At 45.4% G+C, this 144,179-nt stretch overlaps 1 protein-coding gene across 2 annotated transcripts; it reads right to left on the bottom strand.

Moving 5' to 3' along the window:
* Positions 1-36,332: 36,332 nt before the first annotated feature.
* PPP2R2A (protein phosphatase 2 regulatory subunit Balpha) lies at positions 36,333-102,319 on the bottom strand. Of its 2 annotated transcripts, none has more exons than XM_077469762.1 (10): positions 102,156-102,319; positions 79,625-79,699; positions 58,663-58,754; positions 51,686-51,848; positions 48,537-48,649; positions 48,201-48,378; positions 45,605-45,769; positions 40,157-40,326; positions 39,690-39,781; positions 36,333-37,701 (listed from the first exon to the last, which is right to left on the bottom strand). In XM_077469762.1, exons 1-10 carry the CDS (start codon positions 102,160-102,162, stop codon positions 37,422-37,424), a joined length of 1,335 nt encoding a protein of 444 aa, XP_077325888.1. In that variant the 5' UTR covers positions 102,163-102,319; the 3' UTR covers positions 36,333-37,421. The 2 variants fall into 2 exon arrangements, with proteins under 2 accessions (XP_077325888.1, XP_077325887.1); XM_077469761.1 differs by lacking the exon at positions 102,156-102,319 and adding an exon at positions 85,064-85,200.
* Positions 102,320-144,179: the final 41,860 nt, after the last annotated feature.

The raw sequence follows: 144,179 nt of genomic DNA, 5'->3' as shown, positions 1-144,179 counted from the left end.
CACAGGAGCAGAAACAAAGGCAGCCTTGAGAGTCTCAAAGGCCTTAATGGACTCCGGAGACCAACTCTGTGGGTTACCGTCCTTTCTGGTCATATCAGTCAGAGGCTTGACCAGAGACGAGAAGTTACGAATAAACTTCCGATAGTAGTTGGCAAAGCCCAGGAAATGCTGCAGAGGACGTAAACCCACGGGTCGAGGCCACTGTAGGACTGCCGAAAGTTTCTCTGGGCCCATTGAAAAAACAGCAGTGGAAATGACATAGCCCAGGAATGTAACCTGTTCACGATGGAACTCGCACTTCTTCAGTTTACAATAGAGATTGTTCTCTCTTAGTTTCTGAAGTACACGACAGACATCTGTATGGTGGCTCTCCAGGGACTTGGAAAATATGAGGATATCATCGAGATAAACCACCACACACAACTGCAACAAATCTCGGAGGACATCGTTAATAAATTCTTGGAAAACTGCCGGGGCGTTACAAAGGCCAAAAGGCATTACCAGGTATTCATAATGGCCTGTTCTGGTATTAAACGCAGTCCTCCACTCGTCACCCTCCTTAATGCGCACAAGATTGTATGCCCCTCTCAGGTCAAGCTTCATGAAAACCATTGCTTCCTTGAGGCGGTCAAATAACTCAGTAATCAATGGAATCGGGTAGGCATTCTTAATCGTGACACGATTGAGACCCCTATAATCTATACAAGGTCTCAGTTCACCGCTCTTCTTTTTCACAAAGAAGAAACCAGCACCAGCAGGAGACGAGGCTTTGCGGATGAAACCTTGAGAAAATGCGTCAGCAACATACTTCTCCATGGCCTTATCCTCCAAGACCGACAAGGGGTAAACCCGGCCACGAGGAGGTATGGCACCAGGTTCAAGGTCAATCATAAGGCCGATGTGGAGGCAAACTACCGGCTTGACCTTTATCAAAGACATCACCAAAATCACGGTACTCCTCCGGCAGGGAGGGGAGTGAAGCGGTGCACAGGACCTTGGATACCTTCAGGAAGCATGTCTCACTGCATTGTGGTGACCAGGAGAGAACCTCAAAAGAATCAAAAGAGGGGTTGTGCCTCTGTAACCAAGGATAAGCAATAACCAGCGGAAATCTGGGTGAGGAAATAAGTTGGAATTGGATTATCTCATGGTGAAGAGCCCCTACGGCCATGGACAATGGAACCGTCTCATGAGTCACATGGGCAGTCTGTAAAGGTCTCCCGTCAAAAGCCTAAATGGCAAGTGGAGTGTCACGCAGCTGCAGCGTAATCGAGTGCTGCGAAAACAAATGCAGCATCAATGAACAATGAGAGCAGACGTGCTGTGAGACAGAGCAGACACACTGTCAGAAGTCCACAAGTTCCGGCCCCTCCAGCCTCAGCTATCCCCGGACCTCCAGCAGCAAGAACCGGGTATCAGCCCGACCCTCACCCCCACCGGGCACGGGGATCTAGGAATGGGATCCCCCCGGCCCCCGATAGCCGCCACTTGACCCACTCACCTCGGGTCGCACGATCCCCGCCACCACTTGCCGCCAGACGCTCCGGACACGCCCGCAGGAAACACCATGGCTCCGGCCTAGCCCAGTGCCTCCACCGGCCATTCCTGGGCACACGGGCCCCTCCATCCGAACCTACTCACCGCAGCAGGCCCTGCAATCCACACCGACCTGACCCTCATCCGCAGGACCCTGCATCAAAACCGGGAGGCCGAGTCTGGGACAGCCCGCCACTCCAGCCTGAGCAGAGCCTAGGCTCCGGTCCAGCCCGGCGGCCATCTTGGTGCACCCAGTACCTCTATGCACTGCCTCAGCTCCATCAGGACCTGGAGGCACCCCCCCAGACCCCCCCTCAGCAGGTTCTATTGGGGACCTGGTCTCCTGCCTACCAGCCATCTGGGGGAGCATCAACCACAGCCACCATTGGTCACCTCCAATGTTCTAGCTTGCTAGACGAGGAAGACCATGGCTGTGGCTGAGCCCCAGCACACTTGAGCCCACCGCCCAGATCACCACCTGAGCCCACCTCCCAGCTTACCCACCTCCTTTCTCTCCGTAGGCTTTTTCCCGAATCAGTACTCCGCTGCCTGTCACTACCAGACCACGACGCGGAGACAGCAAGACAGGACCACCTCAACAGGACCGCTGCACAGCAAGCCAGGACCACCGCCCCCAGGTAAGCTTGCGTGATCCCCCCCCCCCCCGCGGTTGATCCAGGGTCTTGCGGTCCGACCTCCTGTGGGGGTCAGGAAGGAATTTTTCCCCCTATTGGTGCAATTGGCTGGCACAGCTAGGGTTTTTTTCGCCTTCCTCGGGATCAACTGGTGGGCGAACAGGACCCCCCCCCCCCCCCCCCAGCACCACCACCTAAATTATTTTACACCTTCATTAGCTCAACCATTCAGCCTTCACCAGCAGTAATCTTCTGGTCCAGGTTCTTCGCTTCAAGTAGAGGCAGCTGGAACAGCCAGGAATTCACTACCCGAATATAAATACTCTGACCGCTTAGGCGACCCAAAAGATCAAGAAATAGCCTTAACACGGCGGCAAGGCCGATAACTAGACCGCTAACAGGATAAAATCACAGAGCAGGATCACCATCTTTTCTCCTCCCAGGACCATCAACTTCCCTCCGCGGGCCATGTGCCACTTCAGATACTCAGCAGAAGCTCTCCACAGACTAAGGAGTACCACCTCAACATTGCCACCCTCTTTACAAAAAATCCTAAAAAAGAACGACTACTAAATACCGGCCTACAATCAACCGTCAAACACAGGAAGACAGCTACTCATCCACAACAATTAGCATGCGCCTTGATCAACGCCAGGTCGGCAGTCAAACACAGACTGGAAGTACACGACTTCATCATCGATAACAACATAGATTGCCTCTTCATAACTGAAAGCTGGTTGACTCCCGAATGCAACACCATCCTCACCGAATTGGTGCCTAAGAACAATAGGATCCTAACAGAGCAGCGGAAACCGAAAAAAGGAGGAGGCCTAGCAGTGATCTTTAAATCGCACCTGGCGCTCACCAAACCAATGGTACAGAACCCAGTGGCTTTTATGGAGACACTGACGCTACATCTTCAATCAACACCCCATGACACCACTCATATTCTACTATGCTATAGACCACCTGGGCCAAAGACTAATCTTCTTACACCCCTCACAGAACTCATTGCAATGCACACCCTGAAATCGAACAACTTCATGGTACTCAGGGATTTTAACCTTTGTGCAAAAACGACTCGCAAGATCACATCGCGACCGCCTGCATCAACCAACTGGAAGAACTGGAGTTCCAGCAACTGATAAAGACTTCCACACACGGGTCAGGTCACACCCTGGATCTCATCTTCAAACAAAATATGGACATTGACATACTCGACAACAGAACACTACCATGGACGGACCACCAAGCCATCATATTCAAAATCTCTTCCAATACCGTACACCAGCAACGGAAACCTGCAACAACAACGCATTGGACCAGGTCCTGTTATATTCTTAATATCTAAATTTTAATTGGCTTTATTATACTTTATTCAGAATATAAGTTTTCCATATTGTGTGAAAGAGAACTTTGAGACAATAAATTCTATGTTATGACTTGCGATAATTGAAGAAGTAAACATTTAAAACCTGTCAGGATTTTGATAAATGTTGTTTATGTTAAATTCTCCAGTTCATTATATATATGTTTTTAGAAAGTCATTTTCTATGTAAAGTGAGAAGATATTTTTCTTAGAGACCGAAATCCTCCTCCCCATTTCCTGCCATATCATGTATGTAATTAAGAAGTCTGTAGAACTATATAAGTGAGCTGAAATTCTACCTTATACCTTCCCCCATTTCCTGCCATGTCATCAGAAGGTAGAATTGTGTTTTAAGTGGTAACACATGTTACATTGATTATAGCAACCACTCATTAGCCCACACCTTTGTAAAGGAGGAGTTATCTTTCGGGCGGGAGATTAGAGCCTGGTTAATATAATGGTAAGAGCTGGGAGTGAGACTTCCTGTTGAATCCTACTCACACAACGAGGCAGATGTCTCTTGGAAGCTCAGCAGCATAGAAGAAAGACATACATCTCTTATACACAGAACTTAACAGCAGACAAAGGGTTATTCCGCCATTTTAGATAGGCCACATGGCATAACCTTAAATCTTTCTAAGATAATTTTTAAAGATACAAATGATTATTATTGTACTATTTTTGTAAGCATTCTTTTCTATTTAAATGTGTACAAATAAATACACATTTTTGAATTACGCTGACTCAGAACTAATTAAGGAAATTCGTCTAACATGATTAATCGATCTCAACATATATACTTAAGACTTTGAAATATTTTACATTATAAGTATATTTATTTCAGGTCCAAGAAACTACACTCTGAAACCTTCAAAACCATTTTATCCAACAAAATAGCAACGCTGGATTTAAGCCACTCATCTGAGAAAACACTCAGCTCCCTTAACAAGGTATTACTACAATCAGCAGACACAGTAGCTCCAAAACGCAGTACTCGATTCAGGAGAAAAAACTCGGGATGGTTTAATGACCACCTCACTCTACTAAAGCAAGAACGTAGAAGAGCTGAAAGAACATGGAGAAAACCACACAAACTACAAAGGACCCATGGTGAATTATCGCAAAGCAATCTTCAAAGCCAAAAAGGACCATTTCTCGAAGGCAATCTCAACGGCCCTAAACCGCCCTCGGGAACTCTTTAAAATAGTCGCTCAATCAATGAACCCGGTATGCTTAGAGTCCCCAGCAAACGAAACCCAAGATTTCTGCAATGAATTATCAGATTTTTTCATCAGCAAAATCGAAACCATCAGGAAAACAATTCATCAAAAAAAAAAACAGCCAACCACAGTCAACAAAAGCAAAAAGAAGATATCTACACCAACATCCCACAACCGCCGAAGTTTTCACTGACCCCAATTACCACTGACCTCACTAAAAACATCATCAAAAACCTATGTGACAGTACATCACCTATTGACATCATCCCCACAAAACTCCTGAAAGAATGCTCCGACATCGTGGCTCCCACCATAACCCACCTCATAAATCAGTAGTTTAAAGAAGGGATTGTTCCGGGCGCCCTCAAACAAGGGATCATTAAACCCCTGCTAAAGCAACCTAACCTCGACCCTCAGGACCCAAACAATCGCAGGCCGATTACAAGCCTCATCACCATCTCCAAGATCATGGAGAAAGCGGTAGTTCAACAGATCCAACACCACCTGGATACACACAAGCTCCTAGATCCGCTGCAATCAGGCTTTCGCCCGGGCCATGGAACAGAAACAGCACTCCTCAAGATATGGGATGACGCTATCGAAGCAGCGGATGACGGAGAATCATGTCTTCTGGTACTGTTGGACCTCAGTGCAGCATTTGATACAGTGGACCACAATACTCTACTCAGCCGCCTCACAGAAGTAGCAGGAGTCACAGGCTCAGATCTTCAATTGTTCGCATCCTTCCTAGGAAATCGGTCACAGACAGTGAAACTAGGAGAATTTACCTCTGAAACCAAGGCAGTCTCCTGTGGAGTCCCCCAAGGATCGCCCTTGTCGCCAGTGCTCTTCAACATATACATCCGCCCACTCCTCAATATCATCAGACCTCAGCTTCCACTCGTACGCTGACGACACGCAACTTTACTTTCGTATCACTAAACAAAAAGACCTTTATCAGCCATTAGAAAATTGACTCGCTCTGGTAGAAGACTGGATGACCACTAACTCCCTCAAACTCAACAAATCAAAAACAGAGCTTCTCATCCTCCACGCAAACCATAAGTCCCTAACCAAGATCCCATGGACACCCCCCAATATTTTTGGACAGACCATCATCCCAAAGACCAAGGCAAAAAGTGTTGGGGTCATCTTTGACTCCCAAATGTCTATGAATGCCCAAATAGGAGCAGTAGTCAGTGGCTCTCACCATCTGCTCCGCCTGCTACGCAGACTAATCCCATTCATCCCACAGAAGGACAAAGCAGTGGTAGTTGGAACAGTCATTAATTTGTGGCTTGATTATGCAAACTCCCTTTACTTAGGATTACCCCAATATCAACTTGCGTGCTTACAACTTATCCAAAACAAGGCGGCAAGGCTGATAACAGGGGAAAAACCCTGGGAATCAATCTCCCCTACCCTGAGGAGCCTACACTGGCTAACCGTAAAGAATCAAATCACATTCAAGACCCTCTGCCTCACCCACAAATGCATGCATGGAGACGCTCCTCACTACCTATTTGAGAAAATAAAACACTACACACCCAAACGCAGTCTTCCATCCTCTAACCAAAACCTCCTTCTAGTTCCCAAATCTCGGTACAAATCTAAGGGGGAACGGAGATTCGCTGTCCAAGGACCGCGGCTATGGAACGCTTTACCAACCAACATCCTCTTGGAAGAAAACCTCCAGGTCTTCAGGAAAAAACTCAAGACCTTCCTCTTCTAGAAGCTGGACAACAAAGCTCCTTGATGCGATTCAGTTTGCTTTGAGCGCTATACTTATTATTCATTCATTCATTCAACAGGCCTGCAGCCCCAGAGTTGATTAGGGCCTGTATCTCGATGGACAACTCAGCCCAAGAAAGGGTGACCAAAACCAGGGGCTTATCCTTCTGGATAACTGGGGACGAAACAACGCCACCTAAGGTCTGTCCATGACAGGACCTCAAGGTTCGGGCGTTCCCTGGACGGGTAGGACACGACTTCAAAAAGTGACCTGCCTGGCCACAATAAAGGCACAATCTATCCCTCCTCCTAAAGGCTCTCTCATCCGCAGAGAGACGCGTGAAGCCCAGGTGCATGGGTTCATCTTCACTGACCAACTCGGTACCAGGAGGCATGGGAGGTGAGGGAGGCATGGGAGGTGAGGGAGGCATGGGTGGGACTACAAAGCTCAGAGGCAAACGTACAGGAGGCTTCCGCAAGCGCTCCTTAAGAGAAAGTCTTTCTCTGAGTCTGGAGTCAATGGGGATGGCAAACGAGATCAAGCTCTCCAGCTCAGTGGGTATATCTCAGGCTGCTATCTCATCCTTGATGGAATCCGAGAGACCATGAGAAAAAGCAGCCATGAGGACCTCATTGTTCCAGGCAACCTCTGCTGCCAGAGTACGGAATTCAATGGCGTAGTCTGCAACAGTTCTTGTACTCTGTTTGATGGACATGAGGCACTTGGCAGCAGAAGCGGAGACGTCAAAAACCCTTTTAAAAGAGGCCACAAATTGAGGGTAACTCAAGACAACAGGTTTTTGCATCTCCCATAGAGGGTTAGCCCAGGCCAAGGCTCTCTCAGAAAGCAAAGATATCACGAAACCTACTTTGTTTCTGTCGGTGGGAAACGCCTGGGGCAGCATTTCAAAGTATATCTCAACCTGATTGAGAAACCCTCTGCATTGAACTGGATCGCCCCCAAATCACTGGGGAAGCGGAGCAGAACCAGACATACCTCTTATAGAGGTAATACTCAAGGCGGGTGCCTGCACAGAGACTGGAGCAGCAGCAGGAAGGCCTGCGACTTAGGTTGTACCGGAGCAGCCACCATGGGGGATTCCAGGTGAGCCGTGTGATTCAGGAGCGTTTGTAACGTCAAGGCAAACTGATCCATGCGGTGATCTTGCTCATCCAAGCTGGAAAAAATATTACCAACAAGTGGATTGACTGTATCTTCTGAATTCATGGCCTTCGCGTACTGTCAGGAACCATGAAACAGACTGAGACAAAAGTACAATCAAATCACACTTGTTTAGTAATAATAAAAATAAAAAGGTAAATAGAAATAAGCGTAGTCAAGCATAGCCAGAGTCCAGTATCCAGATTGGGTAGTCAGCCAGTCCAAAGTTCATAAACCAGATCGGGTAATCAGCCAGTCCTGAAGTCAGGGATCTAAGGAGTGCAACTGCAAGCCGGATAAGAAGCCAGGAGAGATGTCAGCAAGCCAGTATTGAAACAAACAGCAGAAGATGGTTCCTTGTGATGTGACCAAACGAGAAGGCAATCGAGAAATGAGCTGGAAGACTTTAAATAGGCAGGTCATCGGGAACAGCTGGTGACTGTGGAGAGAGAAGAGAGCTGGCAATTAGCCGACAGCTGAGCGTTTGTAACGTCAATGCAAACTGATCCATGCGGTGATCTTGCTCATCCAAGCTGGAAAAAATATTACCAACAAGTGGATAGACTGTATCTTCTGAATTCATGGCCTTCGCGTACTGTCAGGAACCATGAAACAGACTGAGACAAAAGTACAATCAAATCACACTTGTTTAGTAATAATAAAAATAAAAAGGTAAAGAGAAATAAGCGTAGTCAAGCATAGCCAGAGTCCAGTATCCAGATTGGGTAGTCAGCCAGTCCAAAGTTCATAAACCAGATCGGGTAATCAGCCAGTCCTGAAGTCAGGGATCTAAGGAGTGCAACTGCAAGCCGGATAAGAAGCCAGGAGAGATGTCAGCAAGCCAGTATTGAAACAAACAGCAGAAGATGGTTCCTTGTGATGTGACCAAACGAGAAGGCAATCGAGAAATGAGCTGGAAGACTTTAAATAGGCAGGTCATCGGGAACAGCTGGTGACTGTGGAGAGAGAAGAGAGCTGGCAATTAGCCGACAGCTGAGCTGAGCGGCCAGCCCAGAGGAGGAAGGGCTAATCCAGCCCTGACAGCGTGGTAGTAGTTTTAGAGAAGGAAAGGCATAGATCAGTCGGTACTGACCCCACGGAGCCACCAGCGCGTCTGCCCAAGGATCTCTTGTTCTGGATACGAATCCCGGCACCTTCCAATTGAGAACAGTACACCCCCTTCTACGCCCTGATGATGACAATCGTGACGAAAAGTTGGGTATATGAGGGACTAGTGACATGCGAAGGAGTGTGGGAGTGGTTTCCATTCTTTATGCTGGATGTATTTTTATCTTCATGCTGGTAAAACTTCACGCAAAATGTGAGTGTATTTTTATTGGAGTTTTGTATTAAAGAATGTTCGATTTTTTTATGGTATCTGCACAATGTAATAATTTTTGTCATTTCTGCATGTGGCCATTGAGTTTTTTATTGAGGATATACCTGACGAACTATAGAGGAATATAAATCTCCTCTCTGACGATATATTCCGGATTGAATTGCGGGAGTTGGGATAAGGAAGAGATTGGGGATTCGATCGTTAAGGATCGTACCTTATATGCATGTGTTATATGCACTGACGCAGGGCTTGACAAATTTGCTTGTAATCTAGGAGCCAGCTAAAAAAGTTAGGAGCCAGGTCCTTAACGGCGATCTGGACCTGTCCCTGGCCTGACATGGAGACGAGTGAGGGGAAGATAGCGCAGCCCCCCACCTGTCTCCAAGTCATTGCCCATAGCTCTTAGAGGGACATTTTATTTATTTATTTATTTTCAAATGACATTTTTTTTTTAAATTGCATTTTAGTGTAAATATGAGATGTGAGGTCTCTCTGACCCCAGATCTCATATTTAAGAGGACCTGTCATGCTTTTTTTCTATTACAAGGGATATTTACAATGCTTGTAATAGGAATAAAAGTGACAATTTTTTTTTTAAAAAGAACAGTGAAAAAATCAAAATAAAAGTTAAAATAAGAAAAAAAATATTTTTTAAACGCGCCCTGTCCCGCCTGGATATGAAAGCGGTTTTCAAACCACACATGTGAGGTATCGCCGTGATCAGTAGAGCGAGAGCAATAATTCTAGCCCTAGACCTCCTCTAACTCAAAATGTGCAACCTGTAGAATTTTGTAAACGTCGCCTATGGAGATTTTAAAGGGTAAAAGTTTGTCGCCATTCCATGAGCGGGCATAATTTTGAAGCATGACATGTTGGGTATCAATTTACTTGGCGTAACATTATCTTTCACAATATTAAAAAAAATTGAGCTAACTTTACTGTTGTCTTATTTTTTTATTAAATAAATTATTTTTCCCCAAAAAACTGCGCTTGTAAGTCCGCTGCGCAAATACGGTGTGACAGACAGTATTGCAACGACCACCATTTTATTCTCCAGGGTGTTAGAATAAAAATATATATAATGTTTAGGGGTTCTAAATAAAGGGTAGGAGATAGGCAGGCAATGAAAAGAGGCAGGGGAAGCTCCAATTAGCATTGCTGGTTGTCACAGAAGGAATCATAGGACCGCAGAATCATAGGAATCATAGGACCGCAGAAGGCCTCAATTACCGGCCGCCGGCGGAACGGCCCGACGCGATCATGCTGGGGGGGGGGGGGGGGGGGTCCACGGAGACAGGATACCCCCAGCTGTGCTGCCCCAGGCGCCAGGTCGCTAATTCTAGTCGCAAATGCGACCTGGCGCCCGGGTTTTGTCGAGCCCTGCACTGACGGTAAGAGTCAGTATTGTCGGGTGCTGGCGATGGTCCCTTCTCTCTCTCCTTTGGACTGATGCATAATGACTCTTCCTGAATTGGATATTGGAATTTCCGAACTATATATATATATATATATATATATATATATATATATATATATATGAACTTTGGTTTCATTGGGTGTTTATTAACATTCTAAGCGCTACACTATACTTTTCATTTATTTTATATTATATCCAGCAATATTGTGTTAGCTGCTGTGGTTTTATTTGTTTATTGTTTTATTTTGCTTATAGCGCAACAAATTTATTTTTCCATTAATTGAGAACAGGAGCCTGAATACCTCTGGATGCAACACCCATTCTCCTGGGTCCAGCATCTGGCAAATTAGGTAGTCCGCCTGCCAGTTTTCCACTCCCGGGATGTAAATGGCTGACGAGGCCTTTACATGTCACTCTGCACACTGAAGGATGTGAGCGACCTCCTGCGCTGCAGCTGAGCTTCTCGTTCCTCCTTGATGTTTGACATATGCCACCGTCGTGGCGTTGTCTGACTGGATCCTGATCGGACAGCCCTCAGTCTCATCGAACATGTGGAGAGGCATAGCCTGATCGATTGAAGCTCGAGCATGTTAATCAGCAACTTGATTTCCTCCCTCAACCAGAGGCCCTGGGTCGCCTGTACTCCCAGTATTCCACCCCAGCCGGTCAGGCTGGCATCCGTTGTGATCACTGTCCAATGTATAGATAGGAACAACTTCCCGGACCGAAGTGCTGGGGACCTCAGCCACCAGAGCAGGGAGTCCCTGACTGACTGGCTCACCCGAATCTGCCGATCCAGGGATAATGGAGATTTGTCCCATTTGGTCAAAATCTTCTGCAAGACTCTGGTATGTGCATACAGTACCGCCTCGAAGGAGGCCACTAAGAGTCCCAGGATTCGCATGCAGAAGCGCAGCGACGACCACCTGCGGTTCATCAATAGTTTTACTGCGGATCTGAGAGTCTGCAGTTTGTCTGAAGGGAGAAAAACTCTCGCTTCCATGAAGTCCAGCAATAAGCCTAGATACTTCAATCGCTGAGTCGGTATGAGCACAGACTTTTTTTTAGGTTCAACAGCTACCCAAAATCCTGCAGGGTTTCAATGGCGATCGCCACATCCTCCTTTAATTCTGAGGCTGAAGCTGCTCTCAGGAGGAGATTGTCTAGGTAGCCTACGATCGCAATCCCGCGTTGCAGTAACGCCAAAATCGGAGCCAATACCTTGGTAAAGACTCAGATGCTGATGCCAAGCCAAAGGGGAGAGCCACAAACTGGTAGTGGGCTTCCCCAACTGCAAATCGCAGAACCCTCTGATGCCTGAGGCATACGGGTATGTGCAGGTACGCATCCTGGATGTCCAAAGACGCCAGGGAGTCTCCTTGATGGAGTGCAGAGACCACAGAGCAAACTGCTTCCATTCTGAACCTCTGTAATTTTACAGAGCAATTGAGGCCAAGACTGTAGTCCCTAAAAAAGGAAGGGGTACGTCCAAACAGATTGGAGTAGAACCCCTGGAACCTTTCCGATTCCGGAACAGGCACTATCACCCCGCAGCTTAGAAGGTCCCTTACCGCCCCCATTAGGGCCTTCCGGCGAGCTAAGGGTACGCTGGAGGGGAACAATCTGTTTGGTAGCCAAGAGCGGAACTCTATCTTGTAGCCAGAGGAAATCAGTTTGCAGACCCATTGGTAGGATAGCCAAGAGGCCCATCGGGCTGCAAACTCCTGAAGGTGACCCCCCCCCACCCGTGTGAAGGGGGGGCAAATTTTCATGGAAGCCTGCGAACAAAAGGGCTAGTGCGGTTCCAGGGACACTTTTGTCTCTCAGAGTTCATCCTGTCGGACTTGGAGCATTTAGTCAAAGTCCCAGATGGACGAAAAAGCCTCTTTCGAGAGGAAAATGAGGGCCCTTGCCTGCAGCGTGGCTCCTTAGTCTTCCTGGCCAGCGGTAGCAAGGTACTCTTCCCACCTGTGACATTCTTAACCACCTCGCGCCCGCCCTATAGCCGAATGACGGCCGTAGAGCAGGCGCGTTCGTCCGGGTGGTCGTCCCTGGACGGCCTGATGTTTACTTCCGCAATGCGCGCCGCCGCGGGCGCGCATTGCGGAAGTTCTGTGTTCGCCGTGTCCCCCGGGGACAGGCAAACACAGATCGCTGTAAACGGCCAATCACAGCGGCCGTTTACAGCGTGATCGGCGTGTCCAATGGGAGATGATCTCATATGTAAACATATGAGATCATCTCTCAGCGCCGCTCTCCCTCCTCGCACAGACAGTGTGAGAGGGGAGAGATGAACGGCTGCAGCGGCAGCCGTTCTGCCTGTAGTAAGGAAAAAAAAAAAAAAAAAGTAAAAAAATTAAATAAAAAGTGCCATCCTCCCCCAGCAGTGCCATCCGCCCCAGCAGTGCCATCTGCCCCAGTGCTACCTGCCCCCAGTGCCATCTGCCCCCAGTGCCATCCATCCCAGTGCTACCTGCCCCCAGTGCCATCCACCCCAGTGCTACCTGCCCCCAGTGCTACCTGCCCCCAGGGCTACCTGCCCCCAGTGCTACCTGCCCCCAGTGCCACCTGCCCCCAGTGCCACCTGTCGTCAGTGCCACGTGTCATCAGTGCCATGTGTCATCACTGCCACATAGTGCCATGTGTCATCAGTGCCACGTATCAGTGCCATTTGTCATCAGTGTCACGTGCCATCTGTTGTCAGTGTCACGTGTCATCAATGCCACTTATCAGTGCCATCTGTCATCAGTGTCACGCGTCATTGGTACCATGTATTAGTGGCATCTGTCATCGGTGGCACGTATTAGTGCCACGTATTAGTGCCATCTGTCATCAGTGCCACGTGTCTTCAGTGCCATGTATAAGTGCCACTTGTCATCAGTGCCACGTATAAGTGCCACGTGTCATCAGTGCCACATATTAGTGCCATCTGTCATCAGTGCCACATATTAGTGCCATCTGTCATCAGTGCCACCTGTCATCAGTGCCACGTATAAGTGTCATCATTGCCATGTATCAGTGCCATCTGTCATCAGTGTCACGTGTCATTGTCCTGGTGCTTCAAAAGTGTAATAAATAGTCAACAAGTTAGATGTGTAATTTATGTTCCTAGAACACATGATGGCGCTACCTGCATGTTGGGCCTCTCTATGTGGCCAGGCTGTGAAAAAGTCACACACGTGTGGTATTGTAATACTCAGGAGGAGTAGCAGAATTTTTTGGGGGGTGTCATTTGTGGTATACACATGCCACGTGAGAGAAATAACCTATTACAATGACAATTTTGTGGAGAAAAAAAAATGAAAAATCTTAATTTTGCAAAGAATTGTGGGAAAAAATGACAACATCAAAAAGCTTACTATGCCTCTTACTAAATACCTTGGAATGTCTACTTTCCAAAAAGGGGTCATTTGGGGGGTATTTGTACTTTCCTGACTTGTTCGGGTCACAAGAAGCGAGATAGTCCACCAGTACATCAGATGTGATCAATTTTGTGCGATTCGCACCACACCTTGTAGACTCTCTAACTTTCACAAAGACCAAATAATATCCACTAATTTGGGTTATTTTTACCAAAGATATGTAGCAGTATAAATTGTGGCCAAAATTTATGAAGAAAAATTAATAATTTGCATAATTCTGTCACAGAAACAAAGAAATATGCGTTTTTTTTCAAAATTTTCGGTCTTTTTTCATTTATAGCGCAAAAAATAAAAACCCCAGAGGTGATCAAATACCACCAAAAGAAAGCTCTATTTGTGGGAAAAAAAGGACACAAAATTCATTTGGGTACAGGGTTGCATGACTGAGTAATTGTCATTCAAAGTGTGAGAGCACCGAAAGCTGAAAATTGGTCTGGGCAGAATGGTGTTTAAGTGCCCAGTAAGCAAGTGGTTAATAATGTCATCCAACGAGGATCCAAAGAGCCGCTCACCGAGGAAGGGTAGGTCTGTCAAGGTTTTTTTTTTTTTTTTTTTTTTTTTTAAGATGTCTGGTCCGCAGACCAGCATTTTAGCCAAATCAGGCGCCTCAGCACCACCACTGACACTGAAACTGCGTCACAAACGTACTTAAGGCCATGCACTAACTGGTCTGCTAGTTCCACACAGATGGGAGTAGCCTGCTGCTTCTCCAATTCACGGTGCAAAAGTTTTTCCCATTCAGTAAGTGTCTGCGACACAAGTGCAGTGGCCAGTACTGGTCGTATTGCGGACCCCACAACCTTAAACAAGGAACGGGCCACTGCCTCGGCCTTCCTGTCAGTAGGGTCCTTAAATGCAGGAGTCCCCTCTACCGGGATTGTGGTTACTTTATTTAACCTGGATGCTGGGAGGTCCACAACCGGAGGAGCCGACCATTTTTTAAGAAGGCTCTCCTCAAAGAGGTAATGCGCCGCCATTCTTTTTGGGACGGAAAAGGTCCATTGCGGACTTCCCCATTCCTTGTATATGAATTTATCGAAATAAGTCAGATACAGAAACACCCTTAGGTGTACGGGGTGGCTTACGGGACCCAAAAGGGACCACTACTTCAGCAGAGGGACCTGCTGTGTCCTGAATTTTCAGGGTATCAAGCACAGCAGTGATAAGTGCTCCAACTAGTGCCTTGTCTTGCGCGGACCCGGACGGGGACTCAACCTCACGGTCCTGGTCAGTGTCATCTGAAGCAACAGAGCAGGGGCTGCCAGTCTCAGCGGGGCCAGAGTCTGCGTCAGAGCTCTCCCCAGAGGATGGGGGGGGGGGAGGGGGCTGCTTTTTACCACCTTTGCACCCACACACCGCCTCCACCCTGGAAACGAACGTTTCAAGGACCGCCGACAAAGCGTCCAAAGGCATTGCACTGTTTGCAGATGAGCCAGTTGCAATTGCAGGGAGTTCTGGGGAAGAAACACCAGTTTCTGAAGCCATGCTGACTCACCCTGTCTACCACCCTTGGGCACTTAGGACAGGTGCACAGTCCCATCCTCCTAGCTGCTGTAGACTGAGGGGCCCCTACCGCAGAACTCACCACCCTGACCGAGTTCTGCGCCGTTCAGTTACAAGTGCCTGCGTACTATGTCAGCTCCCAGGTGTCCCGAGTGAAAAAAAAACCGTGCTGTTCTGAGCAGCAGGGACCAGCGCTGAGCATAAAAACTGGGCTGGACTACAGCAAAATGGCCGTCCTGTATAAAGGACATAATCACAGAAAAAATGGCCCCTGACCAGGCTTTCCGCTGAGGCACACCAAAAATGGCCGACAAACAACTGTACACAGTGAAAGGACAGTGAAAATGGCGGCAGAACAGTGCTATGGTGATCAGCACATGCAGACCTCCAGACACCCAGCAGGGAGACCACAGCCACCCAGCGCAGCCCCCCAGCTTCAGTTACACACACCGCTCAGCAGCCCATCTTGCAGCATCCCCCACGGGGGGGGAGAGAATAGGCACAGGGAGAGAAGAGAGGGACCCCCGAATCGACCTCCCAGGGAGATCTGTACTTGCCTGTCGGACGAGCTGGGGACATCCCATCACAGACAGGTAAATATGATTAAACACGCTTACCAGAGTTGGTGGACCTGTATGTCGGCGACACCAGATCTAACAAGCATGGAACGAAAACCACTTGGAAAGCAGGTCATACGGGATCCTCCAGCTCTCTAAAAAGAGAAGCATTTACCAGCAAAAATAGGATTTATGTACTCACCATAAAATCCTTTTCTCATGAGGGGCGTGGCTTGGACGCCGAAGGGAATGGACGCTGCGTGCTGAGCTGAGCTGAGCTCCGCTCCATCGGACCGTGATATCAGCTTCCCCTCCAGCCATATCGAATCGTGCGACGGACGCCATACCGAATTGTGCGATGGACGCCGCTTGCTGAGCTTTCCCTCCAGCTATAACGAATTGTGCGATGGACACCGCTTGCTGAACCCCCCCTCCAGCTATATCGAATTGTGCGATGGACACCGTTTGCTGAGCTCCCCCTTCAGTTATATCGAATTGTGCGATGGACACCGCTTGCTGAGTTGAGCTGAGCTCCGTCGGATTGTGATACCAGCTTCCTCACCAGCTATATCGAATAGTGCGATGGGCAGACGAGATAGACTGCCTGAGAGTCCTGAACCACAGAGCTCCTATCCCACCTCTGGAGTACGCCGTATAGCGGACATTTTCGACCCTCAAGCACAGAGGATACAGAGGAGTAGGGGCCGCCCTGCTAGTAAGATGGCGCTGAGAAGCCACGAGGTAGAACACAGCGAGGACTCCAGGTCGGCTTCAGAGGATAGGGTAAGGGAGCAGGATTGCTCAGATCACCCTCTTAAGCTCTCAGAAATGACAAAAATAGCGGCTGATATTAAAGGCACTTTGTTTTCTGCTATTAATGACCTAAAGGCTGACTTTATAGCTCTGTCGGATCGACTGTCCCAGAATGAAAGAGCAGAGGCAAAAAGGGATAGAGCGGTGGAGAGGCTGTGCTCCACTGTCTCATCCCACACCATTCATCTTATTCAGATGAACAAGCACCTCGAGGAACTTGACAATCGGGGGCGCAGACAGAACATTAGAGTGAGGGGGATCCCCGAGAAGATTGAGCCTGCGCAGATAAAACTAGCTTTGCAGTCAGTGTTTAACGGAGTGTTGGAGAGACCTAAGGATACTGATATTGAGTTTGTAAGAGTGCATAGAACGTTAGCATCAAAGCCAAGTGACACAGCACCCCCAAGGGATATTATATGCTGCCTACAAAGCTACCTACTGAAGGAAGAGATACTGGGGAAAGCAAGGAGGAATGATCAGATCTTTTTTAATGATCATGCTGTGGCACTATACCAGGATCTTTCTTACATCACACTACAGAATAGGCGAGCTTTGCGCCCATTGACTAACGTTCTAAGGGAGAGGGGTATCCCTTATCGATGGCGCTTTCCTTTTGCGTTGAACGCCACGTTTTCGGGAAAACAATATTATCTGCGCATGCCTGAGGATATTTCAAGCTTCTGTGCACAGCTACAAATTCCATTGACTGAAGTACCGGAATGGTATAGGGAGTTTTATTACCCCCCGCTGGAGACCTCCCCACCGCATACCCCACAGCCATCTCCGTCGAAGCTAGCAGCCAAAAAACCTCGCCCGGATAAACCTCAGAGCTTGAATAGGGGCAGACCTTCACAACTTGGGACAGAGCATTGGCTACAGCCACATGGATAAGCTTAGAGTGGGAGCGTGTCTTCCTTCCTTTTTTTTTCCTTTTTTTTTTTTTTTTTTTTTTGTTGGCTTTTTCTCCATATGGACATTTTTTGTAGTTGAACTGAATATGTTTATAGGGGGAATGGTCCGAGTGTTATAAGGATATGATTATTTCTTTTTTTAGATATAGTAAGCTAGGGAAGGAATCACACACCGCTATAGGGGGAATGTGGGGGTGATAAGAGTGGCAGTTGGGGGTATAGTGAGCACTAAGATCAGTCAGAGTATTATGGGTGGTATGGTAGTCGGTGACTATTACAGTTCTCATTATAGTTTTTATTATAGTTGTTGTTTATTAAAGGCACCTATAGCGCAATATTAAAATAAATCTCATGTACTTAATTTTGTTCATGATCTTATCCTTCTGGCTGGAAGGGTATATATGTGGCCTTAATATGTGCTTAATTTTTGAATCACGGAAGGACTGGAGTGGTTTTTTTTTTTTTCTTATATTTAAACAGATAATTAATAGCTTTTGTATTTTGGGTTTTATTTTTATTACCATTTTCTGAAGGAAAGTCCTCCCATTGCTTCCACATGTGAATCGCTGTCTGGTTTATCCAGACGGGGATTCACAACGTTTTTTCTTTCTTCTCCTCTCCTACAGTTGATAGGAGGAGACATTTTTCCTAGTCACTCCATTTGGGTGTCTATCCACCTGAGTGTTTTTTTTTTTTTTTTTTCTCTCCCTTCTTGTATTTATTTAGTTATTGTATTTAATATGGCGTACTCTATGCTAGATGAACATGCTTTTGTGATCTCCCATAACGTTAGGGGTCTAAACACACCGGAGAAGCGATTGGCGGTGCTTAGGGAACTCCACAAGCAGAAACCGATAGTGGTGTTTCTTCAGGAGACCCACTTCCGGTCCGGCAAGATTCCTAGATTGCATGATAGACATTATCCATATGTTTTCCATGCAACAAATCCTGAGGCCAAATCTAAGGGGGTGACAATTCTGCTACATAAAAATGCTGATTTCATTGTACATCAGCAGATGGCGGACATTGCCGGAAGGTATTTATTTTTGAAGGGGACCTGGGCGGGAACTCCGGTCACATTGGCTAACGTTTACTTCCCCAACACTGCACAGGTTACTTTTTGTCAACATGTGGTAGATGAATTGAAGGGCTTTGCATCTGGATGTGTGGTGCTGGGGGGAGATTTCAACTTAGCGCTAAATCCCCTTCAGGATACATCAGATGGCAGGTCCAGCATTCCGTATAAAAAGTTGCGTAAAATCAAGACACTTCTAGCTTCCCTTACTTTAGTAGATACTTGGCGCTTGGTAAACCCCTCAGGCAGGGACTACACATATTTTTCACCCTTGCATAATAAATTTACACGCATAGACTACATTTTTGTTACTCAAAGGGATATACCCCGTATAAAATCTGCTAAAATAGGTGCGCAGACTTTATCTGATCACGCCCCTATATCGTTGCAATTTCACAAAATAAACATACATCGCGGCCCCCACTCGTGGAGATTAAACCCCTCCCTGCTCACGGATAAGGACAACACTGACAAAATAGCAGATATAATTAAATTATATTTTACAGAAAATGTCTCTGAAGAATTGTCGCCGTTTACAATTTGGGGGGCCCATAAATGCGTGGTTCGGGGGGAGCTCATACGGCTGGGGGCCACGAGAAAAAGGGTTGCTGAGAGGGAGATTAATGATTTGATACAGACCATTAGAGACCTAGAGGGGAAGCATAAACAATCCTTAGCAACTGATACAGCAGTAACTTTATTAGAATTGAGGAAAAAATTACAAGCCCATTTGAACCTTAAAGCACAAAAGATCCTTTTCTTGAAGAAGGGGTTCTTTTATGAACACAATGATAAAACAGGCAAACTTTTAGCAAAGGCCCTTAACCACTTTCAGACCGGACCATTTTGCTGGTAAATGACCAGAGGTCTTTTTACACTTTGGCACTGCGCTGCTTTAACTGGTAATTGCGCGGTCATGCAATGTTGTACCCAAACAAAATTTGCGTCCTTTTCTTCCCACAAATAGAGCTTTCTTTTGATGGTATTTGATTGCCTCTGCGATTTTTATTTTTTGCGATATAAACGTAAAAAGACCGCAAATTTTGAAAAAAAATGATATTTTCTACTTTTTGTTATTAGAAAAATCCAATAAACTCAATTTTAGTCATACATTTAGGACAAAATGTATTCAGCCACATGTCTTTGGTAAAAAAAAAGTCAATAATTGTATATTTATTGGTTTGCGCAAAAGTTGTCACATCTACAAACTAAGGTACGTTTTCTGGAATTTACGCAGCTTTTAGTTTACGACTGCCTATCTCATTTCTTGAGGTGCTAAAATGACAGGGCAGTACAAAACCCCCCCAAATGACCCCATTTTGGAAAGTAGACCCCCTAAGGAAATTGATAAGAGGCATGTTGAGCCCATTGAATATTTTATTTTTTTGCCTCAAGCGATTGAATAATGACAAAAAAAAAATTTTTTTTTTTTTTTTTACACAAAGTTGTCACTAAATGATATATTGCTCACACATGCTATGGGCGTATGTGAAATGACACCCCAAAATAAATTCTGCTGCTTCTCCTGAGTACGGGGATACCACATATGTGGGACTTTTTGGGAGCCTAGCCGCGTACAGGGCCCCGAAAACCAAGCACCGCCTTCAGGCTTTCTAAGGGCGTAAATTTTTGATTTCACGCCTCACTACCTATTACAGTTTTGAAGGCCATAAAATGCCAAGATGGCACAAAACCCCCACAAATGACCCCATTTTAGAAAGTAGACACCCCAAGCTATTTGCTGAGAGGCATGTTGAGTCCATGGAATATTTTATATTTTGCCACAAGTTGCGGGAAAATTACAAACTTTTTTTTTTTTTTTTTTTTTTTCACAAAGTTGTCACTAAATGATATATTGCTCATGCATGCCATGGGCATATGTGAAATGACACCCCAAAATAAATTCTGCTGCTTCTCCTGAGTACGGGGATACCACATATGTGGGACTTTTTGGGAGCCTAGCCGCGTACGGGGCCCCGAAAACCAAGCACCGCCTTCAGGCTTTCTAAGGGCGTAATTTTTTGAGTTCACTTCTCACTACCTATTACAGTTTTGAAGGCCATAAAATGCCAAGATGGCACAAAACCCCCACAAATGACCCCATTTTAGAAAGTAGACACCCCAAGCTATTTGCTGAGAGGCATGTTGAGTCCATGGAATATTTTATATTTTGCCACAAGTTGCGGGAAAATTACAAACTTTTTTTTTTTTTCACAAAGTTGTCACTAAATGATATATTGCTCACGCATGCCATGGGCATATGTGAAATGACACCCCAAAATAAATTCTGCTGCTTCTCCTGAGTACGGGGATACCACATATGTGGGACTTTTTGGGAGCCTAGCCGCGTACGGGGCCCCAAAAACCAAGCACCGCCTTCAGGCTTTCTAAGGGCGTTACAGTTTTGAAGGCCATAAAATGCCAAGATGGCACAAACCCCCCCCCCCCAAATGACCCCATTTTAGAAAGTAGACACCCCTAAATTTAGGGGTACACTAGTGAGACTAGGTAATAAATGGCGGGTGCCCTGAAACTATAAAAAAATAACTAACCAACCAGCGTCACCTGTAACAGTTATATGGTGATCACTGGTGAAAGGGTTAACTAGGGGGCAATCAGGGGGCTTTATGCGGTAGTATATGGGGGTCCCTGGCGCTATAAAAAGCTGCGGCGAACCTAAATACCTACCTGCCTAACTAGCGTCACCTGTGACACTAATACAGCGATCAGAAAAACGATCGCTTATTAGGCTGGGTTCACACTGGAGCGATGCGGGAACGCCACGAATGCGCGGCGGGTTCCCGCATCGCATGCCTCCCGGCGGCAGTTCACACTGCCCTATGCGAACTGCTGGGAGTGTCAGTGAAATGTTAATGACACCCCCAGATCAGTTCGCATATCGCAGTGCGATCTGCAAACTTGGATCGCATGGTGTGAACACCCATGCGATCCGATTCTGCTGCGGACCAAAAAAAGGGTCCCGTGCGAGTTTGCGGCGGGTGCGGCGGGTGCGACACGAATTCAGCCATACTATCTGTATAGCTGAACTCGAATCGCACAGAGATCGGATGTGATTTGCACTGCAGTGCGGTGCGAATCACATCCGTTCTCATAAACCGCTGCAATGTGAACCCAGCCTTAGTGACACTGGCGACGGGGGGTGATCACGGGGTTAAACCTTTATTGGGGGGGTTAGGGGGGTACCTTAGAACTAAAGGGGGCTAACCCTAACTGCCCTAACAGTTATTAGTCACAAATGACACCTGCCGGGTGATCAGGGGGTTAAACCTTTATTAGGTAATAAATGGCGGGTGCCCTGAAACTATAAAAAAATAACTAACCAACCAGCGTCACCTGTAACAGTTATATGGTGATCACTGGTGAAAGGGTTAACTAGGGGGCAATCAGGGGGCTTTATGCGGTAGTATATGGGGGTCCCTAGCGCTATAAAAAGCTGCGGCGAACCTAAATACCTACCTGCCTAACTAGCGTCACCTGTGACACTAATACGGCGATCAGAAAAATGATCGCTTATTAGGCTGGGTTCACACTGGAGCGATGCGGAAACGCCGCGAATCCGCGGCGGGTTCCCGCATCGCATGCCTCCCGGCGGCAGTTCACACTGCCCTATGCGAACTGCTGGGAGTGTCAGTGAAATGTTACTGACACCCCCAGATCAGTTCGCATATCGCAGTGCGATCTGCAAACTCGGATCGCATGGTGTGAACACCCATGCGATCCGATTCTGCTGCGGGCCAAAAAAAGGGTCCCGTGCGAATTTGCGGCGGGTGCGGCGGGTGTGGCGGGTGCGGCGGGTGCGGCGAATGGCTGAACTCGAATCGCACAGAGATCGGATGTGATTTGCACTGCAGTGCGGTGCGAATCACATTCGTTCTCATAAACCGCTGCAATGTGAACCCAGCCTTAGTGACACTGGCGACGGGGGGTGATCACGGGGTTAAACCTTTATTGGGGGGGTTAGGGGGGTACATTAGAACTAAAGGGGGCTAACCCTAACTGCCCTAACAGTTATTACAGTCACAAATGACACCAATGCAAAAAAAAAAAAAAAAAAAAAAAAATGACATTGGTGTCACTGTGACTGGGGGGCAGGGGTAATTGGGGGGGTGATCGGGGGGTAAAGGGGGGGTGTGAGTGTGCCTGGCATGTTCTACTGTGTGTGGGATGTGTTGGTGCAACTCACTGATCCGCTCTCCTCCGTGTCGGAACGAAAAATACCGACACGGAGGAGAGAATACATCACTTCCTCTCCTGTGTTTACATTACAGGAGAGGAAGTGATGTCACCGGGGATTTCCATTCGTCGGGAGCGATCGCGAGGGGGTGGCCATGAATGAATGGCCGTCCCCTCGTCCGGGATCGCTCCCGAACGAAAACCGACCGCCGCAGGCACCGGGCGGGGGCCCGATCGGGCCCCCGACCCGCGGGAGGCAAATCACGTACATGTACGTGCTTATGCCTGCCCGTGCCATTCTGCCGACGTACATCGGCGTGAGGCGGTCGGCAAGTGGTTAAAGAAACATTATTATCGACGAATATTGCTGCAATTAAAACCAGTGACGGTCAGACAACACAGGATGCTGCGAAAATTGCGCAAAGATTTCAGGAATATTATTCCAATTTGTATAATCTACCGCAGTTACATAAACCTAGCGACCTAAGGGGGACGACAGCAGAGATTACTAATAAATTCCTGGCTGACAGCGGACTCCCCAAACTTACTGAGGAGGAAGCGCTGTCGCTGGAAGAACCGATAACTGAAGGTGAACTCACTGCAGCTATTAAGGAACTAAAAAAGGGGAAAAGCCCTGGACCGGACGGTTTAACAGCCCACTATTATAAAATCTTTATGGAATTATTGATTCCATACATGATTAATACATTTAACCACTTCTGAGACCCACAAACGTTACCAGAAGATTTCCTGAGAGCGCACGTTACAGTATTGCCTAAACCTAATAAAGACCCTCTAGATTGTGCTAGCTATAGGCCGATTTCTTTATTGAATGTGGACCTAAAAATTTATACGAAAATACTAGCGAACAGACTGCGCCCATTGTTGCACAAACTTATAGGTCCCGAGCAGGTAGGTTTTATGCCTGGTAGGGAGGCGAAAGATAACGTGATTAAAGCCCTTAATCTTATACACAGGGCCCAAACAGAACAATTTGAAGGCATGCTCTTATCTACAGATGCAGAGAAAGCCTTCGACCGTGTGTCGTGGGACTTCCTGTATGCGACTTGCTCTCATATAGGTCTGAGAGCACATATGCTATCCTGGATTAAAACTATTTATTATAATCCTACGGCACAAATTAAGGTGAATGGGACACTGTCAGACAAGGTGCAGATACGGAATGGGACTAGGCAAGGGTGTCCTTTTTCGCCCTTGCTGTTTATACTCACCTTGGAACCATTAATCCGCACAGTTAATTTATCATCCTCTATACATGGCTTTCACGTAGGCGATAAGGAATACAAGTGTGCTGCGTATGCGGATGATCTATTGTTTTTTATAACTCAGCCGCATGTTACTATGCCCAATCTGTGCACTATATTTAAGCATTACAGCTATATGGCGAATTTCAAAATTAATTATAAAAAATCTGAGGCCCTCAATCTTACGCTACAAGAGACCACACGGGAGGCTGTTTTACGTAACTGTAAATTTAAGTGGGAATCCCGCTCCCTTAAATATTTAGGAGTTCATTTGACTCCCAGTTTAACTGAGATATATAGCCAAAATTTTTTGCCATTGTTACAAAACGTGAAAAAAGACCTGGAGAGATGGACACTCAAACATTTCTCCTGGTTTGGTAGGGCAGCGATCGTCAAAATGACAATCCTGCCCAGATTTTTGTATTTTTTCCAGACTTTGCCAATATGGCTACCTGCAAAATTTTTTCAGTCATTGAATGCTATTCTCAGACACTTCTTATGGGCATCTAAAAAGCCACGCATAAGCCCTGCAATACTCACTAGAGATAAAGGCAGTGGGGGAATGGGATTCCCCAATTTCAAAAATTATTATAAGGCCACTCATCTTACCAGAATGATTGATTGGACCTGCCATGCGGATAATAAAGATTGGGTGAAACTTGAAAACGATGTAGGTCCTATTCCAGTGACATATTCCCCTTGGATTCCGTGGGACTTGTGCCCTAAACAGCTTAAGCAACATCCCCTTATAGGGACCACTTTAAGATTATTACAAACAGTGGCTCAAACAACGGGTTTGACTACTTCACCTGGCCCATTAACACCGCTAGTAGATAATCCTGACTTTATACCAGGCATGCATAAACCTATTCGGCACTTTATATGTGGGAATCTGCCCTTATTAGCCACTCATTGTCTTGAGGGTAATAAGATTAAATCAATGTTGGACTTACAACATACTTTGGGTTTAACCGTTTTGGGGCAATGGACGTATAGACAAATACATGATTATATTTTGAGCCCGCGGAGGATCAAACATTTTCGTGCCAAGGCTTCTACGAAAAATATCTCTCTCACGTATGCGTGGTTACAATCCGCAGCACGTCTGGAACCTAATAAACATAAGCTTTTCTGGGAAGCAGCATTAAATGCATCATTTACAAACGACCAATGGCTACAGGCATGTGTATTTGCTCATAAATGTGCAATTAGCACTAGATTACAGGAAACTTCTTTTAAACTTCTGACGAATTGGTATAACACGCCAGTTAAATTGCATAAGTGGTTCCCCGATGCTCCAGACCTATGTTGGCGTTGTAATCAAGCTAAGGGTACTTTACAACATATATGGTGGGAGTGTGACCTAATCAGACCATTTTGGGGCCAAGTGATTAGTATTATACAACAAATAACTGATACACAGATCCCCCTTGACGCTAAATGTTGTCTACTACATATTACTGACCTTTCTATGAGTAAATATAAAAAATCGCTGATTAGATTTCTTCTAACTGCCGCCAAGACAGTGATACCGAGATATTGGAGGAACACTATGACTCCCTCAATTATGGAATGGCTGGGGGAGATAGGATATTTGCATAAAATGGAAGAAATTAGGGCTATAGCCCATGAAAGCATGGGCAAGTATATAGTTATATGGCGACCTTGGGTAGTGTTTAGCAATTCCTCTGTAAACGCCTTTTTGATACAAACATGAGGTGGAGGGGGCGCTGTGTGTTCGGGCTAGCAATGCTCGCTTGATTATTTAGGGACAATTGTATTGTCCTTTTTTTTTTTTTTTTTTTTGTTTTGTTTTGTTTTTGTTTTTATATCTATTAGTCACATTTGGCCTGTGTATGATAGGCAATAGGGTGTATTTAGAGTGGTATAAAGTTATAAGGCAGATACGCCGGGACAGGCTTTTACAATCCATTGATATATATGTTTAGATCCTATTGACGCTTTAGGAATGGTAGGGTACCTACCCTTTTACTAATGGGCCTTTCCTTTTTTTTTTTTTTTTTTTTTTTTGGAGGGGCTTATTAGTCTAATAGGGATCTCCTGTCAATCTGTTTATATGCAAACAAGAGGAATAAAAGTATGAGTTTGAGTCTGTAACGCTATTGTTACCCTATGATACACACAGGCAATTGTATTTGCGCTTGTTATGTATTGCTATATTTGTATTGTAACTGGCTATTTCTTTAATAAAATCTAATTGTTCTCAAAATCCTTTTCTCATCCGAAGATGCGCTCACATCAACCTTGTAAAATTTTGTGAACGGAAGACCAGGTCGCAGCCTTACACGCCTGGGAAATGGACGCTTGATGTTGAAAAGCCCAGGAGGCACCAATTGTCCTGGCCGATTGTGCCGTGATAGGAAAGGGGGGGGGGCACCCACCACCTTATGGCATAAGCCTGAACCACGATCTGTTTGATGCACAGAGAAATGGTGGCCGACGAGACTGCCAGGGCCTTCTGCGGACCAGCCACCGATACAAACGAGTCTGACCTCCAGAAAGGAGCTGTAGCTGACAGATGGTCAAACCGGAGGGGCCACTTTTCGAACCCCCCGAACAAACGTACTCACTAGTGAATGAGCTGAGCTCCTTGATGGTCGACATATGCCACCGTCGTAGCGTTGTCCGGATGCCCCTGCAGCCTCTTTGACCATGTGGAGGGGCACCGCCTGATTGCCCATAGCTCCAGCACATTGATCGGCAGGCAGGATTCTTCCTGTGTCCAGCGACCCTGGGCCAACTATGCCCCAAACTCCCCCCCCCCCCCAAGCCGTTCAGGCTGGTGTCCGTTGTGATCACCGTCAAATGGAGAGGAAGAAACGACTTCCCGGACCGGACCGAAAGACCGGAGACCTGAGCCACCAGAGAAGGGGATCTCTGACTAGCTGGCTCACCCGAATTTGACAATCCAGGCATGTCGGAGATTTGCCCCATCTGGACAGGATCTCTTTCTGCAAGACTCGAGTGTGGTGTGGAGCATACGGTACCGCCTCGAAAGTGGCTACCATGAGACTCAGATCTCGCATGCAAAAACACAGCGAGGTCCTGTTCTACCCCAAACAGGGCCTACCGACGATCCGGAAGATGAAGGTTGGAGGGAAAAAAATCTGCTTGGCCTACAAGAAAGAAACTATCTTGTAACCTAATGAAACCAGTTTGCAGACCCACTGGTCAGAAAGAAGGGAGGTCCACTGAGCTGCAAACTCCCGAAGGCTACCCCCCCACCCTAGAGTCGGGCGAGGGCAAACCTTTATGCAGCAACAGATTTGCTTGCAGGCTTGCGAAACCAGGGACGCTTTTGTCCCTCAGCGGGTATCTTGTCGGACTTGGAACACTTACCTGCCGAATACGCTTCTGAGTGGAAAATGAGAGCCCCTGCCTACGGCGTGGCTCCTTACCCTTTCTGGACTGTGGGAGAAAAGTACTCTTCCCCCCAGTAACATTCTTAATAATGTCATCCAGCGAGGCTCCACATAGCCTCTCCCCCTGGAAGGGCAAATCCGCCAGCACTTTCTTAGAAGTCTGGTCCGCAGACCAGCATTTAAGCTAAATCAGGCGACGTAGCACCATCGCTGATACTGAGGCTCTAGGCTAGTGCTTGCCAGGATTGGAGAGATTCTTCGAATCCTGGATACCCACTTTTCATAGGGTTTTTTCAAGGCTGCCCTTTCACATATCATGCTTTACGTGTTTTAGTGATATATTTATGACTCTTCACTTGGCAATGCTAGATAGCTAATATTTTTGTAATACATTTTTGAAATGGTTATGCATTAGTAGTCATTGTTCCTCAGTGACCCTCACTTTTCTTAGGGGTTACCCGTCTGTGGGAATCCATACTATCCTTTTTGCTGAGGCTCTAGAAAGCAAAGGGGCCGTATCACAGACATATTTTAGGCCCTGCACCAACTGGTCTGCCAGTTCCATGCAGACCGGGAAAATCTGTTGCTTCTCCAACTCACGGTGCAATAACTTAGCCCATTCAGTAAGCGTCTGTGAAATCGGGGCCATGGCCAACACTGGCCTGAATGCTGACCCCACGACTGTAAACATGGACCGGACAACCGCCTTGGCCCTTCTGTCGGTCAGGTCCTTGAAAGCAGGAGTCCATTCCACCGGAATCGTGGTTACCTTGTTTAACCTGGATATAGGGGTGTCAACGACCGGGAGATGTCCATTTTTTTCAGGAAACTCGTCAAAGGATTAACGCACCGCCATCCATCTCAGGACTGAAAAGGCCCACTGCGGGCTTCCGACTCCTTGTAAATAAACTTATCAAAATAAGTTAGGTAGGGAAACAACTTGTTTCCCTACCTACCTTGTTTGGCCGGCTTGTGGGAGCCAAAGGGGACCGACACTTCCGCAGATGCCCCCGCCGTATCCTCTATCTTTAGGGTATCCCGCACCGCTCTGATAAGTGCTCCTACTAGCTCTTTCTCCTGCGCCGACCCAGACACACAGTCATTTTCGCTGTCTGAACGGTCCTGGTCCGCATCCTGACATGTCAGAACAGGGCCACCTGTCACAGCAGGTCCCAAGTCTGAATCAGAGCTTTCCCCAGAAGATAGTGGGGGAGGGGGAGTTTATCCCCCTTGCGCCTGCACACCACTTCCAAAGCGTCCATAGGCACCGCCGGTGAGCTGGTTGCAATAACAGGGATGTCTGGGGAAGAAGCGCCAGCTTCTGACGCCATGCTGAACTATTCTCGCCTGTCACGACTTAGGGGCAAGCCAAAATAAAAGCCCACCCTCTTAGTTGCCAGACTGAAGGGCCCCCTGCTGGTCTCATCACCCTGACCCAGGTACTGTGCTGCCACCTTCTGCTCTCCCCTGTGCCAGTTTCGCGATGTTCCAGACTGAAACAGCCACCCAGCGCTAGAGTGAGACAAAACTGAGGCTACGAGAAAATGGCCGGCGACATCAGAATGGCCTCAGCAAAAAACAGAGCACTGTTAAAACGGCTGCCGGACTTCAAGAAAATAGCCGCGGTTAAGAAAACTGTCTGGGGCTAGAAGAAAATGCCAGACCCCCACATGGCAACACACATGCAAAAAAAAAAAAAAAAAAAAGGCATAAAAACAGGGACAAAACAAGCGGACCAACTGCCCAGCACAGCCCCCTGCCAGGACTCAGAGGACCCCCGGCCAGGTACATGTACTGCACCCCCTATGCCCAGTCACACAGCGGCCGATAGATGGGGAGGAGGAGAAGAAACAGGGAGAGAAGTAAGTGAGAGTGAGAGCCCCTAGTCGACCTCCCAGGGAATGCCCAGCTGCTCCATCCTGCTGAGACAGGTGGAACCATTCTTACCCCTCCTGCAGGGACTGCTGGATACATTCCACAGACAGACCCATCACCTGAACAGTACAGGGTGGCTAATAGCCACGGCACACTGACACGGATAGCAGTAGCCCAGTCATGCATGTGCCCCAGAGCATATAGCTCACCGGCTGCCCCTGGACCAGACAGGGAATGTTGTGGCCGACCCAGCGTGTAGTTAAGGTCTACACACGCTCGATGGCCAGGCTAGGGAGACTACCAGGATCTACATTATCCAGCCTGTCGCCCAGCCCAGCTGTTAATTGTAGATCACAGGAATTAAAAAGCAGAAAAAAAAAAAAAAATCAAGAGGGAGCCAGGTCCTTCTACACTAGGCAGAAAGAAACAGAGCTGCTGGAAGCAGAGTGAGGGGTTATAGCAAGAACTGACCCCTGGGCAGTACTGTGCAGTTTTGCTCTTTTTACATATTCTGCCTAGTCCTCTCCTGAAGGTGGCAATATAACCAAGGTCCAGATTAAAGGTGCTGTGTCTGTCAATGAATGCAAATGATCTTGTTTCTTCAGATACGAGGCCCGGGCACCATCCAATTTGGCCTAAAAGACACTTTGAATGGATCCAGCTGCATAGTTAGTCCCAGCAAGGATTGCTACAGTTGACCTCAGCACTCACTCGTGACCAACACCTTAGACACTGGCAAAAAAACATGTTCCTGGTATAAGAGGGGTTATATAGGGAGGCAACTTCCTGTTTAGGGTGTGCCAGTGTCCAGCACCTGAAGGTGGACTATAACCCACACAGTAATTACTATTGCTCTGTGTCCCGTGACATACGATTAAAGAAAAATGAAAAAGATGGCCTGGGCTATAAGAAGACTGCCAAGACCCTGAAACTGAGCTGCAGCACAGTGGCCAAGACCAGTGGTTTAACAGGACAGGTTCCACTCAGAACAAGCCTCGCCATGGTCAACCCAAAGATTAGTGCACATACTCAGGGTCATATTCAAAGGTTGTCTTTGGGAACCAGACGTATGAGTGCTGCCAGCATTGCTGCAGAGGTTGAAGGGGTGGGGGTCAGCCTATCACTGCTCAGACCATACGCTGCACACTGCATCAAATTGGTCTGCATTGCTGTCGTCCCAGAAGGAAGCCTCTTCTAGAGATAATGCACAAGAAAGCTCGCAAACAATTTTCTGAAGACAAGCAGACCAAGGATATTGATTACTGGAACCATGTCCTGTGGTCTGATGAGACCAAGATAAACCGATTTGGTTCAGATGGTGTTAAGCATTGCACAAAGCAGATCATCCTCTCCCCTGGGACTGGGCCACATTCCAACATGATAATGACCCCAAACACACCTCCAAGATGACCACTGCCTTGCTAAAGCAGCTGAGGGTAAAGGTGATGGACTGGCCTAGACTGTTTCCAGACCTAAACCTCATTAACCACTTGCCACCCGCCCTATAGGCAATTGACGGTGGCAAAGTGGTTGCATAATCCTGATCGGACGTCATATGACGTGATCAGGATTATGAGCCGCTGCGCGCCTCCGGGGGCGCACATCGCGGCGATCGTTGTTGCGGGGTGTCAGTCTGACACCCGACAACTACGATCTCGGTAAAGAGTCTCAGACGGAGACTCTTTACCACGTGATCAGCCGTGTCCAATCACGGCTGATCACAGTGTAAATAGGAAGAGCCGGTGATCGGCCTTTTCTCACTCGCGTCTGCCAGGCGCGAGTAGAGGATAGCCGATCGGCTGCTCCTCTGACAAGGGGGGGTCTGTGCTGATCGATTATCACAGCCCCCCCGAGGATGCCCACACTGGACCACCAGGGATGCCACCAGATCACCAGGGATGCCCAGAAAAAGGTAATCCTCTCTAGACCACCAGGGATGCCAATCAGTGCCCACAATGGGCATCACCGATTGGCATGCATTATTGTTTGGCACTGATTGGCATCCATTAGTACAGTATAACACCAATGCCGCCTATGAGTGCCCACCTGTGCCGCCTATGAGTGCCCATGCGTGCCACCTATCAGTGCCCACCCATGCCATCTGTGCCGCCTATCCATGCCCATCTGTGCCAGCTATCAGTGCCAATTTGTGCCACCTATCAGTGCCCATCCATGTCTCCCATCAGTGCCGCCTATCAGTGCCCATCAGTGCCACATATCAGTGTCCATCAATGCCACCTCATCAGTGCCGCCTTATCAGTGCCCATCAGTGAAGGAGAAAACGTACTTATTTACAAAGTTTTGAAACTGAAACCAAAAAAACATTTTTTTTTCAAAATTTTCTGTATTTTTTTTATTTGTAGCGCAAAAAATAAAAATCGCAGAGGTGATCAAATACCACCAAAAGAAAGCTCTATTTGTGGGGAAAAAAATGATAAAAATTTCATTTTGGGTACAGTGTAGCATGCCCGCGCAATTGTCATTCAAAATGCGACAGCGCTGAAAGCTCAAAATTGGTCTGGGCAGGAAGGTGTTTAACCACTTGCCGACCGCCGCACGACGATATAAGACGACAGAATGGCACGGGCAGGCATATGGGCGTACCTGTACGTCCCTGCCTTCCCGCGGGTGGGGGGCCCGATCGGGCCCCCCCCCCGGTGCCAGCGGCGGTCGGTATCCGTGCAGGAGCGAGACGGGATGAGGGGGCGGCCATTCATTCATGGCCACCTCCTCGCGATCGCTCCTGACGAATGGAAGTGAAGCATTGCATCACTTCCTCTCCTGTAATGTAAACACAGGCAGAGGAAGTGATGTAATCTCTCCTCCGTGTCAGTATTTTTCGTTCCGGCACCGAGGAGAGAGGATCGGTGAGTTGCACCAACACGACACTACACAGTAGAACATGCCAGGCACACTCACACCCCCCCTTCACCCCCCCCAATTACCCCTGCCCCCCCAGTCACAGTGACACCATTTTTTTTGCATTGGTGTCATTTGTGATTGTAATAACTGTTAGGGCAGTTAGGGTTAGCCCCCTTTAGTTCTAATGTACCCCCCCAATAAAGGTTTAACCCCGTGATCACCCCCCGTCGCCAGTGTCACTAAGGCTGGGTTCACATTGCAGCGGTTTATAACGGATGTGATTCGCACCGCACTGCAGTGCAAATCACATCTGATCTCTGTGCGATTCGAGTTCAGCCATACAGATAGTATGGCTGAATTCGCGCCGCACCCGCCACAAATTCGCACGGGACCCTTTTTTTGGTCCGCAGCAGAATCGGATCGCATGGGTGTTCACACCATGCGATCCGAGTTTGCAGATCGCACTGCGATATGCGAACTGATCTGGGGGTGTCATTAACATTTCACTGACACTCCAAGCAGTTCGCATAGGGCAGTGTGAACTGGCGCCGGGAGGCATGCGATGCGGGAACCCGCCGCGGATTCGTGTCGTTCCCGCATCGCTCCAGTGTGAACCCAGCCTAATACGCAAGCGTTTTTCTGATCGCTGTATTAGTGTCACAGGTGACGCTAGTTAGGCAGGTAGGTATTTAGGTTCGCCGCAGCTTTTTATAGCGCCAGGGACCCCCATATACTACCGCATAAAGCCCCCTGATTGCCCCCTAGTTAACCCTTTCACCAGTGATCACCATATAACTGTTACAGGTGACGCTGGTTGGTTAGTTATTTTTTTATAGTTTCAGGGCACCCGCCATTTATTACCTAGTCTCACTAGAGTGTACCCCTAAATTTAGGGGTGTCTACTTTCCAAAATGGGGTCATTTGGGGGGGGTGTTTGTGCCATCTTGGCATTTTATGGCCTTCAAAACTAACGCCCTTAGAAAGCCTGAAGGCGGTGCTTGGATTTCGGGGCCCCGTACGCGGCTAGGCTCCCAAAAAGTCCCACATATGTGGTATCCCCGTACTCAGGAGAAGCAGCAGAATTTATTTTGGGGTGTCATTTCACATATGCCCATGGCATGCGTGAGCAATATATAATTTAGTGACAACTTTGTGAAAAAAATAAAATAAAAAAGTTTGTAATTTTCCCGCAACTTGTGGCAAAATATAAAATATTCCATGGACTCAACATGCCTCTCAGCAAATAGCTTGGGGTGTCTACTTTCTAAAATGGGGTCATTTGTGGGGGTTTTGTGCCATCTTGGCATTTTATGGCCTTCAAAACTGTAATAGGTAGTGAGGAGTGAAGTCAAAAATTTACGCCCTTAGAAAGCCTGAAGGCAGTGCTTGGTTTTTGGGGCCCCGTACGCGGCTAGGCTCCCAAAAAGTCCCACACATGTGGTATCCCCGTACTCAGGAGAAGCAGCAGAACTTATTTTGGGGTGTCATTTCACATATGCCCATAGCATGTGTGAGCAATATATCATTTAGTGACAACTTTGTGAAAAAAAAATAAAAATAAATAAAAGTTTGTAATTTTCCCGCAACTTGTGCCAAATATAAAATATTCCATGGACTCAACATGCCTCTCAGCAAATAGCTTGGGGTGTCTACTTTCTAAAATGGGGTCATTTGTGGGGGTTTTGTGCCATATTGGCATTTTATGGCCTTCAAAATTATGATAGGTAGTGAGGAGTGAAATTACAAATGTATGCCCTTAGAAATCCTGAAGGCGGTGCTTGGCTTTCGGGGCCCCGTACGCGGCTAGGCTTCCAAAAAGTCGACCACATGTGGTATCCCCGTACTCAGGAGAAGCAGCAGAATGTATTTTGGGGTACAATTCCACATATAACCATGGCATGTGTGAGCAATATATCATTTAGTGACAACTTTGTGTAAAAAAAATAAATAAAATTTTTTTTTTGTCATTATTCAATCGCTTGAGGCAAAAAAATAAAATATTTAATGGGCTCAACATGCCTCTTATCAATTTCCTTAGGGTATCTACTTTCCAAAATGGGGTTATTTGGGGGGGGGGGGTTTGTACTGCCCTGCCATTTTAGCACCTCAAAAATGAGATAGGCAGTCATAAACTAAAAGCTGTGTAAATTCCAGAAAACGTACCTTAGTTTGTAGATGTGACAACTTTTGCGCAAACCAATAAATATACAGTTATTGACTTTTTTTTTACCAAAGACATGTGGCTGAATACATTTTGGCCTAAATGTATGACTAAAATTGAGTTTATTGGATTTTTCTAATAACAAAAAGTAGAAAATATCATTTTTTTTCAAAATTTGCGGTCTTTTTACGTTTAGAGTCAGTCAAATACCTTTAAAAGAAAGCTCTATTTGTGGGAAAAAAAGGACGCAAATTTTGTTTGGGTACAACATTGCATGACCGCGCAATTACCAGTTAAAGCAGCGCAGTGCCAAATTGTAAAAAGACCTCTGGTCATTGACCAGCAAAATGGTCCGGTCTGAAAGTGGTTAAGTGCCCTGTATTGAAGTGGTTAAGCATCTGTGGGGCATTCTCAGAAACGGAAGATGGAAGAGCGCAAGGTCTCCAACATCGACCAGCTCTGTGATGTCATCATGGAAGAGGACTCCAATGGCAACCTATGAAGCTCCATACCCAAGCGGGGTTAAGGCAGTGCTGGAAAATAATGGTGGCCACACAAAATATTGATGCTTTGGGTCCAATTTAGACAATTTTCACTTTTGTTGCCAGCGGTTTAGAATTTAATGGCTGTTGAGTTATTTTGAGGAGGCAGAAAATTTACACTGTTATACAAGCTATACACTCACTACTTTACATTGTAGCAAAGTGCAATTTCTTCAGTGTTATCACATGAAAGGATGTAATAAAATATTTACACAAATGTGGAGGGGTGTACTTTTACTTTTGTAAAATACTGTAAATTGATGGCTATAAAATTATTGATGCAATGACTTGTATCTGCCTTTTCTGGTTTAAATAAAATATTTGAAAGAAAATATAATTTTGGATTTAGAACCACTTTAAGACCCCTTTCACACCAGGGCGTTTTGCAGGCGCTATAGCGTTAGAAATAGCGCTTGCAATCCGCCCTAAAAAAGCTTCACCATTGTCCGTATTGTGAAAGCCCTACAGCGGTGCGCTGGCAGGACGTCAGGGAAAAGTTCTGCCAGCAGCTTCTTTGGAGCGGTGCGTTTACTGCTCCTCCACCGCTGCTCCCCATTGAAATCAATGGGGCAGCGCTGTAATACCACCGGCAAAACGCCGCTATTGGGGCGTATTGCCGGTGGTTTTAACCCTTTCTCAGCCACTAGCGGGGGTAAAAGCGCACCGCAAGTGGCCGAAATGCACCGCAAATCCGGTGGTAAAACGCCGCTAAAAATAACAGCGTTTTACCACCCACGCTATGGGCGGTGTGGTGTGAAAGGGGTCTCAAGAGAATGTATAGTGCTTTTTTCCTTAAGCCATTCCTTTACTTTGTTTAGTCAAAACGAACATTTCTTAAATTTGGAATTTATTAACAAGCACATTTGACCTGCCTCAAGTAGCTGTTGCATTCCCAAGAAGCTTGTATGAGGGGGAGAAGTGGCATGAGCAAAACCCCTTTGAAACGGGCTCTCACATTTTCCACATGTAGCAGCCCATTGTTTACAAAACCCAATCAAGCTGGAATTTATATAATCATTACAGTGAGCTATTCCCAATCCAACAACTCAGGCTAAAGTTTCAGTCAGAGCTCTAAAGCTGGCAGTGTCTGCTGGGCTGTCTTTTTAGCCATTCCATAGTGCGTTAGGAATCCTGTAACGTGTAGACTCTGGGTGCTTCATTTGTAAAGGCCATTTCAGCCTTGAAGTCAAAACTCTGTCACCCCTTAAAACATTATTTTGAGGCAATGTATTATGCTTCTCTACCACTGTGGAGGCGACACAACCAAGATTTCATTACTACAAAGTTAGTAATTGCATACCGAGTACCCCGGGTTCTAGAGCTCCCTAGGTATGTGCAAGTATTTCTGGGTTTTAAAGGGTCAAGTACATTTTCTCACTTTATTTAAGCATACAAGTATTACAAAGGTAAATTAAACTGTAAAAAAGGTATTGGATGGATATGAGAAGTGGGCCACAATTATCAATAAGAACTTAAGGAACTGTATTACTGTATCAAAGATGGAAGTGAACGCCTTATACACTGAAGTAGAGAATCAGAAAGTAAGATTTCAAAATCATGAGATACAAAGCAAAAACGATGGAAGTCACTCAACACACTTATAATAATGTCTGTTACACACAAAGCATTTTTTCACTTGTCTTTTATTCAGTAGTTTTTATCCTTTTTTGGCTTTTTTATTTTTTAAGTCCTTTTTCCCCCCCCCTTTTCAGCGCCAGACAAGGCAAGAAGTGAATACAGTCAGGTCGTCATTATAAATGAGAGACCAGGACACAACTCTCAGTAATAGCCTTGTTCCCCCCCCATGCCACCAACCCTGCTGTGGTTAACCCATCTCCCTGTGTGCTTTCTAGCAGTCGGATTTGCACCAGTGCAGGGCAGGATGAGGACAAGCAGGAGTTGGGAGAGGAAGTAGGGAGGGATGGATACCAAGAAAGAGCAAAGTGTAAAGAAAAGAAAGGGGGCTAGAAAAAGAAAAAAAAAAAAGCCATTATGAGAAAAAAATAAAAGTGAATAAAAAAAAAAGTAACAAAGATGACTGACTGTGGAAGGGGAAAAAATGATTACACCATGAACCCAGCCTGATCATTCTCCACCAGAAAGGGCCCCATGGGGTATAGGCTGGCAATGCCATTGACATCACAAAATAAAATAGACAGTTAATCTACATATTAGGCAAGATGGTTAAAAAGAAAAAAAACAAACAAAAAAAAAAGTACAGTAAACCCTGTCGTTAGAAAACGGCAGGAGCAGGGACCACCCCTGCGCAGCTATAAAAAGGACATTTGATGGCACCTTAAACACTGGAAAAGTCAGACGGGGAGGGACTGGCAAAGTTCCCACACTGTCAGAAGTTTTTCTTCGGTTTTGGAACAGGGAATTTACGAATTCTAGGCTTGACTATTGGAACTAGGTGGACTAAGGACTGTCCCACTCAGAAAGGCCAGAACTAATTCACTCGGTCCTGGAATATATACAGGTTATTGGTTGTGGCCACTGCAATGATATTCTCCTTAGGATGCCAGGCTGTGTGCAGGATCTTCTTGTTGAAGTCCAGACTGTCTACCGTAATCTCATCCTTCTTTCGCTTGCCGCTGGCACACACTTTGCGTGGCTTCAGCACCATGCGTGGCTTGCTGTTTTCCCGCGAGGCTTCCAGAGTAATGTCGCGCTTGGTATTGCGGTCAAACATTCGGAAAAAGTTGTTGTAGGACCCGGTCATAACAACACTGCAGATGAAAAGTAATAGTTTAAAAAACACTTATACACCACTCCAGGTCAGTCCACCCAACTTAAAGTGGATGTAAACCCACTCATCATTTCTAAATTACTTCCATGGTGCTGCTCTATAGGGATATACATGCCTCCTGCATGTATCCTTAACTGTCTCCCCTTTAGCTGTTTGGAGCCCTATAATATTCTGTGGGCAGGTCTGTTGTCCAGGGCTACATGGGTGGAGCCATGATGTCAGACTCCTCGCCCACATCTACACTCCCCTTGGCCAGGCATCTACACTGAACTTCTGCTGGTCTCGTGGATTATGCCCCATGATCACTAACATCCAGTCAAAACTCAGGAAAGTCACTTCAGCATGCCCAATTCATGCTCAGGTGTGGAGCAGCCAATCCTGGGAGAGCTGGAGAAGGGGGGGGGGGGGGGGGGATTGTGAAGTACACAGAATGCCTCTCACACCTGTGCATGAGATAAGGAAATTACCTATCCCTTACAGGAAGGGGGAAGAAACAGACACCCATTTCTCTGTTTTTATCTTACTGAATAAAGATAAGAGGTTTGCTCAGAGCTGAATTAACGCTTTGTGGCAAGACAGGGCACAGATGAAATGACATCCTCTGTTGTAAGAGATACGAGTCTGATTAGATGAGTCAGTCCACTGTAAGCCCCAGGAATAGTTAGGTGTGGGTCCAGCTTCCAACCGCAGAACTTTAGAAAGCAAATATGGATGACTGCACGCTGATGCCCATAAAACAGCAACCATTTTTTGTAAATGTTTAAAACATCCACAACATCACAGCAATACACAATAAGAGAAAGGGTTTAAGGGTTTCATTCCAAGGAGGCGAATAATCATTGAGTTTTACAGGCATCAGTGTGCAGTTATCCATATTTGATTTTTTGTAGTAGTTTAACACACCTAGTCCACACCAAAAAAGAAAGTCTTACTATTGGGTCTCTAAACATTTGTAAAAAGTTAGTCCTTTCTTCTCTTTTTTTGAAGGATTTAGATGCAATCAGAAAGGGAAAGAAAGTTCAGCTATGAACTGCCTACATATTTAGACATTTCGTTCTTGGCATGCACAGGAGCTTAATTATAAAGAAAAAAAAAAAAAAAAAAAGATAAGATGTTCCCCAGAGCAAAACAAATACAGTTCGTTCAGGTGACCCAATTGCTTCCTACTAAACCATGTAGCGTTAAAGTGATCACCTAAATTACCAGCCTCCACATGGACAGGACTGGCCATTTACCCAACCTGCTGCTGTTGTCCCAGAGGAAATCTTAAGTAAAGGAGAAGTACGGACAAAGCACTTTTGGGCCTACTTCTCCTGTGGGTCACAGAAGTGCACTTAGTTCTGCTCCTGCGACCCATATTTAGCCAACAGCAGGCTAATGTCCACTATCAGCTGACATCATCCAGCCAGTCCAGATGCTAAAGGGATTCTGACTTTAATGTTGGGATCCACCACGATCACATGCCTGGACTAACAGCGGTGGCTCAGCCTCTCAGCATGCTGCTGAGAGCTTTAACCAGCTGCTCTCACCCCTCCACAGTCTGGTGTTAAAGTGATCGCTGGAGGAGCAGAGTAGAGAGGCAGTGCTCGACAGTCACTGAAGATCGAAAACGGCAATCAGTGGTTGGTCTTTGATCGCTCAGTTCTCACACTTAAAGCTGGTCGGGGAACACCTAGGCGAGCACGATTGTATCTCTTTTTTAAATTCCACACTTCTTTTAAAATATTTTCACCTTCCAAATAACTGCACTGGGCAATGTTCCTCCCATGGCTTCCCAATTGACAGTGCTTGGGCCTGGGGACTGGTTTAGACAATGATCAGTTCATTGTCCTTGGGGACTATGTAGATATGCCTCACGTCAATCTATTGGTTAGAAGTTATTCACTTCCAGGTAGTAGTATAAAAAAGACCCTAGCTTGGGGAACTGCTAGGTCAAGAAAATACAAGGTACACCGTCACAAAACTTACTTGTCAGGTCCATTCCAGCAGCACTCAAACTTGTCGAAGATGCAGTCATTTTCATATAAGGAGCACAATTTACTCCTGAGGTATTCATGTACCTGTGGAAGAGACACAGCCGCATCACTAATCGTAATGTATACATATTTATTCTAGATTACAGATCATTCTCAATATCAAATGTCCAAGTTAGAGCTCATATTTTGATACCCCAATCTCCAAGTTTCATTACTTGACAGATCTTCGTGACTGATCCAAAAAAATTCTGGAAGCCAAAACACACACACAAAAAAAAACCAAAAAAAAAAAAACACAAACGAAACCATTTTTATCCACAGCAACCAAGTTTTACACTCTCACTGTTCCACCACGCACTACATAAATAGCTGCCAACTGCTTGTAATGGACACAAACCACATTTTCTTTAATCTGAGTTAATCTGGGCAGTCCTGTAGCCCAGGTCCCATCCAAACTACCTGATATGTTTCCACGGGACGGCTTTCCATGTTTAGGTCCCAGATTTTGACGGACAAGTAATCCCTGGTCATCATATATCGGCCATTGTGGCTGAACTTCACATCTGATATGGAAGAGATGATCTCTGAGAAGAATGACCTATTGCTGGGATCTTCTGGTTCCTCAAACACTGGGGGGATAAAAAAAAAAGTAAATTAAATAGTTCAAACACAGTACAATGCAAACTAAAGTGGAACTTTAGTCAAAAAATGTAAATCTAGCTAGACCACTTCAAGCTGGCCCCTTTTGCATGTATGTAAATATAAAAATGTCAGTTATAGATCATCTGATAGGATAAAACTAGTAAAGTAATATCTTAAATCAGGGTTGCACCGATACTGGCATTGGTGCCGTTGCCAAGCATTTGCATGAGTATCGGTACGCAAGCAAATGCTCCGATACATGAAATCAATACTTTTAGGCTCAGTTTTTTCAGCAGTCAGCGGGATTCCCCCACGAACAGCTGAAACGAAGCAAAAAAAAAAAAAAAAAATAAAAAAAAAAAAAAAAAAAAGGCATCAGTTAAGGAGCAGGGCTGTCACGTCCATAACAACCGATCACTAATTCAGCTGTCAGTGAGGTTTCCCTGTTGACAACTGAAGTGTAAACGAAGTCCCAGCAATTAGAGTTGTCAAACAAAAAAAAACAAAAAAAAACAGCTGGGCAATGTTTATCAACTTTCTGAAACCGAAAGTTAAAAAGAAACAATTGTTTATTCTAATCTTTTTCGGTTCATTCATCTACAGATGAAAGGGATGAACTTTGATCTGCACATGAAGTCAGTTTAAAGCAACCTGTCAATTAAAAAAAATATATATTTTTTAACCCTTGGCGCAAGCTACCACCGACCCTTTAAGGGGTTTGCTATGTCGAAAGGTGGGGTGGGGCTTATGGCCACTGTGATTGGCTGTCACATAATCTGAAAAATCCCAATTGCAAATGGCGATCAGGGACTTTTCTTAAGCCGCCAGGAGCAAAGCGCACGCTCCCAGCACATCACTGTCGGCACCAATGCCCTCAAATGTGTGGCTGTGTGGCCGCTTGCCGCACAAGGCACAGCTGCCGAAAGATTGCATATTTGCCTCTGCTCGGTGCAAAGAGGTTAAATGTTCCTGTTTAACCCCTTATAAACCCTTACTTTACTCTAATCATTCTTAAAGAGGAAGTAAAGTCTTCCCTTTTTAATTGTACCTACAGGTAAGCCTATAATAAGACTTATCTGTAGGTACTGTAAATATCCCCTAATCCAGGGGTTGACAAATTTGCTTGGAATCTAGGAGCCAGCTAAAAAAGTTAGGAGTCAGGTCCATGACAGCGATCTGGACCTGTCCCTGGCCTGACATGGAGACGAGTGAGGGGAAGATAGCCCCCAGCCCCCCACATATGAGATCACCTCTCATTGGACACACCGCTCGAGTGCTAAATGGCCGCTGTGATTGGCCATTTAGCATGATCTGTGATTGGCTGAATCCAAGGGACACGGCCAACACAGAACTTCCCCGATGCGCGCCCATGGCGGCGTGCAGAGGGGAAGTAAACAGGAGGACGTCCAGGGATGCCCTCCCGGCAATTGGTGTCTGCGCTGTAGACATATTTCATCTACAGCGTGGACACAAAGTGGTTAACAAAAGAATGTGACTTCTTTTATTTCCGCCATATTCCCGCTTATTTACTGCCATATCCCCGCTAAGGGTTCGATCAGGTCCGCCTGAAAAACTGACAGGTGAACCTGATCAGCCCTTGTGAAAGGGGCCAAGCAGATAGGATTACAAATAATATTTTTTTTTCCTTAATTAAAAAATAAATAAAAGCCATTATGAAATATAAATAGATCTATCTATCTACCAGCCACCACACTACACTCATCGTTGGGCAAAAGACGCCAGATAACGCCAGCAATCACTCCCTTCTCTTCGGGAAGGAAATGGGCGGGCAGTGAAAAACGGGCAGGGCTTTGAAGCTCGATTAGCATTATTGGATGGGTTGTAATTTCAACATCCACCACAAGATGGTGCCAGACTACGGAAAGACTTTAGAAGGCCGCAAAGCCGCGGCCTCCATTACTGGCTGGCGCGGCCCGATGCAATCGCACGGCGGAGTTCGGGGTCCACACGGAGACAGGATACCCCAGCTGTGTTGCCCCAGGCGCCAGGACGCGAATTCTAGTCACAAATGCGACCTGGCGCCCGGGGTTTGTCAAGCCCTGCCCTAATCTTTCACCATTCAGGAGATATTTACTCTATACGCCGCCATTGGCGCATGCGCACTGAAGGAACGACTGATCTTGCTCTTTCTTCAGGGCCCTGTGCCGTGCGAGAGCGACGCCCTCACGGCTCTGGCCAATCACAGCACCGGAGCCCGGGAAAATGTAAGCCAGATCAGCGGTGTGCGGGTGCCGCAAGAGCTTCGTTCTATATTAGGTAGGTTATATGCGATGCATACTAGCTCATTATGACTTTGTCTTCGTTTTTTTACCGTTAAGGTGTGCCGATATTCTATACATTGAAAAAGAAAAATTTACACTTTTTTAATCACTGTTATTGCCGTCACAAGGAATTTAAACACTCCATGTGACAGTAATAGGCAGTTACAGGTACTCTTTATGGAGGAATCAGGGGCATTTTTGAATACTTTATAATGGCGCCTTTAACATGCCAGTAATTTGGGAAGCAAGGTCATGACATCGCTTCTGGGTCACTAGAGCCGAGACCTTAACGAAGCATCGGCTTTGTTCGGGTCTTCGGCCAGCCAACAGACGCACTGGCTGGTTGCCCGGGCCTCCCAGTGGGAGGAAAGAGCCCGGGCGAGCGGTGGAAGGGGGTAGAATACTAGTGCTGTGGTGTTAACAGGGCACTTGGAGGACAATTTTTTTGTGCCCTTGTAGGACACATGCAGAAAAAACGGATGTATCTGCACATGGTGTGAAAGAAGCATAAAAGCTTTGAAGACAATACCCAGGAAAGTTTTTTTTTTTTTTACTTAAAAAAAAAAAAAAAAAAAAAAATATGCTAAATTAAAGTGAAGGTCTCATCAACACAAGACTTATTTTCTAAGGCTCTATTCACATTTGGTGTTTTGAGATCTTGGGCAGAATCGCTGTACAATCACACTACAAATCATAAAACGCATGTTTGGGTGCCATTTTCAATGACACCTAAACAGTGCTGTTTTGCTGCGACTGTGGTGCTGCAACCAAAGCAAATTGCATTGTGTGAAGTTCCTGCTTTTTTTTGGAATATGCGCTTCATGGGATTTGCTGCAATTTATCATGCGTCAAGACTGCAGTGTTTAGGAGTCATTGAAAACAAATGCCACCCAAACAAGCATGCTGTATTTTGTCAGCATTGCAGTGCTATTTGGAATTGCAGCAATTCTAAAAGTCACTCAAGCTACCAAATGCTTGGAATTAAAGGGGTTGTAAATCTTTGTGTTTTTTCACCTTAATGTATCCTATGCATTAAGGTGAAAAAACACCTGCCAGTGACTGCCCCCCAGCTTTACTTACCTGAGCCCCGAAACTTCACAAACCAGGAACGCGCGCTGTCACTGCCTGGGATTCTCAGCTGCTTTTGAATGCATAGATTGATAGCAGCACAGCCATTGGCTCCCGCTGCTATCAATCATATCCAATGACGCGGGCGCCAGGGCAGAGTCATACATTAAGCGGCTATGGATGCCGAATGCTGGACTAAGGAGCGCGCCTGTAAAGTAACCCCCCCTCAGGGAAGCGCTTCACCTAGGGAGTTATCCGATGTGGGGAGGAGCCGCGAGAGCAGCCGGGGGACCCCAGAAGCACAGGTCCGGGGACACAAAACAAGCTGCACAGTGGAAGTATATGTTTTTTATTTTAAATTAAAAAAACCCTTACAAATCAATTTAAGTTCTCTGCCAGCAGCCTAGACCATTTAGTCATCTGCTCTATGCTGAAGGGAGGGGTGGGTGGATGGAAGGATCAGCCAATATATACCAGAATTCTTCCCTTCAGCTGAGATTGTGTTTAAATACCTGGCTGCTGAAGAGAACTTTGCAAGACAGAACTTTCATCGGCTGCTCTGGCTCACACAAAAACAAAGAAGGTAGGTGGAAATAGCAGGGAATCAGCATGACAACCACATCTGAAGGACAACTGTACACATTAAGTGTTAAGGCACTCTTAGTTGACCGTCCAATCAATATTTGATTACATGGACTGGGCAGGATTGAGATCTTAATGTTAATGATATGTATTTTAAAGCGGTATTAACCCCCCCCCCCCAAAAAAGTATAATATATTGCAGCTCCTCAATTAGATGTTGTGTCTGCATTCGTTTTTATTCCGCTCCATTTCCACCTGGTGATCTGGCCAGTAACATACCTCCTGTATTAGAGCACCTCCACTCTGCATGAAGTAGCACAGGGGGCACCTTTGCACAGCAGCCCAGTCAGTTGGGGAGGGGGCATATTAGATGTCCTAGCAGATTCAGACATGATAAAAAAAATTGTAGCCACACTCTGGTAAATGGTTTGCCTCATCTCTGCTAGATCTGCAAGAGAGCTTGTTCCCAGACTTGTGACTTAGTGGACAGATCACCAGATAAAAATAGAAGACTAAAAAATAATGTAGCCATCACATCCAAGAATCGGTAAACTGCAATATAAAAAAGGTGGTTTACTTTTGGGTTCAGGGCCCCTTTCACACAAAAGCGGACAGATCGGGTCTGTCTGTTTTTAAAGGAGGATCCATCCATTGCCCGCTATGGAGCTGTGGGTGTCAGACATGTCCGTAGACACCCGCCGATGTCCGATCTAACAAAAAACAGATGGATGGGGGATCCGTTCCCCATCCATCTGGCAGATCGGATAGCAGTCAGGTGTAAACTGAAAGAGGGGTCCGTTCACATCTGAACCCCCTATAGAGGACAGGGAGCTGTGCGTGTCCACTCTACATAAGTGCAGCGGACAAGCCATCCGCCTGCTCAGCGGACAGAATCCCCACTGAGCAGGTGGAGTCTGCCCCATGTCAAGCTGTTCTCCCTGTTCACTTATGACATGAAAAAGGGTGAAGTGAACTCCCATGTTCTTGAAGAACACACTTTGGCCTCAGTCACACCCATAACGTAAATTCAAAATAAATAAATAAATAAATCACATTTTTATGCTGGTCAATGGATCTTTTTCCTGTGTCATTTCATTACTTTCCACTTGTGCTTCTTTTGTGCGCATTTATATGTGTTTATGTACATTGCAGTGCGGAAAAATGCAGACACAAAGCATATTTTTTCACAACAAATGACACTAGCATTTGTGGTGTTAGCAGGGCACAATTGTTTGTGTGTCCTTGCAGATACCTGCAGATTTCTACTGTCAAAAAATGCAGGTCTATGCACATAGTTTTATCATCCCCTAGAACATGACAGTATATGACTTACATTTAGAATGGCGATCACACAGTGCAGACTCTCGCATGTCACACAGACGGATGGTGCCTTTGCTGCTGCTGTATACAAAAGTATTGCAATGATGTGGGTGGAATTCTGCTGCTGTGATCACCTCTGTCAGCTCTTCCATGTTGGCAGGTTTAATATCTACGATGTCTGGTAGTGGGTAGGTGAAGGAAACTCATTATAAAATTTCACTTCCCAGAACAGAGATAAAAACAAAAATGTAACCAACCGCAGGGATTACACAAGTGCAGGAAGGAAATCACCAGTCCTCAGCAATGCAGACATGGAATTAAAATAGAAGTATTGTAGATGCCCCCTTTGTTATTCTCAGTCATAGGTACGTCACTCTTACAAAGCTCAATTCAGATAAGCTGAAGGTATACAAATCAATTCCAATGTGTGAAACAGATGTGTATGAAAAGGTATCCTGAGTGTACAAGTGAAAACCAAAGAATCCAGCATTACTGTATTAGTAAATCAATCATGCATTAACCAACAAGCCTTTCATAGTCCCATTGGTAAAAAAACAAAAACACAATATTAAGATATTAAATATGGTTCTTTGCTAACTTCAGGCAAAGTGAAACAGCCTTTTTCTAGCTCACTGCCCAACATGCCTATACACACCTATATCCAACTTGACCTCCAGAAGGTTTAACCCTATTCCTGACCAGGCCATTTTTTGCTATTCCGCACTGCACTACTTTGATTAGTAAATGGCTCGGTCATGCAACACTGTGCCCAAACTATGTTTATATAATTTTTTCACACAAATCGAGCCTTCTTTTGGTGGTATGCGATCACCAAATTTATATTTTCTACTTTGTTATAAAACGTCCAATAAAATCTAATTTCTTCAAAAAAAAATTAGGCCACAGTGTATTCTGCTAGATGTCTTTGGAAAAAAATCCCAATAAGTGTATATTAATTGGTTTCTGTGAAAATTTTAGTGTCTACAAACTATGGTATATATTTTTGAAAAGCGATCAATCCTAATGTACAAATACCCATCAAATGACCCCTTTTGGAAAGTAGACAGTCTAAGGTATTTAATAACAGGCATGGTGAGTTTAAGTAAATTTGTCAAGTTTTTGGAAAATGAAGAAACATTTTACTCACAATTTTTTTTTATATACAAATTGTCACCAGTGCAGAGTGTTGTCATATCACTAGTGTGGCAGGGATACTAACTGGTGGCAGTATTATAAAAAAATAAAAATATTTATTTTTATATATCCTGTCAGAGTAGTTCAGTGTGACCAAAGTGACTACTACACTGGAGGAGAGATCAGAATTTTTTTTATTTCACACTTTGATTGTTCTTATAGCGATGATCACTAACAGCAATGGCTTGAACTGTCATGAATGGGTTTCACATTCTTAACAGCTGTAATTGACCCACAGCTTTCAAAAATGGTACAGGGTGCTGGCGAACCCAGCACCCTGTACCATGTGATAGCTGTGGGCCAACCACAGCATCAGAACACTAAGCAAAGCTGTAATGAAAGAAAGCCATAACAGTTGCGTTTACATTGTGATCACATAGCAATCTCGCAATAGCTGGGCTGCTCAAAGCGGCCAGGTACCGGGCACTGAAATTTGCAGTGATCAGTAGATACAGCAGTCATGGGAGTGGTGCGCCAGTGCTGGGCAATGACCATGTATGTCACTTGACCTGTAGCAGCCGCTCACTGTAAAAACTTGTGTGGGCGTATGGGAATTGGTTAATGCACACCCCCCAGCTCTGATGCTCCATCCTAATTTACCACAAATGGAAATAGAAGAGCATGTAACCTCAGATATGAGTAAAAAAAAAAAAAAAAAAAAAAACACACTACACGAGGACTGAGATGGTGGCTCTGGGTGCTGTCATATGCCACCAGGAGCAGGTTATAATAGAGAAAATGAACCCAAAAAGGAAATCATAACATGGCTCTACACCACCACAAAGTAATAAACAAAATCAGCATTGTACTTCAAACAAGCAAATATAACACATCAAAATAAGAGCTCTACTTTGTATTAATGCCAATATACAAGAACCTCAGGTTTGTCATTTGTAAAAACTGGATGTCAACTTGAAAAGGCCATACATTTTTACTGCACTAATCCAGCTTCAGTCATAAGTTAACAGGTTTAGAAAGTTGGACCCGTTTTCTACAATGCTGTATTACTCAACAGGCTTCTGTTTACAGTGTCTAGATGGCATGAAACCTGAAACGGGATTAATAGCAATCAGATAATCACTAAATGGACAAAAAATAAATAAATCCCTGGATGGACTTGCATCTTCATTCAACCTTATAAACGAACTATGTAACAATATATTTTTTAGGATAACAATATCAGTTTCTGCTTCTTAACACCTGAATAAATGCAAGGCTGCATCCACTGGACATAGATTTTGGGTGGATGGATTCCAGGAGAGGATCGTTTCATGTTACTAGACAGTGGGGTCTCAAATATAGGCCATCTAGAAAAAAAAATTCTGTTTGAAAATCCAGTCATCTCGCTTTTTTTTTTTTTATATATGAGAAGTTTACACTAAACCCAAGAAAAACAAGTCCGAGTTAAAGGATACTAAAGCTCCTGTCTGTGATTTCCAAGTGCCAAAGGTTGACCCGAAGGTCGTCTGCTGACAAGTACGTCTCATAGTCACTGTTGACGGAGATGGAATTGATGTGATATGTGTGAGCATTAGCAAAAATCCTACGAGGACTTGCTTCAACCATCAGGTCCATGGGGCGGAATACTGGCACCTACAGTGGAATGGAACATACGGTGAGCATTTGCAACAAGAGTCATCCATCTATTTGTGGAACACTGGGCCAAGCCTCATCAGCTCTAGGTGACAGACACACACAGAATTGTTAACTGGTGACAGAAACCTAGAGTACAACAGTGCAGGAACACTTACCCTGAGTGTGGTCACAGTGGTTGGATCCCTATACCTTCCATTCTCTTCCTTCAGGTTGTAACCCTCTGGTCTCTTGTCACGTTCACTGATTTTCCACAGCTTGATAGTTTTATCTGTAGAAAAATATGGCCATATTAAAGAGGAAGTAAACCCTGGTGGGTTTTATTTCCTCTCTATTTCCCTGCAAAGGTAACGCATAATGGGCTATTATGCATCACATAGTAGCCCATTATGTGTCACTTACCTGAAACTGAAGCCTGCGATGTCACTGCTGTCCCCACTAGCAGGGAGCGTCCATCTTCACCCCTGTGGCTCTGTGACTGGCCAAAGGCGCAGGAGCCGCCAGTCACAGCATGACCCCTATTAGAAACGGCACGACTCTCCTAAACCGTGGAGGTTTAGGAGCCATTTCAAGCACCTACAGGTAAGCCTTAATATAGGCTTACCTGTAGGTAAAAGTGGTTGCAAAACCATTTTAAGGAGTTACCCAGAAGGCATTCGTTGCCCAACAGCCTTCTGGGAAATGCCACCAGTGCTAGAAAGCGGAGCTGTTAGTACGCAGGAGCTGAAGACCAAAGCCCAGTTAAAAAAAAAAAAAAAAGTGTAAATACAGCATTGGGACAAGTGAGTAAAAAAAAGTTAGCAGCTACATAGGGCTGAAACAACTAATTAATTAATCGACAACTAATCGATTATGAAATTAATAGATTTTTATAATCGATCAGCCAGTAACACAATGGGGTTAAAAATAAGTTAAAATGAGCCCTTTATAGTACAAAAAGAGCACATAATCACTACTGTAAATATTACTTTCACAGTTCTACAGTAAAAAAAAAATGAACCCCTTACAGTAGTGATCATCTGCTTTTTTTGTACTATAAAGGGCTAATTTTAGTTTTTTTAACCCCCATTATGTCACTAAACGTCTTAGACCTGGTTCACATCTATATGTTTATTGGTGCTTTTTGCAGAAATGCACTACAGTTTATTTACATGGTTTCGTATGGGACACGTTCACATCTGAAAGGGTCAGGGACTTTTAAAGCAAAATGGTGCTTTTTTGGTTCAATATACTTCAATGGAGAAGCTGCAGAAAAGCATGCGATTTGTGTTTTTTAATCTGCCCAAAAAAAAAAAAAGCAAAAATGCAAATTGCAGTAAAATCATGTGCGCAAAAATTTAAACGCACAGCAAAAAGCACTGCATAAACAGATCAAAAGCAAAATGCATAGGTGTGTACCGAGCTTTATGCTGGCCACACCAATCAATTTTCAGATGAGAATATTCAAAACGAAAAATCTTTGTACATTCGCTGAATGAAAGAATTTTGTTTTGCAATTTTCACTTGTTTTTAACATTGTTTTTTAAATGAATGTAATTTCTGAACAAAAACCACATACTCTGTTTGAAAATTCCTTTCACCGAGACGTTTTCTATTATTTCCAAATATTCCTGTCACTGTGGTTGAAAACGAACGTCAATTTGGCCCACTTTTTTTTTTTTTTTTTTTTAAGGTCATTAACCGATTAATCGAAACAATAAAATCGGCCAACTAATCGATTATGAAAATAATCGTTAGTTGCAACCCTACAGCTACAGTACTTTCCCCACTTTTCAAAAGATGTGTGAAGAACTGCATTAAAAGGCGATTTTAAAAGGTTGTGTACATGTGCAATAAAAATAAATAAATAAATAAATAAATAAATAAAAAGAAGAAAGGCGACACTTCAACACACAAACTCAGCATTGTAGTGTGAACATGCCACATAGAAAACTATTGTTTTGTATGTGTCGATGAGGTTACCTGTGTTTATCCAGGCACTTACACATAGGCTTTTATTAGACCAGGGATCTCCAAACTACGGCCCTCCAGCTGTTGAGGAACTATATATCCCATGAGGCATTGTAAAATTGACATTCACAGATATGGCTAGTCATGATGGGAATTGTAGTTCCTGAACAACTGGAGGGCCATAGTTTGGAGACCCCTGTACTAGACAGTAGAGGGGAGGCTTAAAACTGCTAGGTTTATGCAAGAGTAACATTGTTGCAACTGTTTACGCTACTTTCTCTAGTTTTATTCGAAGGAACTTTTCCCACTCATGCAACTTGTCCTGCGACGCGGGACTGCAAAGTCACATGACAAGTCGTACCCCATGACTTCCAATGAGTACCATTCATATCTGTGCGACTTCAAAGTAATCCCTGTACTACTTTGATCCAACTTTGATGAGAGTTGAGGTCATAGACCTCAAGTTTACACAGGCATACCCTGAAATTGTGTTGAAATTGTGCGACTTGAGGTTGCAGCAGTGTAAAAGGGGCCTAAGGCTGGCTTCACACTGAGGCACTTTTCAGGCGTTTTAGTGATAGAAATAGCCTCTAAATAACGTCTGAAAACCACCTCCCATTCATTTCAGTGTGACTTTTCACACTGGAGCGGTGCTTTACGGAAGGTTCTAAAGAGTCCTGCAAGCAGCATATTTGGGGCAGTTTGCCCATTGAAATGAATGGCCAGCGCTTCCAAAGCACTTTACAAGCACTAGGGAAGTGCTGCAATAAGGGCGATTTTAACCCCTTCTTCGGATGCTAGTGGGGCGCTTTTAAATCACCGCTGAAACGAGCGGCGCTAACACGCGGTGGCCCTAGTGTGAAAGTAGTCTAAGGCTGGTTCACACCACACAGCATGCATTATTGTGCATGTATTGCATGTCCTGAACACATGCTGCAATGGGTTGTTACAAGGAATTGCTCATTTATTTTTCCCAGTCTTGTTAATCCTACGTAATTTTAGTTACAGCTGCACACTGCAATGCATTACAGTGGGTCTAAACACGCTGCTCAAAAATAAATCATGCCCAATTTCTTTCTCCAGCACACTCCAATGTGCTGCTGGGCAACACCCTCCTAATCCAGGGTCTGGTGCGATTGAGCCCTAAAGTCAGATCAACTCTTTAGGAGCTGGTAAGGCTGGGGAACTCAGATCCAGAGATCTCCCCCATCAGAGAGATAAGACAGTAGGCGATTCTACCCAACATCCACCGATAGTGAAATGTTACAGCTGGTTGGACTGGCCCCTTACAACATCAAAAAGATCATTTTATGTGTGATATTATGTACCTGCTCTTATCCAGAAAAAGATGACTCACCATTTGTAGACAACAGGAACTGTGCTGCATTTTTCTGTGGTAACCATCGGATCTTGTTGATTTTCTCTTCAATTTCTAAACTCTTCAAGTAGTCAAACTCTGGTTCATGACTTTGGAAAGTGCTATACACACTGTATTCCCCTCTATGATACGGACTCTTACTCTGCAATAAAATTGACTTTACTTTACACAATATTCAGACATAAAATGAAATGCGGAGTTTGAACATGCAGGGGCACACTCTCAGGGTCCATGCACATTGGCCTAAAAAAAAAAAAAAGTTCTGTGGGCATTAAAAAAAAAAAAAAAATACTTGAATATGGCATTTTTGCACAGGCGTTTTTTGTTTTCTGCCAGAAAACTCAAAAACGCAAACCAGAAAGGTTTTTTTTTGCGCCTCTAAACATCATAAAGTGCATGGACACTTAGAATAACATTAGCTGTTTCTACAAGCAAAACGCACAACTACTGTTGAAGCAGTGATTTTTTTTTTTTAAGCTCTGTGTGCTTAGACCCTCAACTATGTTTTCACCATAGATTCTCCAGAGAAAAAGGGGGGGGGGGGGGGTATGGATCTTCACAGTTTTGCAGGAGAAAGTTGTATACAATTATGGTGGAAATCTCATTGTTCAATACTCCAAAAGAGGCGATACTCTGATTTGCTACCTTTATCTTCTAGGAATGTATTTACATTTTCAAACAGGAGCCACCACTAGGTGGCAATAGCTGATTTGGACACAACAGTACATGCTTTTTAGAAGGAATAAAAGAAAAACCACCAGCAGCGAGACTAAAGGCCCGTACACACGGTCGGACTTTTTGACAACAAACATGCAAATTAGCTGTTTTGGAGCAACATCCGACTGTGTGTACGCTCCATCGGACAAACTTTTTCTGTTTTCATCGGACTTTTGTTGGCTGTGCGAACGGACAAACTTTCTGGCAACAAAAGTCCGATGGAGCAAAGTCCTACCGTGTGTACGCAAAAGCATCGGACTTTTGTACAAGGTACAAACACGCATGCTCAGAACCATTGCAAACGATCAGACTACAATACAGAAGTTGACCAAAGGTGGCGCTGGAGTCATTGAACGTCCTCTTTTGAAGCGGCGTCAGTACGTTGTGACGTCATTACGTTCGTGTTTGTTGTCAAAAAGTCCGACCGTGTGTATGCAATACAAACTTGTGGACAACACACTTTGTACAAAAGTCCACGGAAAAGTTTGTACAAGTCCGACCGTGTGTATGGGGCTTTAGAAAGCCTCCTGACTGCCACAGTTCATTGCAAAAGAAATCCCAAAGATACAAGGGCTGATCAAGTAATCAGTGACTGCAGTGCCTGATGGAAAAGGGAACCAGTCATAAATGCCAATCAACTTTAGTACAACCAGCTTGTTTTTTTTTTTTTAAATGCGATCACTTCAGACAGCTAAAGCCACAAGCAGTGATCATTGCAATTGGACGGCTGGGAAACCTCCCGCTGTCAGAATACAATAGCGCCATGCTGTAGTCAATGCACTGCCTGCCTAGTGTAAGGCCATCTTCTCCTGTGCCTGAGCTCAGGGCTGATATCTCACACTGTTCTAAAGTGCTGTTTGGAATCTATGAAAAAACAAAAGCCTTTGTTAATTGACAGAGCTTCAGCCTCCATGTGGATCTTTCAGCCCAAAATTTCTGCTCTGCCAGGGAGAATATCTTAACAGTCGGCTCTTTGGAGCTAAACTTTAAGAATTTTGCCACTTTGTAAAATGTGCAGGCATACTACGAGTTAAGCTCAACAAAATGCATTTCACCTCCTGGACTTCTCTTATTTATATCTGGACAGTTCTATGGAGCTCCTCTCACTCCAGGGCTCCGAGAGGAGAGAAGCCATCTCAGAAGTTCTGCCTGCCCCTCTCCTTTGCCGCCAATTCTCAGAAGACTTTTTGTGAAGGAGTTCAGAGGCAGCTGCAAGCATGTCTGCTGCTGAATGAGCAGAAACCAGAAGGTCCGGCATTGGAGTTCCAGAAATATAGCAATAGCCATCCTTTCAGAGCTCCATAAACTCTCAGATGGAAATTAAAAAGATAAGTCCACTAGGTAATAGGCACCTCATTGGACTTGACTTATAGTATGCCTGCACATTTTACAAAGTGGCTGAATTCCTGGAGTTCAGCTTTTAAGCATAGGTTACCCCTAACATTTTAAATGACTCTCATGCATCTGTGGTACCATGTACTTTTGCTAAAAACTATCCTGTTCTCTTCGCAACTTCAGGCGGCCTCCCCATGTCAAACACAGCACAAACACCCCACCGTGGCCCAGAAACAGGGAAGAGGACGAGCGGACCCCACCCAACACCCAGCGCAGCCCCCTGTCAGGACCCAGAGCCCCCTGGTACATGCACTGCACCCCCATGTGCCCAGCCACACTGCGGCCCATAGCATGGGGACGAGGGAAGGGACAGGGAGAGTGAGAGACCCCTAGTCGACCTCCCAGGGAATGCCCAGCTGCTACATCCTACCTGAAACAGGTGGAACCCTACTTACCCCTCCTGCAGGGACTGTTGGACGCATTCCACAGACAAAAAAAAAAGTTTTACCTATTGGATTTACGCTATGTGGAGGCTCCCTCTTGTTCCTTTTTTTATATTTAGGAAAAACTTGAATGATCCATTGGGAGAAATATCAGAGCTACTAAAGGAGTCCATTTGGGGCTGTGGACACGGAAGTCGTACGTTGGAGTCTATGCATACCATCCTTGGGAAGGTGTCGTGTCGGGTACTGTGCCTTATTAGCAGCATCTCATTGGTGTGGATTTGACCTCCGTTCATCCCTTGTTGGGGTATGCCTGTTTGACTCACAGCCATTGGTCTGGAGTCCATCACCATTGGTAAGAGAACCCCATTTTTTATTATTATAGTATGAAGATATCCATCAGTATGTTGGATGTCTATTAGAACATGCCCACCAGTTATGCAGAGATTTGAATACCCTGGCTGATGCACATGAACTTTTTTATATATTGATATTTACATATATATTTTTACCATTTGCACTTTTTTTGTCTCTATATTATAGATACTGCACAATTTATGATTCTTTAGCGATTTGCGAATCGCATTGCATCATACTCGTCGCGATTTGGGTGTTGAATTTCACTTTATATATTTACTTCATTAGATTATCCACATTTTGAACATATGTATATAGGCTGTAATATCACCATTAGATTATTCAGTTATTATACCTATTTTGATATATATATATATATATATATATGCATATAGGTTGTAATATCACCATTCATATATATTATTTTTGGCTTTATCACTTCTCTAGATGTGGTTAGCATCCTGATTCATGTCAGATGTTTATTGAATATCACTAGCGCTACACTTTGTTTCCATTTGTTGTACAATTTAGTCTGATTGTTTGTTAGCTGCTCACGTTTTATGGTCGGTGCGGTATTATGACCATATTTATGATTCCACAGACAGACCCATCACCTGAGCAGTACGGGGCGACACACCGACATGGACAGCAGTAGCCCGGCCATGTGTGTGCCACGGAGCATATAGCTCACCGGCTGCCCCTGGATCAGATGGGGCATGTTGTGGCCAAACCAGCGTGTAGCTAGGGCCTGCTCAAGCTCGATGGCCAGGCTGGGGAGACTACCAGGATCTATATTATCCAGCCTGCCACCCAGCCCGGCTGTTGACTGTAGATCACAGGAATCAAAAATACAGAAAAAAAAATTCCCAGGACCAATGGTCCCACTGGGAGCCAGGGCCTTCTATACTAGGCAGAAAAAAACTGAGCTGCTGGATGCAGTGTGAGGGGCTATAGCCAGTAGGACCGCCCCCTGGGCAGTACTGTGCAGTTTTGCCATTTTTAACACTTTCTGCCTAGTCCTCTCCTAAACTGGCAATATAACCCTAAGGTCAAAATGAAGATGCTGTGTCCGTCAATGAACGAAAGAGAAATTAAATTTGGGTCTCATCTGACCAGAGCACTTTCTTCCACGTTTTCCGTGTTCTCACACACGGTTTTGTGTAAACTGCAAACAGGACTTCTTAAGGCTTTCTTCTTGCTACTTTTCCAAAAAGGCCAGATTTGTGGAGTGCACAACTAATAGTTTTCCTGTGGACAGATTCTCCCACCTGAGATGTGGATCTCTGCAGCTCTTCCAGAGTTAGCATGGGCCTCTTGGCTGCTTCTCTTATTAATGCTCTCTTTGCCAAGCATGTCAGTTTAGGTAGACGACCATGTCTTGGTAGGTTTGCAGTTGTGCCATACTCTTTCCATTTTCGGGTGATGGATTGAACAGTGCGCCTCGAGATGGTCAAAGCTTGGGATTTTTTATTTTTTTTTAAATAACCCAACCCTGCTTTAAACTTTAACTTTATCCTTGACCAGTCTGGTGTGTTCCTTGGCCTTCACGATGCTGTTTGTTCACCAAGGTTCTCCAACAAATCTCTGAGGGCTTCACAGAACAGCTGCATTTACACAGATATTAAATTGCACACAGGTGGACACTATTTACTAATTAGGTGACTTTTGAAGGCAATTGGTTCCACTTTATTTTAGTTAGGGGTATCAGAGTAAAGGGGGCTGAATACAAATACATGCCACACTTTTCAGATATTTGTAAAAATTGTTGAAAACCATTTATCATTTTCCTTCCACTTCACAATTATGTGCCACTTTGTATTGGTCTGTCACATAAAATCCCACTATAAAACATTTACATTTTTGGTTGTAACATAACAAAATGTGGAAAATTTCAAGGGACATGAATACTTTTTCAAAACACTGTGTGCACATATTTTGCCTCGAATTTCTATTTTAAACTCAATGGGTTTTTACAAATAGGTTAAAGTGGAGCTCCACCCAAAAAAGGGAAGATGCTGCCGCATTTTTCACTTTTTGTGGGGGGTTGACAGGTACCCGCTCTTGCTTCCTGGTAAGATGGTCGCGATCGCCTCACGGAGAGGAAGAACGGAGAGATGCTAAAGTAAACAAGCATCTCCCTGTTCTGCCTAGCAACAGTGACACTGATCTCTGCTCCATGTGGTTGGAGCAGAGATCAGTGATCTGTAAAACATAGCCATGTCCCCCCCCCAGTTAGAAACACGCCCCTAAGGCACACTTTACCCCTACACTGCCACCTAGTGGTTAACCCCTTCACTGCCAGTGCCATTTACACAGGTATAAACTGAGGAAAAAAATTGTTTTTCTTTAATATATTTTTGGGGGTTATTTAATATAGCAAAAAGTAAAAAAGAATGCGTTTTTTTTCTTCAAAATTATTGCACTTTTTTGTTTATAGCGCAAAAAATAAAAACCACAGGGGTAATCAAATACCACCAAAAGAAATCTCTATTTGAGGGGGGGAAAAAAAAAAAAAGGATGTAAATTTTGTTTGGGAGCCACGTCGCACAACTGTGCAGTTGTCAGTTAAAGCGCCGCAGTGCTGAATTGCAAAAGGTGCTCTGGTCAGGAAGGGGGTAAATTCTTCCAGGGCTGAAGTTGTTAGTTAGTGTGTGCTGTGTAATTTGGCCCCCTGTATCACCTAGAAAAACCTGGTTAATCCTGCCTGGCTATAAGCGACCCCCACTCCCCCCCCCCCCCCCCCCCCCCGTAAGCTGACCACGGTGTATCATGGCTGCTGAGCGCTGACACCATGGTCAGTTTAGGTGCCTCAGTCATCCGCAGCCCTCTCTGCTCCTTTCATATTCAATACAGAAGGGATGGGAGCTTTTAATAACAAGTTCCTGTGTCCGTTTTATGTAATACATATGCTTATCTGTAGCGATAACACATCGGCTCCCTGCGATCATGTGACTCCTCAGCTCTTTCCGCTCCTCCCCAGTTGATGTCAGTGGCAGTGCTCGGCCCCACTGGAACTGTCAGCCAGGCAGAGGAGAGAGGAGGCACCTGAGTGCAGGAAGATGCTGTGATATAGGTACAGATAAGCATATTTATTATATAACACAGGCAAAGGGAGACTTCTGGTTACAAAACCGGGGGTGGGGGGTATGGGAGCCTTTTAAAGAAGTGGCTTAACCACTTTAACCCTGCATTCTAAGCATAATACACTTAACCCTGCATTCAGACCACAGCGCACTCTAAGCGCAATACACTACTGGCGAACCCTGCATTCTCTGCATAATGCACTTCTAAACCCTGCACACTCTTGTAATACTTTTGTTACAAGTAAAAATATTTTAGGGGGGGTGGCGTAGATCTGACTTCATTAGTGTTCGAGTAGATTACCATCTCTCCAAGGTTGCCTACCCCTGGTCTACATTGTGTCTGCACTCATACATATTGCAGTGATTGAGATTGAGTAATGGATGCTTTTGGCCAAGGACATGAAAAACAAGAGACAAATGCACCAATTGTCTCAGATTAAGTGGATCCATCTGATAAGCAGATTTACAAAGTCCACTTCCTCCATTAGACAATTTCACAGTGGGCAAACCTCACCTACAAGTGAGAAGTTGACCAAACAATTCATTGAATAATCCAAAGAAAAAGAAGGCAAAATAAGCCAAGAGTGATTTCTCTATAAAGGGAGAAGAGGTCCATCACCTTTGGACTCTAGCACAAAACGGAGGACTGAGTAGGGTAGGATAAAGGGGGGATGCAAAGGGGGCTAGTCCTCCAACACTTTCACAGAATCCAGTCACGATACCTGCCCAGGGTCTATGAACATCAAGCCTATGTCCTGTATTGTATGATAAAAATATGTCAATTGTCTGACTGTTGTTCCATTTGCGTTATCAACCTAGCACAAGCCTACAGATTAGGTGACCTGACAATTCCGCATTTTTCAGGTTAGTAACCAAAAATGTTGAAATTCAGGGATTGCATGACTTGCAGCCAACTAGCATGCTCCTATAGCGATCAGCAAGATTACCCCCTGTAATTTTTTCAGCTGTTCCCCCCTAAATCCCAAATTAGGAATATTTGCAGCACAGTAATAGTACTAACCTCCTGCTGGAAAATGACCACACGTCCTCCCTTATCTCCTGTGGCTAATAACTCTCCAGAATGGTTAAATTCTACTGTAGATATAATATCAGCTGTAATGAAAAGAAAGCACAGGTTACAATCATATACATTGCCCAGCACCACAACAGCAGTGTTTATAGTAATAGACAAGCCATCTCCATTCACTGTACTGTATTAACAATGGCCAATATATTCCAAGGTCTTCAGACTTAGACAAAAAGAATGCAAACTGCAATGTGCATCACAAACGGTAAAAAAAACAAAAAACACAAAAAACGATGCTTTGATTGTCGAGTATTCCTGCAGCCTGTGGAGGTCACATTCTTTTCTTTCAAAGCTTTTAATCAGTCAGAATAGCAGTAATGAATTTTTATCCCATTGTAGGAAAATCAACGCTCTGGTACACAGTGGCTGGATTGAAAAACTGCTATGGTTTCTCACAGTGTGAACGAGAGCTGAAGGTTGAATAGCCCCTTCAGAGCAGCTGATGGTAACGTCCTCTACTCAGGGTATGGAGGGGGATTAAAACTGATCATATACAAGTTCAGCGGGTTGTAAAGAGAAAAAAAAAACCCCTAAGATTCCTCCACCCACAAAAACAAGGTGGATGGCCCCCCACTAGGACAACGTATTCTGACAGCGGCACCCACTGCTGTCAACATACACCGATTGTTGCCTACAGCTGCTGATCAACAGAAGTTTTCCAGCATGACACTTGACAGCAGGGACGGTCACACTGATCAAAATTTGTCCAGTCCCTGCAGAACTGGCTGAATCCTAGGATTGTAAGATTTAATGAGCAGGGCCCTCCGATTCCCCCTGTATGAAATTGTATTGTAAGGCCTCTTTGATACTGAGGCAGTGTTCAGGCACTTTAGCGCTAAAAATAGCACCTGTAAAGCACCTGAAAACTACCGCTCAAGCCACCCCAGTGTGAAAGTCTGAGTGCTTTCACATGGGGCCGATGCGCTTAGAGTGAATTGTGAATGATAGCCCTAGAATTACTTCTTGCACACCAATGTTCACTGTCACACCTCATGTAATAGCCATTTACAACAAAGGTGCATGCCCTACACACAAGTTTGCATTCACACTTGTGCGCAGAAAGATGAAGGCCCCCCCCCCCTTTTTTTTAGAATAATTTACATTTACGAACAGTTAATTTAACTTTATAGCTATCACAAGGGGGGCAATAAGTGCCTTTTGGGATATCATAGGCAGGTCACAGGTTCTATGAAGGCACCAGGGATCTGTTAGACCCCTAATGTTTCCACTGCCCTCCACTGTAGCTAATGAAGCACAGATTGAGTTTGATTAGCTGCTCCCCTGGCCTCTGCAGCTGGAGGTTGACCACTTTGAACTCAAGTGCCTATTGTTTTCATACTTTGTTACAAAGGAGATCAGGGAATGGATGCTTACAGTAGTTGCAGTCTCAATGAAGTAATGGGAGAGACCACAAGACATGACAGGTAGAAGGTGGTACTTCAAAGAGGTAAAAAAAAGTAATAGGGCAGCTCTACAGCTACCCAGATCACTTTTACTGAAACATTGGTCAGCAGCTGGTTATAAACGGCTTATGGACAGCAAATGGTTAAAAAAAAAAAAAAAAAAACATACATGTGTGCATCACAGCTGAATACTTTACAGCACACAGCCCAACCTGCCTTTAATGAAAGTGACTCGTGAGCATTTAAACTTGTGGCGGCAGGTCTCAGAAAACTGGTCTGGGAGTTCCCAAAATGTGTGGAAACTAGTGGCTTATGCAAAGTTTCAAAGTAACAGCCAGCTGAGATGATGAAACTGCACACATCAAATGTGATCATTTACACAGCCAAACAAATGCTAAATCCACTAGATTTAATGTCCTGGGTGATGCCAATGGCTGCTGGATAAAGAGGTAGCATCCAGTGCCCTTGTACAATCTCTGTATTGTCAGGAATGGACCGTGGGCACAGTTCAAAATAATGGCTGTGTCAAAACAGACGGATAATACAATCTACACAAACACAGGGGAACCAGAGACTTTGCTGGGTGGGTACTGCCCTGTACAATATACTACTATTCTGCAACGGTTATCGGGAGCACTTCAAGGATGTCAGTGGTAGGACTAGATTCAAGTTTAATCAGTACCGTAGTCTTTGTCTACTTGGTTAAATAAAATGACCACCTCTATTATGGATTACTACTTTGTAGGGCTGAAACAACTAATCGATTAAGCGACAACTAATCCATTATGAAAATTGATTACTATTTTCATAATCAATTGGCCAGTAACATAATGGGGTTAAAAAAAATAAAAACGAGCCCTTTATAGTACAAAAAGAGCAAATTGATACTGTAAATATTACTTTCACAGTTCTACAGTAAAAAAAAAAAAAAATGAACCCCTTGCAGTAGTGATTATCTGCTTTTTTCTACTATAAAGGGCTCATTTTAGTTGGTTAACCCCATTATGTTACTAAACGTCTTAGACTTGGTTCACATCTATGCGGTTTATTGGTGCCTTTTGCAGAAATGCACTACAGTTCATTTACATGGTTTCCTATGGGACACGTTCACATCTGAAAGGGTCAGGGACTTTTAAACGCAAAATGGTGCTTTATTAGTTCAATATACTTCAATGGAGAAGCCGCAGAAAAGCATGCAATGCATTTTTGCAGCAATTTGTGTTTTTTAATCTGCCCAAAAAAATGCAAATTGCAGTAAAATCAGGTGCGCAAAATCAAAAACGTACAGCAAAAAGCACTGCAGAAACAGATCAAAAGCCAACTGTATTGGTGTGTACCGAGCCTTATTGCTGGCCACACCGATCAATTTTCAGATGAGAATATTCAGACAAAAAATCTTTGTACATTCGCTGAAAGAATTTTGTTCAAAATTTTCACTTTAAAATGAATAATTTCAGAATGAAAACCACATACATTGTCAGAAAACTTCTTAGTCAAAGGAATTTTCAATTATTTCCAAATTTTCCCCATCACTGTGGTTGAAAATGAAAGTCAATTTGACCCACTTTTTTTAATCGGCCAACTAATCGATTATGAAAATAATCGTTAGTTGCAGCTCTACTACTTTGTGTAATCAGTCTCCTTTTGCTTTACATTAAACTTAGACAATGCTAAAATTGGAAACTCCACTAAATTTACTGAACCCAGGCCCTCCATAGACGTCTAATAAAAAGGCTGCACATGGGCAGTATGACAAGTCTGGAGGGCAGAAGTGGTTCTTGGCCCAGCAGTAGCTCTGAATCTTCTTAGCATGTCATCTAAGGTCACCAATAGTATGTTGGCTGGTATTCAAGAGAGCAACGTGGCATTTCCCAGATTACTTGAAAATGCAGTAATCTAAATTTAGTGTAATCTGCAGACAATTCAAGTACCACTGGGTACAGTGCTCAGCCCCGTCCAGCTGCAGCATATTTCAGCCTGCCATAAACTGACAGGCTGCAGGGCTGCACACTCCACCTCTGCCTCCCAAGCACACCGAAACACTGAGATTGGACACACTCGGGCTAAATGCCTAATGTGCATGTGGCCTAAAGGATGCATGAAATATAGCTTCTCTCATTAGGACAATAAGAATTGCCCAGGTGGTTAGAATAGCTGACTGAAAGGCTGCAGCTGGACAGGGCTGGACACTATATAGAGTGGTCCTCCTGTTTAGGAGCCATATGCATTTAGGGACATATGCCCAAAATGTAGGGCCCTAAACACAAGTTCCACAAGGTACAGCGGTCAGCCCCGTCCAGTCGCAGCATATTTCAGCAGGTCACAGACTGACAGGGTGCGAGGCTAGCTGCTGTACCTGTGGCCCCTGGGAGCAGCCCAACGAAGGGACTGGGCGCAGATGCTCTAAACATTTCGTGTGCATGTTGCCTTTGGGTCCTTTCACATGAGTGAAAAAAAAAAAAAAAAAAAAAAAAAAAAAAAAAAAAAAAAGCTTGAACGCCGAATCCCTTTAGATCATTTTACACCAGTGTATACATCTGTCTTTTGTTCAGTTAAAGTGTTACTGGCCCAACAATAAAAACCAGTGCGTATATGCAGTAAAGCATGTTTGTTATACTCACTGTGGAACCTAAGGGGTTAATCCCATGCATTGTGCAAAAAGGCAGTTTGATCCTGTCTTCTCTGACTCTCCCCTTCTACTGTCCCCAATCCATCTCCTGATAATACAGAGGCTTTGGGGCACTATGCAATGTTTGGTGTGTATTGCTAGAGTTATTCATTTTTTCTTTGGGTGGGGGGTGCATGTGGGCCAATCAGCACTGTCCAGACAGATGGTCAGGGATTCTGCAGCCTCATAGGACAGTCAGAGGCGAATGAAAACTACTCCTACAAACTTTACCCAGACACTGATGGAACTCACAAGACTGCTATATACTGCTGAAGAGAAAATTTATTTAGCAGTTTATATTTCCCAAAATAACATTTCCATGTACTGTGGAAGACAAGCTATAGTGAATACAGGGTCCTGGGTTTAGCAACACTAAGTTTAGTTTACAACAGTGTATCTGTTTTTCAATTGTTGAAGAAAAGGTCAGTGGACAAAGTATAGACGATGTAGACATCTGAGAAAAGCAGTGAGCCACCCACATAAGCAATGTCCACTGACATTTTGGACACCAATGGTACACAACCCTCCATGGTTTCTTTTTTTATACAATTAAACTTAAAATTGGCTTGTGTAGCAATTATATAGGTTTTTTCATTTTACCAAAGTACAGTTTTCCTTTGAACTTCCATGGCAGGTTTTAATCTGATTGATGGCTAGGCAATGACACATAAGCATTTATGCTTTCCAGCATAATAATTAGTCCCACGTTAAGCTGGTTATGGACAAAAGAGAACTGAACTACTGAAGTGAACTTGTACACGAAGGGGGTTATTTACGAAAGGCAAATGCACTTTGCACAAGTGCAAACAATTGCATTTGAAATTGCACTGAAAAGTGCACTTGGAATCCGAGGGGGACATGCAAGGGAAAAAAAATAATGCAATTTAGCTTGCACATGACTGGATGATAAAATCAGCAGAGCTTCCCCTCACTTCAGATCTTCCCCCTCAGATCTACAGTGACTGCACTTCCAAGTACACTTGTAGTGCAAAGTGGATTTTTCTTTCATAAATAACCCCCCTATATCAATTCTTGGATGGAAACCTGAAATATTGGAAATGTAGTCTATGCTATCGCTATGCATTTCAAAGGTTGATGTTCAAATGCTTCAGTGATTGTAAGCGTGCCATGTGCGATCAAGGTGTTTCAATACATAAAAAATACAGAACCTATGCCGATTGAAATCTTAAATAGATGAGCGAAAAACAAACAAACACACATACTAGGTTTTGCTAACAGAAATCATGTACAGAGGCATGAACAGGTTTTGTTTTTTTTATAAATTTGCGGAAAAAATGAAAATGGGTGGATTTTGGAACAAAATTTGCAATCACATGCAAAGGGCTTTGCTATGATTAATCTCTGTGCCACTCTGTACTTGGCACAAACAGTGAAAATGACATCACTTGCAGCCTTGCTTGTTCCAGAAGAAATTACCAGAAGAGACTCAGGTCACCTCCATCACTTCCTCTCTGTGCCTACAACTTTTCAAGCAGCTATCCCAGTGGATATCCTAGTTTAATGCTCTATAGGGTAATAAATATGTACAGCAAGCCACAAGAGATCAATGCTTCATTCACAGTCTTAGGCCTCATGTACACAGGACTTTTTTAAACCTCTTGGAAGCCAGCAGATTTTTTGCAGAAAAAAAAGAAAAAAAGTGTCAAAGTGTTTATAGGGGTCAAGAGCTTGGGCGTTAATTTCATTGGCCAGAATGGATGGATTAACATATAAACACACCTCTTAAATTTTAGGAGGGAAGTTTCAGGGAAAAAACAAACAAAAATAAAACAAAAACACAACTTACATTTTAAACAAAGCACTTCCAAGCAAAATAAAAGTCAGTGCCCATCAATACAGCTTCACCATGGCAAGGAAAATAGAAAATAGAAATGTCAGATTACACAGAGCGGGGATCTCCCGTTTACTCAGCAGACTGCAATATGAAGTCCCGCCTTCTCTAGGACATGTGGCATTTATCATAGAAGCCGGGACTTCGTATTACAACGGCCGCCAAGTGAACGGGAGATCCCTGCTCTGCTATCTAGCTGTTCCCCCCCCCCCCCCCCCTCCCGAGGCAGCCCTGCTTCTAAAAGCTCCTGCTGCTAAAAGCCTATGTGTGCATGGACACATAGGGGAACATGGAGGGGTATTTAGAGTCAGGAAAAATAAAAAGCCAGACCCCCTAGAAGCATCTGTAAAAACATCCAGTGTGCCTGAGGCCTTATGGTTGTGCCTCACAGCTCAACTGCAGCACACGGCTTGAGGAGTGTCACCTCAGCTAGTAAATTCTATTACATTATGCAGAGAGTACAATATCAGTTTTAATATGTCTATAGGTCAAACATATAAAAATGAACTGGATAAAAGTATACACTTTGCTTTAAACGCTTTGAGACTTTGTAGTTAAAAAGAAAAACTGTTGTGAGGGGGTGGAAATTGCTGCAGGTATAAAGTGCACTGAGAGGTATCAACAGATACCCACAGCAGCCTACCAACCCCTATCATGGCTAAATCTCAGGCCTATCTGACACAAACTCCAAACACTTCCTGGCAGGGTCTGGGCTTGCTGCTAAGCCTGCTCCCCCCCCCCTCCTTCAGAGACCAAATGGAATGCATAGGAATCCTTTCCTGTCGCCACTGCATGAGATTCAGCCCTAATGCTTCCTCCTCTACTGGGACAGCGATTAGTTTGCTATTGGTACCTTGCCAGCAACATGACTGCTGAAACACTGCTCACCTGCAAATATGGCATCACCTCCTTTCTAGCTAAAATGCCGCAGAATTTCACTTGTCAGCTAGAAAGCAGTGACAACTCACTGGCTGAATCAGGTGATTTCTTAAACATTCAAAAACCTGAAAAAAAAAGCGAAATTTCTATATCCAATTAGAAGACCGGTCCTAGCAAGCTAGCTGCCAGAGTCCATGACCGTGGACACACTTCTCACCGTGCCACATTCCTTGTGCGTTTGCTGCCACAGCCTGCAAAGCTGTCAACCCAAAGTGACGAGATAAATCTCTGCACAAGCCAAGCAAAAACAGCCCTAAGGAGGTTACTGTAAATATACAGAAGCCAGAAGCGAAGGCAAAGGGAATGGTGGGGACCAGAGTGACTGAACCTGTCATCGCAGGAAGAGGGCATTACATGAGGCAAGTGTGCAAGAATGTGGTACACTAGTTTGACGATTTCTTGCAGCATCATCTGGTAATTTTTCACTGAGATGTACTGCATTTATTGTTTTGCCTTTTTTATGCCTAGACTTTACCTACGGAAAAATTTTTGTACTCACTGTAAAATACTTTTCTCTGTAATTCACCGTCCGACACAGCTCCTCTCTAACTAAATGGGTTAGTTAGCCTGCCATTAGGAGAACTAGGCAAAAATTGTAACACAATACACAGAACTTTAGTGATCGCAATTGCAACTACACGGCCGCCTGAAAAACTTTGCGGCCAAAAACAGGCATCAGCCTATGCACTGACGTCTACCTTGTAGAACTTGGTAAACGTATGGACAACCAGGTCGCCGCCTTACACACTTGAGCGTCAGACGCCTGGTGACGTTCTGATAGCTCTTGTAGAGTGGGCCGTGACTGGAAAGGGGGGCACCTGCCCCTTCAAGGCGTAGGCTTGGACTACAATCTGTCTCATCCACCTGGAAAGGGTGGCCGACAAGACCGCCATACCCTTCTTTGGACCAGCCACCGAAACAAACATTGAGTCCGACCTCTGAAAGGGAGCCGTGGCAGACCTTCAGAGCGTGAACGGCCACCTCCTTGGGGTGCATCGGCTTAGGACACAACAATGGTAATACAATGTCCTCATTGATATGAAAAGCTGAAACCACCTTCGGTAGAAAGGACGGTTGCGGACACAACACCACCTTTTCCCTGTGGATGACCAGATAAGGCGACTTGCATGACAAGGCCAATTCTGATACCCTCCTGGCTGATGTGATGGCCACTAGAAAGGCCACCTTCTGTGAAAGGGTCAACAGGGGAATCTCCCTGATGTTTTCAAACGGCGGCTTTTGAAGCGCTGACAACACCAGGTTCAAATCCCATGTGGTAATGGCGGACGCACCGGAGGGACTACATGTCGCACCCCCTGAACGAAGGTACTCACTAATGAGTGAGACGCCAGGGGTCGCTGGAAAAAAAAAAAAAAAAAAAAAAAAAAAAAGACAGCCAAGGCTGAAATTTATCCTGGATATAGAAAAGGAGCACGGATGCCATCCTTTATCCTCACACATGGAAATGTAGGCCTTCCAGGTACTATGGTATATCTTCCGTGAAGATTTCCGCGCCCTCAACATAGCAGGAATCACCGAGTTAGACAGACCCCGGTTCCTCAGCACCTAGCTCTCAATTGCCATGCCATTAAAGCCAGCGATGGTAAAGCAGGGTGAAAGATTGGACCTTGAGATAGGAGGTCCTCTCGCAGCGGCAGTCGCCAGGGAGCGTCTGCCACCAGACGCCAGGGAGCGTCTGCCACCAGACGCACCAGGTCTGTGTACCAGGGCCACTGAGGCCAATCTGGGGAAACCAGGATTACTGGAATCCCCTCGGCTTCCACTCTGCGAAGCAGATGTGGCAACAGTTTCAGTAGAGGAAAGGCGTAAATCAGCTGGTACTAATCCCACGGAGCCAACAGCGCGTCTGCCCATGGATCTCTTGCCCTAGACACAAATCTTGGCACCTTCCGATTGAGACGGGAGGCCAAGAGATCCACATCTGGTGTGCCCCATTTCAGGCACAGCAGCCTGAATATCTCTGGATGCAACGCCCATTCTCCTGGGTCCAGCATCTGACGACTCAGATCGTCCGCCTGACAATTTTCCACCCCAGGATGTAAATGGCTGACAGGGCCAGTACGGGTCGCTCTGCCCACCGAAGTATGTGAGCGACCTCCCGAGCAGCGGCTGAGCTTCTTGTTCCCCCTTGGTGATTTACGTACGCCACAGCTGCGGCGTTGTCTGACTGCATCCTGGTCGGATGTCCTTGAAGGATACGTCAACCACGTGTGGAGGCACAGCCTGATCGCTCTGAATTCGAGTAGATTGATCGGCAACTTTGATTCTTCCGTCGACCAGAGGCCCTGAGCCGACTGAATCCCCATCACTCCACCCCAGCCTGAGAAAGACTGGCGTCCGTAGTGATCACCGTCCATTGCAGAGGAAGGAACGATTTTCCGGACTGAATCACCGGGGACCTCAACCACCAGATCAGAGAGGCCCCGACTGGCTGGCTCACCTGGACCTGTCGATCCAGGGACAATAGAGATTTGTCCCATTTTGTCAAAATCTCCCTCTGCAGGACTCTGGTGTGGAACTGGGCATAAGGTACTGCCTCAAACGGAGGCTACCATGAGCCCCAGTACTCGCATGCAAAAACAGAACGAAGACCACTTGCGGTTCATCAGTAGTTTGACCGCAGATCTGAGAGTCTGCATTTTGTCTGAGGGGAGAAAGACCCTCGCTTCCCTGGAGTCCAATAGTAAACCCAGGTACTCCAGACGCTGGGTCGACACAACCACCAACTTCTTTAGGCTCAACAGTCAACCAAATTCTCGCAGAGTCTGCATGGTGATCGCCACATCCTCTAATTCTGAGGCGGAAGATGCTCTCAGGAGGAGATCGCCTAGGTAACCCAAGATCGCGATCCCACGTTGTCGCAGCAATGCCAATACTGGAGCCAGTACTTTGGTAAAGACTCTGGGGGGACTGATGCCAGGCCAAAGGGAAGAGCCACAAACTGGTAATGGGCTTCCCCGACTGCCAAACGCAGACATTTTTGATACCGAAGGCATATAGGTATGTGCAGGTACGCATCTTGGATGTCCAAAGACGCCAGGGAGTTCCCTTGATGGAGTGCAGCGACTACTGAGCGAACCGATTCCATTCTGAACCTCTGCACTTTTACAAAGTGATTGAGGGCTTTTAAGTCCAAGATTGAACGTACCCCTTCCTTCTTGGGAACCACAAACAGATTTGAGTAGAAACCCTGGAAGCGTTCCGATTCCGGAACTGGTACAATGACCACCTGAGTCAGCAAGTCCCTTACTGCCCCTAGCAAGGCCTTTTACGCGCACCTTTCCTTCCACACACCGCCTCCATTTCAGCAACAAAAAAAAGAGTTAAGGACCGCCGTCAGGGTGATCATGGGCACAGCGCCATCCGCAGGTGACCCGGTTGCAATAGCCTGGATTTCGGGGGAAGAAACACCCGTTTCTGAAGCCATGTTGACCCTACCCTGTCTGCCACCTGCAAGGGGACTTAGAACAGTGAAGGTCCCACCCTCCTGCTGCCGCATGGGAGGGGTATCTAGCGCCAGACTCACCACCCTGGGGCGTTCTGTGAATGTCACTAGCCGTGCCTGTAGTCCCTAGGAGGTTACCCAGTTGCAGAGTGAAGAAACTGTCGGCAGCAGCTGTAGAGAATAGCTGTGAAACGATCTGCAGACTTGCACCAGCATTCAGGGAAGAGCCATCCAGCGTCCTGTATACACAGCGGACACAGGAAACAGCATGTGAGAGCACATGTAAAGCTGTCACAAGAGAACTGGGGTGAAAAGAGCGCTCGGGCTTCAAAAAAAAAATAAAAAAAAAATGCCCGCCAATGCAATAGGAAAATCCTATTAAAAATGGCTGAGGCACACAAGGGGAACCTGCTTTTCCCACAGTCAAGATGGCCGCCGGACAGCACCATGCGGTGACAGAAAAAAAAAAAAAAAAAAACAAACACACAGAACAGCGCTGCCTGCATTCAGCAAGAACACCTCCACAGACACCTTTTGGGACCCCACAGGCCAAGACCAGGACCAACGCTAGCCGCACAGAGCCCCCTACAGGTGAGAGACCCAGCAAACACACACACGCGCGCGCCCCCCCCCCCCGGGGGGAGGAAGGAGGGAAGACAGGGATGTGGGAGAAAAGAGGGGGGCGAGGGGGGCCAGTCCTGAAGAGCTTGGAGACATTCCATTCACAGACCTACTCCTGCACAGTTACAAGATAGCTGCTGGCCCGGTATACTGTGATCCAGACATCAGTAGCCCGGTCATATGTATACCCCGGAGCATTGAAGCTCACCGACCACCTCTGGAGCTGAGGTATGTCGTGGCCTGCCGAGCCATAACTGCGGCCTGCACATGCTCGATGGCCGGACTGGGGAGACTACAAGGATAACTTAACCAGCCTGTCACCCAGCCGGCAGTTGATGAAAGATCCTGGGATCTTCTATCTTGCGCAAAAAACATCAAACCTGCATCAAAAAAAATGGACCAAAGGGCCCGCAGGGTTCCTAGGTCATTCTCCTTCACTAGGCAAAATAAAACAGAGTTCTGCCTGGGAGCAGGGAGGGTTGTTAGCACAGGGTCAGCCCCCCGGGGAGGGACTAAAGTTCTGTGTATTGTGTTACAATTTGTGCCTAGTTCTCCTAATGGCAGGCTAACAAACCCATTTAGTTACAGAGGAACTGTGTCGGTCGGTGAATATAAGAGAAAGATGCACCTGCTCCTCAATACCAGGTCTTTGGTAGCCATGCCGTTACAGTCAGGGACTAAAACAAGATGGCAAACTCACTGGGGAAAGCAGATCTGGAAGGTCTGGTAGGGTCCAGAGTGCATCTGCTAGAAATTGTACTAGGTCAGCTTACCACATCCGTCTAGGCTAATGAGGATTACTGTAACGCACTTCAGATCAGTCTTCTGGAACATGCAAGGAAGAAGTTTCAGGGGAGGAAAGGCATAAAGAGTGTACTGAACCAGCTGAGCAACAGGAACACCCACCACTTCTGCCAGCAGATGCCTGCACCTGGATACAATCCTGTCCAGTTTGATTATGATCATGGAGATCAGGATGTCCACATTCAGCATACCCCATCTGTAACACATGCCCTGGAATCCCTCAGGGTAAAAAGCCCACTTTCCTGGGTCCAAATGTTGCCGGCAGAACATTTGCCTGCCAATTGTTTAAACCTGAAACATACATGATTTACAAGGCAGCAACATTTAGTTCTCCCCAGGACAGGATCCAGTCTACCTCTTACTGCAGTCAGACTTCTGGTTCCTCGCATATGGTTGATGTACATCACTACCATGGTATTGTCCAACTCTATTCAGACCCGATGGCCTCCAAGGAGGTTGGCCCAATGCGGGAAACACAGCTCTCGCTTAAAGCACCAAGATGTTTAATGAGAGGAGACTGCTTAAAAAACACAAGAAAGGGGATCCTAGCCACCAAAACAGGGGAAGTAATGCTCAAGCCTTAGACATGTACAGCACCAGACCCAGATACTGCAAGCGATGAGATCTAGCATCCATTTCTCATCCACAATTTTGCCCCCAGCTACATCACTAGCCTAGTCTCCAAATACCAACCTACTCATTCTCTTCGTTCCTCTCAAGACTTCCAGCTCCCTTGTCACCTCCTCCCATGCTCGCCTCCAGGACTTTTCCAAAGCCTCCCCAATCCTATGGATTGCCCTACCCCAATCTGCTCATCTCCTACTTTATTAGCTTTTAGATGATCCCTGAAAATTCTCTTCAGAGAAGGCTACCCTACCCACACCTATCAACTGTTATTTAAATTTTCTCCATCAGCTCATCCCTCACAGTTATTACCTTTTGTTTCCACTTGACCATCCCTTCTATATCGTAACGAGCAGGGGCCTCTGATGCCTCCTGTATTGATTTATACTGTAAGTGTACGTTCTGCCCTCATGTTGTGAAGCGCTATAAATCCTGTATAATAATAATAATATCTAAAAGTTCAGGATCTGTTTTTCAACATAGCTTTTGCCTACTGTTACCGCAAAAGAGGTCGGTCAAAGTATGTCACAATGGGGAATGTTATAAAAGCGCAACATGGCCAACACTAGAGCCAGCACCTTGGTGAAAATTTTAGATGCTGAAGACAGGCTGAATGGCAGGGCCAAAAATCTGTAGCGCAGAGGCCCTACAGTAAACTTCAGAAAGAAAAAAAAACTGATATTCTGAAAAGATGGGTACATGCAAGCAATAATCTTATATCCACATCAGGTAGTAAGCCACCATGATGAGTGAAGGTAATAACAGATCCAGTTGATCCCATCCCAAATTCGTGGACCCGACAGCACACTGGAGCTCAAAATTAGAGACGTTATGAACACTTGATTTTTTTCAAAAATGTAGTAATCTTCATTGCTCAACATTCGATGGAATTTTGGTTGTGTCTATAAAATTCTAATAGAACACATTCTCTACATTATCCCGTCCTCTCTTGCATTTGTCTTTTGTACACAGCCTTCTTGGGGGACTTGAGTTTGTGACATTGTAAAGGGGCTATATTCTAGAACTCACAGATTTGGAGGGACAAACTTCACTTGCTATGGGTGAAAGGGTCATCCCTTTGACCTTCATCTGGAAGAACTGCTGCCGGAGGGGTTCACTTTCGAACGGCTCACTATCTTGCAAAGTCAGTGAAAACTGGAAAGTTAGGCTGCCAGTTAAAGTGTAAATTCACCTTTACAGAAAATCTGCAAGGTGAACTTACACTGGACCCTGTCCCCGTGGTACCCGGTCCTGCTAACCTGGAGTCCAGCAAGCGTCCATTCTGACATCAGATCACCGCTTTTGTAGGTAGGGAACAGGACCGGCTACGTGGGTTGGTGCCTCCCAAATAGAATGCTCCTAAAACATACCTCCTGACGAGGTACGTTTAGGAGAACGGAGGGAATTTCTAAGCCCCAGGCCGGTGAGGCAGCTATACAAGGTCTCTTAGTGGCTGATCGAAGGGGTTCCAGGTCAGCAGTACCGGGGGGGGGGGGGGGGGGTTGTTGCGGCAACTGTTTTGCGGCAGAGACCATAGCCACATAATCTTGTGAACCTGATGATAGTTTGCCAGTTTGTGGGGAGACTAGTACAAAAAAAAGTTTAATGGGAAATGCTTTGCTGCTTCAGAGACACTATATGACCCAGGCTGGAAACTGCAGAAGCAACAGGCCAATCCACTAGCTTCAGGGTGGTACATGTAGCATTAGTTAGGGCTAACACAATCTCTTAACTTGGGAGCAATAGAAGTACTCCTTATTGTAAGCTCATCAGACAAGGACTTGAGTGGCTCAATCACAAAGTCTCTGTGGTGGATACCTCAGTAGCTAAAGCTGAAATTAAATCAGGTACAGAAGTGCACAGGGGCATGCATATTACCTTGTGATCGGAGTCATCAAATAATTAGGAGGACATGACACCAAGCTGCATACATAGGCACCATCTACAGGCGTGCTGTGAGCAACAATCAATGTTATTAGACAAAAAGCTGGGGGCCCGATACAGCGAGCTACCAGAAAGATTTTTGAAACTTTTGCTGCCATTTAAAAAAAAAAAAAAAAAAAAAAAAAAACACAAACATAATACAGTTAATAAACAAAACTACTGAAAACTTTGAAACGCTTCAAAAGCATAACTTTAGGGTAATTTTGTGTACAAACCTAAAGAAGTCTCTAATGCAAAAACAAGTTCTAATAGGATTATACTATAAATCTTGTTTTGCAATTCTCAAACAGAACTAAAAGCAAATATTTTTTCTGTAGAAAAAAAAATCAGCGTGACTAACGCAGAACCCCCGCCCATTCATTGCCCTGGGAAGCGGGCATGGAGAAACATTCCCAATATAAATGGGCTTACACAATGTATGAGAGGAAATGTCACCTAACAAGTTTAAATAAACACCATAGTTCACTTTATAGTTACACCCATGGGCAATCTGTCAGGACAGAAATATAGGAACAGCAACTGCTGACTTTATTTTGAAGGTGCAAACTCCAGGCCTGCACCTTGCAACTTTTTCCATAACAGTTGCTGACCCTAAACAAAATTTGTGCTTACCAAGTGTCCTAACATTTGACAATCACATTCTTATTACAGGCCAATAACCCACCAAGGACGAGGATGGCAGTCTTGGAGCTTCCACCAGCAATAATAAATCTGAGTAAAGTCTAGCGCTAAAATTTGAAGTGATCACCAAAAAAAAAAAAAAATGAAGTTGTTTGTCTGGATTCAAACATAGGAGCAGCCTTGGTTTTAACAAAACACAAGAACCATGGTGAAACCCTTTTATCCTTGATTACCAGAGGCCACTGATATTATATTAAGCATACAGCCAGCAAATTGTTGGGAATACACACATGCCCTCCCTAGATTAGGGACATGCGTGGTATTGATGAAGGAATAAGGATGACAAAGCGGTAGAAAAATCGCAGGATTTTTTTGTAAACCTGCAAGGCAATGTCATAATGCGCTAGTATGCATCACATACTAGCACATTTGAAACTTGCCATAGAACAAAGCCCTCCAGCGGCACGCTATCACCACTGAAGGTGCTTCCATCTTCAGGGACTCAGACTGTGTGAGTGGCCTGAGCCACGATGAGGTCACTCCTGCGCATGCGCGAGTCACCGTTAATGGCAAAGGAAATGCCGTTCCTTCAGAGCACATGTGCCGTGACAACACCGGCTGCACCTAAAGTAAATCTCTGCATGTTTAGCAGATATTTACAGTACCTTATAGGCAAGCCTTAGTACTGTACAGTGGGGATCGAAAGTTTGGGCACCCCAGGTAAAAATGTGTATTAAAGTGGTTGTAAACCCTTACAAACCACTTTGACCTACAGGTAAGCCTAGATTAAGGCTTACCTGTAGGTCCAAGAAATATCTCCCAAACCTATACGGTTTAGGAGATATTTGCCTGAAGACAGCGGCGCACAGGCGCACTGAGCGTGGCATCCTCGATAACGAAGATGCCACGTAATGCCGCGCGTCTCGACTCCCGTGCGCGGGAGTAACGTCATCGCGGCTTCGCCGAATGACAGCGGCGGAGCTGCGAGACCCACGAGAAGATGGATGCGGCGGACTACAGGGGACAGCGGTGACTTCACTGGCTCCTGTGTCAGGTAAGTGACACATAATGGGCTACTATGCGATGCATAGTAGTCCATTATGCTTTGCCTTTGCAGGGAATGAAAGAGGAAGTAAACTCATCAGGGGTTACTTCCTCTTTAATGTGCATAACGAAGCCAAGGAAAGATGGAAAAATCTCCAAATGGCATCAAATTACAGATTAGACATTCTTATAATATGTCAAAAAAAGTTAGATTTTATTTCCATCATTTACACTTTCAAAATGACAGAAAACAAAAAGTGGCGTTTGCAAAAGTTTGGGCACCCTGCAGAGTTAATATCTTGTACTGCCCCCTTTGGCAAGTATCACAGCTTGTAAACGCTTTTTGTAGCCAGCCAAGTCTTTCAATTATTGTTTGAGGTATCTTTGCCCATTCTTCCTTACAAAAGTGTTCCAGTTCTTTGAGAATTCTGGGCTGTCTGTCACGCACTGCTCTTAAGGTCTATCCATAGATTTTCAATAATGTTGAGGTCAGGAGATTGTGAAGGCCATGGCAAAACCTTCAGTTTACGCCTCTTGATGTTATCCCCCGTGGATTTTGAGCCGTGTTTAGGATCATTATCCATTTGTAGAAGCCATCCTCTCTTTAAGTTCAGCTTTTTCACAGATGGCATCAAGTTACCATCCAAAATTTGCTGAAATTTTATTGAATCCATTTTTCCTTCTACTCGTGAAATGTTTCCTGTGCCACTGGCTGCAATACAACCCCAAAGCATGATTAATCCACCCCCATGCTTAACAGTTGGACAGAGGTTCTTTTCATTAAATTCTGTGCCCTTTCTTCTCCAAACGTACCTTTGCTCATTCCGGCCAAAAAGGTGAGGACATAGAAGAGGTTTTCTTCTGATGACTCTTTCATGAAGACCATATTTGTACAAGTATCTCTTTATAGTGGAATAGTGTACCACAACTTCAGTGTCTGCCAGATCTTTCTGGAGGGATCGTGCAGTCAAACGTGGGTTTTGAAATGCTTTTCTCACAATCCTGCGAGCTGTTCTGTCTGATATTTTTCTTGGTCTTCCAGATCTTGCTTTAACTTCCACTGTTCCTGATGACTGCCATTTCTTAATTACATTCCGAACAGAGGATATTGACATCTGAAAACGCTTTACCATCTTCTTATAGCCTTCTCCAGCTTTGAGAGCGTCAACTATTTTCAGTTTTCTAGACAACTGCTTAGAAGAACCCATGGTGCTGATTGTTGGGGCAAGGTCAGATGAGTCTGGCCATTTAAAACCTTTGGAGATTGGGAAGACCAGGTGATGTCAGACGATGATTGATTACAATCCATGACACTGGCAGGTCTCAGCTTTGCAAAGGGGACAGTGCATGCTATAAATTCTGCAGGGTGCCCAAACTTTTGCAGACGCCATTTTTTGTTTTCTGTAATTTTGAAAGTGTAAATGATGGAAATAAAATCTAACTTTTTTGATATATAAGAATGTCTAATCTGTAATTAGATGCCATTTGGAGATTTTTCCATCTTTCCTTGGCTTCGTTATGCACATTAATACACATTTTTACCTGGGGTGCCCAAACTTTCGATCCCCACTGTATAGACTTACCTATAGGTAAAAATCATAAATGGGATATTTGAACAAATATGGTCGAGTTGACAGAAAGAAGCCTTTACTGCGCCAATGCCACTAAAAACGTCCAGGTTATATGCCTGCCAACACCTTACAGCTTCTAGCACACTGTAATCTGGAGTAAAGGCTTATTTCTGGCAACTAGACCATGCAGCTCATTTTTGTTCCAAGTATTGTCGTATAGTGCTCCTTGAAACAAACATGCAGTCTTTTTCCAGAGCATTTCTCCTGAGATTACCTATGGATTTTTCTTTGTATCCAATTCAGTTGTGGCTACAATCTTTCCTGGTCTGCCTGACCTGGGCTTGGCATCAATCCCCAAACCTTTCACTTCTTAATAAGCAATTGAACTGGCATATGCAAGGTTTTGGATATCTTTTTATATCCTTTTCTATCTTTATAAAGTTCCATTACCTTGTTTCACAGGTCTTTTGACAGTTCTTTTTTCTACTCCCCATGGCTCAGTATCTAGCCTGCTCAGTGCATCCACGTGAGAGCCAACAAACTTATTGACTATTTATACACAGAAAGTAATTCCAATGTAAAAAGCCACAAATGTGGGAAGTTGACCTTTAACCACTTACGGAGCGGACCGCCCACCGTGGATATAAGTTGCTACTCTGATGGTAAATACCATAACAATGGTATTTTTCTCCACAGAAAGTGGTCCTCTTTCACATAAAAGTGGTCTCAGTGGCGAATTCGCGACACGATCACTTTCATGGGCAATGGGAGAGGTGCCCCTCCACGTCTCAAAGATCTCTGCCACTTACCAGAGCCGTTTGAAGCGACGGAGATGATCCGATCTTGTGGCCTGATCAGCAGGAGTTCGAGTGAGGGCATGATAGCCCCCACTCGATTCTATGCCCTTGGAGGACCAGAGCGATGTCAAACGTCACTTTGGCCCAAAAGCCTTAAAAGGGACAATTTCATTTTTTTATTGCTTTTAAAGTGAATGTAAACCCACTCATCATTACTAAATTACTTCCATAGTGTTCATCTATGAGGATATACATGCCTCCTGCAGTTGTGAAGTGTTGTGATGTCAGTAGACTGCCCACTGCCCTTGGCCAGGCATTGATATTTCTTGCACTGAACTTCTGCTGGTCTTGTGGATTACACCCCATGATCATTAAAATCCAGTCAAAACCCTGGAAAGTCACCACATGACTTCAGCATGCCCAATCATGCTGAGGTGTGGAGCAGCCAATCCTGGGAGAGCTGGAGAAGAAAGGAGGGGTGATGCGAAGTAAATAGAATGGCTCTCTCAAACTTGTGCATGGGATAATGATAAAGGAGAAGAAAAAAAAAGGATTTTAAAGCGGAGCTCCACCCTAAAGTGGAGCTTCCACTCATTGGAACCCTCCCCCCCTCCGGAGCCACAATTGGTACCTTTCAGGGGGGAGGGGGGTGCAGGTACCTGTACAGTACAGGTATTTGCACCCACTTCCAGCATAGATATCTGCAGAAGCTACGCCCCTTTCTGCAGAAACTACGCCCCTTTCCGAAGGTCCCCCGCTGTCTGCTGGGAAACACACGGATCCCAGAGACAGCGGGGGGCCATCCTTATTGCACAGCGTGACTCGTGCATGCGCAGTAGGGAACCGGGAAATTAAGCCCCAAGACTCCACTTCCTGATTCCCATACCCAAGATGGCGGCGGCAGCACCTGAGAGACGATCGAGAGATCGGCTTCGGGTGCCGACATCGCGGGCGCGCTGGGTGGGTAAGTGTCATTATTTTAAAAGTCAGCAGCTGCATTATTTGTAGCTGCTGGCTTTAAAAAAAAAAAAAAAAAAAAAAAAAAAAACGGCTTACTCCCGCTTTAACTTGTAAACACCAAGTGTAAAATATTGGCTTGGTCCTTAATTGGTTAATTGTCATTTAACCTGTGCGTGTCACCGTGTGTGGCTGTACCAAGACCAAACAATCCAGGGGATATAAACTTTTGATCCAGGCCATTTTGGGCGATTTCTGTTAATGATTAAAAAAAAAAAAGGAGCCAAACAACTATGCGATAATAAATGGCGTCATATGATCACTATGCTTAAATAAAATACATCTTTTTTTGGCATGATCAGTCATTTTCAAAATCAATATTTCACCATTTTATATGTCAGTATATGCAAACTTGAGCACAACTGTAGTACTCCTGTCCATAGCTGCCCTAATGTAGAATACTAGGCTAAAAACTAACCTTAACTACTTCCCACCCAGCCACTGCACATATACGGCCAGGTGGGCGCTTCCTCCTGAGTGGACGTTCGGGAATGTCCCTCAGAAGGAGGGGGATCGCACACATGCACAGTGGCGCGTCCCTGATGCACTCGTGTCACCCGGACACGGCACATCTCCAATTGGCAGGAGGGCTCTGTGATTGGCCACCCCGATCACATGCCAGTTGTGTCCAATCACAGCCATCATGTGATGTAAATACAGAGCCGGTTGCTAGGCGATCGGCTCTCCTCTACTCTGAAATTGCCAGAGAGGAGAGCAGATCGCTGCAGCCGGTGATCAGCGAGTAGAAGCTGTTTATTTTATTTTTTTTGCAGCGTTTTACACACCGATCACAGTCCCCATACAATGTAAACACACAAGTCCCCAAAATGTCCCCACACAGTAAAAACACCCGTCCCACATATGTAACAGTAAAATCACATGTCCCAATGATCATTTGCACACATCTGTACAAGATCCTCTGCGCACACCTGTCCATGATCACACAAACCAATTATTGTACAATGTACACTTAAAAGGGATTTTTGTTTTACCAAAGACATGTAGCAGAATACATGTTGGCTTAAATGTATGACAAAATTTGATTTTATTGGATCTCTTAAAATAGAAAAAAAAAGAAAATTGTTTTTTTTCCCAAATTTCCGCTCTTTTTTTACTTGTATCACAAAAAACCCCACAGAAAATACAAAAAACAAACATGGAGTCATGAATAAATACTACTTGTGAGAACAAACTAAAAATGTAATTTGGTGTAGCATGACCGCGCAATTCTCATTGAAAGTGTGAGCGCTGAAAGCTGAAAATTGGTCTGGGAAGGAAGGGGGCGAAAGTGCTCAGTATTGAAGTAGTTAAAACAGCTTGCATCCCCCTTGCAACACCTATACTAGCTACCCTACAGATAAAAGGGAAAAAAAAAAAAAAAAAACACAAACACAATTTTTGAGGATTCTGTTGACAAGGACACAAAATTAATTTAGAGATGGGAAAGTCATTTTTCAATTAACCTTTTCACAGAAATCTAAGTAATTGCACTTCATAATGTAATTGGAAAAGGAGGAGAACCTACCTTCTGAAACATCATCCTCTACAGCTCCTTTCACCTGAGAAAAACACCACTGAATATCATTGCCTCCACCAGCTCCTGAAAAGAAAATATTAAAACAGTTATTACAATATCAAAAAACATAACATTTAGGCTAGGTTCACAATGTGAAACTGCGTGTCAATAGCACAAGAATCTTACTGAATTCCATTTAAATTCACATAAGATTTGGTGCATTTTAAATGGGCTCAAATTGCATCAAACCAAAAGATGCAGAAATTTGGAACCGTACTGCAACCAAATCGCTTTTTTTTATTATTATACGATCCAGTGCCAGCAAATGCACTGCATTTGCAGTATTGTTGAGATTGCACTGGCACCCGCTGCAGATAGTAAGGACAGTGCAATTTCAATATGGTGCGGGAAATGAGCACAGGTCACAGCGTTTCCCATACCGCATTAGTGTGAATCTAGCCTTAGAGTGTTTGAATGCTTTTTTTTCCTTATTGAAAGGGCCCTAAAGCTGCACAAAGCGCATCAAAAGCTCATCAGTGTGAAAGGGTCCCAATTGCTTTGTTGGAGTTAGACAACGGTAATTACAGCCAGCCTTAAATAAAGCGCTTCCCATTAAGGTCAGACCTGAACTGAGACAAAGTGGCAGTGATACAAAACCAATGTGCAGTACTACTAAATAGGAAGCCAACACTTTATGTGTAATGGCCAAATATAGTTGCCATCATGCACAAATGCGTTTGCAAGAACACATTTCATCAAGACTAATTACATGGACTGGTCACACCCTCACATCCATACACATTGTAAAAGGGCTATTATATACCTTCAAAATAAATTTTTGACTATAAGCAATAAGAACGTCAGCAGATAGTTCATTGATAGAAGATTATAGAGAACTACAGCAATAAAACTCCTATAAATCCTGGAGTTCTACAAGGACCTACAGCTGAATTTCAGCAGACTTCTGGGAAAATTAGTGAGCCAATCACACAAGCAGGAAATAAATCTGGGGGGGGGGGGGGGGGGGAATATTCTGTGTACAGAACACCTCCGGGTAGCCATATTGCATTTTCAGGAAATTACAGCAGGTGCATGAACCGGGCAATTACAGAACAATTTTCTTATTCATTTTCCTTTAAATTTACCTTAAACTATGTAGTACAAGGGCCTGCCCAATTGCATACAAATTGAAAGTGTTCAGGGCTGATTTCATTTTACTTGGTTTTGGCAAATCTAAAAGGAAAATTGAATAATGTATGGCCAAGCCTTACTAGTAGGGTCTTTAAAGAGGAAGTAAACCCTTCCAAACAACTTGGACCTATAGGTAAGCCTAGATTAAGGCTTACCTGTAGGTCCAAGCAATATCTCCTAAACCTATATGGTTTAGGAGATATTTGCCCGAAAATGGGCACCGCTGTCTACGGCGCATGCGCCGTAGACAGCGGCCCGCATGCGCACTAAATGCGGCAAATCCAAGAATGGATTTGCCAAATTTGTCGACTCCCGTGCGCATGCGCGGGAGTGACGTCATCGCGGCCTCGCCGTATGACAGCGGCGGAGCTGCGAGGCGCGACTCCCGTGCGCATGCGCGGGAGTGACGTCATCGCGGCTTCGCCGCTGTCATTGGTCGGAGCTGCGAGACGCCACCAGCAAGATGGACGCGGCGGACTACAGGGATCAGCGGCGACTTCGCTGGCTCCTGTGTCAGGTAAGTGACACATAATGAGCTACTATGCGATGCATAGTAGTCCATTATGCTTTACCTTTGCAGGGAAAAAAAGAGGAAGTAAACCCATCAGGGTTTACTTCCTCTTTAAGATGCACCGTTGAGATATTGCCCTCTCCTCCTGTCCATTATGTCACTCAAACAGACTGTAAATCCACCGAGTGTGCCATCTATTGGCACATTACCTGCTGCATTTATGTCATTGTATTTCTTTGGCACAGTGTAAGCCAACTAAGTGCAGAGAATGATTTGTTCCTGAAACCGCACATGAACCCGATGGCTTGGTATATTTTTATCACGCATGCATGAGATTCCCGCCGTGTCGCATGCATAAGAGTGGAAGTACTGTTGGGGGAAGGCATTGGGAAGCTTCTGCAAAGATGGCAGCTGCTTAGGCCAGAACAGACCAACAACAACAAGCTGAACAAAAAAAATAGTAAGATCATTGACATGACACTCTAGCCTATCCCTTTGTGTTTATAACTGCATTATTTTGTGGTATTAAGTTTACTGTAGATTTGTTGTATTGAGTTTACTACTGCTTTAAAGGTGCCATTAAAAATAAATGGCAATGTCCTACATGTTACCCCAATGCAATGTGAATAGGCCCCTGAAGTGGTTAAAAAGGTTAAATTATGTTTTTTTATAAAATAATAAACATGTTATACCTACCTGCTCTGTGCAATGTTATTGCACAGAGCGACCCTGAACCTCCTTTTCTGGGATCCCCCACCCTTGCTCTCAGCTCCTCCTCTTCTCATTGATGCCCCCATAGCAACTGCTTAATATGGGGGCACATGTAAGGGCTTACTCCTAAGCCAGGCTGTGTGCATCTATATACAGACAGAGCAGCTTGGCCCTGCCCCCACTCCCCATTTGATTTGACTGACAGCAGCAGGCGCCAAGTAAGGAGAGGAACGGAGAGCAATACTGCTTCAGACGGGCACAGTGCTGGATCGAGACAGGAAATGCACTGAAGGTATAAAATGTTCTGCCTTTAGAACCACTTTAACTGTCCACCATCCAAATATCAATATTAACCAGATATCAATGTTGGGCCGGTTAAGCCACTAAGAAAGTCAGCCCTGTAAGTGGACACATTTTAAATGAATGCAATCCTTACAGCAGCAATACAGCAAAACGGCCCATGACAATGGAAACAAATTGTATTCCCAATTTTTGCGAGAAAAAAATAAAAATAAGACACACACAAGTACAAGTACAGCAGGTTAACATTTGATAAACTCCCAAAAGCTTCCAAAAATGTATGAACTTTGGGTGAACTTTTTTGCACCCATGGAACTAAGTGCAGATACACTAATAATGAAGGGCTGCCGCAAGTTTTTATGGGACAGCGAGTTTTACTTTAAAATTACAATCAACACTACCATCCGCTGTTCTCATTCATGCTCCCCCTCCCCCCCATTGTCCTGAATATCGCCAGCGCGTCCAAAATGTACCAGATATGGTTGGTATTAGAATACCCTTTACCCCAATGTAGTATTGCACATGACAGAGCTGTACGACAGGCTACATCGGGCAAGGAAAGTTTCAATTGTGCCCTATACCCATAGGGATCGTGATGTTAACCCTTTTCCTGCCATCGGTGTAAAGCTTACATAAGAAGCAGAACCAACCTATAATTAGACTCCTGACTGCTTTAGCAATCAGCCTTTGTTTCCATTTTCTCAGTGGACTGTCTGCTTTCTTGAGAAAGTGAACCATGCTGTGGTTTCTCCTTGGTATCTGGAACCATCCTGCCAGAGCGTCAGCAGACCAGCTGTGAGAGATGATACCAGAAGCAATCAGCCCTGATCACACGTCCAGGTTCAGTCACCATGGAAGGGAAGGCCAGGGAAGAAGCTAATTAAGCACAATCTGTGCTTAATTACCTTCAAAAGAGCACAGAGGCGACAGTAGGAGTCTAATGCCAAGTACACAAGATCAGAAAATTGGAAGAATACCGCTTTCAGAGCAATCGTACAATAATCTGATTAGTACATAGCCTTTGAGAGCCGATCACGGCAGTGCGTACAAAAGTATCAAAAAATAAAAATGTTCTTCATACGATACCAGAACAATTTTTTTTTTTTTTTTTTTTTAAATCAGTACAGTATTCGTCTAGGGAAAAAAAAAAAAAAAAAAAAAACCCAAGGCAATACATTGCATCACTTCAGAGGTTGTATTCTGTTGTACAAAATTTTTTGTAACCTTTACATTTTCTATAGGAGACTAGCATGAAAAAAAAAGTTCATGTTTAGTTAAAGAGATTAAAAAATAAAAAAACACCCCAAAAAAATGTTTAAGCTCCCATATACAGACACACACAAACGCATGTACTTTTGTATGAAGCAGCAACTGTGCCACGCATTGCTGTGCATGCTTGAGTAAGAGCGATACTTTTAGGCCCAGTCACTATTAACTAAATTTACTCAACACAACTTTTTTTTTGTAATGTATATTAAAAAAAAAAAAAAAAAAAAAAAAAAAAAAAGGATTAAATTGCGTTTGCAAGCACTAAAAATATTTCAGTGTAATTTTTTTTACCAATACTATGGGTTTGATAAACAATTCCACCAATCTAACAAGACATAAAAAATATTACGACTGCCAATATTTTAATTCTACAGGGTCCCTGCTTTCAGAAAATTCATAATATTTTGGAAAGTAATTAGGCCTAAAATGGATATTTTACTGTGTGCAAAAATTATTAAATCAAAAGGCAGCACAAGGGTAAACAGTCAGATTTGGGCTAGTAAGCAGCTGTACCAAGGGTCATTTAAGGTACTGGAGGGCGTGAATGGAGTTTTTTTTCTGTTCCTCGCATGACAGGTTTGCTTTAACTTGTGTTTTAGGTTCGTTTTTTTTTAACCCCCAGCTACACACAAAAAGCAGAAGTTCTCTGCCTCTGGGAAGTAGTAAAAATAAAAACACAAGCAAAAAAGGCTCCCACAACTCCTTTAAAAGGCTCTACAGGGGAGGAAAAAAAAATATGTAAAAACCAACTCATAGATCAACAGACTCACATGAGAATGGCACTTGGTACATGCAAAAAAAATATCCTTTGTCTCCACTAAACATGATAGAACACTTTCACCTGGCCTCATTAGCCATGAAAAATCAGAAGACCATCAGACCCTTCATTGTCCGTTCCCTACAAACCAGACATTTGTGCTGATGGGAGATTTCCAGGCATATTCCATGGAGAATAAAGAAAAAAAAATAGCAAAGTTTCATAAATCGCAGCAACCAGATTGGAGTTTTACCAGCGCCTGACCAGTGAAAGATGAATTCTGATCGGTTGCTCTTTGCCTCACTTGAATGCCTGATGGACACAGTCCTAACCAGGAGGAAAGATCCAAGACACCAGAAAATGCATCAGGACACCCAGATCACATGATCTTCATGGAGTCAAAATTATCCCAAAATGTCACAAACTAAACTGCAGAAAAAAAATGACATGTACAGAAAAAGAATTTATAACCATTTTCTTCAAATATCCCTTTCCTCCAACACAACAGATCTGACAGGTTCTAAAGACAAGCCTGGATGACAAAAGGCCAAGAACAATGCATCAACCCCAGTCACCACGATACAACAACTGAAGATCTCCAACACATGTAGACGTCTTCCTATCAATAACAGATGCTTGTGAAAAGATACGCAGATGTAAAGATTTACTGAATGCAAACATTAGTAGTGAAATGCATCATAACAAGCACCTGACTTCATGTGAGAAAAGCTACCCAGAAAAACAGCTCTCGGAGAAAACTTCAGGAACATCGACTGCGTGCGTCAACACAGCTGCCATTCACCGAAATCCTGCACCGCCCTCCCAGAGTTCCTAGTTCCGCTGAAACAGGAAGGAGCCGTGTCTCAATCTTCTCACCCCTGGGCACGATCTGAAATCAACCATGTAACAACATGCCCGGGACAACTTCTTCATCTCTCAGATGATCACACAACAATTTGAAGGATCGAGAACAGCGTTACATTTACTGCACCGCACATCACGCAGGCACCGTCTGCTCCATGAAAGGGTTAAGCCTCCGTGACCGATGTGCTTTGTCAGATCCTTCACAAGGAGAGGATGTGCTGAAAGGATGCAGTGATGCTACTGGAGGGGGGTGGGGTAGAGGGGTAAAGATTCAAGCACAATGTACATGCTAATAAAAGGAGGACCTCCCCACAGGAAGAAATTGCTGGGGGTGGTGGAAGCACGCATCCGCTCCACAGACGGCTCTCTGCTTTTTCTCATACTTGGATGGGATAGAAATCCCTAGATTTGTCTGGTTGGGAGAGGTCACAGAGGATGTGAGAATCCCTGACTAGTCACACAGATGGGGAGAGGACTATGTGTATTAATAGGAGGAAAGTCACATTACTTGAGAAGTGCTTGCTTTCACTACAACACAAAGGGGTAGAGGGGTATGGCAAGTACCAGGCCTCACGTACAGACCTTTATTACCTGAATACTCCTCAAATGTTAAATCCCTGATGCTTCTCCGTGCCCGTGCAGTGGCCAATACAAGTGACCGGCCGTGGTCATGTATGCGCAGAACATTTCTGCATCAGTTTACCCGCATATGCGTGTACGGAAAATTTCCCCAAACATACCATTTGTACTAATGGCCGTAGGCAGCATCCTGGGCATGGGAAAGTGCCAGGGGATTTTATGACTGAGTGAGGAGTTTTTAGCAAACATCTATGTGCATGAGGTCTTAGCCTAGCTTTACACTTGTGTCTAAACCGCTGCTCTCTAAAAAATGATTTGCACTCAGATCTCTTTTCAGAGCCATTTGACAGGGGGTGAGGGGGAGAAACCTGTCTGTTTTAACCCCATATTTTCACTTTCCCCATTTGAAAATAATTTGGCCATGCAGGGCTCTGCCCACACAGCTGTGTCATTCATCCTCAAACTACAACTACCTTCATCCATTGCGGCTGACAGCTTGTAGTTTTGAATAGACTGCAAGATTGATGACGAGCGGCCTCGTAGTTAATCCAAATGCCCTGCAGCTTGTAAACAGACAGCCCGTAGGAAGGTACAGGCTGAAGTCTGCAGAGCTTGTCTGCAGGAGGCTGGAATTGCGTCCCGATCCACTGATCACAGGTGCAATGCTTTCCAACCTCCTTAGGGGGAAAAAAAAATAAAAAATACTTGTTTTTGCTGCAAGGTACTTATCCTTTAAAAGAGAGATGCAGAAAGGCATTGCTTTCTATCCACCTACAACAGTAAAGCCTCACGCACTTGGGCTCATGAAACTAGTTTCAGAAGTAGGCGGAAAAATGTCTATATTATAATAAGTACACACGTTTATGTACATATGGCGTTATACTGGCCAGAAAAAAAAAAAAAAAAAAAAAAAAAAAAGAATTTCTGCCCATAGGAATACACTTTCACATTTGGCCGTTTATGTACATGCGTTTTTTCTGTTCAAAAGCTGCTCTAAGAACACTTTTTTTTTTTATTTCCCCTGCCTGTAAACGCATCTCTTTGAATACACCTGTAAACGTATGTGCATGGCCACATAGGCTAACAGAAGAGCTTTGAGTGGCAGTTCACACACAGGCGGCTTCAAAGTCGTCCAACTCTGAAGCCTCCCCGCACAGTGCGGCTTGCAAACTACTTCTTTAACCGAAGTCAATGCAAGCTGCACTGAAGTCTTTCCAAAGTAGTGCAGAAACCTCTCTCTAAGTTGGAGCGACTTGAGCTGCTCCTATTAGAACGGTTGCATTGCACTGCATGGAGTACAACTTGTCAGGTGGCTAACGGGTCGCCCCTGTGCTAACCGGAACTTACAGGCATAAAAAATAAAACACTGAACATCTGTATAATTTGTGTTTTGCAAGATCCATGTGCATGAAGCCTAAAACAGAACACAGCTGCACAGACCACCAATTCTCTAAATCCTTATGCACAAAGCTGAGTGACTGAAGGTCAATCTGTGAAAGTGCAACTTCATTCAGAGAGATGTAAACATCAATAGTGTGTAAACAGCAGCGTGCTGACTACATAGTGTTATGTGGACCATGAGGAGCGGCAGTGCATGAAAACAGCACAAAAGGATTACACATGTAGTCTAAAATCCGATCTAAATATAGACTGAGCAAAGTTTTTTTTTTGTTGTTGTTAATTGCTGCTCAATGTTGCTGGGTGAATGGGCTCATAGCCTTCTATACCGCTGCACACAAATCTATACCACATCTGCATGCCTTTGTAAATGAGCCCTTTTGTTATACGGTTTCTAACCACTGTAAAGACTTTGTACATCTCACACCATTTACAAATCTTAAGTGTAAACAGATAGAATTAAAAAAAAAAATCTGTTTAATAAACAGATACATATTTAATATTTACTACAGTTAGGGGTTTATACCTTTAGCCCAACTTTCAAAGAGGTCTTCCCTATACCTGGCTGATTTTGAGCAAGCATTGGGCTAGTTTTAAAATTTAAAAGGCAACCGTTTACACAGGATTCTTCACTATCCCTTATACCAGGGGTGCCCAACCTTTTGAGGAGCGAGGGCCACTTTAGCGACTTGGTAACAGGTCACGGGCCACAATGAGCATAGCGAGCGGATGGCAGGTCTGTGTCCACTCCTCATATGTAGAGCAGACACAGATGCAGCCCACACCACCCTCTGATCTGCCCAGACAGATTCCCTTCTGTTTACATCTGCCACTCTATAGAGGTGAATGGAGCGTCCGATTGGGTCCGCCAGAATTCCTTGGGTCCTCAGGATTCCTGCAGCTGGTTGCTGCTGTCCCCCAGGGCTGGTACTGCTGGCGGGTACTGGTGGCTGTGGCAGTGCTGGCTGCTGGCTCAGATTGCGGGTTCCTGCACATTAGTGTGACAGAAGAATGTGGCTGCAGTAGAGAGCAGAGCCGATGCTTCTTGTCACAGGTGGAGTACATTTGGTATCACTTCGCCTGTGAAGGAGCCGGCGCTATACAGGAAGCATCGGCTCTGCTTCCTCTAGTGGCAGCTTCGTTCTTCACGCTGATGCTCAGAGATGGTGGGTCGGGAACCCGCGATCTGGGCTTGCTGACCCACCATCTTCAGGCAAGACTTGGTGGGCCACATCAGAAGGCGCTGCATGCCACATGTCCAATGGTTAGGCACCCCTGCCTTATACCAAATTTTGAGGAAGAACCCAGTATGAACATGACATGCATCCAACCTCATTGTATTGGTAACAAAAAGTAAAGATAACATCATTACGCTATATTATTCAATCAGTGAAATCCTCATCACACTCCATAAAAGTATATACCAAAACTAGGATCAGCCGCATGGAAAATTCCACTGCAAAAGAAAAAAAAAAAAAAAAAAAAAGGCCAAGGCACATTATTGCTGTGGTACTATGAACTCAACAACTGTCCCTTCTTACACAGGATGCAATGTGGTATTTTTTCCAGGTCTGTTGCTGAGCAGCTTATAAACAAATACATGTTTGGAGAGAAGGGATGAGCGCTGTGAGCCAGGAAAGCATTAATGCTGCATTTGCATTGTATGCTATAAAAATCTTGATAGATGTGTGGACCTGTGTGAACAAGAAACCATGCATCAACCGAAAAGAGAAAAAAATAAAAAAATGAAGTCTTTTTTACCCATTTACTTGGACTGTAATACTGAATGTCCACTACTGTAGAGGGACGGATCCACTACACAGAACACAGGAGGAGGAGGGGGGGGGAGCAAGATCCACGGAGAATACGCCTCCATTCTACAGAAGTGAAAATGCATCAGAGATTGGCAACTCTACATAGTGATGCACACATGACCCATTCCACACAGCTAGTGTTAGGCCGCAAGGACGATTTGCTGTCAGCAAGATTCCCTGTAACGTTGTCTGTAGAACATCTGAACTCGCCCACTTATGTCTGTATGAGCTGAGATGCATACATTCTATGCCAGAATGGCTGAAGGTCAAGGTCGTTTTGCACCTGCACTGCTGCCTCCATACTGATATTTATATGTTGATTCTGAATTATTATACACGATTTATATAGCACCAACAGTTTACACGATTTACAACATAGAGGGGGGACAGCACAATACATAAGGGTCAGGAGGGCCCCGCTCGTAGAGCTTACATTCTAAAAGAAGGGGATAACGATACTAAAGGTAGTAGTTGTGGGGGATGATTTGATGGGGGTGGCTCCGGGACAGTTCTTAGGTGGGTGTGGGATAGGCTTCCCTGAATAAGTGAGCTTCAGGTATATCCTAAAAGGCGGACAGGTTAGAGGCTGAATTCACTAGGGCTAGGCCATAGCACAAAGTCTATGTATGTAAGCATTAGCACAAACGTTTACACGCATAAAACAGAGAACACAATCAAAATCAGACTTTGAATGCAAATTTTTATAGTTCGAGTTTACATAGCTAAACACTAAGCAGAGTGAATAAGACAAAATACAATTCTACTGTTTTCAGGTCTGTATAACGTATCAACTGAATGCAGGTTATTGTGTACCAATGTGCATGAGCCATTTACCTGTCCTAGACTAAATGATCGTAATTTTAATGTAGAATGCCAGCTTACATTTTACTTGAAATGGATTGCTTGGATCAAGTCAGACCAAATGAACCATTCCCATTACATAACTATGGCCACCGTAAAGGCTGCAGAGTACTTTAGTAGCATTAGCAACATGCAGTACAGAAGACTTCCCTTCTGCTGAAGGTATTAAAAGGGAGACAGCCAAGTGCTTCCCCCCCATTCAGAAGAAGCCTTGTATTTCTATCCGTGAATACAAGGCGAAGTGAAGAGACAGACGGGTGATGTCACAGTTTCCATCTCAGTCAACCAAAAAAAGCCTGGTCTTCATTGATAAAAATACAAGTCTTCTCCTGAATGACGGAGAAGCACTCAGGCCAACTCACACCCGGCGTTCCCCTGTCCTGCCCTGTGGCTAGGATGCTTCAGCTAGCTCTGCTGGTAAAGCTCGCCTCCACCATCGCAAGAGAATGAGCTCCCAAGTTCAAAATCCCACGAATGCGCTTATTCTTCTGTCATGGTAGCTCTGAGCCCAGTGTTGCAGCAAAGGCGCTGACAGCGTAATCCACATGCACAGCATTTGAATCAATTTGCTTTCTATGTGCCCTGTATACACCTCATCAATGAGATGAGGTCCATTGCAACAAGCTACAGTGCATAGAGTGGAATGAAGTGCCATATTGTGACACTTCAATTTAAAGATTAAAAAAAAAAAAATAAGCGCCACGCAAAACAGACTTCATTATGTTCTATTTCAGCAAGTCCATGCAGAATTTAGTAAGTATAAACTAGTATAATTCTAGGGGCTAGGAGGTCTCTGCTTCCACTGACAGTAGAGCTGCACAATTCTGGCTAAAATGAGAATCACTTTTTTTTGCTCACGATTTTCTCGGTGTAACATCACCTTTCACATTATACAAAAAAAAAATGGCTAACTTTACTGTTTTATTTTTTATTTTTAATTCATTAAAGTGTATTTTTAATTGCATTTGAAAACCCACTGCACAAATAATGGTGTGACATAAAATATTGCAACAACCACTATTTTATTCTCTAGGGTCTCTGCTAAAAAAAAAAAAATTATAATATATATATATATATATATATATATATATATATATATATATATATATATATATATATATATAAAAATCACGTTTGGGTGTTCCAAGTAATTTTCTAGCAGGTAATAATGATTTTTACTTGTAAGCAACAAATGTCAGAAAAGGGTTGGTCTTTAAAGCGGCGGTCCACCCTAAAGTGGAGCTTCCACTCATTGGAACCCTCCCCCCCTCCGGCGCCACAATTGGCACCTTTCAGGGGGGAGGGGGGTGCATCCTTATTGCGCAGCGCGACTCGTGCATGCGCAGTAGGGAACCGGGAAATGAAGCCGCAAGGCTCCACTTCCTGATTCCCATACCCAAGATGGCGGCGGCAGCACCCAAGAGACGATCGAGAGATCGGCTTCGGGTGCCGACATCGCTGGCGCGCTGGGCGGTTAAGTGTCATTATTTTAAAAGTCAGCAGCTGCAGTATTTGTAGCTGCTGGCTTTACTTCCCTCATTTATATGCTGCAGTTCTTTCCTTTGATAAATGAGCCAAAGTGTTGTGAAAACTTTTTTTTATTATTTTTTTCCCAGCTGTGAGAACTCTCTGCACTTTTTTGAAAGAATCCTGACATGCTGTTTTGAGGATTGGGAAGGGAAAAAGATCACACTTTCGATTAATCGTGCAGCTCTAACTTACAGCTGTCCAAAACAGCTCAAACATTAGATCCAAAACAAATAATTTCAAACCACTAGTTAAAAGCAGAGTTCCACCCTAAAGGGAAACTTCCACTTATATGTCTCCTCCCCCCACTAGTGTCACATTTGGCACCTTTCAGGTGGGCGGGGTTAGGAGGTACCAGTTTTTGACAGTTAGCCTGTTCCCCACTTCTTACAGACATCCCTGCAGCGAAGTACATCAGGTCGACCCCCATCCTTTCCATGCTCCTGGCCAGTAAGAGCGCAGCGCACTTCGCAGTAGGGACCCAGCCATGAAGCCGCAAGGCTTCATTGCCAGGTTCCCATAACCGGCAATGGCAGCACCCAACAGCCAATGCGGTGCCGACATCACTTGATTCCAGGACAAATAAGCGTCCTAATATTAAAAGTCAGCAGCTAGACTATGTGCAGCTGTTGACTTAATTTTTGGAGGTGGAGGACAGAATACTGCTTTAAGGAGATTTGTTCAGACTTGCTTTGTGTAATATTTTGAAATGAGGCAATGACGGTAGAATTACAAGTCTAAGCACACTACCGGCAAAAAAAAAAAAAAAAGAGGCCTGTGAGATAAATACAATTTTACAACTGCATCTTGGTATTACATAGCTGGCCTCAATTCAGCAATGCACGTCATTTCTGACAGAACCAGAAGTACACGTTGTACTATGCACTTAAATATGTCACGTCATTAAAAAGAACTAGGAGACTAGCAGGTATTGCACTATGAAGGTAGCAAAACTTCCTATTCAATTTTAATAAACTACTCTAGTTCATCCAGAAGTCCTCCTAATTGCGCCCCACATCTGACACCATCAACTGCATACACTGCAATGCTCAAAGCAAGAACTACCTATCAGAGAGCCTGGGGGAGGCCATGTGAGGGGTGGGAGTGCTTTGGATATGCAAATACAGACTTGAGAAGGTCATTAAAGAAAAAAAAAAGAAAAAATGAAAATAAAAGATCCCTACGCTGAGCTGAACTGACAGCTTAAGCTAGGTACACAATATCAGCTTTTTTTTCCCACTCAACCCAGTGGGCCGAACAAAAAAAAAAAATTAGACGCTCGCTGTACTAACGATCAGTGATCTCCCCACTGAGCCCTTGTGTTCTGACATGGGGACGGGTCAGCCATTGGCTGAGAGCACTGATCAAATGCCCAACGGCAGAGATTTTTCAGTCATGCCCCTTTGACAGAAGCTGGACAGGCTGCTGTACACAGGGGCTGAATGTCGGCCGGCTTCTGTTGAACTGGCCGATATTTGGCCCATGTGCACAGGGCTTAAAACATGCCAATTTAGTCAAATCTCACAAAATGATACTGCATACAATTGGATTGCTTAACTGAGCTACAAAATCACTGGAATTGCTATGACACAGCCCTTCCACTGAATGCAATTGCTCCAATCTGAACAATTGCTTGTAAGAGAAACTTTGCAACCATTTAATGATGTGGTCTTCGGGGTGGCCATAGACTGCACATTACTAAGAAAAACAAGCAGCCAGGGGCAAAATGCACCAACACCTATCATGATTATCTTATTAATTTGGATATTTATTTAGAATTGGCTGCCAACTCACAGCAATAAAATTATGGACTTTTATTTTATTATTTTTACAAACAGCCCATCACAAAGCACGGTATGCTTGTTGTGGTGCACTTCATTGCTGGTCCACTGACACCTACTATGCTTTGGGGTGCTATTCTACATAAAACAAACCTCTTTTACAATTTGTTGATCACAGACAGCCTCAATGCTCCCAAAGCACTGACGACAGCCCTCCATTGTGGATACAGTGGGTGCCAGTTACCTGAGCCTGTTCCCGCTCTATGCAAACAATCCAAAAGCAAGGTGCAGCACCACGGTGATGCCCCATCCCCCAACAAGCATTCAGCTGAAAAGTACATGCTGCAAAATCCCGATCGAGCCCACTGACGCATTTCACCCTTACATGCTTATCTGTAAAGATACAGCGTTACTGTAACAGGTGCAATACCAGCCTGTCACAACCAATGCAATCAGTTGCATCCTTTGCTTTCACCATACCACATAAAACAAAGCATTAGGGTACTTTTTTTGGAAGCTCAACTATCCTATCATAAAATCTAGCAATTCATCTGTAAGCAGAATATATGGCTCCCTATGGTGTAAGCTACACAATGTAGCAGTAATCACAGAGTATGTGCAACTTAAAGCAGAGCTCCACCCAAAAGGGGAAACTACGCTTGTTCGCATCCTCCCCCTCCACTGCCACATTTGGCACTCTTTATGGGGGGGGGTACCTGGTTTTGACAGTTACCCGCACCCACTTCCTGGTAAGATTGGCGCACGGCGATCTGCGTCATGTCCAGCCCCTCCTCCTGCTCCCTGCTGCATTTTGGGGCCTGTGTGCGTCTCCAAAAACGGGGGGGGGGGGCATTCAGAAAGCACAGCACGACTCACTCATGAGCAGCAGGAAGCCGGCTGTGAAGCCTGAAGCACCCAAACCTGATGGACAAATCAGCTTGGGGTGCCGACATTGTGAAAACGCTGGACAGGTAAGTGTCCCATTAAAAATTAGCAGCTATAGTATTTGTAGCTGCTGACTTTTTTTTTTTACAGGCTGGAACTTCGCTTTAACTATTTTACACAGATAGCAATTTGTTCCATAAACAAAGTAAAATGCACCCCCCAATCCCACCCCCCCCCCCCACGTTTTTCTATGCATGTGATGTGATCACAAAGCTCCAGCTCCTCTGTGGCTGATGGGAGTGAATGCTCTCTCCCTCTGACTATGCCTAGAGCTATGGACACCAATGGGTGATGTCACTGCTCTATGCAATTAAGCCCAGTTGTTGGCCCTTCACATTTACACAGAGGTGATTAAGCGGTGCGGTCACGTAGTTGCATAGAAGAAAAAAAAAAAAGGAAGATATCTTGAAGTTTGTGGTTTAGCCTTTCCTTCTACTTTAAGCCAATACCACACCAGTGATTCTGTCACAGAAAAAATAAATAAATAAAGCACTCATCTGTTTGTACTGTGTCGCTCCCTCAATAGATGAAATGCTGCAGTTTCCCTTGCCAGGGAAGAAGCAACATAGCAGGAACAGGAGAGTGGTTTTGTTGCCCTCTCTGGCAATGGCGTTGCCAGCCTTAGGGCCATGGCACTCTAGTAGTTATTTTCAGTAATCATTTCTCGCTAAGGAAATCAGTTATTCTTTATGGGATCTCTAATTTTCCAGCGGTCTGTAGCTCAGTGATTAAGATTGTGCAGCGTTTCATGTCACCAATAAGCTAGCCAACAGCAATCACTCTGCATTCACCTACATGGCTTACCTACAGTCACTGAAAGAGCGATTTGTAGCAGCAAATGTCAACATAATGATGTAGCAGGAGGATAACCTGTCAATAAACAGCCCATGATTATGTCCCTAGAATTCATTTCTAGCAGTGATTAATCGCTGCTACAAAATCGCCCGTCTGACACAGCCTTTAGCACAGACGCAAAGTGGTTATTTGGAAATTTGACCAAAGCACAGATTTTTTTTTTTAGAATGATCCTGCTATATGTGAGACCTTTCAAACCGGGGGGGCACATTTATGCACTCCGCAGGCATCCTTATGTTGAAGAAAATAATCAAATCTGGGTGCCGGATGGTGTGTCCAAAGAAAAAAAATAATGTTTTCAACTGCCAAGCAGGCATCTTGAGTTTACGGGTAGGCTTAAGCTAGCCATAGATGTTTGCTGAACAAGAGAAGAAGTCAATACATTGCCCCATTCTTATTCAACAGCATGGATGGAGCAATCTCTGTTTCTGGCTATTGTATTAACTGAACTGTGATAGCTGATTGGCTGCAGTCACTTGGCTGATAATTTTTCCCCTGGCTCCTTCGATTTTTCAACTTTTGTGGAGCCAAGTGGTGTCATAAGGGCCAAACAAGGATATGCGTACTTACCTATTTTTAATACACTCTGGTCACATGATCCCACAGCTCCGGGTTCCCCGTCTCAGGGAGCAGCTGCTGCAGGAAAGAGGAGGGAGTGCCGACAGATAGACCATAAGAGCCCATGACCGACGCTGCCAAATACACAGCCATTGCCAATTGCTCCCTGAGCTGGATATGTAGGACCCTGAGTGGATTAAAAATAGGCAAGTATATATATTCTTTTTTTATATCCATGTTAGGCAGGAAAGGTGGGGGTAATATTTTAAGAATAATCTTTATCGTGAAAGAAAAAGTTCCCTTTTTTGTATAAAAAGTACATGATTTTGCAGGAAAAGTGCATTTATATATTTACACTGCAGCCTGTAAAGCATTCCACTCACGATCCGTGGATAATGGGTGCACTGTCAGGCTTCTGCAGACTGAGTTTAGCTGTCTGCCCCTACCGCCCATACAGGCAGACAGTTATTGAATTGCAGGAAGAAACAAACAATGAACTACAAGAGCGCTCACTAGTGTCCTCACAGTTCATTGATAACTGCAAGCCATCTGCTGCAGTAGAAGATGGGACTTGTAGCCCTTTCCATTCAGATAGCGGTGCTGGGACTGGAGCACAGCAACATTGTACACTCTGTATATGGGTGTAACTTGTTACAAAAAGTGAACTTATCCTTTAAATTGTGTGGCTAAAAATCTCTGTACAGTATACCAGTCCTAATAGATACAAAGTCATAAAACACTCCAAATAAATGTGTTTATTTATTGTGAATAGAGATGAGCTTGTGTGTCCCCCAAGCTCCTCTCTAACCCAAACTCCCACCAATTGTACTCCAAAGAGCTATGGGTCATGTTATTCCATGCTCTGCAGCTCAATGGAGTTCAGGCTAGAGATAAGCTTGGGGATGCAAAGCGTATTTATCTCTATGAGCTCATACACAAGGTCATACCCATCTGTACAAGGGGCCGTCTTTGCCAGCACATGATGCACAGGTGTTATGCATTTGTGTGCAGTCCCATTCATGGGATTCAATGGCTACATACATGGACAAAGCTTCTGGTCCCAATTTGACAGCCATGGGGGAAGTGGGCATACACCCTCAAACACACATTGTTTACAATTGGGGACACGCATCCGCACGTCTGCCAAATTGTGACCAGTGGCAGTGTCCTCGCAGGCACTGTGTAACAGAGGTCTCTACACGCTAACATACAAAACACATCCTGTGCGGACAAAGACAGTCCTTAGCAAGGGTGTACAGATAATTACACCCATTTGGATGAGACCTCAGAGATAAAAAAAAAAAAAAAGTGGGAGTTTGGTTTAAGTCCAATGAGCTGTTGCCACTGATGTCCAATTGTGAAGACAGCTTCATAAGTTATTAGATGGAAATTTTGGGGCATCACAGGCTCGCTTACTCAAAGCAAAAACATTGTTCATACATCACCTTGACGAAGGGACCCTGTGGGCTCCAGAACATCAAGGTCTTATGACACGAGATGCTGTCTCTACAAGGGGATCATGCATACAGAAGCATGTGGGCACACACTACAAGATTTCATTGTATTTCTGTGATGGGAAATCACTAGGGTCAGCATACAACCATCAATGACAAGCCTTCAGCTGCCACGGCCGTACACCTACGTTTGCACATCTTTGTTACATACCTACAAGGATGGGTGGGTGCAGACCTTCACATATGGGGCTGCTCATCCATCTCTGTACGAATGCAGCCCACAATGGTGTACAACCATTAATTTGTGTTGGCTATACGCCAACACCCGTGATTCCCAGGCGTGGAAATAAGCAGATTTCTTGAGTAGTATGTGCCAACATATGTATGAGTCCCAAGCCTAGGTTCACACTTGTGTGGGTTGCAAAGTCACATGCATCCCACAGGCAAAATGCGCTGGTATTTTGCAGACGTGAAGCAGAACTTCACCCAAATGAGAAGTTACTCTCGTTTGCTCCCCCCACTGGCACCTTTTTGGGGGGCATATCAGGTTTTGACCAGTACCCAAGTCTACTTCCAGTCAGATGGCTGCAGCGATCTGTGCAGAAGTTCGCCTACCCTGAAGCATTCTGGGACATCACAAATCCCAGAAAACTGGATGAGGACATCACTGGATCCCTGGACAGGCAGGTGTCCTTATATTAAAATGGTAGGAAAACACACCTTTTAAAAAACAGGAAAAACCTGCAAGACAATGGCATAAGGTGCGCACATTATGCAATACTTAGGCTGGCCTTACATTATACAATTTTCTTCTATAGATTTCCTTTCAATTTATCAAAACCATATAATGAGGTCAAACCTAAAAACACTTTCAATTTGTGCAATCAGGCATGCCCTTGTACTACACAGTTGAAGGTAAATCTAAAGGAAATTGAATAAGAAAATTGTATGGTGTATGGCCAGCCTTACCTTAGAACAAAGCGCTGTCACCACTAAAAGGGCTTCCATTTTACCTGGTGTTCCTTACGTGTTCCAAGTGCTCCGGCCGTGTGAATGGCTGAGCCACGATGACATCACTCCTGCGCAGGAGTCACAGTACGTATCTCATGGGTATGCCGTCCCTTCAGATCGCATACGCCGGTGATGTCACCAGCAGAATGCAGTGAGAATATCTTTTAAACGGTGCACGTTTAGGAGTCACGCACACTGTAAGTACAAGTGAAAAAAATTAAAAATGTACTACCACTTTAAAAAAGTCAACAGCTACAGTATTTGTAGCTGTAGCTTTTTTTGGTGCATAATCACACTGGTTCCCGACCCACAGACAAAATACGCAGCTCTTTAGCAGACATCTGGCGGTACCGTTAACTCTTAACAGCACCCTCATCCATCAGAAAATGCTGTGTGTTTTAGGGTGCTGGAAACAGAATGGTGCCTGACCGCCACGAGATTCTGTATTGCTGCATGTTCAAAAAAAAAATAAAAAAAAAGGGGTTGGGGGCCTTTTCCCCCCACAGGTACAGCAGTCCGTTCAAATGGATGGGCCAATATGCCCATGCAAATGCACCCGCACAAAACAGAAGTGTAAACCCAGGCTAATGGCAGCCCCCACACATGGCAAACTGCCTGTGTTTTTTGTATGTGCTAAACCACATGGTGCTGCAATTTTTAACAAAAAGGGTCTGAGCTTATTTACCCACTTTTTACCCACTTTTCTGTATGTAGCACGGCCCATTGAAATGCCCTAGTTACAGAACACACAAGCGTGCACCCAGACTAAGGCTACCTTCACACTACTGTGTATATTGAGTGTGTTCCTGAACCCAAAATGCACCATTTAGAAGATGTGCCAGCAACCTTCCTGGTGGTATTCCCAAGTGTGGCTCGGGGTGAATTTTTACTACCAAAAGCGGCAACCCCAAGCCACAGCTCGGAATTGCATTGCAGGATCCATGTACAGCGTACTTGCCTCGTCCCTAGGATCCTGCGATGTCCCCCTGCTGTGTACTGCTCCAGATCATCCGCCCAATGCATTACTGTTCCGGGCTCCGTTCCCTGTGAGCGTCGCCTGGGGGCGGAGCCGGAGGCGAATTCAAAGAACGAAAACACATAAAGTACACTGTAATATTACATTTTATCCCTAGTGCTTTGTCCAGTGCCCTGCATGCAGTTTTATATTATATATACCGTTCTTTCTGCCTGGAAACTGGAGATTGTCCATGGCAACCAAAAAGTGTCCCTTTATGTCAAAAGCAGTTTTAAACCAGCTAGAAAACAGATAATAAATTAGAATCACTTGCAGAATTGAATTATAGTGATTTGTGGGGAAATTCGTCATCAGACACTGAAAGTGACGACAGCAACAATTCTGTAACTGAGCACATTTCAGTGTTTTTGATTTGATTACATTATTGAATAAAATGTATTATATTATTATTTATAATTTATGATTTTGTGTTTCAAACTTCCTCATACCCGGGAGGTCTACTAGACTCTTGTTTGCACAGATTTAAGTGAGTTATTCCTAAGAATTACACGCCTACAATATAAAAACGCCAAATTTCCATGTGAAACAATGTACCGCTTTCAGCATCAAAAACCTGACATAATCATACCGCCAGGGAGGTTAAAGGGAAACGAAACCCTCTGATCCTTTTCAGTCGAGCAAACTGCCATCTTGGCCTCGGATCTGTAACACATGTGATCAGTTATCACACCAGCCATCTGATGGTTTGACAGTTTGGCTGAGAGCACAACCAATGTGACAGTTAGCAGTAAGAGCGCTTTCACACTGGAGCGTTTTTCAGGCGCTAAAGGGCTAAAAGCAGCATCTTTGAAGCGGTGTATACATCGCTCCGCCACCGCCCCTGCCTACTGAAATGGATGGGCACTGCTGCTGAAGCACCTGCAAAGCAATTTGGCAGTGGTGCTTCTTGGGTGTAGGTAACCCCTTTTTCAGCCGCTAAAGGGGGTTAAAAGCGCCCGCTAGGAGCCGAAAAGCATTGCTAAAACTAGCGGTGCTTTACCGCTGACACGGCCCGCTGGCAGCGTGAAAGGGCGCCAACTTTAAAAAAAAAAAAAAAAAAGTTAAATTGATGGGTTTAGTTCCGCTTTACCTTTTAATGGCAATCCCCAACGCATTAAAGACTGCAGCACATTTTCTTGGGGCGTGCTGCAGCTGCAGTATAGTAGGGTTGGGGGACCTTTCCTGTGCGTTTCCGCACGTGCAGCACACTGTGCCCCGAGAAATTCTCCCAGAAGCACAGAGCTGAACCGAGTACATAAAACTTGTTTATTTGGGGCGTGGTGACTACAGCTTCATCCAGACACATGCCACTCTTCCTGGGTTTGGTATGGTGAGGAGGGTGACTTCTACGGGGAGCTTTGTGGTCCTCACTGGCCTCTCCAATGCTGCAGAATGTCAGCTGCTGGCGAGGGAGTCTCACAGCGCTGGCCTGGTGATGGGAGTGACCGCTAAGCACCCTTCAGCTGATGGGGAGTGAGTGTCCTCCAGGTGACGGGGCAGTGACGTGGCGCCAGCCTGGTGACGGGGGAGCGACCGCCCTTCAGGTGACGGGGAGCGACGCGGTGCCGGCCCGGAGAAGGGGAGCGACGCGGTGCCGGCCCGGAGAAGGGGAGCGAGCACCCTCCAGGTGACGGGGAGTGACGTGGTGCCAGCCTGGTGATGGGGAGTGACCCGGTGATGGGGGGTGAGCTCCATCCAAGTGATGGGGAGTGACCCGGTGAAGGGGTGTGTGCCCTCCAGGTGACAGGGAGTGACATGGTGCCAGCCTGGTGACGGGGAGTGACCCAGTGATGGGGTGTGAGTGCCCTCCAAGTGACGAGGAGTGACATGGTGCCGGCCTGGTGACGGGGAGTGACCCGGTGATGGGGTGCGAGCGCCCGCCTGGTGACGGGGAGTGACCCGGTGATGGGGTGCGAGCGCCCACCAGGGGACGGGGAGTGACCCGGTGATGGGGTGCGAGCGCCCACCAGGGGACGGGGAATGACGTGGTGCCAGCCTGGTGATGGGGAGTGACCCGGTGATGAGGTGTGAGCTCCATCCAAGTGATGGGGAGTGACCCGGTGAAGGGGTGTGTGCCCTCCAGGTGACAGGGAGTGACCCAGTGATGGGGTGTGAGTGCCCTTCAGGTGAGGGGAGTGACACTGTGCCGGCCTGGTGACAGGGAGTGACCCGGTGGTGGGGTGTGAGTGCCCTTCAGGTGAGGGGAGTGACATGGTGCCGGCCTGGTGACAGGGGGTGACCCGGTGGTGGGGTGTGAGTGCCCTCCAGGTGACGGGGAGTGACCCGGTAATGGGGTGCGAGTGCCCACCAGGTGACGGGGAGTGACCCGGTGATGGGGTGCGAGCGCCCACCAGGTGACGGGGAGTGACCCGGTGATGGGGTGCGAGCGCCCACCAGGTGACGGGGAGTGACATGGTGCCGGCCTGGTGACAGGGAGTGACCTGGTGGTGGGGTGTGAGCGCCCTTCGGGTGAGGGGAGTGACCCGGTGATGGGGTGTGAGCGCCCTCCGGGTGACGGGGAGTGACCCGGTGATGGGGTGTGAGCGCCCTCCGGGTGACGGGGAGTGACCCGGTGATGGGGTGTGAGCGCCCTCCGGGTGACGGGGAGTGACCCGGTGATGGGGTGTGAGCGCCCTCCGGGTGACGGGGAGTGACATGGTGCCGGCCTGGTGACGGGGAGTGACCCGGTGATGGGGTGTGCGCGCCCTCCCGGTGACGGGGAGTGACCCGGTGATGGGGTGTGACATGGTGCCGGCCTGGTGACCCGGTGATGGGGTGTGAGCACCCTCCAGGTGACGGGGGGGGGGGGGTGAGCATCCTCCAGGTGACAAGGAGTGTGTGATGAGCGGGCACTGTGCTGAGTCTATAGGGGATGGATGTGAGCTAGCTCCCTCCCTACACACACACTTTATACAATGCGCACACAGTCCAGGTGGTCAGCCCTCATCACACACATCCAGCACACCCTCCTCCGGTCCCTCCATTCATTCAATCACAGCCCTCCCCTCCCGGTCACCTCTCTCACACACACAGATGGCCGGCGGTGCCCGGTGTAGAGGTGGAGCGCCCTGCCCGCACACACATATTATCTTCCCCACCATTCCCCCGCCACGTTCCCCGCCCTGCCCCTGTCTCTCACCCGCCATGCTGCCCTGGCCAGTGCAGGTCCCGGGCTCCGGATGGAGGCGGATACCGGGGAGGCCGCTGCCCGGGGCGGGAGGACCGGACTCTGACGCCGCGGCTTCAAGATGGAGGCCGTTAGCACGGTTGCGTCACTGGGCAAGGACCGGAGGGAGGAGTTAGGTGGGGAGGGCGGGAGCCGGGCAGTGACGTCAGCGCGGCTGGGACAAGGATGAGAGTTTTCGTTTTCAGTGTGTGAGTGAAGGGGAGAGGAGAGCTGGGTGTGTGATATGGGGGGAGGAGAGTGGGGTGGGTGTGATAAGGAGAGGCGCCTGGATATGTGGAATATAGAAGGGAGAGGAGCTCCGGATATGTGCAATATAGAAGGGAGAGGAGCTCCGGATATGTGCAATATAGAAGGGAGAGGAGCCTGGATGTGTGCAATATAGAAGGGAGAGGAGCTCTGAATGTGTGTAACATAGAAGGGAGAGGAGCTCTGGATGTGTGCAACATAGAAGGGAGAGGAGCTCTGGATGTGTGCAACATAGAAGGGAGAGGAGCTCTGGATGTGTGCAACATAGAAGGGAGAGGAGCTCTGGATGTGTGCAACATAGAAGGGAGAGGAGCTCTGGATGTGTGCAACATAGAAGGGAGAGGAGCTCTGGATGTGTGCAATATAGAAGGGAGAGGAGCTCTGGATGTGTGTGGAAGTATGAAGGAAGGAGAGCTGGGTGTGTGTGATAACACATTACACATCTAGGCTTTAATATAAAGGGGAGAGACACTCTGAATTGTGTGGGAGCATGGAGAGGAGCTCTAGATGTGGGAGAGGAGCAGTGGATATTCAGAAGTATAGTAGGGAGCGGGGCTCTGGATGTGTGGGAGTATGGTAAGGAGCGGGGCTCTGGATGTGTGGGAGTATGGTAAGGAGCGGGGCTCTGGCTGTGTGGGAGTATGGTAGGGAGCAGGGCTCTGGATGTGTGGGAGTATGGTAAGGAGCGGGGCTCTGGATGTGTGGGAGTATGGTAAGGAGCGGGGCTCTGGCTGTGTGGGAGTATGGTAGGGAGCGGGGCTCTGGATGTGTGGGAGTATGGTAGGGAGCGGGGCTCTGGCTGTGTGGGAGTATGGTAGGGAGCGGGGCTCTGGCTGTGTGGGAGTATGGTAGGGAGCGGGGCTCTGGCTGTGTGGGAGTATGGTAGGGAGCGGGGCTCTGGCTGTGTGGGAGTATGGTAGGGAGCGGGGCTCTGGCTGTGTGGGAGTATGGTAGGGAGCGGGGCTCTGGCTGTGTGGGAGTATGGTAGGGAGCGGGGCTCTGGCTGTGTGGGAGTATGGTAGGGAGCGGGGCTCTGGATGTGTGGGAGTATGGTAGGGAGCGGGGCTCTGGATGTGTGGGAGTATGATAGGGAGTGGTGACAGGTATCCTGTTCCCACTTCCGGGACTCCGCGCGGTGGCCCATGACGTCACTGTGGGGCTCCCTCCTCCTCCCCCTGTTGCCAGCCAGTAGGAGAGAGGAGTGGGTCTCATTACCAACATGTCACATAAGAAACCCCTCATGATGGGTAAAAACAAAAAGCTCTCTCAAGACCTTTGCAACCTTATTGTTGTAAAACATACTGATGGCATTGGTTACAGAAGGATTTCTAAACTTCTGATTGTTCCAGTGAGCACTGTTGGGGCTATAATCTGGAAGTGGAAAGCTCATCATTTCACCATAAACCAGCCACAACCAGGTGCTCCTTGCAAAATTTCTGACAGAGGAGTGAAAAGAACTATCAGAAGTGTTGTCCGATAGCCAAGGACAGCTTGTTTGTGGAGAGTTGAAATTAGCAGATATAATTATTTAAAAGAAAACAATAAGTAATGCACTCAACTGCCATGGCCTGTCTGCATGCTCACCATGCATGTTGAAGCTCGTTTGATGCACAATATTTAGACAAGCCTATGAAATGCTAGGAGAATATGGTCAAATGAGATCAAAATTGAACGCTTTGGGTGCCATTAGGGATGAGCTTGAAGTTCGGACCGAGCATCGGGTGTTCGACGAACAGCGAACATGGGGCGTTCACGGAAAATTTGAGCGACGCGGAACACCCCATAATGAACTGTGAGATCGCAGTGTATTGCTGTATGATGATTGGCCACCTGACCTGCATGCTTTGGCCAATCACAATGCACTCTGCTAAGAGAGGCATAATTGGCCAAAGGCTGGGTGCCTTTGGTCAATCATGGCTCAGGGGGACCAAGTCCACTCCCCACACTATATAAGGCTGCTTATACAGTGCAGCTGTAGTACAGTTTCTAATATAGTGTGTACAGTTTCTACTACACGTCTGGTGGTGTACACAGTATACAGTGCAGCTGTAGTACAGTTTCTACTACTTTTCTGGTGGTGTACACAATACAGTGCAACCATAGTACAATTTCTAATACAGTGCAACAGTGTACACAGTATCTAATACAGTGTGTATAGTTTCTACTACACTTCTGGTGTTTTACACAGTATACAATACAGTGCAGCCATTGTACAATATGTACAGTTTCTAATATACTTCAGCGGTGTACACAGTATCTAATACAGTTTAGTGTGTTGTTGCAAGACCAAAAAATACGTCATGTCCAGAAGGCCACCAAGGAGAGGTAGACGCTCACAGGCCACTAAAAGAGGGCAACCAGCCTCTGTGCCTACAGTCAGTAGTGCCAGTCATGGACATGGTGCATCCTCTGCAGGTGGCCGTGGGGCGAGCTTGTCATTTTTTTCTGCTGCTGGATGTGCTATTGAGCCAGAACATGCAGAACAGTTGGTAGAGTGGATAACAAAGCCAACCTCATCCTCTGTCACCCAGGCTCAAAGTAGTTTGCCTTCCAAAGCAGCTGCCAAAGTGGCCTATTCTACCGTCAAGTGGCCTCTGTCCACAGTCACTCCTTCTGTAACCCCACCATCGTGTACGGAAGAGTCCCCAGAATTATTCAACCACAGTGTCGGGTACATGCTGCTGGAGGATGCGCAACGATTTGAAGGCTCTGATGTTGGTTCCCAGGTTGAGGATGGGAGTAACGTGAGCCTAGACAGAGGGGGTGCCAGAGAAGGACAAGAAACTGAGAGTCATGTTCCCACAGCTGCAGCATACTGGCAAATTTTCTCCAGTGATGAGGAGGGAGGGGATGATGAGGTCACTGACTGTACTTGGGTGCCTGAGAGGAGGAGGAGGCACAACTCAGATGAGGCAGGATGTATTCTAGGGGGCAGTTTAAGGGCAGCCACCAGTTCCTTGGTGTGGGCCTTTTTTCACACGTGTACAGCAGATCGCACCGTTGCTGTTTGCAACCTATGTCTGAACCGGATCAAGCATCGTCAGAACAGCAGCCGTTGGCAACAGCACTTGAAAAACCCACATCAAAGAAAAAGGCAAACTTCTCCTTGCTCCTCATCTGGGATCTTCAACCTTACTATACCTCCAGTCCTCTCGAAAACCTCAACTGAGAGGAATGAAGGTATAGCAAAGGTGTCCTAAGTCCAATCTGCTAGCAGTACACCACCATCTGATTTTAGCAGGCAAATTTCCCTACCCAGTTGCTGAACTGTAAAAAAAAATTCGGTCCCAACCATCCACATGTTCAGCGTCTAAATGCTAGCCTGGCCAAATTGCTAGTACTGCAACTGCTGCCTTTTCAGCTGATAGATTCTGCCCCCTTTCATGAATTTGTGGAATGTGCTGTATCCAGTGGCAGGTTCAAAAACGCCATTTCTTTTCACGGAAGTCTATTCTGTCTCTCTACCGGCATGTGGAAGGCAATGTTTTGGTCTAGTTGGACAGGGCAGTCAGCAGTAAGGTTCATATTAGTGCTGACTCATTGTCCAGCAGGCATGGGCATTGACGTTACCTTTCCTTCACGGCACATTGGGTAACTCTGCTGGCAGATGGGAAGGATGCAGAACAGGGTTCAGTGTTGTTGGAGCTTGTTCCGCCACCACGCCTCCAAAATGATAGTGGTGATTCTGCCACAGCTCTCTCCTCCACCCCCTCCTCTTCTTCTTCCTCTATGGCTTCTTCTGCAGATCTGTCCCCTAAACCAGTGGTGCTTTGAAGGGGCTATGCAAGCAGTCAGGATAAAAGATGCCATGCGTTGCTTGTGTTGGCGCAGATTCTGTCAGCTCTGCAGGGGCAGGCTCAGAGATGGTTGATGCCATGCCAGCTTCAGCCAGAAATGGTTGTATGCGACAATGGTACCAACCTTCTCTCCTCTCCACCCTCAGACAGGAACACTTGACCCATGTTCTATGTTTGACACGTCCTGAATTTGGTGGTGCAGTGGCTCTTGAGCAGGTACCCAGGCTTGCAGGATCTCCTGAGGCAGGTCAGAAAAGTCTGTGGTCATTTCTACCGGTCATACAATGCCAGTGCTCAGCTGGCTGACATTCAAAGGGAATTCAACCTGCCCACCAACCGCCTCATTTGTGACATGCCCACCAGGTGGAACTCATCGTTGGTGATGCTGCAGCAGCTGCACACACAGCAGAGGGCCTTCGATGAGTACCTGTGCGAGTATCGCACTAGGACATGGTCAGGGGAGATTGGCTTCTTTTCGCCATGCCAGTGGCTACTGATCAAGGATGCATGCACTATCCTGTCACCATTTGAGTAGGCCACAAGGATGGTGAGCAGCAACAATGCATGCATCAGTGACACTGTTCCTCTAGTCTTCCTGTTGGAGCACACGCTTTGTGTAATCATGGACAGGGCACTTGAGGCAGAACAGTGGGAGGAAGAGGAGGACTCCCTTACCTCTCAAGGCCCCCTTTATCCAGACAGCATTCCTGCAGGCCCATCAAGCACGGAGGAGGAGGAAGATTGTGTCAGCATGGTTGTAGAGGATAACACTCACCAGCAGAGATGGTTTTCAGTCCCCAGAAACCCAAGGAGTTGTACATGGCTGGGAGGAGGTAGTTAGGGATCATGTGATCCTTAGTGACCCAGAGGACTCAGAATCGAATGCCTCTGCAAACTAACGCTGCATGACCTCCCTGATTCTGGAATGCCTGCGCAAGTATCCTAGGATTCATGGTATCAATGAGAGGGATCATTACTGGCTTGCAACCCTTCTTGATCCAAGTTACAATGGTAAGGTTGCAGAACTCATCCTGCCTTTGCAGAGGATGAAACATTTTCATGAAGCCCTGAACAAAGGTTTGTGCAATACGTTTCCAGACCCTGGGAGGTTACAGTTTCCTGGTGCTGGACAACGTGTTGCTGAAGCTTCGTTCAGTCGGAGGAAGAGCGGTAGAGAAGGTGGCTGGCAGATAGATGCCTTTAAACAATATTTCAGTCCTCAGCGCCAAGGTCTGATCGGTTCAAGCAACCATCTCCAGCATCTGAATTACATGTTGCAGGAATATCTAGGGGCAAGAACAGATTTGGAGACCTTTCCAACAGAGCATCCACTGGGTTACTGGGTGTTGAGGAGGGACAACTGCCCAGAACTTGCTCAATATGTAATTGAGCTACTGGCCTGTCCTGCATCCAGCGTGCTTTCTGAACACACATTCAGTGCTGCTGGAGGGTTTGTAACGGATCAAAGAGTGTGCCTGTCCACATACTCCATTGATAGACTCACATTCACAAAAATGAATCAGTCTTGGATCAGCAGCTATTAAGCACCTGATGCAGATGTATCTCATTGCATTTGCTATGGACGTGGGATCCCTTGAAGACTGCCTATGTTGACTATCCTATTCCTCCTCAATCTTGATGATGTTACTTTCCAACAATATTTTTGGTTTAGCGCACCATCACCCAAGGCCCAATTTTTCTGCCCCTGTTTAATAGGGACATGTACAGTGCCTTGCGAAAGTATTCGGCCCCCTTGAACTTTTGAACCTTTTGCCACATTTCAGGCTTCAAACATAAAGATATAGATTTGAATTTTTTGTGAAGAATCACTAACAAGTGGGACACAATTGTGAAGTGGAATGAAATTATTGGATAATTTAAACTTAAACTTTTTTAGCAAATAAAAAACTGAAAAGTGGTGCGTGCAAAATTATTCGGCCCCTTTACTTTCAGTGCAGCAAACTCACTCCAGAAGTTCAGCGAGGATCTCTGAATGATCCAATGTTGTCCTAAATGACTGATGGTGATAAATAGAATCCACCTGTGTGTAATCAAGTCTCTGTATAAATGCACCTGCTCTGTGATAGTCTCAGGGTTCTGTTGAAAGCGCAGAGAGCATCATGAAGACCAAGGAACACACCAGGCAGGTCCGTAATACTGTTGTGGAAAAGTTTAAAGCTGGATTTGGATACAAAAAGATTTCCCAAGCTTTAAACATTCCAAGGAGCACTGTGCAAGTGATCATTTTGAAATGGAAGGAGTATCAGACCACTGCAAATCTACCAAGACCTGGCCGTCCCTCTAAACTTTCAGCTCAGACAAGGAGAAGACTGATCAGAGATGCAGCCAAGAGGCCCATGATCACTCTGGATGAACTGCAGAGAACTACAGCTGAGGTGGGAGAGTCTGTCCATAGGACAACAATCAGTCGTACACTGCACAAATCTGGCCTTTATGGAAGAGTGGCAAGAAGAAAGCATTTCTCAAAGATATCCATCAAAAGTCTCGTCTAAAGTTTGCCACAAGCCACCTGGGAGACACACCAAACATGTGGAAGAAGATGCTCTGGTCAGATGAAACCAAAATCTTTTTGCCCACAATGCAAAACGATATGTTAGGCGTAAAAGCAACACAGCTCATCACCCTCAACACACCATCCCTACTGTCAAACATGGTGGTGGCAGCATCATGGTTTGGGTCTGCTTTTCTTCAGCAGGGACAGGGAAGATGGTTAAAATTGAGGGGAAGATGGATGCAGCCAAATACAGGACCATTCTGGATGAAAACCTGTTGGAGTCTGCAAAAGACCTGAAACTGGGACGGAGATTTATCTTCCAACAAGACAATGATCCCAAACATACAGCAAAATCTACAAAGGAATGGTTCACAAATAAACATATCCAGGTGTTAGAATGGCCAAGTCAAAGTCCAGACCTGAATCCAATCGAGAATCTGTGGAAAGAGCTGAAAACTGCTGTTCACAAACGCTCTTCATCCAACCTCACTGAGCTCGAGCTGTTTTGCAAGGAAGAATGGGCAAGAATTTCAGTCTCTCAATGTGCAAAACTGATAGAGACATACCCCAAGCGACTTGCAGCTGTAATCGCAGCAAAAGGTGGCTCTAAAAAGTTTTGCACGCCCCACTTTTCATTTTTTTATTAGTTAAAAAAGTTTCAAAAATCCAATAGATTTCATTCCACTTCACAATTGTGTCCCACTTGTTGGTGATTCTTCACAAAAAATAAAATTTTTATATCTTTATGTTTGAAGCCTGAAATGTGGCAAAAGGTTGAAAAGTTCAAGGGGGCCGAATACTTTCGCAAGGCACTGTAATTACAATTTGTATATAATATTTCACAGCAGGGCCCGTTCCTGTGCCCAACAAGAGTATCTGTGAGGGGTTACAGTGTTGTGGCACCACCACCCAAGGCCCAATTTTCTGCCCCTGTTTAACAGGAGCATGTAATTACAATTTTTGATATAATATTTCAACGCAGGGCTCCTTCCTGTGCCCAACAAGAGTAATGCCACGTACACACGATCACACATTCCGACAACAAAATCCATGTTTTTTTTCCGACGGATGCTGGCTCAAGCTTGTCTTGCCTGCAGGGGCGTGGCGCCTGTGGTTCCAAGCACCTGGATGCAGAGACCAGGGGGCCAGGCCATAGACCGGCGCTTCCGCTTCAGGCCATCGCTGATGACGCGGGGACCGGGAGAATTTACAAAACCTATTGGTTTTTTGTGTCATTGCTGCTGCTTTTCTCTGCTAAAATGGATCAGAGACAGACAGCCATGGCGGATGCAGGCGCCCCTAGTACCAGTCAAGCCCAGGCAAGAGAGGTACAGTGGTATAGAGTTTTTATTCTGATTCATATGGGCTTTTGTGGGTTGTTTTGTATGCTTCCTCCCTGAGGGGAGCCTGTAGCTGGAGGGACAGAGGTTACTTCACTTGGACCCTGCAGCGTGGACTAGGTGTCTTACTGCTAACACTGCTTGGGTTTTTCTGTTTTCCCTTTGGTTTGGTGGTGGTTTAGCTGTACACTCGTGACAATTGTTTTTAGGGACCCTAGGTTTAGTTTTAAATTTTTTCTCGTTACAGGAAAAAGCGTTAGGAAAAACCTAAACATGTAAATCCACCAAGCCAAAGGAAATGTCCTTCTTTCGGACCAGACGGAGAAGGCGTTAAGGCGGTCTAAGGCCAAGTTCCTCCTCCACAGCAATTCAGCTTCAGCAATGTTCGCAAGGAAGCTATTCTGATTTACTCTCCCCTCCGGCCTCTCCCCCCAACCCGGCCCTTAGCACCTGGTTAAATAATCTTCCGCTTCCCACTCTCACTCTAGAACAAATTCAGGAACTGAATGCCCCTTGCTTAGACCTTGAAATAATCAATGTTGTCAAGTCCCTGAAACCCTCCAAGACCCCTGGGCCAGACGGTTATTCTGTCCTCTATTTAAAAAAATTCCTAGGCACCCTGATCCCACACTTAAAATCGCTATTTAACTATGTCCTCAATGGTAATAAATTCCCAGACGACATGCTTCTGGCAAACATGTCCCTGATCCCAAAACCCAATAAGGACCACTCCCTCCCCCAAAACTACAGACCAATCTCTGTCATTAATACAGACCTGAAGTTCTTTGGCCGTATCTTAGTAGACAGACTGTCAAACATTATCACCTCCTTAATTTCCCCAGACCAGACAGGATTTATCCCCTCCAGACAAATCACTGAGAACATTAGACTCGCATCAAACATAATCCAAGACGCTGATCTAAATTCCCATAAGGTCCTCCTCCTGAGTCTGGATATACACAAGGCCTTTGATAGTGTCCGATGGCCCTTCCTGGAACAGATTCTGGCAAAATTTGGTTTCTCTGGGGCCTTTGTTCATGGGTTCCGGGCATTATACCACCATCCCCGCACTCGAATCAGGCTTCCACGTTTCAACTCGGAGTACTTCACTTTAGGCAGAGGTACAAGACAGGTATGCCCCCTGTCACCTCTTTTGTTTGCCCTTGCCATCGAACCCCTTGCCCAAGCCATCCGCTTAGACAATAATATTAAGGGATATACTAAGGGGGAACACAAATTTAAGTTGAGCCTATATGCCGACAATGTTCTTATGTTCCTGCCGGACCCCATTATTTCAGTTCCTAACCTCATAGCCACCCTCCATAGTTTCCAAGAAATCTCGGGCCTAGGGGTTAACCTTGCAACATGCTCAGCCCTCTCAATAAACTTCCCCCAAAGCACTACTTCCCTGATCCAATCCAACTTTTATTTCTCTACAGAGGGCCAGACATTACCCTACCTTAGAATTAAACTGGCCCCCTCCCTACATAAACTTTATTGTGCCAATTACCCCCTGCATTTACTCGCATCAGACAGCTACTACACTCCTGGTGCTCTTTTCAAATCGCATTTCTGGGCAGGATACAAGCGGTGAAAATGTCCATACTTACCAAACTTTTATTTACTTTTAGAGCCCTTTCCAATTAGGGATGGCCGAACTGTTCGCCTGGCGGTCATTTTGTGGCAAATTTTGCGTGTTCGCGATTCACCCGATCGGCGGACTATTGCCGCTGTTCGCCCGGCGGACATATGTGTTTACAGTGTGAAAGAACTTTGACCCATGATGACACATCCATCATGGGGTACAGGACAGCCAATTGAGACATTTCAGCACATGGACAATTGGATATTCCTCCTACCTTATAAATAGACCTGATCTGGCGGCCATTTTACATTATGTCTTATTTCAGTGTAGGGACAGGACGCTGTGTGGAGCAGGGAGAGACTGTAATGACACAAATCGCTAGCTATTAGGTCCACAAAAGTCCTTTTAAGGACTGGTATGGTATAGGTGTAGTACAGTATATAGGGTTAAGTGCACTGCTGTGCTGCTGATTGCAGCAGCCTGTCTTTTGTCAGTGCAGGGAGGGACATGACGCTGTGTGCAGCAGGGACAGTCAGTTTAATCACTAGCTAGCTATTACTATTAGGTCCACAATGGTCCTTTTAAGGAATTGGTATAGGTGTACAGTATATACAGTTGTACACGTATAATATACTTTCTTCCAAATATAGAAAGAATATTATACTTGACTGCTACCCTATTCTGCAGCAGTCCTTTATCAGTGTAGGGACTGAGGTACAGTCTGCAAATCACTAGCTACTTGGTCCACAAAGGTCCTTGTAAGGACTGGTATAGGTGTACTATTTGTTGTGCAGTATATAGGTGTGTAATACGCGTATAAAATACTTGCACATATAGAAAGCATAGTATAGTGCATTTCCACTGTGCAGCATTGTGACTGCTGAGCGGTTCTGCAGCGATACTACAGAGAGCAACAAACGCAATAAAAAAAAGTATTATAACTGGTGTGATAGACCAGTGGCCCCCAAAAACAACAGATTGAAGCGGGGTGTTATATACCTTTTTCCACATACACACTGCACTTCTCTAGAGACTTTTGTCACAGGGTCATTTAAAAAATGACAGGCAGAGGAAGAGGCAGGCCCTTCCGCAGGGGTGGTAGGGGTAGGGCAGGAGCAACAGACTTGAGCCAAAGTGGCAAATTGCAGAAGGTGCGTGCGATTACGTCAAAGGACGCACCAGACTTGGTTGAGTAGCTCACTCAGCCTTACTCTTCTGCACCCTCCTCATCCTCTCGATCTGCACCCTCTTCTTCACTCTCTGCTATGTGCACCCCCAAAGACACTACTACCACCACCACCATATACCTTCCGCTTGAGTCACAGGAATTTTTTTCTGATCCATATCAAGACCTTTCCGATGCGCAGCCACTCTTGGCATTGGATCAGGAAGAGGAGTTAGCAACATCCGCCGCTCAGCAGTATGACGACAGTACCCAGATCAGCCCAAGGAGGAAGTTTGTCCCCGCTGTTGCTGCCTACTCCGAGATCTCTAATTATAGCGGTGGGGAAGGTGACGTCGATGATGACGTGTCTAGTGATGCCACTTGGGTGCCCACAAGACAGGAAGAGGAGGGGAGTTCAGAGGTAGATATGGACCAGCAGATAGGGAGGAGAAGCAGGAAGAACTTAGATTGCACAGGAGGGACAAAGCAGAATGCGAATGTATCAGGAGCAAGGCATCAACCGTGCACGGTCACATCTGGCGCTCCCAGGGCGCCGACACATGGCTCCGCAGTGTGGGCTTTTTTTAACGTGTCCGCTAATGACAATAGTGTTGCCATCTGCAATCTTTGCAGTCAACGCATAAGTCGCGGTAAACCCAACACTCACCTAGGGACGAAGGCACATGAGCTGCCATCACCGAGCCCAGTGGGAGCAACGGAACACACAAAGCCACACACCGTCCAGCCTCCTCTTCTACTTCTCCTCCCTCCTCACAATTGTCCTCCACTCCACCTTCCATCACGGCAAGCTGACGTTTTTCTGCAAAAAGGCAGGCTTCCATGGGCCAAATGTTCAAGCGTAAAAAAAATGATGACGCCAGATAACCCTCTTGCCCAACGGTTGATGGCTGGCTTGCCAGAACTCATAACCCGCCAACTACTGCCATATAAACTGGTGGACTCGGAGGCCTTTCGAAAATTTGTGGCCATTGGAACACCACAATGGAAGGTCCCAGGAAGGAAGTATTTTTCACAGAAGGGCATCCTAGAGCTATATGGCCATGTTTAGCGGCAAGTGAATGTATCTCTGGCACACAGTGTCGGTGCCAAGATACATCTGACCACAGACACGTGGTCTAGCAAACACGGGCAGGGAAGGTATATCACTTTTACTGCCCACTGGGTGAACCTTCGGACGGCCGTCAAGCATGTAACCCGTGGCACCCGTGTAGTTTTGGTTTTACCACCACGGATTGCATGCAGGCCTGGCTCTTCTTCTCCTCCTACTCCATCCTCCTCGGCTGACTCCTCCTTTTCTGCTGCTAGTGTCTCTTCCGCTGCACTGCCCAAGCTCCCCAGAACCTATTCAACATGCCAGGTGAGGCATTGCCATGCCGTGCTGCGTCTGTTGTGCATGGAAGCCAAGAGCCACACTGGCCCGGCACTCCTTTCAGCTTTGCGTTCACAGGCAAATCAGTGGCTAACACTGCTCAATTTGACAGTTGGTAAAGTGGTGTGTGATAACGGTGCCAATCTGCTTAGCCCACGTCTTAAACTTGGTCGTGCAGCGATTCGTTGTCAAATACCGTGGGGTCCAGGACATTTTGCGGCAGGCAAGGAAAATCTCGGCCCATTTCAGAAGATCTTACACGGCCATGGCTCGCCTTGCTGACATTCAGCGGCGACACAATCTGCCGGTCAGACGTCTTATTTGCGATTGCCCGATGCAATGGAACTCAACCTTCTATATGCTTGATAGGCTGCTCCAGCAGAAACGTGCAGTTAACGTCTACCTGTATGAACTCTGCGGCAGAACAGGTTCTGGGGAGCTGGGTTGTTTTTCACCGCGTCAGTGGCTGCTCATGCGCGAAAGCATGCAGACTTCTGCGGCCATTTGATGAGATCACCAAACTGGTCAGTCGCAGCCATGGCGCCATCAGTGGCATGGTACCTTATGCCTTCTTTATGGAGCGTGCATTGCGTTGTGTCATTGATCAAGCCGTGGAGGAGCAGGGAGTCGCAATGCTGGATGAATTCCCAGGGGGGACTACTCTATCTGAGACAATTCAACAACAGGAGTCTGAAGAGGAGTCGGAGGAGGATGGTGCCGGGGCGGATGAGGAGGAGCAAGAAGAGCATGCTTTAAACCTTTCTGGGATCCCTGTTGGATGGGGAGAGGAGGATGACATTATCCTGGATGGTGAGCAGGAGCCTGGCCACCACACCGCTTCCAGTTTAGTGCAAATGGGGGCCTTCATGCTCCAGTGTTTTAACAGGGACCCCCGTATAAAAAGCATTAGGTTCAAGGACCAGTACTGGGTGGCAACGTACTTAGACCCCCAGTACAAACACAAAATGGGGAAATTTTACCACCGTCACAAAGGGCTGTTAGAATGGAGCACTTCCAGCCCTTGCTTCGAGAAATGCTTCATTCTGCTTTTGTGTGCGCTGGCAGAGGAGGAATTCCCACTCCCAGAGAAAGAGTTGCGGGTACCAATCCAATAGCGATTGCAAGAAGAGGGCGGTTTGAAGATGTGTTGGTGACTTCTGATATGAGGTCATTCTTTCAGCCGACCCATCGACAGGTGTCATCCGGATCCAGCATCAGGGAACGCCTAGACCGACAGGTGTCCGACTACATCGGGTTAACGGCCGATGTGGACGCTCTGAGGAGTAATGAACCCCTGGACTACTGGGTGGGCAGGCTTGACCTCTGGCCAGAGCTTGCCCAATTTGCAATGGAACTGTTGGCTTGCCCCTAGTCCAGTGTCCTGTCCGAAAGGACGTTCAGCGCAGCAGGGGGGATCGTGACTGATAAGCGCACGCACCTAGCTCACGACAGTGTTGACTACCTCACATTTCTGAAAATGAATGAGGCATGGATCTCGGAGGAATTCAACACATGTGACTAGTAGACCATGTAAATCTCTATAAACGATTTATTTAATCGAGCACACGGACCCTTTTTCTACATTTGGCTCACTTCCTTGTACAAAAAAAGCACACCGTACTATATGCTCGTACCCTCCTGTTTGAAGAGGTTGAGCGGTGTCATATTTTTGGGGCCCAGTAGCGAGTTGCTGGTATCAGTGCTGGTGTCAGTGCTCTCTATCTTGGTGCTGGTGTCAGTGCTCTATATCACGGTGCTGGTGTCAGTGCTCTCTATCTCGGTGCTGGTGTCAGTGCTCTATATCACGGTGCTGGTCTCAGTGCTCTCTATCACGGTGCTGGTGTCAGTGCACTCTATCACGGTGCTGGTGTCAGTGCTCTATATCATGTTGCTGGTGTCAGTGCACTCGATCACGGTGCTGGTGTCAGTGCTCTATATCACGGTGCTGGTGTCAGTGCTCTATATCACAGTGCTGGTCTCAGTGCTCTCTATCATGGTGCTGGTGTCAGTGCTCTCTATCACGGTGCTGGTGTGGTGTCAGTGCACTCTATCATGGTGCTGGTGTCAGTGCTCTATATAACAGTGCTGGTGTCAGTGCTCTATATCACGGTGCTGGTGTCAGTGCACTCTATCATGGTGCTGGTGTCAGTGCTCTATATAACAGTGCTGGTGTCAGTGCTCTATATCACGGTGCTGGTGTCAGTGCTCTATATCACCTGGCTGGTGTCAGTACACTCTATCACGGTGCTGGTGTCAGTGCTCTATATCACGGTGCTGGTGTCAGTGCTCTATATATCATGGTGCTGGTGTCAGTGCACTCTATCACGGTGCTGGTGTCAGTGCACTCTATCACGGTGCTGGTGTTAGTGCTCTATATCATGTTGCTGGTGTCAGTGCTCTCTATCACGGTGCTGGTGTCAGTGCTCTCTATCACAGTGCTGGTGTCAGTGCTCTATAGCACGGTGCTGGTGTCAGTGCACTCTATCACGGTGCTGGTGTCAGTGCTCTATATCACGGTGCTGGTGATCATCTCCTGCACCCTCGTCATAGCCTACCCTGACCTTTCCTCTCCTCCATTGCCTTCATGCGCTCCTGAGTCCTGAATTGTCAAAATTTCACATATAAAAAAAGAATGCTTGTAGTTGTCGATCCCAGATTCACTTCATACATGTGTTATGTCAGTGGCCATGTGGTGGGACTATGTGTGCACAGCTAGTAATTATTTTGTGGCTGGAAATATGACCTGTAGGTTTTTAAAGTTTGCCTGCCATTGAAGTCAATGGGGCCCGCCGCAAACTTTGCGGTTCGCGAACTTTCGGCCGCGTTCGCGAAACGTCCCGTCGGAAGTTCGTCCATCCCTATTCACAATCATGTGTCCAAACAGACAATTGAGTAGGTACAACGTGACGTGAACAACTTTGTCTGGCATAATAAAAAACGTTGCCTGGGCAAACAGATGCTGTATAGATCGCGACCCTCGGGTGGCGTGGGCCTACCAAACATCTGGCTGTAATACATTTCAGCTAGACTCCTGCAACTCGCCCAATGGCATACCTCCCCACATTGTATACCCTGGCTCCGCTTTAAACGGGCCTCAATTGTCCCTTTCTATCTCCCGGGCCTCTTATGGGCTAAATCTGTCCGCCCCAAGGATATCTCTACCCAGAATGCTGTGGTTGGTCAATCCCTGCACTTGTGGTCCCTATATAAACAAAGATTCTTCCTTCTCCCATCCCACCCGAAGTTGATGGGCGACCCCTCCTTCCCAGCAGCGTTCTCAAGCCCAATTACCTTTGCCCTGTGGGTGGTGGGGGGGGGCTAGTCACCCTAGACTCTCTATTGGGGGGCGGGGTGATCCGCTCCTTCTTATCCTTAGAATCCTCCCTCTCCCTTCCTAGGTCAGAGTTTTATAAATACCTGCAAATCAGACATTTCTATGACACACATTACCCCAGGTACAAGGCCAACCCCCTCACTACCTTTGAAGATCTGTGTGGCCCCCCCTCTAGGGATAGGAATACAATCTCCCTATTATACAGCTACCCGGGCGGCCTAGGTCTACCAGACAAATCCTCAATGGGAGGCAGAGACAGGTGAGGAGGCTTCCCCTGAGGAGTGGTCCCTACGAATGTCAAACATGCACAAATGCACAAAATCTGTAGCTGTGAAAAAAACAGTAATGAAACTCCACACCAGGTGGTACTATACCCCAGCGAAACTCCATCGATTTTTTCCCCTCAGTTACGGAGAATTGCTTCAGAGGTTGCCCTGATAAGGGTACCCACTTCCACATCTTTTGGAGCTGCTGCTCTTTAAGGGTCCTGTGGCAACGGGTGACGGAAAAGGTGGCCGGGATCACAGGGATCTTGACTACCCTCACTTACCCCCGAACAAAAGCTCGCCCACACTTTATTTAGTGCGGTACATTGGGCTATTGCCCTGTTTTGGCGCACCCCAGGGGTCCCTTGAGACCAAATCCTTAAACGCATGGCAGCCATCCAGCTAATGGAAAAGGTGTTTCACACAATTATGGACACAATACCCACTTATGAGCTGAAATGGAAGTCCTGGCCCCCTAGCCCATGATCGCCCCTCTCCCCTTCCCCTACTTGGGTTTCTCTATATCTGGATGCTCAATTATCTGCACCTCCCCACTGGTTGCCTCATAGCTTTCTTGACTTTCTGTTTATGAGTTTTAGTTTTTTTTTTGTTGTTGTTGTTTGCTATACCAGCCTATGGACTGCCTGTACTTGTGAACGTTTACGGGTGGGCGTCGAGTGGCGAGATACTTTGCTCCTCCAGCTTAGGGGAGATTTTCCTCTTCAAACACTCTCCTCACTTGACCCGCACCTGGCTGCCATCACCTATTGTACTCTGCACTTGTGATAGTTTTACAAGTATGTGTACTCCTCATTATACTATATCCGATGTTTTTCCTATCTGTATTTGCTGAATTTCTTTAATAAAATCGTTTGTATTAAAAAAAAAGAAATGTCCTTCTTGCAAGAACCCCCTTAGAGATTCATGGCAGAAGGCGATGTGCAGATCCTGTATTAAGGACCTGATGGGGGAAGAAATGTCCCAGCAGTACAAGGACTTATTCTCTTCAGTACAGGAACTTACAAACTCACTGAGTTCTGTTAAGTCCATGTTGTTACAGAACCCAGTAGCTGCACTTGTGATAGATTTACAAGTATTTGTACTCATTATACTATATCCAATGTTTTTCCTATCTGTATTTGCTGAATTTCTTTAATAAAATCGTTTGTATTAAAAAAAAAAAGAAATGTTTCATGCATGGCCCAGATGGCCGATGGTTGACCTTAAATCAATCATAAGTTGAAGCAGACATAACAAGAGGGATCCGATGGGCGATAATAGGGGCGGGAGGGGTGGTCTCTCGGGAGCGGGGGGTTCCCTGGTTGGGTCCCTCACTCGGCACAGCATGATCCCGTGAGGGGTGTCGAGTGACCCAGGGGCCGCTGGGGTTCTTCCTCTGCCCCGCTGGCAGGGATTTACAGCTGGCACCACGATATCTCGCCCCTACCTTAGACAGTGCTCTTATAGTATCACGGAAATCCCCTTGTGGGGTTTGATCTGCTTTTTTTTTTATCTTTTGTCCAATTCTCTTTTCCTTTTTTTGTTACCATGGAGTAGCCTTGACCTGGTATCTCGGCAGAAGCTCCCTTGACTGAGTACTGGCTAGGGTAGTTGTACTGGTTCTCCTGTAGCCATAGGTGGGTAGATTCAGCACAATTTTTCATAAGGTTGTGTTGAGTAATTGCTTTAATATGCTTTGTATAAGTGCTGTATCAAGTCATCTGTTGGCCATGTAGGCCTCTGTCATGTTCATTTTGCTCTGTTTTGAAAATAAAATATTTTGAAAGTAAAAAAAAAAGAAATGTCCTTCTTGCAAGAACCCCCTTAGAGATTCATGGCAGAAGGCGATGTGCAGATCCTGTATTAAGGACCTGGTGGGGGAAGAAATGTCCCAGCAGCACAAGGACTTATTCTCTTCAGTACAGGAACTTACAAACTCACTGAGTTCTGTTAAGTCCATGTTGGTACAGAACCCAGTAGCTCAGGTTGAGCCCCAGCATCCACCACCTAGTCTAACAGCATCCTCATCCAGGCCTTTGGAGACTGAGGATGAAGGGGGAAGTACTCTTCTCTCACTCAGGGATTTAGATGAGGAGGAAGAGGAAGACGATAGCCGAGCCTCTTGGTACAAGTTATCTTTGGAGGAGGTGGATGACCTCTTAAAGAGGAAGTAAACCCTGATGGGTTTACTTCCTCTTTGTTTCCCTGCAAAGGCAAAGCATAGTAGCCCATTATGTGTCACTTACCTGACATAGGAGCCTGCGATGTCCCTGAATTCTTTGCCGGCTGGAAGCGTCCATCTTCCTTCCGGGGTCATGGACTCCGGCTCTGTGACTGGCTGGAGTCGCGTGGCGTCACTCCGGCGCGGGCGCGCGGGAGCCGCCAGTCACGGCCATGTCCTTTAATGAAAACGGCATGCCGTGAACCTTCTAAAGTGCGCATGCGCCAAATACATTTGCGCATGCGCAGAAGGAGTCCTCGTACGGGGATTTGTAAATATCTCCTACACCATGATCTTTACAGCACCTACAAGTAAGCCTTAATCTAGGCTTACCTATAGGTGAAAGTGTGTTGTAAGGGTTTACACTTAACAATGTTTACAATTATTTTTTATAGTCATCTTTTAGAATTTATTTCATCAATATTTCTTTTAGGATTACTTAAAAATTATTTTCTAGTGATCTCCATATAATTTGTTTTTTTTTGTGTGTCAAGTTACCACAATAACATTATTATCTTGTATTTTTTATTAAAGCGGAGGTCCACCCTAAAATGGACCTCCGCTCATCGGAATCCCCCCCCTCCGGCGCCACAATCAGCACCTTTCAGGGGGGAGGGGGGTGCAGTTACCTGGATAATCCAGGTAACTGCACCCACTTCCGGGCTAGCTCTCTGCGGAAAGGGGCGTACGTTACGCCCCTTTCCGCAAGCGCCCGCCCCCTTCAGCAAGTGCCCCGCTGCCTGCTGGGAAACACACAGCTCCCAGAGGCAGCGGGGACCGTCCGGATTGCGCCGCGCGGCTCGCGCATGCGCAGTAGGGAACCGGGAAATGAAGCCGAAAGGCTCCATTTCCTGATTCCCATACCCAAGATGGCGGCGGCAGGACCCGATAGACGAGCGAGCGATCGGCTTCGGGTGCCGACATCGCGGGCGCGCTGGACAGGTAAGTGTCACTATTTAAAAGTCAGCAGCTGCAGTATTTGTAGCTGCTGGCTTTTAAAAAAAAAAAAAAAACGCGGAGTCCCGCTTTAACCTCAGGGAGGTTGGTGTCCCTTGTTGATTTGACATTGTCTTTTTGAAATGTACCTGCCTACTCGCAAACTGTCCTTTTGAAGAAAACACATAGGAAAGTATTTATTGAAAATAAAATATCCATTTATTGTAGGTAACAAAATGAAGAGGAAGTCAATGCTGTAGAAATTTATGGAATTTGCAAAGCCTTTTGGCCCCCAGGGCACACATCAAGTCTGTGGAAAAGAAAATTGTTAGCTTGAGCAGTCCATATAATGGGGAGCACAATCTGTTCCAGTAATCCCAGAGAACAGGACCAGCAGCAGATGACTTATCTGTCCCCATGCTGTGGTACTAGACCAGCCTGCGTCTTCTGTCAGACCAGACTGAACCCAGGCCATCACTTTCTTGTCTTCCCTGCAGACTTCCCTCCACGCTTCCCTGCAACCTTCCCTGCAGCCTTCCTTGGAGGCTGTGGCTCTGGTGGTGGACTTGTGGCAGGAGGAGAAGGAGGATGGGCTTGCTCATATATGTTGCTGTTTTCAGTCAGCTGGCCCCCCAATCCCTTCTGAAGGGCATCAAAAAGAATTCTCTCACAGAGGAGGCGTTGGCATGAGCAGCAGAGTGTGCAAACTAGTGTGTTGGAAAAAGTCTCTCCAAATAAAGTTCATTAAAATGTTCTAGAAAACATAACCCATGTTCTACCATCTGATCTTAACTATATTCCCCTTGGCTACAGCCATGCGACATCCTGGAGCTCCCCACCGGCCGCTGAAATCTTCGAGCAGCTGGTTTCCAGGTATCGAATGCTGGCCTTTCATTGGCTGGGTGGGAATGATGTCACTCCCACAAGTTTTGTTGTCTTCGGCATTGCCAAACTTTCACAGTGAGCTGTGCGTGCTCAGATCACAGGACAGGTAGGTAGGTCATTTTAATGCAGAAGTGAAAAAGCAAAGTCTCTACTGCATTAAACATCCTGCCTGTTCGCCCATTTTTTTTACCTAAAGTTCCTCTTAATTGATTGCAAATCTTCAAGCTTATGTGCATTTCTAGGGGTGGCAGTGTGTGCACATACAGTTGAAGATTTACAACCAATTAAGATCAGATGGTGAAGGATTGGTTACATTTTATAGAATATTTTAAGGAACTTTATTTGGAGAGACATTTCTAAGGCCGCGTACACACGCGGGGACTGTTCGCTCAACTTTGTTCGTCAAACAGTTTCAGCGGACAGTCCGCTCAAAATTAGCATGGACGGACTTGCCCACACACGACGAACGAACAGTCCGCTGAAACCGTGCGCGATGACGTGAACGGCACGTACGACGGGACTAGAAAACGACGTCCTATACACTGCAATGCAACCTTCGGCGTGTAAATTCTTTCTGAGCATGCGCGAGACTTAGTTTGACGAACAAGCCTACACACGGGCGGACTGTCCGCTCAAACCAAGTTTCAGCGGACAGTTTTTCGGAATTTCCGAAAAACTTTGTTCGTCAGCCTGTCCGCTGAAACTGTCCGCTGAAGCCCACACACGAGCGGACTGTCCGCCGAAACACTGTTCAGCGGACAAAGTTGAGCGAACAGTCCCAGCGTGTGTACGCGGCCTAACAGTTGTTTCATTATTTGCAAGTTTGTGCATATGAATCTATTTTGACACTTTAACAATTTTTTGTTAAGAATTTTATGATTTAAAATTGAGGTTTAATTCTATTGGACACTTTGATGCTTTATTTCTTTCTTTATCACGGAAAATGTTCATTTATATTTTTAGTGAGTGACTTCCCTGTTATTACAGTATACAGTAAAACCTTGGATTGAGAATAATTTGGTCTGAGAGTGTTTTGCAAGACCAGCAACATTTTTTAATAAACTTTGACTTGATAAACAAGCGATGTCTTGATATACAAGTAACGTCATGTCACAACTGAGTATAAAAGAGAACAGAGGCGCTTCTAGCAATGTGGTTACATTTAATGAAGGTACAACATTTAGCATGGTTAATGATTAAAACAGGCACATCTAAGTATGCAGGCATCCGGGGGAAAACTGTCCACATAGATCATCCTCCTCATCCACATCATCCCTTCCACGCTGAGCTCCATGAACGCTTCAAGCCTCTCTTTCAGATTGCTTTACTGCAGGGTAGTCTTCCCGGTCACGATTACAGACTAGGGTAATCACGTGTCCCGGATTGCGTGTGACAGTCCTGCGTTTTACAGGTCTGTCCCGGGCACCTTTATTCTAGGACAATACAGTGTCCCGAAATGAAACTGACACCCACCCCCAGGGCTGATCGGATGCCCCCAAAAAAGGCCGCCACAGTGCTGCTTTACTCACTGACAGTACTTGTCCTGGCCAGGAATGTCTAGAGAGGCACAATCCCCACCCCCTGCTTTTGATTGAAGAAATCATAAATCCTGCCTCTTGCGTGTAATCACTGTAGAGCCAGCGTTGGAACAAGGTAAAACGGGCCTCAGTTGGCCAGGACAAGTACTGTCAGTGAGTAAAGTTGCAATGCAGTGGCCTTATTTGAGGGGCGCGATCAGTGCTTCTGGGCAAAGCGCGCACCCACCGCCCCAGCTCTGCTGTGATTCGTTAAAGCACAAGCTGATTTTTAGGAAGGGGGGTGTCCCTTAATGACAGTCTGGAAATGTGGTCACCCTATTGTAGACTGACTGCGGTGAGCGCTGGTGGTGCGGAGGACGGTCTATATCAGGGGTAGGCAAACTTGGCCCTCCAGCTGTTTTGAAACTACAAGTCCCATGAGACATTGCAAGACCCTGACAATCACAGGCATGGCTCCTAGAGGCAGAGGCATGATAGGACTTGTAGTTTCACCACAGCTGGAGGGCTGAGGTTGCCTATTCCTGGTCTATGTGGACAGCTTTACCCCAGATGCCTGCATACTTAGATGTGCCTGTTTTAATCATCAACCATGAATTGCTAAATGTTGTACCTTCATTAATTGTAACCATATTGCTAAGAGATGCCTCTCTTTTGTTTTATACTCTGTAGCTCCTTGTTTTTGCTCCTAATCCCCTTGTGGAGGCTTCCATTTGTGGATGGACATGTTATAGTTATACCACCTATCAGATTGCTATAATCTTTTTATATGGACTATAAACTGAAGGACCTATGAGTAATTGGTTGTGGAACAAATCATTTGAGTTTCCATTATTTCTTATGGGGAAATTCGCTTTGATATACAAGTGCTTTGGATTACAAGCATGTTTCCCGGAACAAATTTTGCTGGCAATCCAAGGTTTTACTGTATGTGGTAGACATAATCTGTCACAACTCTGTACGTTTCTGAATGAAAATAAATGCACTTTGGTTTGTAGTCTGTACTATGTCTGCTATTTCCGCCTGTTACTTCATCCTCCTTTATCACAGCTCCAGCCTTGCAAGCCCAAGAAAATCAATGAGCTTGTAAGACCAGCTGCATTGCACTAAAACAAGCTGAGCAATACCTTTTCATCTGGCTGACTCGGAGTTGCTGTGTTGTGGCCTCCAAACAATTGCTGGGAGAGGAGCATTCCTTGCCTTGCATCTCCCTGATAAAAATGGAGCACATAACGATACTAGGAACACGTCTCCTCTTACTAAAATTGGCCATATTTTTAGATTACAAGGGATGTTTACATTCTTTGTGATAGGAATAAAAGTGACACAATTTTTTTTTTAAAAGAACAGTGTAAAAATAAAAAATAAAAAGGTAAAATAAATAAGAAAAAAAAAAGAAAATGTTTTTAAACGTGCCCCGTCCCGATGAGCTCGCTTTCAGAAGCGAATGCATACGTGAGTTATGCCCGCATATGAAAACGGTGTTCGAACCACACACGTGAGATATCGCAGTGATCGGTAAAGAGAGAGCAATAATTCGAGCCCCAGACCTCCTCTGTAACTCAAGACATGCAACCTGTCAAATTTTTTAAACATCGCCTATGGAGATTTTTAAGGGCAAATGTTTGTCACCATTCCACGAGTTTTGAAGCATGACATGTTGGGTAGCAATTTACTCGGCGTAACATTATCTTTCACAACATAAAAAAAAAAATTGGGCTAAAATTACTGTTGTCTTATTTTTTAATTTAAAAAAAGTGCGCTTGTAAGACCGCTGAACAAATACAGTGTGACAGAAAGTATTGCAAGGACCCTATTTTCTAACACTCTATTCTCCAAGGTGTTAGAAAAAAAATGTATAATGTTTGGGGGTTCTAAGTAATTTTCTAGCAAAAAAAACAGTTTTTAACTTGTGAACAACAAATCTCAGAAAGAGGCTTGGTCCTTAAGTGGTTAACTCAGGGGTCATCAACCACCGGGCTGCAGAATGAGAGCCGGGTAGGCAGCATTAGACAGCCGAGCGGCCGACATATGAGAGCCGGGTGGATGGAAGGAGCGAGCGGGCGGGCAAACAGAGATGACATCATCTCTCTCCACCTCCTGCATCACCACTCTTCCACCCTCACAACTGGTGTTCTGTCAGCCTCAATGTCGGAGGTGCGGCGGGGAGCAGAGAGATGACATCATCTCTCACAGCCCGCCCCGCATCACCGCTCTCCTGCCTTCATTCAGAACCCACCACTGCACAGAGGCCTGCCTCTGTGCTAAATGGACCAGTACTGCCACCAATGCAGTGGCGGCAGGCAGTGTGGCAAGTGACATTCCACATCTGGTGACAGGCAACATGGCAAGTGACATTCCGCATCTGCTAACAGGCAACGTGGCGGGTAACATTCCACATCTGGTGGCAGGAGACATGGCAGGTGACGTGGCAAGTGACATTCCGCAGCTGGCGACAGGCAATGTGGCAAGTGACATTCTGCATCTAATGACAGGCAACGTGGCAGGTGACATTCCACATCTGGTAACAGGCAACGTGGCAGGTGACGTGGCAGGTGACATTCCGCATCTGGTGATAGGCAACGTGACATGTGACGTGGCAAGTGACATTCGGCACCTGCTAACAGGCAACGTAGCAAGTGACAATCCATATCTTGTGGCAGGCAGTGTGGCAAGTGACATTCCGCATCTTGTGACACGCTCAGGGCTCCCACTAATTATGCATTATGGTGAGCTGAACTATTTAATTTATTACTACAATGTAAAAATATAAATACGATTTGTTTTGGGGTATTAAAGTAGGTGTGTACAGGAGAACTAACAATTATATGATCATCATATGAAATATCTTAATGGTTATTATTGCTACTATTAAAGTAAGAAAGGTTCATTCTGTGCACTGCTGCTCTTTTCTCCCTAGTAGTTTACTGACTATGCCGATCGCTCTCCTGCTGCCTCTCCCTGATTTAGGTATCATTTATGCTAGGGCCAGTGACAGTATTGTCACAGGTGACACTGCCAAGTGCCACAAAGAGGTCATTCAGGGTTCCATCACAATTTTTCTATTGAGCCCCATGATCTGTAGTTATGCCTCTGCAGAGAATGTACTGGAATTAGAAAGTAATCTCCTTATTTTACAAATACCATAGTGGACCTGGTGTGCTCTATTACGCAAATTGTGATGACAACTCTGAAGCTTACTGGTTGATAGAGAGCTAAGGGGTGGGTCATTGCCCAAACTTTTGAGCTCTTGTAAGAATTTGCATAATAGATTTTGATTTCTCCAGTGTGCCTTGGAAATAAATAAAGCTGCATACAGATAATTACTGTAGAGCCTATGACCAGTTTAAAGCAGAACTTCACTCAAACAACTTTGGCTAGTGTTAATCCTAAGGCTGCTAGCATTAGTAAATAGATAGGAAAGTATATTATATTTACTTGTTTTAATGTTTTAAACTTTTTTTTGTTACATTTCTTCAGTTACTTTCTGATTTTCAGGCCTAGGCAAATGGCGTCATACAACCCAGGGGATTTCAGGAGGGAGGAGGGGCTTTCTCTACCAAGCACACCCTTCTACATGCATGCCTGAGCTAAGGTCAGATGGGTTCCAGAAAGTAAATACTACATGAGTCATCTGCCCTTGGTCACAGCCAGAAATCTGAGGGACGTGTTTTTTCAAGATTATTTCTCAGGAAAATAAGCATGAAGACATGGATAAATAGCTGAGTTTGCTTTAAATATTAAAAACAAATTAAATAGTGTTTTTGCTTTGTAGTGCTCAGATGCAGCATGGGTCTGGCACAAGTTTGCTTTTGAAAAAGTCATTGCAAGATTTGCATAGATTCCAGTTGTCCTTAAATTGGGGTTGCACCCTAAAAAAAAAACAAAAAAAAACGAATTACATAAAAATGCTCCTAAAAATCTGAAAAAAAAAATTAAAAAAAAAAAATATTTTACTTACCAGAAATGGCTGTTGCTAGGCAGATCGTCCTAATCTGCCACTTCCTATTCTGCAGTGATCTTCATTCTTTTCCTCCTCGCTTTGTCTTCTGGAGAATGGGGAGCCCTGTTTTCTGGGAACTGTGGGTGTCCCAAAACTCAGCCGGCCATTCAGAAAGCACGAATGCGCAGTAGGAAACCGACAGTGAAGCCGCAAGCCTCCACTGCCTGTTTCCCTTTGTTCGAATGGCAGCGCTGGGACCCGATCCGATGGACGGATCGGCCTCGGACGGCCGGCATCACGGGTACCCTGGACAGGTAAGTGTGCTTTTTAAAAGTCAGCAGCTACAGTGTTTGTAGCTGCTGACTTTTAAAAATTGCTCTTTTCAGCTGGACCTCCGCTTTGAATACCAGATATTATTTCATTTTTTTTATCATTTCTTACTAAGAGGTATAGCTAGTTGTAAACACTGATCAGATTAAACTTTAGGCTCAGTTCACACTGGTCGATGTGGAAACCCTGCAAATACAGTGCGGGTTCCCGCATCTCCCCTGACTCGCCGGCAGTTCGCTCTGCCCTATGCGAACCGCTGGGAATGTCAATACAAAGTTAATGACACCCCCAGATCGGTTCGCATATTGCAGTGCGAACTGTCAATTCAGACAGGAATCAGATCACCGATGTGATCTGATTCTGGTGTGGACAAAAAAAAGGATCCTGCACAAGTTTGGTCAGCATGGTAGCCAATCAGCTTCTAACTTCAGCTTGTCCTTAAAGCGGGGTTCCGCTGCCTACAACATTTTTTTGGGGGGGGACAATTACAAAGAATTTGTGAATAAAATTTGTACCTCACTTGTTCTGTTTTTCATTCTTTAAGATTTCCGTGTTCTGGATATTTACCTTCTGAATTCCCAGGGTTTCAGTCATGAAGTGTTGATAATGAAATGTTGTTTATCCATCAATGTTTTGTTTGTTGCTGATGATCAGACATATTTGCAAAGTTGGGAGACTTCTGAGTCACAATATGTGTTTGGGTAAAATGTTCTGTCCTATGTCCCTCGGGTCCACTTGGGCCCCGGGAATAGAAGAAACTAAAGAGGTTTACGTTTTCATGAAGTTCTGCTATAATACTGGATTTGGAAAAATGTTTAGTTAAATATATTGAATCTAAATAATGAAAACCCTTGCTGAGAAACATTTTCATTCCTGCATGTTTTACTTATGTTTGAGTCAATTAAGAATATTATTTTTAATATCTCCAATGGTTAAGGCCTGAATTGGTCAGGTAGATTCTGTGATTACTCATGTCAGATGAGGAGTATCTGCCCCAGCCAGCCTGCATTCACCCACAGCCCTATGCACATGAAGAAATGCCCACCCCAGTCATACCCTACACCCCATTCATACCCTGCCCTATACCCTATCCAGATGAAGTGATGACTACAGCTTTAACATGGAAATCTTCGTTGTTCATCTTTGTTGTTCAAATACCATAGGAGGTGCTCAGATGACTAAAGGCGGACTCCTGCTGGAAAATGTTCCTGCGAATGACACCTCAAGGGGGAGCCAGATGACGCAAACCCGGGGTACAAAATTCCCATGAGCACCACATGAGAGAGATCCAGATGTGCCAGTCCAAACTCCCCGGTCTCGCCCAACGCATCAGTTCCAGTCTGTCTGTGGATATCAAGTTCTATCCTTACAAAGAGGCAGTGTTTTGGGGTAGAGAATTCATGTCTGCACATATGATTGATCACAGAATTGAACCAAAAGGTTTTGGGAAATGTTGAGCAGAATGAGAATTATAATGTGGGCATTTCTTTTTCCTTCCTTTTTTGCAAATTTAATGGACATTCAGAAGCCATCCAAGAGACTTTTCTTTTTGAGCTTTTCTTTGGGACAATTTTTATTTGGCCTACAGGCTGTCATGCCCCTCCCACTTGTTTCTATGGACTGTCACGCCCCTTCCTCACTTTTGCATTCCATGGACAATTGCTTTGCAGCTGAGATTACATGTTTGTTGTTTTCTATTTTTGCATGCTTAGAAGGTGGTCCGGGTGAGGGTCAGGGGGCATATTGGGATTGTTGTTGTAGTGTGCCCAGGACATGCTCGACCATTTCAGTGTGTATACTGTTTGAAGGGATGCTGGCATAGGCACTGGATTATATATGTATTGATTCACATGTCATCTACCAGCCTCTGTGTTCTGGGGGGAGCCTTAAGGTTATATGTGGCCTACCCGATAACACCACCAAAAACACACTCATTGGACATAGAGGGGATGTGCATTCAGAGTCTACAGGAACTTCACAGTGTTTGACACCTTAGATCGTGCCCTACATCACACTTCATGCATACCTCTGACCCCCATACTGAGATGGCCAAGCTATTTTCACAGCTTGCCCTTGCAGGATTCTCTGAGGGTGCCTGACGGGTCCTTAAGCAGACAGCCACTGGCCTTGGGCAACAGCACGTACATTTGTTGTGGAAGAACATGCCATCCATGGATTCTGAATGATTCTAGGGGATGGTGTTACTTGGCCTCATTGGTTCCGATAGTGGTGATTCTCGGGGACAGTGAGGAACGTCACTTGCTCAAGGCTAGTGTTCATCCTGGATGCCCCCTCAAACACCGTTATGCTGGGTCATTGTTTCTGGAAAAGAACATGACCTGGGCATGGTTCCTCTCGGGAGCCTAAGGGGGTATTGACATGATGAAAAGGCAAAATAATTGCTTGGGAGCCCCCTGGGTAACATGGGGGGTTTGGTTTCAATGCTGGATCCTGGATTGGTCCTGGATTAGGGATATTGCTAGGTTTGTTGTACTGATTTTGCTTATGGTATTACTTTTATATGCCTGTTTCAAGTTTATTATGTGCATGATTTCCCGAGGTACTTGAACTTCCAACCCAGCTGCAGCTAATAGAATATATCTTAACTTTTTCTATGGTCACCGGGATGAGTCACAATGTCACAATGAGAAGAAGTAAGTCATGTTCATGATTTGATTTCATGACTTAAAAAGGGGATTGTTGTGATATGGCTGAACCGGAGTGACTCCATCTTTATTAGTTCATATAAGATTAACTTGGGTTAATCTGTTAGTTAGTTTAAACTCTGTATTTACAGACTGTCGCGGTTTCCTATAAAGCATACATATAAGAAAATATACAGTGGTGTGAAAAAGTGTTTGCCCCCTTCCTCATTTCCTGTTCCTTTGCATGTTTGTCACACTTAAGTGTTTCGGAACATCAAACCAATTTAAACAATAGTCAAGGACAACACAAGTAAACACAAAATGCAATTTGTAAATGAAGGTGTTTATTATTAAAGGTGAAAAAAAATCCAAACCATCATGGCCCTGTGTGAAAAAGTGATTGCCCCCCTTGTTAAAACATACTATAACTGTGGTTGTCCACACCTGAGTTCAATTTCTCTAGCCACACCCAGGCCTGATTATTGCCACACCTGTTCACAATCAAGGCATCACTTAAATAGGAGCTGCTTGACACAGTAAGGTCCACCAGAAGATCCTTAAAAGCTACACATCATGCCGAGACCCAAAGAAATTCAGGAACAATTGAGAAAGAAAGTAATTGAGATCCATCAGTCTGGAAAGGGTTATAAAGCCATTTCCAAAGCTTTGGGAATCCAGCGAACCACAGTGAGAGCCATTATCCACAAATGGCGAAGACATGGAACAGTGGTGAACCTTCCCAGGAGTGTCCGGCCGCCCAAAATTACCCCAAGAGCGCAGCGACGACTCATCCAAGAGGTCACAAAAGACCCCACAACAACGTCCAAGGAACTGCAGGCCTCACTTGCCTCAGTTAAGGTCAGCGTTCATGCCTCCACCATCAGGAAAAGACTGGGCAAAAATGGCCTGCATGGCAGAGTTCCAAGGAGAAAACCACTGCTGAGCAAAAAGAACATCAAAGCTCGTCTCGATTTCTCCACAACACATCTTGATGATCCCCAAGACTTTTGGGACAACATTCTGTGGACCGATGAGACAAAAGTGGAACTCTTTGGAAGGTGTGTGTCCAAGTATATCTGGCGTAGAAGGAACACTGCATTTCATAAAAAGAACATTATACCAACAGTAAAATATGGTGGTGGTAGTGTGATGGTCTGGGGCTGTTTTCTTGCTTCAGGACCTGGAAGACTTGGCGTGATAAAAGGAACTATGAATTCTGCTGTCTACCAAGAGATCCTGAAGGAGAATGTCCGACCATCTGTTCGTGTACTCAAGCTGAAACGAACTTGGGTTCTGCAGCAGGACAATGATCCTAAACACACCAGCAAGTCCACCACCGAATGGCTGAAGAAAAACAAAATGAAGACTTTGGAGTGGCCTAGCCAAAGTCCTGACCTGAATCCTATTGAGATGTTGTGGTATGACCTTAAAAAGGCCGTTCATGCTCGAAAACCCTCTAATGTAACTGAATTAGGACAATTCTGCAAAGATGAGTGGGCCAAAATTCCTCCAGGACGCTGTAAAAGCCTCATTGCACGTTATCGCAAACGCTTGGTTGCAGTTGTTGCTGCTAAGGGTCGCCCAACCAGTTATTAGGTTTAGGGGGCAATCACTTTTTCACACAGGGCCATGATGGTTTGGATTTTTTTTCACCTTTAATAATAAACACCTTCATTTACAAATTGCATTTTGTGTTTACTTGTGTTGTCCTTGACTATTGTTTAAATTGGTTTGATGTTCCGAAACACTTAAGTGTGACAACCATACAAAGGAACAGGAAATGAGGAAGGGGGCAAACACTTTTTCACACCACTGTAGCTTGCATAAGCAGTTTTATTCTGTACTGTCTAAATAAAGAAATTGTGTCTCAAAATGTCTGGGCCACAGGACTCATGACTATGAGTCATGAAAGCAGATGGCATAATTAATGATATGTAATGATATGTAATGTACACCTCTATATTAACCACACCCATGTTCTATGCAATGATTGGCTAATAGCACATATAAGTTATAGACCCGCCCAGAATTAAAACAGATAAGCTCTGAACATCAACTTTGACTCATTCTTTTCTTGTGTTCAGTAATAAGCTGTCTCATCATTGCTGAGCGGGTTTCGTAAGTGTGGTAATTGCTGTAATTATACCTAGCTGGTCTTTGTCATGTATATAGAAATACCATTTTAACCACAACTCTCATTAAAAATAAACTTTTAAAACCGAAGATAGATGGTTTTCATGTTGCCTGTGGGCATGTGAAGCCCACAGGCATTCTCTTCCGTGATACTGACGCTGATCTACCAGCATGCACCAGCCGTTGTGTCCCCGATCTCGCGTATGCGCTGTAATGTTAAATCGAAGCGCCATCAACAGCTTCTAGCCCTTAGCGCTGCCCACTGCCTCCTGGGAAATGATGACACACATCTCCCAGGAGCATTAGCGAGTGGAGGTGCAGAGGGAAGTGACGTGTTTAGCCCAGGCACTGGAAGAGGCAGATTTAGTGGGACCGCATAGCAACAGGGAGAAAAAGGTAAGTTAAAAACAAAATATTATCCCATTTTTTTTTTTAATGTAATTTAGTGCACAGAAAATGTTTAATTTTTTGGGGGAAACACCACTTTAAAGAAGAACTGCAGTCTGCTCACATCATTTGTAATAAGCACATCTTTGCCATTCTGAACCTTCCCTCCAACCACTTTGCATATTATTTTTTAATTATTATATTATTATTATACAGGTTTTATATAGCGCCAACAGTTTGTGCATCGCCAGACATTAAAGTTACATTACAATTTCGTACAAGAGGAATCAGAGGGCCCTGCTCGTTAGAGCTTCCAATCTAAAGTATATTGTGATTCTGTACTTGCCAAATATGCTGCGGAAATCTCCCTCCACTGAGTCTGGCTGCATCCATTTTAACTGTGGCAGCTGTTGGTTCACTTCCCGGATTTAAACAAACACACCTCCAGCTCTGCAGCCCTGCAGCTTTCATTCGCTCTCTTATGACTCACCCCCCTCCCTTCCTAGCAAACTCTCACACGAATGAGAGAGAGAGAGCTGTGCATGATGTCATAAGCCTAGGCTAATGACCAGACAAGAAAGAGGAAGTGGGCTGTATAAGGTATTTACTGGCAGAAAAAAAATGTTTTACTATCCAAAGTTAAAACAACAAGCCCAGAAGATTTAAGAGATGGAAAATTGAAAAAACGACTGAAGGTCCACTTTGACAAAAAACAAACAAAAAAAAACATGGAAGTTGAGTAAAGGAAGGCATGTACGAATTTGACAGAGAATGGACTAAATCAAAAGACAAAGTACAGGCAAACATTTTGTACAGGTAACAGAATACACATCAAATAAGCAACAACCGTTAATTGTGTAGGTTTAGCCCCAAAGAAGACTACACTCTACGTCCAGCTTTGGCTAGGACAATAGCAAGGCATAACAGCCCCACAGTGCTGAAGTCTGCCTACAGGAAATAAGTCCTTCCTAAGTCATCTTTGGCTTCCATATCTTATTGAACTTCTTGGGGCAGTTCCTGTTGATGTAAGTCAGTTTATAAAGTGGTAAAACAGCATTTATTCATTTTTCCCATGAACTCGCAGAGAGAGGGGAAGGGGCATTCCACCGTAAAAAACAATTTCCCTCTTGGCAAAACAGAAAAGATACGCTAGTAACAGTTTAGTACAAGGCCTCTGATCATTGTCATGGATACCCAGAAGAGCGAATTCCAGGGAAACAAGGTTAGTCAGCTGGAGGCGGCCATTAATAAGCTCCACTACCTCCTCCCAGTATCGGGCAATCATCAGGCAGCTTTAAAAAAAGGGGAAAATATGTACAATGTACAGAATATATGTACAGGACTGCTCTAGGTGCCGAAATGGTGTTCCCACGCCATTTCGACATCTAGGGCAGTCCTGTGATCTCTGGGGATACACCCTGCGCAGTCTCTGGGGGGTGTAATAAACTCTGTGTAAGAATTTAACCTGTATTAACTTCTCTTTTGATGAGATCAACAAGCTAATACTATCTTCTAAACAGTCCTCCCAATTTTCTCTGTCCAGGTCTGGAAGGTTAGCTTTCCACTGATCCCAAAGCCTGTCTATTTTGGGGGATTCAGCTCTCAGTAAATCCAAGTATAGGACAGACAGAGGTTTTGACAGCTGTTCTTAAGTTAACAACTCCTCAATGGGATCCATGCCTAGCCTTGGAGGGGCCAAGAACTGGGCCTGAACCGCATGGTCTAGTTGTAGGTACCTAAAGTACATCCACCCAGGTAAATTATATTTGGCTTTAAGGCTTATGAAGGGGAGTAAAACACCCGCCAAGAAAATATCCCCAAGTACTTTAACTCCATATCAAGCCTAAACCTGAGGATCAGGAAGAGATCGGAAATGTGGGAGGCTAGGATTTCCCCACACAGGGCAGAATGGGAACCATCTATTGGGACTCATAAACCTCCGTCTAGCCACAGCCCAGACCTTGAGGGTTGTTCTAGTAGGGTGCGGAAGATTAGCGCACACCCGATGACCTTTATAAACTAAATTGCCCAACTCCTGAAGTGATGCCAAGACAGCCGCCTCAAGACACACAGCGGCATTAGATCGGGAAAGCATATTTTACCACTTGACCGACACTAGGATAGCAGCCCAGTAGTAGGTCTGGTAATCCGGTAAAGCTAGTCCTTTGCAATGGACAGGAAGAGTCAGAGTCGATCTAGCCAATCTAGGAGTAGCTTCCCACCATATAAATGTACCAACACGTTTTTCCACTTCTGCAAAAAAGGAGTTGGATATCCAGGTTGGACAGCAGTGAAAAACATTAAGAAATTTAGGAAGAAATAAAATTTTTAGAAGGTTTATACGTCCCAAGAGATTAAATGGCAAGGAAGTTTAAGAGGCACTCCTGACCTGAAGCTGGGATAGAACTGGAAGCAGGTTGAGTTCAATGAAGCTTGTCAGTCCCTGCCAAACCTAGATACCCAAGTACCTAAATTGATCCGCATTGATCTGCATTAGGCACTCGAGCCTGGGGATCTAAAGGGAAAATAGTTGAATTAGACCAATTTATACGGATGCCTGAAAACCTACCGAATTCTTCAAATAGATCCAACGTCACCTTCAAAGACCCTGTCCGCATCCTGAAGATATAAGACAGCTTTGTCCGTGTGCAGAGAGATTTTCTCCTCCAGGGAGCTCACCTGCAGGCCCCAAACCCTTTCAGAGTTCCTAATTAAGATGGCCAAGGGCTCAAGAGCCAGGGCAAAAAGAGTCGGGGACAAGGGACATCCCTGTCGAGTGCCTCTCTGTAGTGGGAAGGACACAAATAGCCTATCCGTTCGAATATGAGCCTTGGGTGACCGGTAGAGCATAAATAGCTACTGAAAGAACCTAGGCCTGAAACCAAAACGGCGTAATGACTCCCACAACACACCTCCACTACACCATACAGCACAGCACACCTCCACTACACCGCACAGCACACCTCCACTACACAGCTCACCTCCACTACACCGCAAAGCACAGCACACCACTACACTGCACAGCCCAACACATCTCCACTACACTGCACAGCACAACTCCACTACACAGCACACCTCCACTACACCACACAGCACACCTCCGCTACACTGCACAGCACACCTCCACTACACAGCACACCTCCACTACACCGCACAGCACAGCGCATCTCCACTACACCGCAAAGCATAGCACACCTCCACTACACCGCACAGCACAGCACACCTCCACTACACCGCAAAGCACAGCACACCTCCACTACACCACACAGCACAGCACACTTCCATTACACAGCACACCACCACTGCACCGCACAGCACAGCACACCTCCACTACACCACACAGCACGCCTCCACTACACCGTACAGCACACCTCCACTACACCACACGGCACAACACACCTCCAATACACCGCACAGCACAACACACCTACACTACACTGCACAGCACAGCTCCACTACACAGCACAGCACACCTTCACTGCACAGCACACCTCCACTACACCGCACAGCACATCTCCACTAAACAGCACATCTCCACTACACAGCACACCTTCACTACACTGCACAGCACACCTCCACCGCACAGCACAGTGCACCTCCACTACACCGCACAGCACACTGTTGCATTGGATGGCACAGTGGCTATAATTGATGGGCATAGTGGCTGCATTTGCTGGGCACATTTGCTTCAATTGATGGCACAGTGGCTGCATTTGATGGGCACAGTCGCTGCATATGATGGCACAGTGGCTGCATTTGATGGGCAAAGTGGCTGCAATTGATTTTTTTTCTTTAAGTATTTTTCTGATTTTTTCAGTTTGTTTGCGCCCCATAAAAAAAACATTTTGAGCACCAGCCACCACTGAGTGGGACTAAAACTCAGTTGGGAGACCATCCACCCCAGCTAACAGCAAACTGTCCTTTGGCCAGCCATGCCAACAAGTGACCATTTTTTTCTCATACTCAAAGATCCTCTGAGCGGTATTTAAAAGTGATTTCTGTGCAATCTCTACCCTACATAGGGATACCTCTCTCAGAGCAAATTGCCAGGCTCCATAGGCTACCAGATTGGGATGTGCTACATCTGCTGCCTCCTTTAGTTTAGCATCCTCCTCGAGCCGCTCCAGAGACTGCGCAGATCTCCTACATGCCGTAGCAATTTGGGATATATATCCCCCCTAGTCCAGGCCTTAAAAGCATCCCACGATACCAGAGGGGTATCAGAGTCAGCGTTGGCCAGCCTGTGATTACAAAATTCCTTCCTGAACGGCCTCCTGAATCCCTTCATCCTCATTCCAGTATCTGGACTGCCTCCACAGCCTTACCCCAGGGGGCCCAAGACACTGTTTAAGTAACAAGGGGGCATGGTCTGAAATTCCACTGGGTAGGATAGCAATATCAGAGACTTTCCTGAGCAAAGAGTGGGTGGCATAGATCACATTACTACATGAAAAAGTCAGAAAAGTAGAGGAATGGCATGTAAATTCCTGAATGGAAGGATTGAAATGGTGCAAAACATCTATAAGAGCAAAAGTACCAGCCCAGTTGGCCAGTCCAGGGACACAACAGGAGGCAGAGTGGAGTCTGTTCAGATCCGGGGGAAGGAGTCAAATTGAAATCTTCCAGCACTAGTATATCCTCCACCCCATAACTGAGCTCCAACTGCGTAACTGTAAAAAGCAAGGCAGAGTCCCCTGGAAGCGGCAAATAAATTCCCACAAGCACATAAGAAACATTAGCAATCAAAACATGCATGACAATATATCTACCCCCAGGGTCTGTCCTGATATCCAAAAGTTGAAACGGTAACTGCTTGTGTATCAGGATACTGACCGCCCTTGAGTAGCTGAAGTACATGGTGTGATAGTGTGAGCTCACCCAGGCCTTCCTAAGGCTCAGGATCCTGAAACCAAGTAGGTGGGTCTCCTACAAAACACAAATTTGGGGGGAATATTTACGAAGAAAGTAAAAAAACCAATGATCTTTTAAGGGCGGAATTATGCCCCTGCATCATCCAGGAGACTATAGAAACCTGCGCCATGTTTGTGTGGATGAGCAATGACAGCTATGTGGAGCCCAGGGAAGAAGAATTCCAGCCCTCCAAGGCAATCCGCCATAAAACCGACCCGCCCAGCTAAACAGCCAGTCACCTCCATCTAGCCAAGCCCACCTAGCACTATAGTCATAAGTATAAAGAGGAAATCCATGCCGTAAAGGAACATAAAATACATTCAAAATTGAAAACACATAACCACATAACACACCCATCAAAAGAAAAAATATTGTCAGCAATTGCTGGCAGCCCATTCCGCTTGCCCCGCAGATCCCACCCAAGGTGAGGCTGCATGAACCCCAATTAATCTGCCCAAAGGCAGCCAGTGACTGGGAGGCATGTGGGTAGATGCAGAGAGTCAAGAACCCAGCATTGCCTAACCTCCAGAAAACAAGAAAAGAAAACCAAAAAAAAGTTTTTTCAATAGGAGACATATTCCATAAGAGATTCCGCAATGTCATCGGAACCAGGTTTGTAAGGAAGCACCTGGGCTGGGCCGGGGCACATCACTTGGTAACTTGTAATCCAACGGAATAAACAGCACAGTAAATGTCGCTATTAGCCATCATCTATTGCAAAGCATATGAAAACATGGCCCAGCAGCAAGGCGGTCAGCCGACTCCCAGATATCAGTGGAATGCTGGTCAGCTTCGCATGAGAGGTAGAGACAGCTGGTAACAAAGCAAAAGTATATACACACCCATGGGAGTGGGAAATTTAGATGGTATACCGGCAGAACATTAGCCCAAGGGGGGTATAGTCTCCAGCAAGTCTGTGGTATCTCTTGGAGAGGTAAAAAACCTTATTGTTTCGCCATCAATCACCTTCAGCTTGGCCGGAAAAAGAACACTGCATTTAATCCCCTTGAAGCGATGGGAGCTTCTGGGTCTCCATGGAGAAATCAGGGAATAACATAATACGATTATTTTGGTAAACCAATTCACCCGCTGCTCTAGCGGCCCTGAGCAATTTGTCCCAATCTCTGACGTTAAGGAGGTGCATAATAAAGGTATGGGGGGGGATCTTTGCAGGCTGGGTTGTGGTGACATACAGTGGGCCCTCTCCACCGTAAAGGATGGGGATAGTTGATCCGCAGGGAGTAAGTAACGGAAAAGCTCCTCTGTAAATACTGTGGGATTCTTACTCTCTGCGCCCTCCACCAGGCCACTGAGACAAATATTATTCCTTCTGTTTTTGGAGTCCTCAGCCCTGTTTTCCAGCACCATAACTCTGGATTGAAGGGAGTGGATCGCGCCAGTGTTGTCTTCCACGGCATCTTCTACATGGCCCCACCGTGCTTCAGCTGTGGAAACCGGGAACGGTCTTTGTCCAGGTCTTGTTGGATGAGTTCAACGTCCAGCTGAACCACCTCTATTTTGAAGGTAAGGGCAGCCTGGCAAGAGGCAACAGCCATTTGAAGGTGGAGATAGCCGCCATGACCACCAGTATCCCTTATGCAGAGCCTGCAGGTCCCTCCAGTGGGTCCATCTAGAACACCACATTTGCATGTGGTGACTGCTCACTGTACCGCCAAGGCTCTAGACTGACTGCAGAAGGCATAGGAGGTATAACCGGGGGAAATTGTAGTCTCTTTCCCGCTCTGCCATGTCCGGATTGTTTAGCAGGCATCCCCCCTCATTTGTCCTAATTTAGAACATTAATAAACATGGCCAGGAGAATAGCAAGTATTTCTCTGCAGCAGAGCTCTGAAATAAGCATCCATTCACTCCGCCATCTTGGACACGCCCCCTGAAACATGTTTCTTACTGTTAAAATGCTGACTTTCAACATCCCCATGTACAATGTCCCTTCCCCCTTGCACCGCAACCATAGCGCATATCTGAATTTCATGTTTTTTATTTCTCTTAGCCCCTGTACACACGGTCGGAGATTCTGCCAACCAAATCCGTCGGATTTTGTCCGTCGGATTTAGTCCAACGGATTGTGTCCGAAACTGTTGCATACACACGGTCAGACTAAGTTGTCGAAAAATTCAGGCTAGTAGCCAATAGCTTTGATGTAGGAATTTGATCTGAGCATGCGTGGCACTTGGTCCGATCAAAATTCGCTACACATGATCGGAGTATGTCCGATCGAACCAGTTGGTCGGGAAATATTTCCAACATGTTGGAAAATTGGGTCCGACAGATATTCGGACGGAATCAGTCCGATGCATACCACACACAGTCGGATTATCCGACGACACGGTCCGATAGGACACATTCCGACGGATTCTTCGACCGTGTGTACAAGGGCTTAAAACTAGAAAATATTATTATTTTTTTTTTATATATATATATTATTTATAAAGTGATCTAGTTTTACATTAGACTAAATGACTGCAATAAATGGTGATTGACAGAGCAACTATTGCGAGACTGTGACTTGCAGGCTGCTAGCATAATGGATGAGACAATGGTGTGACTATTAGGAGTTCTGACTTGGAAATGACACCTTGGAACACTCCTGTTTCTTTTGTCAAATGGAAAAGTGTTGAGAATATGGTCTGCATAACTGGAAATAATGACGGTAATACACATTCTGGGAAGTTTTGTTTGAGATACAGAATGTTCTGGGTAGAATGTTCTGGGCCGAATCCAGTTAAGAAATTAAACTAGAAGTCATTGTTAGGATTTTGGAGCAATGTTTGGAAGCTCACAATTCACCACCTGTAAAAAGTTTATATTTTAGCAAATGCAGCATAAAGTGTAATAAGTTTGTATGACACAAGTGAAAGATGTACACCCAGTGGGCTTTCTTCTCTTATGAAGTCAAAAAGTTAGCCATATGTGTGTATAGTTATTACTAGGGTAATTTAAACACAAATTTCTGAGACAGACCTGTCATAGCCCCGCTCTTCTCTATGGGAAGATGAAAACGGACCGCCTGTCTGTTTTCCTCCAAACCGTTTCGCTAGATGGATGGAAAACAGGGTCTCCATCCATCTGGATTTCACAGACAGGATCGAATCAGATATCGGCAGACATCAGTGGACATGTCACCGCTGACATCTGCCGCTCCATAGACGTGAATGGAGCGCCCGGTCAGGTCCGCCTGAAAAACTGACAGGTGGACCTGTTCGGAAAGCCTGTGTGAAAGGGGGCTAAAGGATTATTCAATTGAACAATATTTACATAGAAATTTTTATATCCCATGTTATTAATTTAGTTACCTGCCTTTGAAATACGTTCTATAAATTGTTTTGCTTTTTACAATGTATTGGTCAAAACTGGACTCCATATTCTAGAAGCAACCTTAAAAATAATCTATGCAGATGAAAAAGAATGTGTTTTATCACTCAGAGGCCTAACTAGAACCTTCAGGGCCCCGATGCTAGAAATCATGAAGGGCCCCCCTGGGCAGAGCCCTTCCCTCCAAGCCCAGAGGCAGAATGCCCAGGCCCAGGTCACAATTGCTACACAGATCACAATAAGAACCTGACAGGGGTACTAATCCTCCTCCTTCTACTCTATTAAAAGCTTGCTTTCCAAAGGTTCATTGTTTATTTTCATTGACGGCATGTGATGTCACAAGGGGCGGGTTCTCCGAGTGACATCTCCAGATGGCCACGCCCTATGACTATATAAGAGGCAGCCAGCATCGGAGGAAGAACATTTTGTTTTATTTTTAGCTGCCTGCGGCGATGGAGGAAGAACAAATCACCGGAGGGAGAGGACAGCAGAGGGAGAAGAGAATAGAGGGAGAAGAAACCACTGGAGGAAGGTAGACAGGGGGACATTCTTCATTTTTAATAAAGAATTTGTCAAAAACACTCTTGTTTTTTGTAGCACAACACTGCTTTTATTTTGGTGAATGGGTAGGGGTACAAGGTACCCCATACTCAATCACATGGGGGAGCGTGGGCTTCCAGATTCCCATAAGCCCCCCTGCCAGCAGACCCCCACAACCACCACCAAGGGTTGTTGGGAAGAGGCCCTTGTCCCCATCAACATGAGGACAAGGTGCTTTGGGGTGGGTAAGCAGAGCCCCCCTGCCCCACAGCATACTCCCCATGTTAAGGGCATGCAGCCTCTTTCCTGACCTGCCAGGCTATATGCTCGGATAAGGGTCTGGTGTGTATTTTGGGAGGGACCCCACACCATTTGTTTTTTACATTTTAGCGTGGGGACCCAAATCCATACCAGGTCTGAAGGGACCCCACACTGTTTATTTTTCAAATATTTTTTGCCGTCAATTCTTTTTTTTTTACATTCAGCTGTTAGCGGGGAACACACCCGCTGGCAGGTGATGACTCATCAGTTGTTAAGGACGCGGAAGTCGGCTTCCTGGCCCGCTCTTTAGCAACAACCTGTATGCAGTGTTATTAACCCCTTGCCGCCTGCCCTGCCGGCCATCATATTACGGCCAATCGGCGCGGTTCTTGGCGGGTGTCATATGATGTCTGTCCATTTAAACAGGGCATTCGCGCGATTGTGTGTGCACAGCCCTGTACCTTCGGTGGCAGAGTGTCACGGAGACAACGCTCGCCACTGAGGGGGGTGAACAGCCATTAGGCATGGCTGTTTATCACGTGCTCGGCCGAGATGAAGTCACGGCCGATCACAAATGGTACTGCCCCACTTTGCACGGCGCAAGCGGGCTGAGCGTGCACGTCGGTGTCAGCGTGATCCCGGGAACAATGCTCATCACTGAAGCTGGTAAACAGCCATTGGCCGACAGCTGTTTACCACGTGATCGGCTGTGATCCTTTCACATCTGTTCACTAAATGTAAAAATAAAGCGGTAATGAGATGTTACTGGTTCTCCTCCTCACACACTCCTGATCGTGTGTGAGAAGGACATTGCGGTAACATCTCGTTACCGCTTACAATGTACACCAATCACACTGATTGCCCCCCCCCCATGAAGAGGACCTGTCAGCACCCATCAAAATACCTGTCGCCACCCATCAAAGTACTTACCAGTGTTCATCTGAGTACCCGAGTACCTGTCACAGTCCATATGAGTACCTGAGTACCTGCCACAGTCCATATGAGTACCTGAGTACCTGTCACAGTCCATCTGAGTATCTGTTACAGTTCATCTGAGCATCCAAGTACCTGAGTACCTGTCACAGTTCATTTGAGTACCCGAGTACCTGTCACACCCTTCAGAGTACCCGAATACCAGTCGCCAGCACATTACAGTACCCAAGTACCTATCTGTATCCTATCAGAGTACCCCAGTACCTGTCACCAGGCCATCAGAGTACCCGAGTACCTGTCACTAGCCCATCAGAGTACCCAAGTACCTGTCACCAGCCCATCAGAGTAACCGACTACCTGTCGACAGCCCATCAGAGTACCCTCGTACCGGTCTGCAGCCCATCAAGTTACCCGAGTACCTGTCTCCAGCCCATCAGAGTACTCGAGTACCTATCTGCAGCCCATCATAGTACCCGAATACCTATCTGCAGCCCATGCCTCACAGAATATATCTTCGGGTGTTTGCTTTCCAAAATGGGGTCATTTTGTGGGTAATTCTACTGTCCTGGTGTTCAAGGACCTTCAAAACTATGATAGGTAGGAATGAAATGAGATGTAATTTATGCTCCTGGAACGCCTGAAAGTTTTACTTCAGTGTTGGGCCTCTGTATATGGCCAGGCTGTGTAAAAGTCTCACACATGTGATATTGCCATACTCAGGAAGAGTAGCAGAATGTATTTTGGGGTGTCATTTTTGCTATATGCATGCTAGGTGTTAGAAATATCTTATAAATCAACAACTTTGTGTAAAAAAAAATGCATTTTCATTTTTTTCCACATTTTTCAAAAACTTCTGGAAAAAAATGAACTGTTCAAAAGACTCATTATGCCTCATAGATTATACATTGGGGCATTTGCTTTCTAAAATGGGGTAATTTTGTGGGCAATTCCATTGTACTGGTGCTCCAGGGCCTTCAAAATTGTAATAGGTGGTTGAGAAATTAGAAGGTGCTACTTCAATGTTGGGCCTTTGTATGTGGCCAGCCTTTGTAAAAGTCTCACACATGTGGTATCGCCATACTCGGGAAGAGAAGCAGAATGTATTTTGGGGTGTAATTTGTTGTATGCATATTCTGTGTGTGAAAAATAACCTGATAATATGACAATTTTGTAAAACAAAAAATAATAAATCCTAATTTTGCAAAGAATTGTGGGAGAAAATTACAACTTAAAAAAACTCACTATGCTACATACTTAATACGTTGGAATGTCTACTTTCTAAAAAGGAGTCATTTGGCGGATATTTGTACTTTCCTGACTTGTTAGTGCCTCAAAAAATGAGATT

The sequence above is a fragment of the Lithobates pipiens genome, unplaced genomic scaffold (genome assembly GCF_037356315.1).
Source record: "Lithobates pipiens isolate NorthernLeopardFrog02 unplaced genomic scaffold, aLitPip1_a1.2 Scaffold_8, whole genome shotgun sequence".
Lineage (NCBI taxonomy): Eukaryota > Metazoa > Chordata > Amphibia > Anura > Ranidae > Lithobates > Lithobates pipiens.
The sequence above is the reverse complement of the archived record's forward strand: the minus strand, read 5'-3'. Positions and strand labels throughout refer to the sequence as shown.

Excerpts from the sequence above, each read along its gene's own strand:
- PPP2R2A (XM_077469761.1), bottom strand. The coding sequence starts at position 85,124 with ATGTTCCTGAAGTTTTCTCCGAGAGCTGTTTTTCTGGGTAGCTTTTCT. Across the intron at positions 79,700-85,063 it reads CTTTTCTCACATGAAGTCAG|GAGCTGGTGGAGGCAATGAT; the intron begins GTGCTTGTTATG and ends TTTTCTTTTCAG. Across the intron at positions 58,755-79,624 it reads AGAGGATGATGTTTCAGAAG|CTGATATTATATCTACAGTA; the intron begins GTAGGTTCTCCT and ends TTTTCATTACAG.